Source organism: Capricornis sumatraensis, chromosome 7, assembly GCF_032405125.1.
Source record: "Capricornis sumatraensis isolate serow.1 chromosome 7, serow.2, whole genome shotgun sequence".
NCBI classification, from domain to species: Eukaryota; Metazoa; Chordata; class Mammalia; order Artiodactyla; family Bovidae; genus Capricornis; species Capricornis sumatraensis.
The window spans coordinates 27,474,276-27,618,454 of NC_091075.1; the positions used below are offsets into that span (position 1 = coordinate 27,474,276).

The 144,179-nt window shown below is 41.0% G+C and overlaps 2 protein-coding genes across 2 annotated transcripts; one reads left to right on the top strand and one right to left on the bottom strand.

The window, feature by feature from the left end:
* Positions 1-8,912: 8,912 nt before the first annotated feature.
* On the top strand, positions 8,913-20,233 carry LAMTOR3 (late endosomal/lysosomal adaptor, MAPK and MTOR activator 3). The gene is made up of 7 exons (XM_068975264.1): positions 8,913-9,006; positions 9,308-9,353; positions 12,268-12,302; positions 14,525-14,583; positions 16,051-16,184; positions 17,447-17,510; positions 19,250-20,233. Exons 2-7 carry the CDS (start codon positions 9,345-9,347, stop codon positions 19,321-19,323), a joined length of 375 nt encoding a protein of 124 aa, XP_068831365.1. The 5' UTR covers positions 8,913-9,006; positions 9,308-9,344; the 3' UTR covers positions 19,324-20,233.
* Positions 20,234-25,459: 5,226 nt separating this feature from the next.
* Positions 25,460-79,611, bottom strand: DAPP1 (dual adaptor of phosphotyrosine and 3-phosphoinositides 1). The gene is made up of 9 exons (XM_068975600.1): positions 79,511-79,611; positions 58,063-58,185; positions 55,416-55,549; positions 37,974-38,104; positions 32,908-32,955; positions 31,248-31,310; positions 30,449-30,534; positions 27,235-27,322; positions 25,460-25,917 (listed from the first exon to the last, which is right to left on the bottom strand). The coding sequence occupies exons 1-9, from the start codon at positions 79,609-79,611 to the stop codon at positions 25,849-25,851; spliced, it is 843 nt and encodes a 280-aa protein (XP_068831701.1). The 3' UTR covers positions 25,460-25,848.
* Between the last annotated feature and the right edge of the window lie 64,568 nt (positions 79,612-144,179).

The following is a 144,179-nucleotide window of genomic DNA, read 5'->3' on the forward strand; positions in this document are numbered from 1 at the left end:
AAATGTAACCTTAAAAAAAAAAATAGTGTGCCTAAAAGAAAATATAATCTAAAATGTTTTCCTCAGCCTATAGAATGAGTTTCTTAAAAAAATAATGTAATAGCATTCTAATTAACTGAAAGTTTGTATGCACCCAAAAACTTATAAAAATTTAAATGAAAAAATTCCATCCATTAATTTTCTGGTTTTAATGGGAAATTTACACTACTGCGATTGATGTTTATGTGAATTGAACTCTTGTTGACTGATTGTTTTTCCCTTAATCCTGATGTTAAAGGAACAGGTGAAGTTATCATGTTAAGTGGTTATATTTTACGAAGTTATACACGGCTTTTGGACAGTATTCTGTTTCAGTTGCATTACATTAAATTTCATAAAATGTGTTTGATAAAATGTTCAAATGACTTTGGTAAAGCACTGATCGAGTGCCTGACAATTTAAGCTACATGTAAATTATGCAAGTAAAGAGTAAGTCCTTAAGGTCACCTATGTCATGATATAAAGGCCTGTCCAAGTAAGTGTCTTAGAATTTTGGGTTAATTCTACAAAGTAAAGTGACCTAATCTATGTTTGTTTGTTTCTGTAATCAAAGTATCTTGAAATGTAAGATTCTCACTTTTTCTGCTCTTCTAACAAAAATCCCAATGTTTTGCCATTGTATTTTTAGCTACCTGAGCTCTCCAATTAAATATGATAACTTGTCCTCTTCATTTTAATCACTGCCTAAATGCTTTCAGTCTTTGAATATTGCTTTACTAGCTTCTCTGGTATTTTAGAAGTTTGGAAGCAATTACGTTTATTAGTGCTTTACATTTTTATCCCTTTTAAACACACACACAGACATCAGTGTTCTTGCAGGAATTTGGGAGAAGGTAAATAGTATCTTTTCTCCTCCTCTTTTGATTTTTTTGTTTCCCAATAGGTGTTAGTCCTTTGTAAGTTTTGGAATTTACTGTGAGCAAATCTGAGAATTTAATTCTCAACAATGAGAAATAATAAGTGAAACTATGTTTTGGGAACAGACTGCATTTGAATGCTTAAGTAAGTATTTGTTTAATAATCATTCCATTCTTATTTACGATCTACAAAGATTTGGTAGAGAAAAGTAAATCCTTAAGGTACATGTGTGCCAGTGCATTAGGCCTCTCTGCTTGTATGTCACTTCAGGTTTTATTGTTAAGAACAGGAAGGTAGAATTCCAGCCCTTTATTTTAATTGCACTTTAATGCTTAAGTGTTCTTCCTGTTGCATCTTTAGTTACACTAGTATGTAAAATAGATACTGAGAGAAATGATTAACCTCTTGACTTCCCTTTGTTGATCTGTAATATTTTTAAATGCAGGTGTTATTTAACAGATGTGACATGTTAATATTACTTAATAATTCATTCAACAGATTTCATTTAAAAACTCCCACGTATGTAAAGGCAGTGAAATATTCCATAATGTTGGCCTGAGGACCAATAAGCTGTCTTTTTAGTTAAGTAAGAATTATGTCAAAAGACCAAAAGATTCAAAAGGAGAATTTGTGCACTTACTTAGCTTCTCCATATGAAGCTTGTGTTCAGTATTACTATACTGTTGTCTGTCTTCATACTGAGTAGCCAGCTGAAAGGGCATTTATAATCTATTTTTTAAACAGAAAACCTTCTGAAAATGAATAATAGATATTAATTTTAATCTGTATTAGATAGCTGAACGACTGTCTCTTGGCCACATTGGACTACTGCTTAAAGTTTGTAAAATTCTCTATATAGTCTCATAACGACATAGTTTCTATTTTGTTTTTGTTTTTTTTTTAAAGAACAAGTGCATAGAATGAGCATCTTTAAGAACTCTTATACATCCCTTTAATCATCTGGCAGGCAATACAGTTCTCGAATTCAGGCTTCCTTTCTGGTTTTATTACTATTAAATAGACAGTTTCATATAAATGGAAACATTTCCCCTCAAAACACTAGTTCAGAACATATTCCTTATATTAAGGATTATGTAACCACATCTTTTGTAAATTCCTTGTGTGTAACTTTCCTGTTGGTATGTAATTTCTTTTCATTTAATTTTATTATCTGCTGGTTTTGGGGCCAATAGATTTGTGAATATTCTGTGGATGTGTCCATGTATAGGTGTATATATATAGATAAATATATATATATAAATATATTTTCCAGCTAATACCTCAAATGTGTGATTGTTTAATATATACCACACTATATTTGCACAGTGCAGGGCTTCCACTAGCAGTGGATTTTCTTATTTCTAACTTTGAAAATCAGTCCATAGAATTTCATTGGTGTGGGTTCTTTTTGTTGATCTTTTCCATATTTTAACAGAGATTCCTACTATAAAGCCCATACTTCAAATATAATTGTATTTTCTATAGCAGTCTGGAAATATGTAGAGGGTAAGAAGTGTTTTTTGCAATGTTTTAGTAAGTTTCCATTAAAAATTGGGATTATTGATTGCCAAACTGTCTGGTAATGCATAACAGATGACATCTGGCATGAATGTGAATGTCTCATTCACTTTAGTACAGGAGTTTGGACATTCTAATCTGATATCCTACTTTGCCATTTAATAGTACCACTAAAATAATAGATTTTTCAGTGACACTGGCGTATTTTAAGCATCAATTTTAAAATGAATTGTTTTGGACTCTGGGTGGATGACAGTTATCAGTGAAAAGAAAGAAACTCACACATAAATGGCATTTTTATAATTTATTTGTATTAAGAAATGCTTCTTACCTTTTTTGTTTTTCTCAGTTTTTGGATTGCTACATAAGAATTTTCTTTCCATATAAAGTTTAGATCATGTGTTTTTTTAAAAGCTGCAGGTAGTTTTCAAAGTGTGATGGAATTTTAATGGAAGCCTTTTATAAGTTAAATGAAGTGAAATTGGTAAAGATCTTCTTTGTCTATAGTGCATTCAAAATTATAGTTAGATTTAAAAATGAAATGTCTGATTTGTAAAATATTTAATGTTGTATCAGACTTACATAAAATGAAATTTTCTGTGTGAGAACTCTGTTAAAGAAAATACATTTGATTTTAAATGAATGTTCTGAATGATTTATGATGAATTTTTGTCTTTCAGTCTTTGCAGTTTATCTCAATATATGAATAAAAAGAAGGTCTGTTCTCACTGTAAAGGATTTGTTCTTATCATGTTTTATATTCTTACTATGACTTTTCTTTCATTCATTCAACCAGTCAACAAACATATGAATATTTGCTATGACCCAGGACATAATGTGGGAATTAATCACCGAACAAGACCAAAATCCTCATGAAGTTTACATCTAGCAAGGGAAATAAATGTCAAGTAAATAACTACTTATGATAAATGCTACAAAGAAAATTTCAAGGTACAATGAAAGCATGTATCTAGAAGACTTTACTCTGGGAGATTAGGGAAGTTTTCTCTGAGAAAGTGAGTTTAAGCTGAAACCCATAAGAAGAGATAAGTCAGAGTGAGGTGAATGCTGGATAAGTATTTCAGGCAGAGTGTGCTAAGTCGATAAGGTCATAGAAACTTTACAGAAGTGAAAACAAACTTGTAAGATTATGACCTAGGGAGTGAGACCAAGTTAGAGAATTAAGGGCCAAATCCCATGAGGCTGTGTGTGTGTGTGTGTGTGTGTGTGTGTGTGTGTGTGTTCAAAGAAAACCTTTGAGACTTTTAATGAAGGGGTTAATATGATGAGATTTGTGTTTTTAAAATAACATTTTAGTTGCTGTGCAGAGAAGACTGGAGGGTAAAAGTGAATGTAGGAATGATAGGAAGTATTGTCAGGGAGAGATGATGATGGCTTGCACCAGAGTAGAAATATATATATAGTGATTGATTTTGAGATAGGATGTAGAATCAAGAGAATTATTTGATTGATTAGATTTGGGATAAATAGAGGCAGCAATTTAAAAACTTTGTAAAAATCTGGCTGTGAACAGAAGTAGAGAAAAAGGGTGGTAGCTGGAAGAAGATGTGGTTTCTAAGGCTTTTATTTTTTCAATTACTATTTATTACATGAAGACTCACTATTACATGAGAAACCTTACTAATTCTTTGTATTCTGATGGAAAGGGGCAAGTACAGAGTGAAAGAATAAAGATAGAGAAAAAGAAGGATAATAGCATTAAGTACCTGATACTCCAGAGGATGTTGGAGCCATTGCAAAGATGGAATAATTACTTTAGCTGTGTGACACCACCAGCATTCTTTCAGAAAGGAACATACAGAAGATGAGTACAAAAGCAGATCTGTAGCATTAGTGGCTCGATGTTATGGCTTGTATTTTCTTAATGCAATAAGCAATTTATGTAAAATTGGGGAATGGAAAGGATGATAAGCAGGCACTTAGAATGAAGACAGTTTGAAAGAATCATTCTCAGTCAGCTGACTAGTGAAAAGGATGATTTCTGTGGCTACCACACTAGTGACAGAATTTACAGTCTGTTAAATGTTGTATATTTTTTCCAGCTTAACTCAGCAGCCTTGGCATAAATGTGGAGAATACACTTATTTAGTTCATCTAAATCTGAGGTTATGTCAGGCAGGAAAGATGGCAGGGGTGTCTAAAATGTTGACAAGTGAGTAATTGCACTATTAGATGTAAGCCAGAGATCAAGGGAATTAGTGATTTCTGAAGTGACTGATGTGTGACAACAATGGGTGATAGTACAGTAGAGAAAGTTATTGTATAGATCTTAGATTGTATTTTCCACAGACTAAATTCTAAACCACAGGCAGAATCAAAATTTATAAGACATTTTACAACTCGGCCAGTGTAAGTTATAAAATTTTTATTTTTGTATGTTGGAGAATCAGCAAGCCTCTCCTTCCCATTTGAGTTTGCTAGAATTTTTACACAGACAGTGGAACCAACCTAAATTCAGATGATTGTTTATTTTTTGATAGGAAACCAGAATTTTTTTAAAAATTGAGAATTAAAGAAAAAAATTTTTAAGCTATATTCAACAGCTGAGAGAAATTTAAGCTAAAGAGCAGCAGAAACAAAGGCTCTGATATAACAAAGTCAGAGCATGTGTTTGTTAACTATTTCATGTACTATTATGCAAAATAGCAAATTTGTATAATGAGGTAAAAATTTTATGTGCAGAGGCATGCATACAATGTCTGTTTCTTTCTGAACCTCAGCAATCATCTGTTACATCCCACTTTGGAGAACTGACATATCCTGCTGATAATCTTTTAGGTCAGTAAATATTTCCCCTAGTCCTGGACCTGTTATTGATGGGTAAATGCATGGGTAAATGCAAACAGATCAGTCTGAGTACATAAGGAGCTCTACTGACATGTCATAATTTAGAAACCACCATGCTTGGAAATTAAAAATCTTACTAGATTTTTCAATTTGCAGACATTAGTGGTGGTATTTGGTATCTGAAGATCTTGGAAAGCTGTGCTTTCCCTTTTTGCCACTCAAGAGGAAGAAAAAAATCAGCAATGTTTTCCAGGTCAACTACTATGTAATAATGTCATTAAGATGGATAATTTTGTTAAAATGAAAAGCAATGCTTCCAGAAATTAGAAGTCTTGCTAGAGCTCATATTTTTATTTGACTCCAAACTTAGGGGCAAACGGAGGGGAGAAACAGCGGGGAAATGAGAAATGAGTTTCAGTCAGGGTCAAGACTAATGACTTCTCGTAATCACTTTCATTCTACAAATGTTGAATGCGTACCTACAGAGTGCAAGAAACAAGCATTGTAAGAAACTGAAAAAAAAAAATTGAAACCATGACCCCTCCTAGACTTTATGGTCTCATTGGATAAGCAAATTAAAGCTATGACACATAATTATGTACAAATAAATATCATTTCTTCTTGGTGATATATAGGAACATTCAAGAGAATGTGATGGATGAGGTGTTATAAGGAAACAAGATTTAAATAGCTAAGGTAGAAAATGAAAGGGTTTAGAACAGGCCACCCTGAAATATCCCACAGCAAATGCATGAAAGGCTCTTTGACCTCCCACCTTCACTTAAAGGCTTGTCGTAAAACTTCCCATGAGAAATGCGCCCTCCTTCTACCAGGAAGAGAAGAACATTCTTATCACCAGAGATGGGACTGACACTGAAATGGACCTGTATAAACAAACCTACTAAAATAACCCTTATCTTCCGTTAGTTTATTCCATATGTTTAATAGTCACCGTCATACAATTTACTGCTGTTAGCCTAAGCCCCTTGTTTTGTCTCATCCTCACAGTTTATTGTTCTTTGTGTAAAATGGTATATAAATTTTAGGGCCTAATGAAGTTTTGGATCTTCATTTTCCTTCTGAAGACTCTCATGTACATGTAAAAATAGTAAATGAATTTGTATGTTTTGATCCTGTCAATCTGTCTGTCAATTTCATTGTTGGCCCCAGCCACAGAATCTAATCAGGTATAAGGAAGTTTTTCCTCTCCTACAGGAGAAATAAACATTTCCGATTCAGGAACCCCCACAACTACCTGAGATAATAAGAGTCATTTTGATGGAAGGGTGATATAATCAATTTGGCTGAAAAATAGGATTCACATTAGATTGCATTTACAAGTAAAATGAAATGATTAAAGACTATGTCAAGCATTGTCTGCAATGGTATGTCACTAAAGATTTCTTTGGTCAGAAATAATATATATTGTTTTAGAAAGGTTTAACTGGGCTTCCTTAAGTGGCTACTGATATAGTCTTGCTGAATACAGTAAGGGTTGAATGAAGAGCTGAAAAAAATATAGATGTAAAAAATCGTTGTTAAGTGAGAAAAGGACATGAGAAAGGAAAGCAAACATGATACCTGACAGAATCATGGAACCAACAAAGACATAGATCAGGAAACAGGTTTACTGGAGTTTTTTAGTACCTTTGGGTTAGAACTGACAGAGGTATGTAGAAATATCCAATATCCAACAAGCAGCTGAAAATATGAACCTTGAGCTCAGAGGAAAGGTGCAGGTTTAGGAATCATTCTCAGGATACTGTGGAAAGAAAAACAGCAGAAGACTCGAAGACAAGCTTTAAGAGTGAGGAGGCTGAGTGAGGAACTAAAATAAGTGCGGTGTTCTAGAGGCTAAGAAATCAAAGGAAAAGGAAGTGGTCTTCAATGTCAGTTGCTATGGAACTGTCAAGTTCTCTTATAATGACGAGATCATTTGTAACATCTAGGTGCTTTGTAACTTACCATTTCAACCTCCTAAGGGTAACTAGCAAATTAGTATCTTTCCACCACACCTTGGTCTATAGCTGGTTCCTTTTGCACTTCTATTTTCAGGGATCCCTTGGATTTCAAGGAGCTCAAACCAGTCAATCCATCAACCCTGAATTTTCACTGGAAGGGTTGACGCTGATGCTGAAGCTCCAATAAATACTTTGGCCACCTGATGTGAAGGTGACTTAATAGAAGAGACTTGATGCTGGGGAAGACTAAAGGCAGGAGGAGAAGGGGATGACACAGGATGCGATGGTTGGATGGCATCACCAACTCAATGGACAGGAGTTTGAGCAAGTTCTGGGAATTGGTGGACAGGGAAGCCTGGCGGGCTGAAGTCTATGGGGTCACAAAGACTGGGACAAGACTAAGCAACTGAACTGAACTTGATGATCTGTGGAAAAGAAGTTCCCCTAGACCTCATTTTCCTACCAATGTGCAATGTGCAAACAAGCAATGCACCAAATAAAAAATTATAGACAGTTCTTAAAAGTACAGTCTTCTTCACACGTGTACCCCAATGTTCATCGCAGCACTGTTTATAATAGCCAGGACATGGAAGCAACCTAGATGTCCATCAGCAGATGAATGGATAAGAAAGCTGTGGTACATATACACAATGGAATATTACTCGGCCATTAAAAAGAATACATTTGAATCAGTTCTGATGAGGTGGATGAAACTGGAGTCGATTATAGAGTGTAGTAAGCCAGAAAGAAAAACACCAATACAGTATACGAACGCATATATATGGAATTTAGAAAGATGGTAATGATAATCCTGTATGTGAGACAGCAGAAGAGACAGATGTGTAGAACAGTCTTTTGGACTCTGTGGGAAAGGGAGAGGGTGGGATGATTTGGGAGAATGGCATTGAAACATGTATAATATCATATAAGAAACGAATCGCCAGTCTAGGTTCGATGCAGGATACAGGATGCTTGGGGCTGGTGCGCTGGGATGACCCAGAGGTATAGTATGCAGAGGGAGGTGGGGTTGGGGTTGGGGGGGGGGGGGGTTCAGGATTGGGAATACGTGTACACCCGTGGCGGATTCATGTTGATGTATGGCAAAACCAATACAATATTATAAAGTAATTAGCCTTCAATTAAAATAAATTTAAAATTTTTTAAAAAAGTATGGTCTTCTGAATAAAAAGCCAATGAAAGAAGGTTGCTCCATGTCTGCATATGTAAAAGCTTGATGTACGCACAAAGGAGATCTCCAGAAAGCTCAAGGATCCTTGATTCAATCCAGACAAGTCACAGTACGAGGGTAGCTCCCACGGGAAGCCAAAAGATTAATAAATTACGATCAGAGACCGACGGACCTGGGGCTTGCTGTTCAGTATGTAACACCACCCCCTTTAAATGTATTCATCTACAAGAAGAGGTTTTAAGATAACGGACCACAAGAAAAAAATAATGAAATTTATGCACCCGCCTCAAACAAATACGTTTTCTTGCTTGCGTTTTCTGGGAATCTTCAGGGTTCCGGGATCTCAAAGCAAAGCAATCTCTATTCAAGTGCAGAGGTCTGGGACAGCCTGAACTCCTCACAGATGCAAAAAGCACCCGCGGTGAGTGGACCGGGGCTTATCGCGCAAATGCGCGCTCCCTTGTCGAAGTACCGCCCCGGAAATCCCGAGTCACCTAGCGACGGTGTCTTGAGAAGTGCTTCCGGGAGCACAGAAGAGGTCACAAATCATGTGACTGCGGCTTTTAGAGGAACCTGTCCCAGAAGTTGTCCCTGAAGTGGCAGTTCAGAGAAACAGGCAACCCAGAAACCCAGGTAACTGCAGCCACTTTGCCCGGTGGCATAGGCCGCAAGTGGCGCGGGTGGTGAGACGGAAGAGAAGATGCCGCTTTCGCCTCCCGTTTGGGCTTGGATTTTGGGGGTTAGTGGGCTGTCAGGCATCTCGGTTACCCGGCTGAGTATTTGGGAATTCCGACTCCAATCAGCCTCCTTGGCTGGAGCCCTGGAGCCGTGGATCCTTGCCTGACCCAGCGGAGAGCTGACACTGCTTATTAGGTTGGGGGTGGGGAGGGAGAGGAAGTCTTGAGGGGAGAGTCACCCGGAGTTTCTCTTTCAGGCGTGGAGATTGATCCTGCGGAAGAAAGGGGTTCATCATGGCGGATGTGAGTTAACACCCCCATATAAGAGGAAGGAGAGAGTGGAGAGTAGGTTGAGACTACTGGGTGGGGAGAGAGCGCTTCCCAAATACAAATTTGTTTCGTTTTACCGCTTCCCTCCAATTACTTTGTCTAGGATCTGAAGTCAGAGACTAATAGGAGTAATTTTCGGGGCCCTGAGTTTCTGCCTGGAATGGGGGTGGAAGACACTTAAAGGTGCCTGAGGTTGAGACAGTTTTATTTTTCCCACGCCCCAGTTCTGCGGGCATAAGACAGATTCTGCATATTTACCATTTCAGTTTCTAAATGATGGTTTGCTGCTCTGAATCCTTTTCCAGTTAAGTCTCTTTGGGTTCACTGTAGCAATTTCAGATGATTTATAACCATTGCCTTTTTAACACAGCAATACAATTAAAATTCTAAATTTAGGAAACTTTATTGTACTAGTTTCTGGAAACAACAGGGAATTAATATTATTAATGTTTATATTTGTTTATATTTTACATACTGTTATATTTTTACATACTGTTATTTTGTTTATATTGGAGAAGGAAATGGCAACCCACTCCAGTACTCTTGCCTGGAAAATTCCATGGATAGGGGAGCCTGGTAGGCTACAGTCCATGGGGTCACAAAGAGTCAGACACGACTGAGCGACTTCACTTTCTTTCTATAATTCCTTTTGGAGAAAGAAATGGCAGCCCATTCCAGTGTTCTTGCCCGGAAAATCCCATGGACAGAGGGACCTTATGGGCTGCAGTCTGTGGGGTTGCAAAGAGTCCGACACCACTAAGCAACTAACACACACACACATTTTGTTTATATATACGCTAAATATTCTTTGGAACATTGAACAGATACTCATTTAATTATTGCAATAACTTTCATGAGATACGCACTGTTAATCACTGTGTTTATAGATGGAAGATGCTACGTCACAGAAAGATCGAGTAACTTCCTCAGATTACACAGCTAGTTTGTTGCTGAGTCAGGATACCAACCCATGCAGACTCCAGAATCCATGTTCTTAACTACACTAAATGATTATTCAACAATATGAATCTGATTTTTCTTTTAGGTTGCAGGATTATGTGTTTCAACATTTAGCAACTTTTTATGTCTTTATCACTCCATTTTTGGGTGTCTTCCAGTATATTTTTGAGGCCTTATTCTCCAGGCTTAATCAAATCACTGAATTCTTTTGAGCATCTCCCTTGAAAAGATTGTTCTAATAAGGGCTGTGGGAGAAATAAAGATAACTAAGGTATAATTTCTCTCCTTAAGGATTTTTAAAGGTTAAAAAAAAAAGTACAATAGGCAAGTGATCATAGATATGCATACATTATTGTGTGAAAATTCAGAGAAGAGAGGGATTACATCAGTTTGTCTTTATCAGGGAAGCCTGTTTGGAGTATTTGGTGGTTGAGATTAGCTCTAACTGATGAGTAGCATTTTTTTTTTAAAGTAAGATCCAGAGGGTATTACTATTAATAGTTAGAATGAAAGCATGAGCAAAGTTAAAGATAGGAAACAGAAAGATGTGTGTTGCAGAGCTGTAAATAGCCCATTTCATCTGGAGCTGAGGAAGTGTATGAGGGAGTGGTAGGAAGCAGGACTATAAAATGTGTTGTAGCCCATCCATATTGTAGAGAGCCTCAAATATCTCCAGGATTTGTACATAATTCGGTAAACAGTGGAGAGCCATTCAAACATTGGTTCTTGATCTTGGCTGCATGGGGAATGCTCTGGGGAGCATTTCCAATACAGACGTCAGAGTTCTTTTTATACTCTGCAAGTGTTGTCCATAGCCAGGGTTGAGAGTCACTGCAATTGTCCATTTAGAGAAGGAGAATTATATGATTATTGGCTTTGTGTAGAAATGTGTGAGATAGAAGTGATAGACCATCACACCAATTGGGAGGCTGGCGTAAGTCATAAATATTAAAATGAACCTAAATTGTAATGTCATCCGAAAAGGAGAGGAGAACATCAATTTAAAAATACTTGACTTCACAAGTGGTTTTTAAAGTGACACATGGGAGTTTAGGGTTATTATATTACCTTAAGTTTCAAAGCTAAGTAACAGGGAACAGTAGTGTCATTAGTGGACGCAGGAAGAGATTGAGGAAATCTAGATTTTGGATGAAAAATGATGAGTTTTGTGATTTTGTGTTTAAGATGAGAGCAAAGGTAAGCTGGTGGTGATAGCATGAACTAAAATGAACATTCAGGTTTGGAGAGCAGTAGGAATAAGAGGGTCAAAAGAACATGTATCTGATTTAGCTATGTAGAACTCCTGATTGCTACCTGGACTGTCAGTGAAATTCCCCAGATGAGAGAGTATAATGAGACAAAGTAGTCTTATAATTTTTTTTAAGTCATAATTATGTTCCATGCTAAATGCTTGACACACTTTGTCATGTGTCTTTACTCATGTAAGAAAACTGAGTTTCACGAAGTTAGTCAACTTACCTCGGATCTTAAAGTGACGTTAAAGAGTCTGTGGATGTGGAAAAATATTCATAATATATTCTGAAGTGAATGCAAAGTTAGCAACAAGATGTACAGTAGTATGAGAAGTATGATCTAATACTATAGCTAATATGTATTTGTGTTTCCACTGCTGGATATGCTAATCACTTGACATGAGTGTTTTCAATAAACTTTAGTAACAGTCTTATAATGTAGGTTCTTTAATTATGCTTACTCAGCAAATAATGCAACTGAGGCTTAGAAACAAAGATTAGTTGTTGCAAGTTACACCACTCCTTAAAGCATCAAAAGCAAAATGAGAAAGACAAAACACAAGCAAGAATGGTTGTGAATGAATACTTAAGGTACCTGAGATGTGGATAGGACGGTGTCTAGAGAACCAGTACCAGGCATATTATTATAATAAAATTTTTATACTCTCTTTCAGGATCTAAAACGATTCCTGTATAAAAAATTACCAAGGTAAAAAATTACTAATTTGTTATTAAATAATTTCTGCTTAACGTGTTTTGTTTAGTATTTTGTTTCTGTTTGCCTTAGACTAATACTATGTTCTGCTGTTATTTAGCACTTTCAAATGGCTAACATAATCTTAGGTAGCACAAGTGATACGGTTTGAGTTTGCAGATGAACAACATGATCCCTAGAGAAGTTACATGACTTGTCTCAAATTAAACAGCTGGTGAATGGTGAAGGGCTAGAACCCAGTTTCTTGCCACTTTAGAGTTCTTTCATAGCAGTTTACTAGATTAAAAAACCTAGGAACTTGCCTTTATTTTTCATACTGCTTTTAAGACTTAATTGCTGCGTCTACATGGGGGTACACAGTATAGTGATTGACAATTTTTTGCAATGCAGGAGACTCAGGTTCAATCCCTGGGTCAGAAAGATCCTTTGGAGAAGGAAATGCCTACCACTCCACGGCTACAGCCCATGGAGTCACAGAAAGTTGGATACAACTTTGCGACTAACACTGCCACATTTTGAGTAGGCAATATATTTATAAAGTTCAAGATGCAAAAGTTAATTGAGTTTCTTAACCCTGTCATCCAGCCACACGATTCCTGTCTCAGAGACAGCCACTGTTAACCATCAGAGATACTCTATGCACCTGCATATTAAGTTAGTAGTGATACTTCTCATTCCTAAGCTAAAATATTAAGCTAATACTTCTCTTTCCTAAGCTAATAACAATCATCCATTTATTTGGGGTATAGTAGTGACAACAAACATTGCATTTTGCAGATATTGTAAGATACAGGCATTCCTCAGAGATTGTGGGTTTGGTTCCAGACCACTGCAGTAAAGTGAATATTGAGATAAAGCGAGTCACAATTTTTTCTGTTTCCTGTTGCATATAAAAGTTATGTTTACACTCTACTATAGTTTGTTAAATGTGTAATAACATGATGTCTAAAAAAACAATGTACATCGTTAGATAAAAAATACCTTATTGCTAGAAAGTGCTAACCATCATCTGAGCCTTTAATGAATCTTAATGTTATTGCTGGTGGAGGATCTTGCCTCAGTATTGATGGCTGCTGACCATCTGGGAAGTGGTTGCTAAAGAATGGGGTGACTGTGGCAATGTCTCCTGCATTAGCAGGCAGATTCTTTACCATTGCACCATGTGGAAGCCCAGTATAAATGATGATGATTTGAGTGTTTCCCCATTATAATTTTTAACATTTGGGGGCTCTAGAAATTCTCACTAATAATTTCATATTTAAATTGCAGGGACAAATTATGTTATTTTCAGTGTGTACAGATGACAACATTGATATTAATTCATATTTTTGAATATTAATTGTCTACCAGCCACCTTCCACTTTGCATGCATCATTGTATTAAATTTCACAGTAGCCAAAGGCTCAGCAGTAAAGAATCTGCCTGCAATGCAGGAGACCCTGGGTCGGGAAGATCCCCTGGAGGAGGGCATGGGAACCCAGTCCAGTATTCTTGCCTGGAGAATCCCATGGACAGAGGAGCCTGGCGGGCTACAATCCATGGGATCACAGAGAGTTGAACACAACTGAAATGACTTACACACACAAATGAGTACAAGTATCCCCATTTTCGTATTAACTGAGGCTTAGCGAGGTTTTGTAATTGATGCAAGGTAGCATAAACAGTAAACACCAGAGCCTGAACGGGAACTCAGGTCTTTCTTACTTCAGAGCTGTGGTCTTGACCATTCTGTTTACTTCTTGTGTAAGCATGGTTCAGAGGATTGCCCTGTGACCTCCATTCTTTCTGTCCTGTTCTCTCAGCTTACAGTGATCTCCCCACTCCACTTTTCTTATTACCGTAACGTCTCAGCTGAGGTACCACTTCCTCCGGGAAGCCCTGCCTGACCCATCTATCTGAATCTACCCCTCCTTTTATAAGCTCTCTCGTAGCCCCACACATCTCTTAATGGCAGTTCTCACAGTTGTAGTGTTAGATTTGTGTGAGGTAATCTGAACGATAGCCACTCTCCTTTTAGATTGCAAGTTGTGGGAAGGCAGCAACTGGGTCTTTTTTGCTTCTTATGGTGGAAGAGTTTTGCAAACATGTTATAGGAGCTTATATCAGTGATTGAGTTCTCATGGTTTTTCAGAAATATATATGAGAATTATCATTATGATTTTGAAGGTACATATTTTGAGACAGTGTTTTATAATACATTAACTTTTCCTTTCTAGTGTTGAGGGGCTCCATGCTATTGTTGTGTCAGATAGAGATGGAGTGCCTGTCATCAAAGGTAAAACGCCGCAATTACATGTCAGTGCCATGTTTGCTTTTGAATAAAAATGTATTTATATTTGGGTAATACAGAAAGCAAGCAAAAAATAACCCATTTCAGTACATTCAGGTTGTGTGTTGAAGGATAGGTTGGAATCTAATTATATATCAACTATTTCATGATAGGATGCAGAGTTTAAGTAAGGATTTATTGAAGGCCCAGTTTCCCATTAAAGACATTTTATGTAAATGTAAACAATTAGTAAATCTGAATCATGAGAATGAGCATATATGCAGCGAGACATATTATACCCACGGACTCCCCCAGCATATATTTTTCATCAGTATTGCTGGCGGTTTTAGGATAAACAGCCATACATTTGAATTAACATAAATTTATTGTTTTGTTTACTCTTTCTTGTTCTTCCTTATTGGAAATAAGATTTTGAAAAACTTTTAACTTCACAGTTACTTTAGTTAACCAGAATCTAGCAAAAATTTTTGCTTAAAGAAAAGTTGGTTAACCTAAAAAAAAGGAAAGAAAAGGTTTCTTTTTGCCTAAGGGTTTAATTGGTTTTTTTTTAAGTATATGTGATATGACAGAAAGGTTAAATAATGTTCTGCGTATTTTGTTTACAATATATTCTCCACCTGAGGTTATCATATATGTCAGATAATTTCAGACTTTAGAATTCAATCAAAGTTTGGAAGTTAGCTAATGTAGTTCTTTCATTTTATTAATGAAAATGTTCAAGTGCAAAGAGTACATTGTCAGCTCCAAGTTGCTCATGAGTCAGTGACAAGATGGTCATAGAACCCATCATCTTCTGATATGTGATCCAGTGTGCTTCCTAACCCAGCACAGAACATAGGTAGCCATGGGCAAATCACTTCCTTTTCTCAGTTCCATAACGAGGACTTTGAACAAAATAATCTCAGATTTTCCAGCTCCAGTGTTCTTTTTGAGGATCTCTGTTAAAACCTTAAGCTCAGCACTTATGGTACAACCAACTCCACATAGACCTTTCAGTGAGTGTAAAAAACTTAAATCAGTGGCCAGGTGTAGAATTATCATCGTCTACAAATGATGCTTCTGTGGGTTTTGTAAGAGCAAAGGTTTTTAAAGCTTTTTTCCAGTATTCTCACTTAGCTCATAGTTAACCAGAATATTCAACTTATTAATTGTACTGATAATCATAACCTGTTTTAAGTTAGATATTAAGAAGATAGAGACGGTTAGTATTCATTTGAAATTTTTTGAAAAATTGTGAGAACCAGTATTTTTTCCGTTAGTTGTGATTGAATGGTTTTTCTCACCTAAACTGATGAGACCCAATTAGTATTGTGAACTTCAGTGTTGTGAAGCATAACTCTTGTGCTTTTTTTTCCTACAAGTTTATGTTTTTGTTTTTGTTTTTAAACTACTCTAAATGTCTTCTCACTGTATATCCTACATAATTTTTGCTTGAATCACTTGTATTTCCAGTGGCCAATGATAATGCTCCAGAGCATGCTTTGAGACCTGGTTTCTTATCAACTTTTGCCCTTGCGACAGACCAAGGGAGCAAACTCGGACTTTCAAAAAATAAAAGTATCATCTGTTACTATAACACCTACCAGGTAAGTTCATAATTATCAAATGGTTTGCTGATGATTTCAAATATTATTCTCTCTTCTTTGTAGAATAGTTTGTTTTTATAATTCTAAATTTTGATTTCCAAAGTGATGGAATTTTAACATCTTCACCTTCAAATTGGTTATGTTAAACTGTAGTGATTTTTTTTCACATTTTACTTCAGGAATTAATATGAACAATTAGATTAAAAGATTGAATAGTAAAATATATATTATCCTTAAAAGGGTAAGTCCGGTCACTGTTATTAATACCTCCAGTAGATGGTGCCCTTAGCTTATTTAACAACTGTGATTTCTCAAATGACAGACTGGTTGTTGTGACAGGTACAGGATTTTCCTTGAAAGTCAAATGATAGTTATTTACATTTGTTATTGCTACTAATCCCATCTTTTGGCTTGAAATATATAAATATATAAAATAAATGAGGTTATTATTTGTGGGAGAGAAATTAGTTGCTACAGATCTCTTGATCGTCAGCTGTATTTTCTTTAGAATAAATCAGTAACTTCTTCACAGTAGTAAAGAATCTGCCTGCCAATGCAGGAGACACGAGAGACACTGTTTCAGTTCCTGGGTTGGGAAGATCCCCTGGAGTAGGACATGGCAACTCACTCCAGTATTGAGCAGTTGAGCATACACTGCTTTCCATAGAGCAGAGTTTCCCAGGGTGTAAGTCATGCACTACCAATGATACATATGTGTTACTTTTTATTTTAAAGGTTATGTATTTTAGTATCTATTAGGCAGAAGATAACCAGCTCATCTGACCTTTAATTTAGTCAGTCAAGGTTAGGTTAAAGCTAAAGATAGCTGATTTTAAGTTAACTTAAATGTAAGTTAATTTAAATTATAGTGGTACAGAGGAGGCAAAAGATTGAGATGTTATAACCACTTGAATGACTGAGAAATAATGCCTTTAGCTCCTTAATTATCAAATATTTATTGAGCCCCTACTATGTAATTGACACTTTGCAGGGCTTTAGAAGATAAAAAAAGATGAGGAAGACACAGCCCCACCTTAGAAACTTTCCAGACTAAGTGATATTAATGTCTCTAAGAGATAATTAGTAAGTCTGTTTTACGGAAATACTTATTTTCAGCTCTTTCACCTTTCATGACGTAATACCATGATGTCAAGCTAATATCTTGCACATTTAAAGTTTTTAGAAAGATTAAGATATTTGATTTGAATTATACCACCTTTTCACTATATAACATTATACTTTAGATCTTGTTCTCTTTTTAGGTGGTTCAATTCAATCGTTTACCTTTGGTAGTGAGTTTCATAGCCAGCAGCAATGCTAATACAGGTATGTTTTAATTACCTTAAATACAGCTTTTAATCTTTATAATACTGGATCTGAACAGTCTAATATGATATGAATACAGATTTAGAGTAAGAAAACCTTAATGCATGGCCCAGCACTACCATCTATTCCTTGTTTTCTGGAAATATAACTTCTCTGAATTGTTTATATATTATAAACAATTGTTTATATAATATAAACAAATATTGTATTGTTTATATCTGTATAATGGAGCTAAGAACTGCTTTCTTGATCTTATGCTATTATTTTTTTAGTTCAGATGAGATGATGTATAGATAAGTGATCATTTACAATAGAAAGGAAAATTAAATGTTATTTTCCCCTCTTTAATACAGTATCTTGCTCACATTACAACAGTTTCAGAAAGCAAAAAAAAAAAAAAAAAACAGTGGAGAAAATAACCAAACAAAATATAAAAATGATCACAGATTAATTCAGTTCCATGAGGACCAATCTATAAAATTTTGAACAATAGTGGGCAAGGTAAATGTATTTGGGAATTTAAAGAGTGTGACTAGGATGAATATACTCAATTCTTTTTCAAAGTGGAAGAATTTGAGGGCAAACACTTGGAAGCTGTACTTTCTAGAGAGCATTGTAAGATCTCATTATATCCAGTGGTCCTCACTGGCTATTTTTGTGTAAAATCATAACAGTATTCAGTTGAATTACAATTTTTTTTTACTCTGTTTTAGTTTAAGTGGAATTTTTTAAAGGTCTGTCTCCAGGTTTCACCACTGTTAGAACTGCTTTACTTTTCTTTCCAAGATATTTGAGCCAGTTTTGTTTCTGACTGTATCACTGAAGCCTGTTTTAGATTGCTCATGTTTAAAATGTGGGGTTTAGATTTAATGAACTGTTGGGTGTCTTTCATTTCTAAATGTTTTCAAGCTGTAAAATACTGTATGTGAAAACTCTTTGTATAGGATAGTAGTGGTGTCGGTATTTTAAATATGTTAAACCTCAGTTGTGGTAAATCACTATCATACTATAAAATCATCAGTTGTTATAAATTATGATAATCTCCAGAATTGTATTCTAGTACGTAGAACATTTCCTTGTGAATCCCAGGTGCTTTGAATGCTGTGTGAGACAAGACGATCTTTAGTTGAGCAAAAAACAAGCAGTATTTAAGATATATAGCCTTCTACCTAGGAAACTAACAAGCTGGATGTGCTGATTTCTAGATTAGCTTGCTTCTTTCAGTGTGTGTTTTATAGTCCTGTGAGGCATCTTTAAAACATTTTTGCCTTTGAAATATCCATTTGTGCCTTAGCTTTACTGAATTTATATAATAAGTATCTGATTATTTCTTTGCTATCTATCTGTTTTTTGATAAAGTTCATTAAAATTGGGTCAGGAAAAGGTCTTTATTTTTTTTTTTAGTAAAAATCATGTGTATTATTCTTGAATTGGTGCAAATGTTGAAATAATGAGGTATAAATGAATTAAAGTTTTTCATAAAACTCCAGCAAAAGTATAACACATATATAATTCATTTTACATCTTCTAATACATATAATGGTTTTATTTATTTACATTAATAATAGATGAAAGTAAACTTCATAATAACTGTGTGTTTTCAATTACTTTGTTCAGAATCACAGTATTTTGTTTTAAGTATATTTATGGAAAATTAACTATGTCTCATTTACTTTTTAGTATATAAATTTTGATGAGCATTTTTCTAATGTTCAAATTTCTTAATCTCTTTGCTTTAGGACTAATTGTCAGCCTGGAAAAGGAACTTGCTCCATTATTTGAAGAATTGAGACAAGTTGTGGAAGTTTCTTAATCTGGAATTTTCTTCATCATGTCAGACACAATATCAATCCAGCAATCTTTAGGCCACAGTGACACTTGTATCCATGTACTCAAGGACCCCCTTTTTCCACTTTACTCTAGAAAAAGAGCCTTACAGATAGAATTTATGGATAGGTTGATGGTTATCTTTTTTTGTGTAGCTGAGATCTGGGGATACCACAGAAATGGTTCAGTCTATCACAGCTCCCGTGGAGTTAGTCCAGTCACCAAATATGCATGAGATCCTATTTGGTGGCTCAGAATCAAAATGATATTTCGACCCCCTTGAGCCATGAAGTGCTCCCTCTTATACCATATGTCAGGCCTGCAGAATGAGGCAGACTCTTTTTATTGTGAATAATGAGGACATATTTTTCTTCATATTATTTTCTTTGCATTGAGTGTGAGGAAGATAAAGTGGCTTAGGAAAAGTGAATGAAACGAGTACAATCACTAACTTTGATTTGTATATATTGTTGTGCACTGTAGGTGAGTCTTACTAACGAATTTGTTTCTTCTTAGAGGGTGCTGGTCTTTAATGGAAATGAAGATGATAGCTAATGGTTTTTTCTTCCACTCTGCTTTCTATAACCAATCAGTGTTTTTTTTAATGTTTGTTTAGTCTTTGTAAATTTAGGTGTGATTCATTATTGAATTCTGTTTCCAATATTGGTATGTATGTATGCATGGTAGTATGTCCGTTTTTTCATACGTGAGGATAAATAAAATAGTATTTTTAAAAGTACAATTTGAGCACTACATAGGTTTCCCCGCCCCCGCCAGACTGTTTTCAAATGTTTAAACTCTGTAATTTAATTCACTCTTTCAACCACATAAATAAGTGTTTCTTGTCTAGTTTGGAGACTGTTTTACCTTATATAAGGTGTCAGTTGGAAAATAAACCTCATCCAGGAGCCTAATTTAATCTTTGCGTAATTGGTATCACAGTTCTAGCACATGCTTTTCATTTTTAGGAATGCAGTCTATCATTCAAGGCTTTAATTTCCTCCTGGGTTCTTTGAGAGTCAGAGTTCATCACTGGTACCTGGCATTGAGTAGCAAATGTGTGCTGTTCACTAGAAGTACCACATTGCAGAATTCTAAGCCGCACACGTGTATGTCATATTTCTGTGCTCCACATTTTACATGGCATATGAGTGAATGCAGTCCTTCAAGTTGTGCGGTGAGTGGCTAGGCACTGGGCCTGCCTCCTTCCTTCCTCCCTCCTTCCCTTCTTCCCTCCCACTCTCCTCCCATCCTCTATAAATAAGAGACTAAATTGTGGTACCTGTCATTAAAGAATATACAGCTCAGTAAACAAAACAGGCATAGGAAGTGTTGCGATGAAGCTGTGCACAGGATGCTATAGAAAACACAGGATGAGGCATTAAAATTTAGCAAGGACAATAGTCTTTACAAAGAAATAAGGACAAGACAAATGTTTTACCTTCAGCAAGCTATAAATAGTTAGTTGTTACAACCTAATGAAGCATTAAATACATCGATAAAAATCTAGAATTCCCATTATCCCAATTTTTATTTAATTGTGTCCAGAAAGTTTTTGCCAGTGCAGTGATGCAAGAAACAAGAAAGTCTTTTATAAATGAGGTGACCAAGATTGTGATTTTATTTATCTCTATATTATATATTTTATACACACAATGTGCATACGTACACCCCCCCCCCCCAGGAAAGAGAACTAATGAATGGAGATACTTAACCTTTGCATAGTGAATAGTACTGCTATTAAAATTTCCATTTTAAGAGGTATAATAGATTCTATAATTATTCTATAGTTCATCTGGAAGGTAAAACTCTTAAGGAATTTTTGAAAAGGTAATATAAAACTAGATTATTTTTAAAGATAGTATAAACCTACATGAGACGTATGACTAGACAGATCAGTAGAACAGAATAACCCAGAAACAGACTTTAGTACATACATATAAGACATAAAAAATTGTAACAATGACATCATAAGTCAATGAGGAAAGATTCAAAAAGCACATTTTTTATTCCCCACTGACAGAAATGTGAATTGTTATACCCTTTTAATTCGCACAATTTGGCAATCTATACCAAGCTCAAATGTGCATAATCTTTGACACATTGTATTAAGATTCTCCAAAGAAACAGAACCCACAGGCACAAAATGTTTCATTTGGGCACCCCATGACTGGTGAAGTTGACACAAAAGCCCCCAATTCCACTTCTGGATATTTATGTTGCCAGTCCACAGGGATGTGTGAAAAGTGTATAGTTACAAGTATATTCATTGCAATTTAGTAATATCAAAGGATTAGAAACAGCCGAAGTATCTATCAGATAAGGTGACTTTTTTTTTTTTTTTAACAATTTCAGTTTATACCTGCTGTTCTTGGTGTAATCATTAAGTGCTCCTTTCAACTCTCAAGTGTCCCACTTTAGATAAATTGTGTGTTCACTCTAATATAGAGGATTGGTTAGAGAAATTTCTACATTGGCTCAATGGAAAAAAAGACTGTTAGGTACTGAGATGGAATGATCTCCAAAACATAATGTCCAATGAAAAATAGTGTTCAGTGAAACTGCAATGCTGCAATTTATGTATAGGAAGAAAACATACGTGTGCATATTGATACTTGCTTGTATTGATATGATGGTGTCCATGGAGATCCACAGAATGGGGTGTCATCGATAACCTCCATGAAGTGGAACTGGATATTTGGGGAACAGATCCAAGGAATGACCCTTTTCACTGTAAACTTTATTGCACTTCTTAAATTTTTAACTATTCAAAAAATAATGAAATATTTTAGCAAACAATACAATATATAATAAAATGATGAGGTATTTGGGAAAGGAAGTTGTATCACTCGGGGTTCACCAAAGAAACAACCAGTAGGATATATATGAACTAGATTAATTTCAAGGAACTGGTTACGTGATTTGGGAAATTGGCAAACCTCAAATCTGTAGGGCAGGCCAGAAAGCTGGAAAATCTCAGGCAGGAGCTGAGCCTGTCATCTAAAGGGGGAATTTCTTCTCCATGGAAACCCCAGGTTTGCTCTTAGGGTCTTTCAACTGCTTGAATGAGACCTGCACATGTTATGGAGGATAACCTCTTTTATATAAATTCAAGGGGCTGTAGATGTTATTAAGCACATTCGTAGCAACATCAAGATGAATTCTTCCTTAAGAAGGCTCTGGTCTGTTTTACTTGGCAGTCCACTAGCCAGAGCTACTTGGAATGTAGTCCACAGACTGGGCTGTTCTGTTTGTTAGTACATGACAAGTTACAGAAGTTGAGAGTTAAGGGTATAAAAAAACAGCAGGTATACTATGTCTATTGAATTTTTTAAAATATCTATCTATTTGGCTGCACTGGGTCTTAGGTGCAGCCCACAGAATCTTCCATCTAAGTTGCAACATGTAGGATCTAGTTCCCTGATCAGGGACTGAACCTGGGCCACCTGCATTGGGAGCTCAGAGTCTTAGCCACTGGACCATCAGGGAAGTCCCAAGTCTATTTAATTTAATTTAAAAAATGGGATTGTGGTAGTTGTATTTGTTTCTTCAGTTTTCTAGTAACTTAACTAGATTTTACAAAATCCCAGTGATTGTAAAAAAAAAAAAAAAAAAAAATCTGGCCCTTTTCCATAGATAACTTAAACTCCTGAATCCATGGTAAGCAGTGTGTAAGGCTGGATGTGGCTGGAAAGATGGGCAGAAATAAAGGTTTGCTGCAGTTGACCTGAAGTAGCAGTAGAGGGGAGCAGAATTTATATTGACCCTGTGATAATTCTCCTGCTCTTTCCTGAAACTGACAGTGTAACTCCCTAAACTGCACTCCCAGCGTGAGTGAGAGGAGAGGATCAAAGAGCCCACTTGTGGGTGCCGCCTGGCTGGAGGAGAGGGCTCTGAGCACTGAGCGTTCTGCCCAGCAGCCCTGGAATAAGGGCAGGTTTCCCTGGAGGCAGTTACAGCCATTCCCGTTGTTGAGGGGGGCTCCCCTCATCCAGAGGCAACAGTGCTTCTGTGGGGCAAGATTTTCCCCAGAGGAATTCTGAGAACAACTGCTGATACTTCGGCTGGGTCTTGAGGTACTTCCTTTACAATGAGCACGTACTGTTAGTGACAGAGCTTGACACAGACAGCTATTATCTTAAACAACCCCACTTGCCTGCCATTGGCACGAAATATCCTCCTTTGTTTGAGGCCCTTTTCCTGAGCTCTCTCAGGAGGTGAAATCACGACCACTTTCCAGGGTTGTTGAGAGCAGGTAAACACACGCTAATTACATAGTGTGTGTTAGACTGCCCTTTTCATGTCAAAATCCTCCCAAAGAAAGATTTCCTCCATGCTGAATCCTAAAGGAAATCAATCCTGAATATTCATTGGAAGGACTGATGCTAAAGCTCAAGCTCTAATACTTTGAACACTTGATACAAAGAGCTGACTCATTGGAAAAGACCCTGATGCTGGGAAAGATAGAAGGCAGGAGGAGAAGGGGATGACAGAGGATGAGATGGTTGGATGACATCACCAACTCAATGGACAGGAGTTTGAGCAAGCTCCTGAAGTTGGTGAAGGACAGGGAAGCCTGGCGTGCTGCAGTCCATGGGGTCGCAAAGAGTCAGACAGGACTTAGTGACTGAACAACAGTGCTGCTAAAGCACACCCCATATCTAGCTTTGCCTCACTTTCAGCATTTATCGCGTTTACTTTTATGCATTATTATGCGTGTATTTCTTATCTTGCTTGTATTCAACTAAAAACTCCTTGAGGACAGGGACTATTTCTTCAACTCTGAATCCTTCAATCCTTAGTAACTTGTAGTCTAACCAAAGTGGATTCTTCATTGCTATTTATGATATTAATCAATTGTATTTCTTTTAAATTAGATACTAAAAACACTTTAATAGCAAAATATTACAGACAGAAAAATCATGCTCTTTTTGATAGAACCAAAGGATATAAATAACATATTTTACAAAAAATAGAAACAATGCTACCTACACAAACACTTCTGGATCTAAAAAAACAAAACATGAAACTACATCTCAGGGAACATTTATGTCTAACTTCTTATTTTGCAAACTTGACACAATACATTTTAACGACATTTGCTTTATCTCATATGATACAAACATTACAAAATACATTAAAAACCTTGTTGAAACATATGCAATTTTTGAGACTTAGATGTTCAAATAACAGAAGAAACGTATTCAATAACAAAGTTGCCCTTTGAACTGCAAGAGCAATGTCATAGCTTTGCCCCACAACATTTTTACTTGGTTTCTTCCTATACTTTCATCTCCCTTCAAACTTCAGCCTATTAAAGCATTATTAATAAAGACTCTAGAAGGAGTTAGAATCTACTTAGGAGCTATGGATGATGGTATCTTATCTCCCAATTTCAACCCCCTTATTCTGGCTTGAAAATGCTGTGTAACGAACACATCATTACACTCCATATGTGGATTAGTGTTGCTCCCTCAGTAGGCAAAAGAAATTGCTCTTGAATAAGGTGTAGGATGCTCCTTGCAGTGCAGGATACATCCTATTTCTCTTGGGCCAGTACCTACCACTCACTTTTTGGCAGGCATTGTTACAACACACTCTGCTTGATTAGTCTCTTTCAGGCTGTTTGAGAAGTGTGAGATGAACTTAGTGCTTACAAGTCCTCTCTTATTGTTACAATAATAATTATCATGATTATTATTATTAAACTAGAAATTACCTATGACTTTATCACTCTTCCTCTATTTGTTTTCTCATTCTTTATAACATTTCCCCCAAAATGACTAAAAGAGATGATTTTTTAAGATTGTACCTCCTGTTACCTTTATCATTCTGCCTCATAGCCCACAGGAGGTTTAGTTCTCACGGGTTTATCATTAGAAGGGAAAACAGGACCCAGTAGATATCTGAGCTGTTTACAAAGATAAAATAAATATTACAAATATTTTCCATTTTTGTTTTGGAAATTGCTTTGTTTTTTGTATAAATGAGGGGAAAAATTAAAAACAAAAACACTGCCCTCCCACCAATCTTGGACGTCTGCTATCCCAATATACCTTCTGAAGAAGCAGTCTTAAGCTTCAGGCTACATATATAGCCATTTCCTTCCTGGTTAATAGCACAATCTGGGGCTCAGATGAGCTGACTATGATGCAGAGTGGGACTCCGGGTAACCAATGTCAACCAGCTTGGGGACGACCATGAGGGATTACAGAGCCATCTCCTACTGCGTGTTCTAAGAGCCAACACGCCTGGTTGCAGTGGCCTGTCCATTCCCGTCAGAACGAGGATGCTTCGCTAGTCTCAGGGAGATGGCAGGATCCTGAAGGGCAGCAGTTTTCCATGAGTCAGCAAATGTGGTGTCTTCTGGACGGTCCAAATCTGCATCTGCTTTTGATTTGTTTCTACAGAAAAACCCTCAGTCAGTTTTCATGCGAAATGTGCCGTGGACCCCAGCATTGGGAGCGTTCCACCCTGCTCCTGCGTCAGCGTCTCCCTCACCGAGGGAGATCTATTGAAAGATGAATGACCGAGATCGGACTGCGCCATCCCCTTGACCGAGCTGTTTTCTTATTTGAGACTGTAAGAAAGCACACCCACCTGAATGGACTGTTGAGCAACTTTAAGATAACAAACGTTGGCTTTTAACAAATATTAAATACGAAATGCTGACTGGTAAGAAAACTATGCAAAAACAAGTAATTATCATATCCCCTCTTCCCCAAGTTTTATTCTTGTTTTCTGTTTTTTTCTCAGGAGAAATACTATAGTTGCTAAAACATGCACAAATTGGGAACTGGCCTAGCACTTTTAGTAATAGCAACACTATTTAATGAATCAAAATGAAGATATAAATCTAAGTTCATTGATATGGAAAAATGTTCATGATATATTGTTAAGTGAGCAGATGAAGAATACTACAGAATGATGAAATTTTGTTTTAAATGTTTATATGCAAAGGGAGAAATCTGAACTATTCATTTGCTGTTTTTACTTTAAATTTTCTATAATGATTATGTGTCAAAGTTATGAAACAGAAACAATAAAAAATAATTCATATTCGAGCAAAGACTGCATATGGCAAAGGATATCCCCACTGAATATCAGATACAGTGGAACTATCTCAAAAGGAGGGCTGTAGTTCTTTGGATCTAAAATTGAAAAGAACCAAAAGCAAAAATCCTAGTGTTTAGAAAGGACTATTCAGTAAGATTCTAAATATAAGCTAATTTCATTTCGAAAATTGGAGATTACTGTCTATAGCTGAAGACATCAAGGGATTCAAGGTGGTATTTATATGAAATTTGAGAAAGCTTTGACAAGTTCTTGGCTAACAACTCAATAACTTGCAAACACACACGCACAAAAATTGCATGAGACTGGAATGTTCTTATAAGCACTTTGTCTTCCTCCCAGGAGGTATATGGAAAACAGATAAATTAAAATACCTTTTGGCTTTGACCTGCACAAAGTAACGATTATACAGGACACTAAGCCAAGTCTTTCTGGCAAGTCCACCTTCTCAGACAATATAAAAGGATTTTCTACTATAGAGTTATGTCAGCGTTCCTCTATCTGTCCTTCTGGTACCACACGTCCTCCTCCAGGCCATCTTGGACCACCCACACACTAACAGGAAGTCTGATAGACATCAGAAGTCTGATAGACACTAGGCTAGGCTCTGGCAGTGAGACCCCAGTGCAGCCTCATTCCTCTGTCTTTACTCCTTTCTTCAACCCTTCCATGTTCAAGAAGAATGAACAGACTCTTCCACAAGCCTGCATGTTGACTTCCCGTAGGTTTTCAGGGGTTCCCTGACTCTTCCAACAGAAGTAAGTTTGAAATCGTCAACATGTGATTTGGGAGTACTAGGCATTCAGAGACATGAATAACTCACCAGCTTCCAGCGTAATATCTTGATCCACTCGTCAGCTTCTACTCCTGTCTTTGCACAGAGGTAAAACGTCCTGAATGGAAATACTAAGCTGATGAGACAAAAGAAAGAATGTAAGATATTCCAGACCGTTGAACATCTATTAGTTGAGCACTCATTAAAGTATTCCAAGTGGAAAAAGAATTGACATAGAACCTGGGTAAGAACCTCAGGAGTTGGTATATAGACAGCTAATCCTGCTGGCAAACTGCAGAAGTGCTGAGGATGTTGTTGATTCACATATTATTTTTACAGGCAGATTTGTATATTTTAATGGGTCCAAAGGGTGGGATAGAGGTGGGGAAGAGGTCCAGGTCAAACCCAGATCCTTTTATGGTTCATGATCTAGGCTGAATACACACGTGTGTTTATTCCGCTGATTCATTAAATGACTCAGAACTTGTGCTACAATTCAAAGAACAAGCAACACAAATAAAAGAGTTTGCTGAAGGAGTTCATTTGTGTTAGCTGGCTGCAACAAGGAGGACAGTGGCCTCTGTGGATGAAGGCAGTTTTAACTTTTCAGAGCGGGAAAGGAGACAATAAATCTCCTCAACTATTCACTTGGCCTCCTTCTTGCCGTGAGTTAATCTTCGCTGAAGGGAAGACAAACTTGCCTACTGGCATGAAAGACTGTTCTAGGAACAGAATTAACTCCTCCTTTGACTGTGTCTTGGGTTATAGAGTCAAAATCATTTGCCTCATGGACTTCCCTGGTGGTCCAGTGGCTAAAACCCCCAGCTCCCAGTGCAGGGGGTGCCCAGGTTCAATCCCACAAACTGCAACTAAGAGTTCAAACGCTACAGCTGAAAGATCCCACATGCCATAAATAAGACCTGAAGCAGTCTAATTAATTAACTTAAAAAATCTTCTGATTTATATCCTGCCCACATTTCCTGTCCTAACAGTTGAGACACAAAACACTTCAAAAAAATTTTTGTCCTTTTCGTGAAAAAAAAAAAAAAAGCCTGAACTGAAACCAGAAGGGTTTCTATACCCTAAAACCAAAGCAACATATCTTGTTTACACCAGTGAATAATGTTGAATAGACAAGAGGTAAGTCTCTGTGTATGAAAGGTAAATCTTGATGTGAAGTCCGGTTGGGCAACTAGTAGACAGAGGGGAAGTTGGGGAGGGGGTGTGATATTGTGCACACACTGTACAAAACTGATTGCTGGAATTGTCATTGTTTGGTACTTCTTGTGAGAGACATGATTAATTACCTGTTAATACAGATCATTTTTCCTTTCTTCTTGCTAACAAAACCCCAGGCAACAAATTACAACTAGTTGGAGCCAATTATCACGTGTGCATGCTCAATCACTCAGTCGTGTCCAACTCTTTGCGACCCCATGGACTGCAGCCTGCCATGCTCCTCTGTCCAGGGGATTCTCCAGGCAAGAATACTGGAAAGGATTGCTGCTCCCTCCTCCAGGGGATCGTCCTGAGCCAGGAATTGAACCTGTGTCTCCTGCATTGGCAGGCAGATTCCTTACCACTTGAGCCACCTGGGAAGCCCAATCGTGATCATACTAGTACCCTTTCCTAGCTTCCTTTGCTGCTGCCGATGGCCATTGGCTGCAGTCTTGGCCAATGAGATAGGAGGGAAAATATGATAGAAGATTTTCTGAGAAAATGTCTGCTTTCCTGATAAAAAGGGCAGACCTGGCTCATCCCATCCCAGCATCTTTCTTCATGGCTTACATGAAAATATGAGGCCTATAGCTGGACTATTTCACTTGGACTCTGAAGTAGTAAGCATGAGGAAAAGACCAAAAGAACTCTATAGACATTGGACAGGACCTAGTCAGTGTAGCTGTCTGCCTCCCGATTGCTTGTTATATGAGAAATATAACCCCCTGTTAGTGTGTACGGTATCTTTATGTGAATTTAAAGAAGATTTCCATCATTGGCTGATACTATCCAATCATTAATTAACAATAGTTGATGTTAATTTTCTTAGGTGGGACAATGATATTGTTCTATAGGTGATATTTTTATTCTTAGTAGATACAAATTTAAATATTCAGGGGGAAAGTGCCATGATGTCTGCAACTTACTTTCAATTGGTTCAACAAAAGAAAGTGAACGGATAGAGATAAAGCAAATATGCAAAATATTAATGACTGATGTATCTAGGTGAAGGGTATATGGGCATATAAGTCTTTCAACTTGTTTCATTCTTTTTTTTCAAACTTTTTATTTTGTATTGGAGTACAGCTGATTAATAATTTTATAATAGTTTCAGATGAAGAGCAAAGAGATTCAGTCATACATGTACATAAACCCATTCTCCCCCAAACCCCTCTCCCATCCAGGCTGGCACATAACATTGAGCAGAGGTCCATGTAAGTCCCTCAAATTTTGTATGTTTTAAAACTTTAAAATAAATGTTGGTGGGAAATAAAATACTTTTTTCTCAAGACACTTTACTCCTCCCAGTTAGAAAATTATCATGACACACTGATAGTGTTAGAATAAAACATTTTTGTGCCATCTGCAAGAATTGTCATAATTTCACAAATCACTCATTCTTGGAGTCAACAAAGTTACAACTAAAATTGAATAAAACATCTCAAAGGAATGAAAGCTGTCTAGCATGTGACTGGCATCCCGTCGTGTGCATCATACTTGTTGCAGTGTACAACATAAAGAATCAAACCCAGCAGAAGCGCTTATTTGTTTATACCACTTTAAACGAGTGTAGGGCTTCCATGTGGCTCAGTGGTAAAGAATCTGACTGCCAATGCGGGAGCTATGGGTTTGATCCCTGGGTTGGGAAGATCCCCTGGAGAAGGGAATGGCAACTCCCTCCAATATCGTTGCTTGGGAAATCCCATGGACAGAGGAGCCTGCCGGGTATAGTCCATGGGGTTACAAAAGAGTCAGATACAACTTGGCGATTTTCCCAACCCAGGGATTGAACCCCCATCTGTTACTTCTCCTGCATGGCAGGGAGATTCTTTACCACTGTGCCACCTGGGAAGCCCAACTTAGCAGCTGAACAACAACAAATGAGACTTTATGTCACATTCAGCTGAAAGGACTCCTAATATGCATGTACCGCCTCAGGTCAAAACATCTGTACACATTAGACATACAATTTTTTATTCTGCCAAAATAAGTATCTGGCAAGAAAATTTAAAAAAAAAAACATTTCCTCTATAAAACAACTTACCAAAAGCAGTTTACCCTTTCCTGTGAATAATCAAATTGTACAGCTGAACATTCAGTCAAATCTAGGATCCGAATTGGTTCTGGTGACTTAAAACAAAAGGACAAACTATGTCATCATAAAACACACACACACACACACACACACACACATACACACACACACACACACACAAATCTGTTTATCACTTATTCTCCAAACAAGTCTCCACTATGAGTGACTGTTAACTTTACTTCCACTACAGGAATTGATAATAAAACTTCCTAAGGGAAGCCACATGCTTGTCTGGGGATTGGCTTTTCGTGAAATTGGACATTAGAAAGATACTTTCATTGTCAATTCAAATTTGGTGGAGATGGATTTTTAACACGTAGAAGGGAGGCATATTTTTCTCCCGTGTTTTTAGACATCCACTTTCTCAGAAATTTTGTGTAGGAAAAATGAGAAGAGATGAAATAATTTTAAATTTGCTTAATGAGTTAGACCTGATAAATGGGACATATTTTTAATAGAGAACACTGCTACGAGACAGTCCACCCAATGTGGTAAGGGAACAATTCCACCGCTCTAAACATAGAGGGTGGCATGCCCCAGAGAGTTAGAGGTTAGCCAGACTGAGAACAGTGTCTGCTATACAGGTCTCATTTATGCAAGAAAGCTCTGCTCATATCAGGAATCAAGAACTCTCATCTCCAGTCATTTACAGGATGTTTCCCATAAATTTCAGGGATTTTAAAAGGCAGATATTCCTTTCATTTAGAGTCTCATTTTTAAAGGGAAAATATATGATCGTGTTTCTTACCATCTGGTCTTTGAAGTATTTCAGTTCATTCCTGTGCAAAGTAAACCACCTCGTTTTCCAGGTCTGAAAAAAAAAAAATGAAACATAGGCTTTGCATACATGATTATAATATCTGGACCGGATAATTTCCTTTTCTTATAAAAGTACCTAAAAGATTAGATACAATGAAATATTCTTGTGGTGTTATTTCTGAGAAAAAAAAACTTTCAAAGTGAACCTTAAAATTTTAAAGTTTAAAAAATTAAAATGATTCCATGCCTTAAGCTCATAACAGAGGCAAGGATGTCATTAACATTTTTAAGCAAGTAAAAAGAAATAACCTATCATAAATATTTAAGGCGATTTGCATTACAATAAACCACTAAAATTTCCATCTTAGTAAGACTTAATAATCTTAATAAAACTATGGTAAGAATAGATATAATTTTTGAGCACCTATTGAAAATTCATACTATCCTTGGAGGTTTATATACATTATAGACAGCCCTCATACAATGCCAAATATTATTATTCTTGTTTTACAAACAAACAAACTGAGGTTTAGGAACCTCAAACCACATGCTATTCTAAACCTTGCCTAGAAATTCCAGGGCATTGGTGGAAAAATGTTACCCACTGTCTTGTTACCCTCTGTCTCCTTTTTTTTTTTTTTTTTTTTTTGTCTCCTTTTTCTGTACTAACTGAACAGAGCACTCATCATCTTTGGTGGCAATGTTCCCAATTAAAGGAAGTAACAATGGATTTAAAAATAATGCTACGAACATGAATACTTCCTCTTCCCACGAATAATACACTTGAGTCGGGACAAAATAACTAAATATTTAGGTTAAATTCAAGCAGGCCAGTACCCTTGAGAGATTCAGTGCCCTGACACTTTAAATGAGAAAGAACAGACACTCCGTGAATGTCTTCTTAGCCCATGAATATGAAATTGAATAACTTTAAAGGTACAGTCGCATAAACAGAAAACAGCTGGATACCTCCCAACCAGTAAAGTCCCAAATTTTGTTTTCTTTGGGATTTTATAAGATAGTTACATTAGTACCAGTGAGATTTTTTTTTTCTTTTCTACTGTTAGGTAGACATACCTAACAAAATTTTCATAAAATTTTGACTCTTTTTAACTAAAAAAAAATTTTAAAAAGCAAAGGTATGTACTAGACATGGAACTCTGCTCAATGTTATATGACAGCCTGGATGGGAGGGGAGTTTGGGGGAGAATGGATGCATGTCTATGAATGGCTGAGTTCCTTTGCTGTTCACCTGAGACTACCATAACATTGTTAATTGGCTATATCCCAATATAAAATTACAGGTTTAAGAAATGATTAAGATGGTAAAAAAATTATTGAATAAAAAAAGATATGTGCTGGAGTTAATTTGCTACTTTAATCCTCAATTATTGCATCAAAAGGATTTTAAGTTTTGAGTATCAATGATAGGCTATTTGCATACAGGTCACTTTGCCAAAGAATAGTCAAGTGATTTTATAGAATTTTGACTAACATTAGCCATCAAGATGAATTCTGTAAACAGGTAAATGTTATAACTGGGTCAAAATGAGTAGGTGGTTCTGCTTTTTAAGAGTCAAAATGAGGACTGAGCTCCCAGGATGCATTCTCTCTCTGTGGCTGATGCTGGAGGCCACACGCTTCCTTACCTTGACCAGACCACCCTGTTTGGTGAGGTAGCCTTCTTTGGTGCCCAGCTGTAAAAGAAAGAAACACTCAAGTGAAGCCCAGAACTATCACAACTTGAATTTTGTCTATTTCTGTCCTATTTTAAAATGAAACAAGAATTTGCCTTTGATCTTTAAGTAATTGCCTTTCCTTCTTCATCGAGGCACTTGAAAATCCTTCCCATGTGGTAAACACTGTTTTCAGACCAGATTGTCCGGTGTGATTTTGCAGCAACAGAGAACAGTGCACAGATTCTCCTCTAACGTGAGCTAGCACTTTGCACTCATCATCTTTGGTGGCAATGTTATATATCAACCAGGTTATATAAGCTATACCATTTATAAGAGCCTGCATTGGGCAACAGGCGTCTGTGCATCCCATTTGCTCGGATTGTTGCTGGGATGTTATGTACATAAACATGGCCACACACACTGCCATAAGGTCAATAAGTGGGCAACTTTGGATAAATCAAAGAAGAGGGATTTCTGTACTTCCCAGAGTCTGTATTCTGCTAATCTGCTTTGTGAATTAGAAATTGCATTTTCTACAATTTATCATATAATTCTCCAAACCCACCCCTTTGTTTTTTCACAGACTATCTCTTGAGACCTATATTCCATGGGATAGACTCTCAAGAGTGCATATCTATTTAGACTTGATTCATCTAGAAGGGATTTAAAGTGAGAATGAGTCATTTCATCTCACCTATCAATAATTCAAGGGTAACAATATGACACATAGCTGGCACCTATGAAGTATAAGGAATGGTGGGGAACAGTATGAATAGCAATTTGCATAAAACCAGGACCCTCAGGTGAAAAAATGTCAAAATTCATACATTCCTGAAGAAATTAGATTCGTGGTAGGCTATTTTGTTCTATGATATCATAATACATCTTATATTAGTAAGAAAAAAATGAATAAAAATTGAGAAATGATTTGGTTGATGTCAATGTTTTTTCACGGGAGTTTCCACAGTATTTGTTCCTGAGATGAATTCTCCCTACCAAGGAAAAAGAGGAACAGCAACCATCAAAATAAAGATTTAAAGCCAGAAATAACATATGACTATGACCACTTCCTTTAAAATTTTTAGGGCATTGAAATAACAATGAAACTCCCAGGTATTCATTTAAATAATGTTTATAGCATTGGTGAATTTGATATTGAATAATCAATTTGATTCATTTTGACATTAAAAGAATGACTGAATTGAGTTTGGATATTATATTATGGAAACAAAAAATTACCATTTTGGATTATTGAGTCTACAGAGGCAAAATAAAGATAAGTTATTTTGTAGAAGATACTGATAGAATTGAAATCACACTAACAAATCATGCTACTGACTCCATCTTACCTCCATCCAAACAATATATGATAAATCTAGTATTTTTCTAAGGTTTTGATAGATAAGTGGAAGGCTGCAGAGAAAAGAGCTGAGAATACCAATTTTATTCATGGTCTCAGGAGGTAAGAAAGGAAATATCTATATAGCAGCAGATTTATTTTTTTAAATCTTCTCATCTAGAAGAAGAGAGTTTATAGCCCCAAATTGAAAACAACCTAAATATTTTAAAATTAAAGCATTAGCCTGCCTATCATCTTTTTTATCTGCCTGCCTTGTGTGTGCTCATGCCAGTCATGGCCAACTCTTTGCAGCCCTATGCACTGTAGCCCTCCAGGCTCCTCTGTCCATGGAATTTTCCAGGCAAGAATACTGGAGTGGGTAGCCATTTCCTACTCTGGGGGATCTTCCCTGATTCAGGGATCGAACCAGCTATCTCTTATGTCTCCTGCATTGTCAGACAAGTTCTTTACCACTAGCACCACCTGGGAAGCCCTGCCTGCCTTAATTTTAGTCAAAAGCCATCAGGTGGGATAAACTGAGGATGTATTCCAGAATGAAGCCTACTCAAGAGGCAGGACAGATAAGGGCAACTGGTGATTTTGGATCGCATCCCTATGCTCTGAGGCGCCTTACTAAGAAAACTGATGACTGTCGCCTAAACGAGATCTGCGGATGGGAGTGTGGCACTGCATCAGTGCCAATTTCCTATTAGAAGCTGGGTTTTTATTCTTCTTTTGATGATTGGGATGATCCCCTTACTACATACAGTGTGAGCTCAATGAAGCCAGAGCATTTGCCTAATTTATTGCCAACCCTCCAGTGCTTAAAACAGGCCTCGGCGCATCGTAGGCACTTTTTAAAAAAGTTTGCTAAGCAAATGAATTAATTAAATTCATCCCATCTCAGAAGCCCAATCCTGTGTTGTGTATGAAATATATAAACAATCATTTCCCCAGATGCACTTGCCAAAGGATGGTAAACAGCTTTACAGAAGCATCTACATTTCTGGGCGATAGGACACCTATTTTCATTTTCACTTCAAGCAAGAAGTTCTTTTTCCTGTAAATAGTACTTAATCCCCTTCCTCCACTGCCAGTGCTTGTGCAAGAAGGGCATCTCCACAAGAGAAGGCAGAAGTCCAGAAGCCCTCAATCAAAGCTGTGAGCTGCTGTGTTCAGCCAGGGGAGGAGAGTCCCTGATAAGACGGTAACAGTTCCCCATCCATTCATAGTGAGGAGTACTGTGACACAAGAATCCACTAGAAAATCTTTCTAGTTTTCTGTCCATATCAATGCAGAATAAATGTCATGGACTTCTCATTATACAGTGTGAGTGAAGATATTTTCAACTTACCATTCACCATTGTTTCACTTTTTAAATTAATTTTGGCCTTGTCCCTGGCTTGCAGAATCTTCGTTGCTTGATCAGGGATTGAACCCAGCCTGGGCAGTGAAAATGGCTGAGCCCTAACTACTGGACCCCCAAGGAATTCCACCACTGTTTTTAAAATGCCATTATGCAGAACCTTCTGCGTATGTTCATTGCTGGATCCTTGGGCAGGTGAATCCATCCGACACTTGAAGTGGGCGAAGGAGGCAAGCAATAAAGCTTGCAGAACTTGATCCCAAGAAGGTTGTTTCTACCTAAGTATGCCCCGTGCCTCATGCTCACACCAGCTCCACAAGTTGGGTCATATCTGCATTCTACTATTGAAAAAGAGCGCACGCAGTAGGGTCTGGTTTGATCGACCTTGAGTGGAGATCTTTAGGGGAAGGTAACAGAGAAGATGTAGAGTAAAACTGAGAGGACAAATGAAAGTGGTGGAGAAGCGACTGGTGGTGGGGTAGGGTGGTGAAGAGGAAGGACAGAAGAGTACAGCCAACCGGAAAACAAGGACTTGGCTAGATCTTGTGTTCTCTGGTCTGTTTTGACTTGAGACTATTTACTGTCTTGCGTTCCTAAGTTTCTCTAGTTCAGAGGTCTTCTACGTCCCTTTGTAAAAAAGCTAAAACATCTTCCTCAGCCAATTTCCAGGATTTTTATTTTTGAGTGGACGTAGCGTAGTAACACGGAGAAGGCAATGGCAGCCCACTCCAGTACTCTTGCCTGGAAAATCCCATGGACGGAGGAGCCTGGTGGGCTGCAGTCCATGGGGTCTCTAAAAGTCGGACACGACTAAGCGACTTCACTTTCACTTTTCACTTTCATGCATCGGAGAAGGAAATGGCAACCCACTCCAGTGTTCTTGCCTGGAGAATCCCAGGGACGGTAGAGCCTGGTGGGCTGCCGTCTATGGGGTCTCACAGAGTCAGACACGACTGAAGCGACTTAGCAGCAGCAGCAGCAGGGTAGTAACAGTGTAATGTGTCGTGAACCTGATTAGCCTATAAATCTACTGATTATGATTCCAGTTCCGGGAAAAGTCTCAGACTCCTGGGAAGGGCGGACTCCGTGCAGGTAGCCAGCCTCCTGTCCGATGATTCTAGGATAAAGGTGAGCAGAGCATGCACAGAGGACGGGGTGTTAGAGGAAGCTAGAAGGGGTCACACAGAGTCGGACATAACTTAGCAGCAGCAGCAGCAGCAGAAGGGGTCAAGAAGGCTTTCTGGAAGAGACTGATCCCAGATGCAAGCCTCTAAGGATGAGAAAACAGTAGAGATACTGGCAGGGTTTCAGATGCAGGGAGCAGAGGAGGAGCATTCAGAAACTTGGGGTCCTCCAGCGTGAATGTCAGGCCAGGGAGAAGAGCAGGATCCAGGCGGATGAAGACAGTGGGCATCCGCTGAAAGCTGTTAAGCTGGAAGTCACGATAAATCTGCTTCTCAGGAGAGATGTCTCTGGTGGCAGGGTAGAAGAAGTACGGCCACAGAGACAAAAAGGTCATGCATGTTTTTATTTAATCTGTAGCTAAATATCTTCAAGTATAATGATTGCTATCTAGAACTAGTGCTTGACGTTTCATTTAGGTGTGATCCTCTTTATCATGAGGACACAGCCAGATACTTTATACGCGAGCATGGAGCCAATGAGAAAAAGGAAAAGAATCAGGGCGCCCGGGGCACAGTGAAGGGAAGAAGGTGCTGCAGAGGAATCTTTGCAGGGTCACAGCTCACAGAACAAACGTCAGTGGACTCCAAGGAGAGCAATGAAAGCCCCCATTGCGCTGAAAGTGAACAGTGGCTCACATGCTGCAAAGGGTCCAAATGTCTTCTGTCTGGACCCTTCATTCAATGAAGGAAAAACATAAGTAATAAAAAGACCAGGGAAAAAAGTAATATCCTGAGAAATTATAGTAAAGGTGGAGAATCTTTTTCTTCCAGAGAAAATTGAAATGTAAAAGAACTTTTTTAAAAAAATTTTAATGAATTTGTAGAATAACCGTTTAGACAACTGTGTGACCATAAACATCTTTCACATATTCTACCATGAACTTTTTTGGTGAAGTAAGGACAGGATTTAAGCGCTATTTCTGAAGTCTTTAAAATCCTATCACTATCGCATTGTAATTTTATTTTTATTTTTTACAATTTACCCTGGACCAGATGAGCCATAGGCTTAGAACTTTACCTTCCTTTTCCAGTTTTATATCCCAAGGGTGAATTTTATGTGAACAAAAGTACTGTAAAATGCGTGTAACTTGTTGGATGTTATTGCTTTTAGACAGTGAGCCCGGTGGGCAGATGGATGGCCACTTACAGACGGCGCGGTGGGCACCAGGTCATTTTCTGATCTTCCCGTTTGCATTGCTGTGTGAACCCGGACAGATTCATAAATGGACGGTTCTTCCACTTTTTTGGGATAGGGGTGTTTCAGAACAATCAGAGTGCCTGCATGTAGACCAAAAAAAAAAAAAAGTCAAATATAAGCCCCAGAAAGAGAGTCCAAATGTTAACACCAGATCACTGTACCTGGATTATAAAGTTTCTTGTTTTTCATGGATTCACTGACTCACTGTCTCAATATTTATCGAGTACAAACTACATTTCACGCTCTTACACTGGAAACTGGAGATATAAAGCATTGTGAGATAATTTCTGCCCTCTTAGTGTAGGACAGAATTAGCCATGAATATAGTCATTTAACTGAACAGGGTGATGAGACCACCATTGGCAGTGTGAACCAAGCATGCTGGTTGTGCATGTGGTAGCTCTGCTTTCTAGGAGAGATGTCTGTAGGTGGCAGGGTATAAAAAGTATCACAGAGGCAAAAAGATCATGCATAAGGAGTGCAGTTCTATGAAATGCTTTAGAAATGTTTTCCTAGGGGAGGCGACACCATTAGACTCCATTAGACCTTAGCAATAACTGCTGGTTTTCCAGGTGGGCTTTACAAAAGTTGTGCAGACTAAACCACACAATGTACCAGGTATAGGAGGATTTATTCCACTGTTCTACTTTGCACGACTTTCAGAACAGATTGTAACAAATCCGTGGACCTAAAAAATATGAGCTTATAAGCATTTTCCCTCCTGTCTGCTACCATCCCATTGACAGCCAAAGGAAAGAAGGCTTTGCTTTTCGTTGGTGGATATGAAGTGAATAGGCTGAGGCCACTGTGTAATTACCTTCACTTCCAAGTGAAGGCAGAAAAAGCCCACCCCAACCCCAGTCTGGGGGGACCAGGTATTGGGGGCTGAGAGATTTCAACTCAACACTGATATTTCCCCCTTCTGCATCTTTCCCTTACCATGATCAATCAGTCAATCAGAAACTAGAAAGTGACTGCAAAAAGAGTAATTAAGGGTTTTCTCCCCTTTGCTCTGGCTTCTTGGTTTGTTTTTTTTTTTTTAATTTCACTTGGGTCTTTCATACGGAAGGTCCAGAATTGTACCAGACACTGGGTGAGATGCAAAGATTTCAGTAGTTGATTCAACACATATTTCCTGAGCTCTCCTAAGTGCCAGGCACTTGGGGAGGCCCCAGGGATACGGCAGCAGACCAAGGAGACGTCGCTTTCACTCTCATGGCCGCAGAGACAGAAACATTTTGGAAAAAAAAGAGAAGTCAGGTGAGAGAATTGTTATGAAAACCTTAACAAAGCAAAGCGAAGGAATGAGGAGTGAAAAGAGAAAGGGGTCTGGGTAGCGTGGTATTTATATCAGGCCAGGGAAATCTTCTTTGATGGGGTGACAGAAATCTCATAGAAAGTATAGACTTTGAATTGGAGCGAAAAAGACGCAAGAAGGAAAGGAAAATACCTCCTCTGCAGTTTAAAAAAAAAAAAACCGTAATAATAATGATAAACCTACAAATCAAGCAAAATCTTTCTATGAGGTTTGAGTAGAGACAGTGAATTGACTGCAAAAACCGAACAATGCCTTCTGACCCAGGGGCCCAGACAAGGCCCTGCTGGAAAGTGAAGACGGTCACTGAGAACAGCCAAAGAGGCGCACTAGCCCTGGCCCCCAAACAGTGGCCTCCTCCTCGCTCTGCACCCAGCTCATCTCGGGAGCGCTGGGATCACAGTGAAAAGTGGCTTTTGCAGTTCTCAGAGGGCCCAGTCCTGCTCCTACACACTGTCTGCACTCCTTTTTGTTGAGGCGATTCTTTCATGAGAACAGATCCAGTCATATGGGGACAAGGGGCCGGTTACAGGTTTATAGTCATAATGAAAGCAGCAACACCTAAACCCAGAGCAGCCGTTGTGCAGGCCCAGGGGCCGTCTGGATGCAGCTGTGACACGGCAGATGCTTGGGGAACTGGGAACTGGTTACCCAGGGACCTACCCGAGAGAAACACTCTCTGGCAGCCACCCTGGCTTTGCGGAAAGAGCCGCCATGGCACTTAGCCCCTGTTACTTTGGACATTCTATTCCAAGCTTCTCTTTCTTCCTCTGACAAGTGAGAATGATTACCCTTTCTTCATGAAGCTTATTTGTTTTAAGCCCCAAATAAAGAAGGGCTTGAGAAAGGATTATAACAATGTTAGATGTTGTTATGTTCTGATATATTTTTAAATTCTTAAGTGAAATTCCAGTGAGCACCATCTTTGGGAACATGGATTTTAAAATTAGGTAAAAAAGACCTAAATGTAACTATGTGCTAAGAATAACAATGGCAGTAGTCTAGACTGTCACTGACTGTAGCACTCAGACAGACGCCTCTTAATACTTCCGTGTCTGACAGTGGAGGAGAAGAAGACCAGAGCTCAGGGCTCAATGCAGCGCACAAACTAGAAAAAAAAGAAAAAAGTGAAATCTTGTGCTTCATCTTCAAGTGAAGGGAAGTCGCTCAGTTGTGTCCGACTCTTTGCAACCCCAGGGACTGTAGACTGCCAAGCTCCTCTGTCCATGGGATTTTCCAGGCAAGAATACTGGAGTGGGTTGCCATTCAAATTCAAAAGTGATGCTAAATTATCATCCTATTCATATGCTTAATATGAAAATACTATTTTAAATGATGCGCTAGAAAGGTGCCCCTGGTCAATCCTCTGTCCTTTTGCATAAAACCAAGCATCACCCAGGTATATACTTGCCTATACTAGTTTCCTATGATGTTGAAGCTGAAACTCCAATGCTTTGGCCACCTGATGCAGAGAGCTGACTCATTTGAAAAGACCCTGGTGCTGGGAAAGATTGAGGGTGGGTGGAGAAGGGGACGACGGAGGACGAGATGGTTGGATGGCATCACCGACTCAATGGACACGGGTTTGGTTGGACTCTGGGAGTTGGTGATGGACAGGGAGGTCTGGCGTGCTGCAGTCCATGGGGTCACAAAGAGTCGGACATGACTGAGCAGTTGAACTGAACTGAACTGATTGCTGCTGTAACAAATCATCACAAACATAGTGACGTAACTTGACTTGATTATCCTACAGTTCTGAAGGTCAGAAGTCTGAAGCGGGTCTCATGAATCTAAAGGGACGGTATTGGTAGAACTGCTTTCCTTTTGGAGGCTCTCGGAGACCATCCATTCCCTTGCCTTTTCTAGCTTCTGTAGGCTGCTGCGTTCCTTAATCGGCGGCTCCATTCCTCCATCTTTAAAGCCAGCAGCAGTAGGTCAGGTCCTTCTCATGCTGCTGTCTCTCCAGGTCTTCTCTGCTTCCATCTTATAAGGACCACTGTGATCACAGTGGATGCTCCTGGGCAATCCAGGATAAGCTCTGCATCTCAAAGTCAGAATTCCTTTTTGCCATGTAACATAGCATTTACACTTCCAGGGAGGGATATGAACCTTTGAAGTGGGGAGGTGTCATGATTCTGTTTACTACTGTATCAGTTTCTGGGTGGTGAGCTTAGCCATAGGGTCCCGTTGTGCTGCAGTGTAAGGATCTCTGGGCCAGGGTTGCTGCCTGAGCCTGCAGCGCTGTAATCAGTTGGGACCATAAAGCCGTTGCTTTTCCAACACACACATTTCCAAGCCCTGTGAGTCCTTTCAGAGCAGGTATGGTGTCAAATTTATCTTTGTATTCCTACCTCCTGATAGAGTTTCTGACATAGGGAAAGCTTAATGAGTGAATGAATGAGTGCACAAATGCCGCAGTAATTCAGGTGTAAGGCAAGGAAGAACATGAAATGAACCAGGCTTCCAGGTCCACAGTTAACTTGGCCAGGGCAAGGACAGGACAGGACAACAAGCCCAAGTTCAGCTCTCCAAATCTCCACTGTGCTGTGCTTAGTTGCTCAGCCATGTCCGACTCTTTGTGACCCCCACGGACTGTAGCCTGCCAGGCTCCTCTGTCCATGGAGATTCTCCAGGCAAGAATACTGGAGTGGGTTGCCATGCCCTCCTCCAGGGGGTCTTCCCACCCAGGGACTGAACCCAGGTCTCCAGCATTACAGGCAGATTCTTTACCAACTTAGCCATCAGGGAAGCCCAAGAACACTGGAGTGCGTAGCTTATCCCTTCTCCAGGGGATCTTTCCAAGCCAGGAATCAAACTGGAGTCTCCTGCACTGCAGGCAGGTTCTTTTACCAGCTGAGCTACCAGGGAAGCCCCATATCTCCACTGGGAGCACTCAAATTCTATTTTGAAAACTTCCTCTGAAGTTTAATCAATGAATAGCTAAACTAAGGTAAATGATACTGAGTCAACCAGGAAAGCAGAACTGACATATTAATTTTAACTGCTAAGACCATGCATGAGGCTAGTTTGAATGGTGTCATGAAGAAAATAGCAAGCTACTTATAAAATTCAAGCTTCCACTGATAAAAATCTGATCTCCTGAGAGACATGTCTCCTTAGCCAACCATTCTGCCCAATGAAGGGCCAATATATGGTCTTCTTGGCATGGCTTCCAGGCTTACAATGATTTTCTCTTTTCTAAACACCATCCCAACCCCTTACACAGAGGTAGACCCCCAGAGATCCTAGCCCTCCTCCACAGACACCTAACCTGTACTCACTCATTGGACCGACCCAGGGATCTGCTTAGTCACTTCTCTGGAGAGACGGTTCATTAACTTCAGTTTCTGAGTTCAAGAAGGGGACTGTTGTTTCCTGCCTTTGACATGAAAGCTGGTTTCAGAAGCAACTCCATGAAGGCACACTTTTGAGTTGATCAGAGCATGAGGAAGGCAGATATTTCAGTGTGCTGAAAGCTTCAGAGTAGCCTCATGATCACTTGGCTGATTCCTTGTTGTCTCTTTCTGTTTCTATTGCCTTTAAATTCTGAATGGGAATACGAATATCTTTCCAAAAAGTTCCCACTTTTCTCCCCATATCTTTTTTTTTTTAAAGAAGTTCAGCTGGCTAGGGTTAGTTTCTGCCATTGGCAATTGAAAGAAACTTATCTAACGTAGACATCACAGACTTATTATTAAGTTAGAAGATTCAAGGTTCATGACAGCATGCTGACTCCATAAGGAAGAACTCTGGGTTAGTGATATTCAGGCCAAGCAAATTCCAGGACTTGGTTAGAAGATTCTGACAAAGGGCAACCAACAGGAGGCAGGGGCTGGTAGAGAGAGAAGAAAGCTCTGCAACTACAGGTTGGAACCCTGGCTGTGTTTCACTTCAGTTTCCGAACTACGTGAAGGAGATTGTTGTTTCCTGCCTTTGACATGAAACCTGGTATCAGAAACTCTTGGTGGGGGAATATTTTTGAACTGTAACTTACAGACACCTACTCAGTGTATAGTACTATGAGACTGCATTGAAAGACTCCTTATCTTATATTCCAGCAAGAATTCCGAAAATAAGTAAGGACAGTCTCAAGCCTCAGGCACTGGTTTGATATCTAAACTAGAGTATAGTGCAGGGCACACAGAGCTCCTAAAAAGGAAACTTTGTTTAGAATATTTCCTTTTTCCACTGAAGTGAGTGCTGCCTCCAGGTTCCCCACCTAGACTGGAAGATGGCTGGAGGGCGAGGACGATACCTGTTTCATCACTGTATTACCAGTGGCCAGCAGTGCCCAGCTCACAGCTGGTTCTCAATACAGATGATTAATTATGAATTAAATTAAAATAAGATCATATCCATCTATGCTGCATTATTGCCCTCAGGTTCAGAAAACAAGCTTTCCTGCTGCATATGCATGGCAGATCCCTCCATCTCCTCCTGCTAATACAGGGTGGCTTTCCAGGGGAGTTACAAGAGTACTGACGGTCTTCCTGTTCTCTTCTTTGCTACCTGCTCTGCAAATGGACTTGAACTCATCATAAAATGGTGCTGGTAAAATCACGTTTGTTTACACATGAAGGAGTTAGGCAATGGCACCCCACTCCAGTACTCTTGCCCGGAAAATCCCATGGACGGAGGAGCCTGGTAAGCTGCATTCCATGGGGTCGCTAAGAGTTGGACACGACTGAGCGACTTGCCTTTCACCTTTCCCTTTCATGCATTGGAGAAGGAAATGGCAACCCACTCCAGTGTTCTTGCCTGGAGAATCCCAGGGACGGGGGAGCCTGGTGGGCTGCCTTCTATGGGGTCGCATAGAGTCGAACACGACTGAAGCGACTCAGCAGCAGCAGCAGCAGCAGCAGCAGCAGCAGCAGCAGCAGCAGCAGGCTCACAGAGAGAAATACACTGAGTTAAGTAAAGCAGACCTGACAGCCAGGGCAAGAGAAGATTCTGTTATAATATCCAAGGCAAATCAGGTCACTTTTTTGGAGTACTTGATTCTACCTTTCATATGAGTGCACTATGGAACTGACTTAAAATTTGAAGAAGATGTCACAGAGATTTAAGTAAACATTAATCCAACCGTTCCTAAACTAATGCTTCATGATATGTCAAAAAATATATAGCTCTAGCATATAACTATTGAATGAATTACCATAAAAGGGCCTCTTAAAATAAAATTAATAATGATTATTTCTGCCATGCTAAGAATTATTATAAATATCACTATCTTACAGGCCTAATCTCATCCAGTCTTCACAGCAAGTCATTAAGGTATCAACTATTACCATCAGCTTAATTTCATATGATGATGAAACTGAAGCTTGCGAGGTTACATAATTTGCCTGAAGAAACACAGCTGATACATAGCAAAGGCTGGAGTTAGACTGGAGGTTTACATGTTTACACATCACACTGTCTGTTTTTCTTAGCCTTGGTGATAATCACCACCATGGAAACTCTCTACGGCATGTGAAATGTACTTTGGTTATTGTGGACAAGAGAATCACGTGTATCAATCAAAATTTGATGAAATGGATTCTTCAAGAAGCAGCTTAAGAAAAGAAAAGGAGAGTTTTTACTTCAACGTTTCTCACCAGACCTGTTTCTTCATTTGTAAAGAAGTAATTAAATGGTCTCTGAGCTCCCTTCCAATTCCAACATTGCATAAATCTAGTTAACTGCACAAGCCCAACTGAAAGTGAAGAAATATTAGGATGCATAGTAACCAAAGGTTTATCCTGTTTCAGTGAATGTGCAATATTCATCTGATATACTTCACTTCTGATGTCATTTTATTTTTGCCTCTCATTTTTCTTTTCCTCCCCCTTCTCTTCAAACTTTAAATTTTATTTGACTTTACTATAGTTACATAGGCTGTTTTATATTCTTTCTGGAGAGGCATGCATGAGACGGGCCTAAATATTTGGGGGATGTGTTCTAGTCAACTTTTTTTTTTTTAATGTATTTGATTATTTTATTTTTGGCTGCACTGAGTCTTTATTGCTGGTCCTCTAGTTGCTAGCGTGGGCTTCTCCTTGCAGTGGCATCTCTCGTTGCGGAGCATGCACCCTAGTGTGCGTGGGCTTAGTAGTTGTGCCCCATGGCATGTGGGATCTCAGTTCCCCGTCCAGGGATCGAATCCATGTCCCCTGCCTTGCAAAGTGTGTTCTTAACCACTGGACCATCAGGGAAGCCCTAGTCAACTTTTTTTGTGTTTTATGATTTTCTAGAATAATTTCTCCAGTAAAAATTAATGTTACTAAATTAAGAATAACAATAAACACAAAGTTCAAATTGAGTCATATTCTTTAGAACAAGGGTTTTATATCATATCAGAAATATTATTATAGGCTTTAAGGAGACTGAGGACTAAACAATGTAGTGTAGGCCTGCCATATCCTACGAGCATTTTGTGCATCACGTGGCATGGAGTCGCCATCCTAATCCAGTCAAAGCCATGCTCTGCTGTGGCAGTATTGCCTGTAGTGTCACTGGGACACCGGTATTAGGAGAACACAAAGTGAGTGGAAAGCACACAGGTTTTAAAACCAGGTTAGCCTGGATTCCAATCTCAGTGCTAATGTTCTCTGTATTTGCAGCTTGGACAAATAAGTTAAAATCTCTGAGTTTTTATTTCCTAATCTGAAAATAGGACGACTTTACCCACTATTGTGGGTGGTCCAGAAGATTAAATACCTTGGTATGTGTGAAAATATCTAATAGCATGCCTGGAACTTAGTAAAAGTCTGCAAAGGTTTGTTTCATTCTCTTCCTTGCCTGCTTTTTACTTTTCCAAATATGCCTCATCTACAAATGAAGATTTGTATTTCTGGCAGACATAAACTAAAGAAGTGACTTCTGGGCTTCTCTGGTGGCTTTGTGGTAAAGAATTCACATGTCAATGCAGGAGACACCAGCTCAACCCAGGATCCAAGAAGATCCTACGTCCCTGGAGCAGCTAAGCCTGTGCACACAACTATTGTGCTCCAGAGCTTAGGAGTAAGCAACTACCCAGCCTACGGGCTGCAGCTACTAAAGCTCATACGCCCTACAGCCCGTGCTCTGCAACAAGAGAAGCCAGTGCAGTGAGAAGCCTGCGCCCTGCAGCTAGAGAGTAGCCCAAGCGGCAGTGGAGACCCAGCACAGCCAAAGGTAAATAAATGAACATAAGCATTAAGAAAAAAAAAAAGAAGTGAGTCCTGGTTGTGGTTTAACAATATTCCAAGTTATCACCAATTATTTTCAGAAGTGTCACATAATTCTCAAATTAAAATTAATTTTAACTTAATTATTTTAAAATGTCACCTGGACGAAATGGCTAGAGTCACAAAATAAAATAATAATAACTATAGCAGTTATCAAAAGGTTGGGAATCCCCATATCAGAACAAAAAGAGAAGTGGAAATTTGACATTTAACAAAGAACCAGATAGGATCTTCAAAACTGAGAACCAATCACTATAAAGGGTAAGCACAAACACAGCACTTATTCTTTTTTTCATGCTAGTTAGGTGATTAAAGTCACAACACAGTAATTTCTATAATAAATTGTACATGACAATTTCATGTACAAAAGTACTGCAATATAGAGAAAAGGTAATGGAAAAGGCAATTTTTATTTTAATACTATTTGGACATGTAAGCACAAAGAGAAATGCCGGGTGCATTTTCCAAGACAAATCTTAGTCAAATACAAGCTGCTGCTGCTGTTAAGTCATTTCAGTTGTGTCCAATTCTGTGCAACCCCATAGACTGCAGCCTACCAGGCTCCTCTGTCCATGGGATTTTCCAGGCAAGAGTACTGGAGTGGGGTGCCATTGTCTTCTCTGGAGTCAAATACCAGAGGATTTATTAAAAATTAATAATGAACCAAACATGTCAATACTAAAAAAATTCTCATATTTTCAAATCTATTTGAGTTGAATTTAGAAGCCATGTGCAAATATGAGTAGAAGATTCACATAACATCTTACTATTACAGGGCTTCCCTGGTGGCTCAGATGATAAGGAGTCTACCTGCAACGTGGGAGACCCAGGTTCAATCCCTGGATTGGGAAGATCCCCTGGAGAAGGAAATGGAAGCCCACTCCAGAATTCTTGCCTGGAAAATCCCATGGGCGAAGGAGCCTGGTGGGCTACAGTCCGGGGTTGCAGAGTCGGACGCGACTGAGCCACTTCACTGTACTATTACAAATGAAAGGTAGAGTCTGAATTTAATCATTACTGAGCATGCATACAACACAAATCATTTTCAAATTATGCTTTGTACATATTTTGGAAGTAAAAATTGCCAGCAGCTTGCTAGTTGTTATGTTGTCCCAAAAGCTGCAATTTGGACGTTGTTATTGGTATACTGTCCACGGAATGCTGTGGGTCATGATTAGCATTTATTCTTTTAGGTGATGGGGCATAACAGGGGGAAGAAAAGACAAGAATCCTTCTTCTCATAGAGTTTATATATGAATGTGAAGATGTTTAAAAAATAAAAGTGGGTTAAAAATAGTTAGGGACTTCCCTTGCAATCCAGTGATTAAGACTTCACCTTTCAGTGCAGTGGATGTGGGTTCAGTCCTTGGTTGGGAAGCTAAGATCCCATGGGTCTCGTGGCCAAAACATAAAACAGAAACAATACTGTAGTAAATGCAATAAAGACTTAAAAAATGGTCCACATCAAACAATTGAAATATCTTATAAAAATATGTTAAAAGGTAAAAGGGCTATTAAATACAGTAAAAGCAAATGGGTAAATTGTATGATATACTTGGGAGATGATTGGGTTTTGAGAAGGAGAAGTATCTTAAGAGTGAAATAAGAAATTACAGTGAACAGAAACTTTAATGGAGATTAGAGAGATTACAACAAGGGAAAAAGAGATTTAAGAATAATAGAATCCTGAAGTTATTAGGAGGGTTAGATCTTACTCACAAGAATCTTCATTCTTTATTAAGGAAACAGAAATCCTGGGAGTTTAAAGAAAAGAAAATAAGAATAAAATAGGGGAAATAATCTTAAAAGAGTATACATCCCTATAGGTTAACACTTTTACCTATCTTGAGTACAAATATTTTCTGATGACCCAGAACCAAGCATTCTGGTTTCACTCTATGAAAGACATTATATAGACAGAAAACTGTAAAGCAAAAGCTTACAGTTGTTGGTTATTTAATTATCTGTCCCATTGCCATCAAAGATAAAGTCTCTCTTAAATAAACTTACTCCCAGTCCCTACCAAGTGAGGCTGGCCTGCATGGGCTCTGGGCTGAGAGGCCTAAAATACCCAGCTCTGGTCCTTCCCATTCCAGAGATCTGGATGTCAGGGCCCTGACAGGGTCTCATCTACAATGCAGAAAAATGCTTCTCCAGGTGATCCTTAACCGAGCAAAAATTTTAATAAGAATTTGCACTTCATCTGATAGTGAGCAAGGAATCATTAGGTGGAGGTCTCCTGATCACTGGAAGCCAATTCTTTTTTATTAATTTAAAATTTTTTTATTGAAGTATAGTTGGTTTACAATTTGTATTAATTTTGCTGCACAGCAAAGTGATTGAGCCATATATATGTATATATATATATATTCTTTTTCATATTCTTTTCCATTATGGTTCTATATTCTTTTTATATTTTTCCCATTATGGTTCATCACAGGACAGGGAATATTAGTTTCCTGTGATATAGAGTAGGACCTTGTTGCCCATCCATTCCATATATAATAGCTTTCATCTGCTGACCCCAAATTCCCAATTCACCCTTCTTCCACTGCCCCCTGCCCTTGGCAGCCACAAGTCTGTTCCTTATGTGAGTCAGTTTCTGTTTCATAGATAGGTTCATTTGTGCCATATTTTAGACTCCATGTGTAAGTGATATCACATGGTATTTGTCTTTCTTTCTTTGACTTATTTCACCTAGTATGATGATCTCTAGTTACATCTTTGTTGCTGCAAATGGCAATGTTTCATTTCTGTGGCTTAGTAGTATTCCTGCATGTGTGTGTGTGTGTGTGTGTGGGTGGGTGTGTGATATACATGTATATCACATCTTTGTCCATTCATCTGCCAATGGACATTTAGGTTGTTTCCACATTTTGACTATTGTGAATAGTGCTGCTATGAATATAGGGCACATGTATCTTCTTGAATTACAATTTTGCAGGAGCCAGCTCTTAAATGAACAAGAGTTTGGTTTTTAGGAGATGGAATCCCAGTTTCTGTTCATGGTTGTTCATAGGTCACAGTGCTGACTCTGTGACTTCCAAGGATCATCTGGGTTTAAGACCCATCACAGCTTCTGCACGTGGTGCATGTTATCTTGTTTCCTGAGGCCTATGACTCCCAGAGGACAAAATAGGAACACTCATAAGTTATGGGTTTTGCCTCTTGTTCCCAGCTTTGGTGGCTTTGCCTTCAGCTGGCAGGGACAGATAAGAGGAATGTTTATAGTTACTGGAATATAACTCAAGGGCTGGAAGCCAGACTGTCAAGTGCATATCTATCACCACCTGGAGTCTATAGCAGAGGTTTAAATAGTAGCAAATTCCCAACTTGGTAATGAATAGAAGAGAGGAGAGGCAATGGAAAGGATGAAAATCTCAGTTTCCCAAGTTTTATTGCAATAAATAAAATAAATATTACAGTAATGACAAAAGATACAGCAAGCTTTAGATCTGGAGAAATCTACTATAGGAATCTGGGTTACAAATCATTATAATCCTTATTGTATTAGCCACAGACATTTATTCAGATGACTGTATTTGCTGGAAAAGCTTAACAGTGTCCCAATGTCCCAACATTGTCCCAATCACCTAGTGATTGGATCAGTGCCAGGAAGGTTCAGCCAGAAAGTACTGCAACACGTTCATTTCAAATAAGACACACATATATGCACACAATGAAATACTACTTAGCCATAAAAAATGAAATCTTGCTATTTGCAGCAATATGGATGGAGGGCATAAGGCTAAGTGAAGTAAGTCAGACAGAGAAAGATAAATATTGTATATCAGTTATATGTGGAGTCTAAAAAATAGAACAAACTGGGGAATCTGCCTGCAATGCAGGAGACCCAGGTTTGATTCCTGGGCTGGGAAGATCCCCTGGAGAAGGAAATGGCAATCCACTCCAGTATTCTTGCTTGGAAAATCTCATGGACAGAGGAGCCTGGTGGGCTACAGTCCATGGCATCTCAAGAGTTGGACACAACTGAGCGACTAAACCATCACCACAGTGAATAAAATAAAAAGGAAGCAGACTCACAAATATTGAGAACAAACTAGTGGTTATCAGTGGAGAGAGGGAAAGGGGAAGGGCAGCATAGGGGTAGGTGACTAAGAGGTATAAACTATATTGTATAAGCTTCATGGATAATTGTATAGAACAGGGAATATAACCAATATTTCATAATACTATAAACAGAGTAAAACTTTAAAATTGTGAATCACTATATGTACACATATAGTATTATCCATCAACTACACTTCAGTTAAAAAAAAAACTTTAAAAAAATGATTTTTGAAATCTGCTGGTATGCAGAATATGTACCTTTTCCTAACTTGGAGAAAATCCAGACAGGAGCATGGCGAATGACCAAAGAGATTGAAAATAGAATCTAGAGGGAGAGTTTAAAAGAAGGGAGTCAGCTTTGCTTGGAGAGAGAAAAGAAGGCTGAAAGCAACAATGGTACTGGCTCTGAAAGACACAAAAACCTGCAGCTCATCATTCATTCATTCACTCATTCACTCGCCCAAAGTATCACTCACTGTCCCAGCACCTGGGGGACAAAGAGAAGGACAAAAATCAAAGTAGGTGAAACAGAGTCCTTAGCTTCAACATCTACTGTCCATTGCCAGTGCCCAAGAATTGAACAAAAATAAGTGTAGGTTGGGACACAAGTAGGAAATAAGCCTGAAGGGAAGAGATTTAAGAAATTTAAAAACTTTTCAGGCAGGAGTGAACACCAATATCTTAGAAATCAGTGAACTAAAATGGACAGGAATGGGCAAGTTTAATTCAGACGATCATTGTATCTACTACTGTGGGCAAGAATCCCTTAGAAGAAACGGAGTAGGCCTCATAGTCAACAGAAGAGTCCAAAATGCAGTACTTGGGTACAATCTCAAAACTGACAAAATGATCTCGGTTTGTTTCAATGCAAACCATTCAACATCATTGTAATCCAAGTCTATGCCCCAACCATTAATGCCAAAGAAATTGAAGTTGAATGGTTTTATGAAGACCTCCAAGACCTTCTAGAACTAATATAAGAAGAGGAAAAAAAAAAAGATGTCCTTTTCATCATAGGGGATTGGAATGTAAAAGTGGGAAGTCACGAGATACCTGGAGTTACACGTAAGTTTGGCCTTGGAGTACAAAATGAAGCGGGAGAAAGGCTAACAGTTTTGCCAAGAGAATGCAGTGGTCATAGCAAACACTCTCTTTCAATAACACAAGAGACAACTTCATAATGTATAGGACCAAATGGCCAATACCAAAATCAGACTGATTATATTATTTGCAACCTAAGATGAAGAAGCTCTATATAGTCAGTAAAAACAAGACTGGGAGGTGACTGTGGCTCAGATCATGATCCCCTTATTGTCAAATTTAGACTTAAATTGAAGGAAGTAGGGAAAACCACTAGACCATTCAGGTATGACCTAAATCAAATCCCTTACGATTATACAATGGAAGTGACAAATAGATTCAAGGGATTAGATCTGATAGAGTGCCTGAAGAACTATGAATGGAGGTTTGTAACATTGAACAGGTGGTAGTGACCAAAACCATCCCCCAAAAAAAGAAATGCAAGAAGGCAAAGTGGTTGTCTGAAGAGGGTTTACAAATAGCTGAGAAAAGAAGAGAAGCAAAAAGCAAGGAAGAAAGGGAAGTGAAGTTGCTCAGTCGTGTCTGACTCTTAGTGACCCCAAGGACTGCAGCCTACCAGACTCCTCTGTCCATGGGATTTTCCAGGCAAGAGTACTGGAGTGGGCTGCCATTGCCTTCTCTGGAAGAAAGGGAAAGATAAGCCAATCTGAATGCAGAGTTTCGAAGAATAGCAAGGAGAGATAAAAAGGCCTTCTTAAGTGAATAATGCAAAGAAATAGAGGAAAATGATTGAATGAGGAAATGGGAAAGACTAGAAATCTCTTCAAGAAAATTGAAAATATTTAGGGAACATTTCATGCAAGGATGGACATAGTAAAGAAAAGAAATGGTAAGGACCTAAGAAGCAGAAGAGATTAAGAAGAGGTGGCAAAAATACACAGAAGAACTGTTCATAGGTCACAGTGCTGACTCTGTGACTTCCAAGGAAGTCAAAAAATGTCCAAATGACCCTGATAACCACCATGGTGTGGTCACTGACCTAGAGCTGGACATCCTGGAGTGTGAAGTCAAGTCAAATGCGATTTAAGAAGCATCACTACTAACAAAGCTACTGGAGGTGATGGAATTCCAGCTGAGTTATTTCAAATCCTAAAAGATGATGCTATGAAAGCAGTGCCCTCAATATGCCAGCAAATTTGGAAAACTCAGCAATGGCCACAGGGCTGGAAAAGGTCAGTTTTCAATTCCAATCCCAAAGAAAGGAATTGCCAAAGAATGTTCAAACTACCACACAACTGCACTCATTTCACAAGCTAGCAAGGTAATGCTCAAAATCCTTCAGCCAGGCTTCAGCAGTACATGAACCAAGAACTTCCAGATGTACAAACTGGATTTAGAAAAGGCAGATGAACCAGAGATCAAATTGCCAACATCCACTGGATCATAGAAAAAGCAAGGGAATTCCAAAAAAACTTCTGCTTCATTGACTATGCTAAAGCCTTTGACTATGTGGATCACAACAAGCTGTGGACAATTCTTAAAGAAATGGGAATACCAGACCACTATACCTGTCTCCTGAGAAATCTGTATTCAGGACAAGAAGCAACAGTTAGAACTGGACATGGAACAACGAACTGGTTCCAATTGGGAGTACATCAAGGCTGTATATTGTCACCCTACATATTTAACTTATAAGCAGAGTATATCATGAGAAATGCTGGGCTGGATGAATCACAAGTTGGAATCATGATTGCCAGGAGAAATATCGAGATGATACTACTCTAATGGCAGAAATTAAAGAGGAACCAAAAAGCCTCTTGAAGAAGGTGAAAGACGAGAATGAAAAGGCTGGCTTAAAACTCAACATTCAAAAAGCTAAGATCATGGCATCCAGTCCAATTACTTCATTGCAAATAGAAGGGGAAATGAGTGGAAACAGTGAAAGATTTTCTTGGGCTCCAAAATCGCTGCAGATGGTGACTACAGCCACGAAATTAAAAGACTCTTGGTTCTTGGAAGGAAAGCTATGACAAACCTAGACAGCATGTTAAAAAGCAGACACATCACTTTGCTGACAAAGGTCCACCTAGTCAAAGCTATGGTTTTTCCAGTAGTCATTTAGGGATGTTAGAGTTGGCCCACAAAGATGGCTGAGCACCAAAAAATTGATGTTTTTGAACTGTAGTGTGTTGGAGAAGACTCGAGAGTCTCTTGGACTGAAAGGAGATCCAACCAGTCCATCCTAAAGGAAATCAACCCTGAATATTCATTGGAGGGACTGATGCTGAAGTGAAGCTCCAGTACTTTGGCCACCTGATGGGAAGAGCCGACTCATTGGAAAAGACCCTGATGCTGGGAAAGATCAAAGGCAAAAGGAGAAGGGGACGACAGAGGATGAGATGACTAGATAGCATCACTGACTCCGTGGACATGAATTTGAGCTAATTCTTGGAGACAGTGAAAGACCAGGGAGCCTGGCTGCTGCAGTCCCATGAAGTCACGAAGAGTCAGACACAACTTAGCAACTGAACAACAACAGGCCAAGGTAGCAACGGAAATCAATTCATCCCCACTTGCCCTTTATTTATGAGAACTACTGCTGGTTAAATGGTAATTTTCAGGGTTTATTAGGAGGATTTTCATCAGAAAACAGAAAAAAAAAGATCACTTCAGTCTTACAGTTTGGAATATTCAATTAAAGACCTTGCACGGTCAGTATAAGGTAAGGCAACTATTTTGTGGTTTCCGTCTCTGCTCAACACTGTATGATTCATATCAGGGTCTGTTCGGGCCACAGAAATAGCAGAAGAGGAAAAGGCAATCGTATCTCTCCCCAGAGTGGTTAACAAAAAGCCCGCTAACCGAGTTTACCATGAACATGAGTGTGTACAAATTCTTAGCAACTGACTGTGTTATTAATGCTTGAATTCCTTTTGTGCTTGATTCTTGGAATTGTCCAACTTTTGATTAACTGAGAATTCTCATCATTTAGGACATACAAAATTGTGATTCTTTTAACACAAATACAAAGGAAATCTTTTACATACTTTAAATAGTATAGACAAATGAGTTAGATAATTAAAAAGTCAAGATAGTGTGTTTTGGTTTTAATTTGAATTTTCTGGTTTGACTCTAACCACCCGAAAAGGAAATTTCAAACTTTTTCAGGCATACTTAAGCCCCATTTAAAAATTTACGAGAAACCAAGACTTAGGAGAACAATTTTTAGTCAGTATTTTCACTATTCAATGACCTTTGGGGAAATTTAAGTGTAAATTTCATTTTTAAAAATGCTCAAAAACTGTTCAAAATGACCATTTTGTGTCTCCCAGATAGGCAAACTGCCCATACCTAAACTTCTGATGAATCAAAAAGTCGTTCTTTCCTTTATTCTTTCTTTCTTCATTGTATATATCATTAGGCCATTTTTAAAAAATGTGTGCTCTTAGTCAATCCACTAAATAATATATCCTGAGAAAAATACCTATTTTGTACAAAGCATTTTGTTTTCTCCTAAAGATAATACTGAAATGTGTGTGTGTATATATATATATATATATATATATATATATATACATATAATTTATTTATGTAGCATATGGCACAGTAATTGAAAAAATATGTTTCTAAGCATACCCAATTGTATATAGTATGCACATAATCCAATAGAAGTGACAACCATTTACTTGAAATCCATTTGTCCCCCCTCCCTTCTGAAATAATATCTCTCAGGTCAACTATATGTGCATAGCTTACCTGTCTCACTTCCAATCAAAGGCTGATTTGCAAAATGCTTGACAAAATCCTTCAAAGATGAGAATTCGTTAAAGCCAAATTTAAATGAATATCCAGTATATTCAACATGAAAGTGTTTGACTGAGTCTTTGGCTCTAAAAGAAAAAAAAAGGAAAAAAAAAAAAAAAAACCTTAATGCTACTTAAGAAACAAGTATCTTTTTTGAAGGGAAATGTAACCTTAGGCGTTAGTATCTCTGTGAAACCCTTCTCAAAACAGAGTTATGACACAATCACCAAAACCACTGGCATTTAAAGAATAGCACTCCTCTAATAATTAGTAATGTCGAGAATCTTTTCATGCGCTTATCTGTATGTCTGTTTTGGAGAAACATTTATTAAGGTCTTCTGCTCATTTTTCAAATGGATTGTTTGTATTTTGCTGGAGGCATAAGTGTAAGAGAGACAGGAAGAGAGATGATAGAAATGGCAGGCCACCCTCTCCCCAGATTCTCCTCTGTGCCTGGTCCTCCTCCCTTACTTGGGAGTCAGTACAAATTCTGCCTCTTTTCACTTAATCAGTTATGTGAGCCCAGTCCTTTGCCTCCCACACCTGTTTCACTCCCTGCTGAATAAAATACCAACTTTCCTTCATTGCCATTTTTGGAATAAGGCAAAAAATTAAATTTTATATATATCTATATCTATAACCATATACACACACACTCACACACACACATACACATATGGCCTCACTTCCACTGTTATTCTCTTTCAGGTAATTTTCCACCTTAAGCAAAAACCAGAAGTCAGAATCACCTAGAGGGTGCAAGTTTCTAGGCCTTACCCCCTGAATTCCTGATTCAGTAGGTCCAGGGCTGGGCCCAAGACTTGTGTTCCTAACAGGCTCTGAAGTGGTGCTACTGGTCTGGGGACCACGTTTTGGCAACTGCCATCGTCCAACCAGCTGTACTATTCTCCTAGGAGCTTCTGCCTTTGTCCCTTAGCTTGTACTGTTCCTTCACCTGTGACTTCTTCCGCTTTGTTTTTGATTGTGTCCGTTCAAATGCCACTTACTCTATCAAATATTGCATGATATTCCAGCTTGAGTTACTTGTTTTTTCTCTTCTCAACAATTCACACACTTACCTTGCTGTCTTTCACGTCATTTAGAGCACTCTCCTTTGTAGTAAAGTGTTTATATATGGCCTCATTGCCCCTGTGAGGCTAGACTTCCTGAAGACAAGGTCTTTGAATCTCCTACAACACTTATCAAAGTGGTAAGCACAGAGTGGATGCTCTGAAATATTATTAAGGAAGTGAATGAACAAATGAATAAAAACAACCATTCTCCTGAGCTGGTCTTTGGTTCATCTCACTTTTGCTGGTGGTTATTAGTTTTTAAAGCATTTCCAAGTGCTTGTAATGGAAATTAACAATTTATATTTTAAATTTGTATATAGGTGTAATATATGTGTTATCTCTTTATAAGGCTTATGAAACATGTAAAAGTGAAAAGTTAACTTTCTTTGAGCCAACAATTCCGCAGGTTTGTCTGAGATTTTGGAGTGATCCACGCAATAAAGGATCAACGATCCAACCATTAAATATAATTTTAACATTTGCTGTTGATTCGAGAAAGCACAATTCCTGCTTCAACCCAGAGCTGAATTCCTACTTCAAGCAGAATTCCACTTTTGATTAAAAATTTTCCCAAAGATGTTGTTTAGAAAAATTTATAAACAAAATAAAACAATAATGGTTTGAGGTTAATGGGTGGGTGCTGCTGCTGCTAAGTTGCTTCAGTCATGTCCAACTCTGTGCGACCCCGTAGATGGCAGCCCACCAGGCTCCTCCATCCCTGGGATTCTCCAGGCAAGAATGGGTGGGTGGCCGAGGGCAATTTCATGGAGTCCTCATATCCTAGCAACTGCCTGTGAACCCAGTGAGACTTGCTATATGTCAGTGGAAGCCAAGGTGACAGGTACTAACAGATAAGCAATGACTCCCCCTGATTATCAGGTGGCTAGGTCACCTTCTCTGAAAGGGAAGTCAGCCAGGAGAAAGTGTGCAAGAGAAACCCTGAAAAGGCTGGCCAATGACTGTTTTGAGCCAGGCATATCCAGTGGGGACTAGATTAACTTTCTTAACAGTGGGGGGAAATGGAACTTTGAGAAATTCTGTTTATAGAAAAAAATTAAAAGTTGCATGTTGCCTGCTTGAGTTTGTGGTTATGAAAGTTTCATAGCCATAAGTCATTTTGATTTTCCAGAGAAAGCAAACAACAGTGAAAAGGGTACCCGGCCAGGCTCCAGGGATGAGGATTCTGGTGCTATTTCTAGCACTCTTTTATTGAGTGGAAGACACTTTACCACTTCAGTTTCTTCCTCAGTCAAGCAAGAGTTTTAGATTAAATAATTCATAAAATCTCCTTCAGCTTTAACATTTTGTTTTGGTCCCGGCTCTAATAATATTTCCCCTGCTAATGGAAGGAGCAGGCATGTTTTCTGCAGTCTCACCACTCAGAGCTTGGCATCCTTGGACCTGCTGATGTAACAAGAATCAAGTGAATTCCATCTTCTGGCAATCTGCATGTGATGCTGAAGTCAGTGCCCATATAAGTAAGAAATGGGATCCCACTAAATTCATAGAGTTCTTATGAACCCTACCTCACAGAGAGGGAGTAGAGCCCAATCCTTTCGTTGCTGTCCCGCAGAAGGTAGCTCCCATCACGTCCGTTGGAGAGGAGCAGTGCCTCAGCGGCATGGCGGGTGAGATTGCCATGGTACCACCTGGGGAAGACAGAGCAGCACTTTCACTCAGAGTGAGCTATGGAGGGACTCTTCCTGCACTGGGTTTTCCTCTCAGAGATTACCTCAGCAATATTCTCCACCCTGGTAGCCCTGAGGCCAAACTCTGAGCCAAGACATCAAGAAAAGAAAATTGCCGGATGAAGCTGAAGGGGAAAGGAGGGATTTGCCTTATCCCAGCGTGTTATGGGTTGAACTGTATCCTGAACACTCTTATGTTGAAGTGCTGAGCCCTGGTACCTCAGAATGCTTCCTTATTTGGAGACAGGGTCTTTAGCAAGTTATAATGAGGGTTCTTAAGGTGGGTCCTAGGGGTCTCCTCCCTTGGTGGCTCAGATGGTAAAGAATCTGCCTGCAGTTCAGGAGACCTGGGTTCGATCCCTGGGCTGGGAAGATCCCCTGGAGAAGAGAATGGCTACTCACTCCAGTATTGTTGCCTGGAGAATCCCTTGGACAGAGGAGCCTGGTGGGCTACAGTCCATGGGGTCATAAAGAGTCACACACGACTGAGTGACTAACACTTCCATTTTCAAGGTGGGTCCTAATTCAATAGGACCATAAAAAGAGGACTTTTGGAGACAGACTTGAACACAGGGAGTGTGCCTTGTGAACACTCTCCCATCTGTAAGACGGCCATCTGTAAGTCAAGGAGGGTGAGCTGGAGCAGATCCCCCCTCATAGCCACCAGAAGGAACCAACCCTCCTTGGGGCTGACACCTTGATTTGGGGCTTCTAATCTCCAGAACATGAGATAATCAGTATCCTCTGTTAAAGTGCTGCCATTCTGTGATACTTACTCATGCAAGTCCTAGCAAACAAACCCACATTACTTTGTAGACAGAAAGATTTTTAAAATTTCAAGTCAAAAATAACCATAAGAATAGGCTTGGGCCAATTTTCTCTCTTTCTTTTGATCTATCATGCTCTCTTTTAAAAGTGTGGTACCATGTTTTGTAATGTGTAAAACCACTGAGCTGTTATCCCAGAGTCCATTGTCATGAGGGAAATGAAGTTGAACACAAGGAATTCAGACATTTTATACAGAGACGCAAGGTCTGTTCATTATTGTGTAAAACTCACAAATACCTGCAGAATTGGGGAAGTCCCGAGGATATTCAGACTAATGTATGTGTTTAAAAAATAGATAAACTCCAAAAACACATTAGAAAAGGTAACATATACCTATGGTAGAAAAAAATCTATATAGTTCAAAAGAAGGCATAATGAAAATGAAGCTTTTTTTCTCCCCTTTAATCCACATCACCCCTGTTCCTCTCCTCACAGGACCCCAATGTTACCCATTTTCTGTGCTTGCTCCTGAGAGGAATCCTTTGTGTCCAGAGGCATCTAGGCATGTCCCCAATCCCAGCTCTATGGAGACAAGAGCATCCCAGGCACCTCACTCCTTTTTCCTTTCCCGTTCTTTTTAATGAGTCAATAGAGACAGTTCAGTGTGGTGATTAGGACTGTGGTCTCTGGTGTCAGTTTGCCAGAGTCCTGATCCACGTGAAACCTCATAGCTGTAACACCTTGGGCAAGTTATATAACCAATCTAAGCCTCAGTTTTCTCACCTCTAAAACAGAATTAATAACAGCAGTGCCTCATGGGCCTGCAGTAAGTTCTGCTTGCTATGGTCAAAGCAGTCTTGGCAAACAGTTGAGCTCAGAACACATTAGCTGTCACGAAGCCGTTGAGATCCCCAGAGCCATAACTTGTGATGTTGCCTCTGAGGTGTGATTTTCTTGTTGCTCAGATATACTTGTTGACTACTTTCAGCTTCTTTCAGATATGGGAAGCTAGGTCATGGTGGGTAGCAGCTGCTATTAGGAGCTATAGTGCAGGGCAGCGAAGGGGAAGGAGACAGGAGCAGCTACACAAACATTGCTGATAATGTCAGTGAACTCAGTACTATTACAGAGGTGTGCATGGTGTACAAGGAAGCGCCCTGCTCTGAGAGTGATGGATCTGCTGGGATGTCCTGTGCTATGATATTTAAGCCTGATAATAAAAATTAAACATAAGACCAAAGGCAGAGGGAGTTTCTACATAGGTCTCTGAGCTATCTGTTTTCTAAATCAGCATGTCCTAATGTCTGCTTCTTTAGCACATTTCTTTGTGGCAGAGATGCCTCAGTCCTGAGTTAGAAATGTACTTGCTAACTAAAAACAATGGCAAGGAAAAGCATTTTTATAAGAAATCCCATTGAGTTATTTACTCCTTCATTGGACTAATTCCCAAATGTGCTCAAATCTTCTCAGCATCAAATTCTTTAAATGTTGGAACCTAACACTAATATGTTGTTTGTCAATGATACTTGAATTAAAGAAAGGAAAAAGGAAAATTGGAGGAGCTAAAAGTGAGGCTATCAAAAACTTCAGGTTTGATTACAGGCAGAATACGAATTTTTTTGATAAATGAAATCTTTATGAAGTCACAAGTTCTTAAATGTATGTTGCAATAATTATATTTTGAATGGACATTTCAGTTTAAGTTAATAGATTACTTATCTGAAGCAACAAAATTCTAAAGTGTAAAGAATCTGGACATTGGCATTCTTTTCAACAAGATCTAATGATGTCTGTTTAAAGCATTTATAGAATTCTGATGATTAGAGCTTGATAGCAGTTTTTATTGAGTTTCTTTTTTTTTTTTTTTAATCCCTTGGTTGTGCTGCAAGGCATGCGGGATCTTAGTTCCCTGACCAGGATTCCAACCTGCATCCCCTGCACTGGCAACACGGACTCTTAACCACTGGACCACCACAGAAGTCCCAGTTGAGAACTTTTTTAAGGTAATCTTTTAAACAGTAACTATATATCATAAGCACATAAGAAATCCTTGAATATAAAGCATTACACTGTGCTGTAATTTGGAACATCGCAGGGGTCGTTAATTTCTTGGTAGCAGCTTGGTAGGGTCAGCATGGCCATCCCAGGTTTCATGGAGTCCTGGGCCCAGGCAAATCTAAGATAGAGCCTGCCAGGCAGCCAACCTACACTTCACCATGTCTGCATGGCAATGAGGATCTTCATTCCCCAAACAACTCTTTCACAAATGCCTAAACTTCCTCTCTTCATTGAGTTAAGCATCATTTCCCAGAAACTTTAGATCAGGTTATCTCTCAGGGAAGTGACTATAAAGCCAAACAGCATTACATATCCTTTGTAGGAATATGTCCATCTTTGGTAAGGATGGTTCAAGATTGTGTTCATACAGAGTGAAAGTTTAGGGACTTTCCTGGTGTCCAGTGGTTAAGAATCCACCTGCCAACACAGGGGATGCGGGTTTGATTCTTGGTCCAGGGAGATTCCACATGCTGTGGGCCAACCAAGCCTGTGCGCTGCAACTGCTGAAGCCCAAGCACCCTGGAAACTGAGCCGCAAAAGAAGAGAAACCACTGCAAAGGCAAGCCCATGCTCTGCGAGTGGAGAGCAGCTCCTGCTCGGCGCAGAGAGAGAAAACCCGGGTACCGCAGTGAAGACCCAGCACAGCCAAAAAGAAACCAACAAATAAATAAATAACGAGTTTTTCAAAAAAGATCAAAAGATTGCAAATATAGTCTTGGTCAGTCAGGAGTTTTCCCATAGTTAACCTTTTCTACTTTATATCGTTCGACCTTATAAATCTTTGTCTACTGAGTACAAATCTGTGCAAGGCATTATACTAGGCAGTCAAAGGGAATAAGAACCCAGGCTGGGCTTCAAGAAACCATTAATCTAGGCAAGAGGGTAAGAGAAGTATTTTGTGAGAGTAAAGATCAAGGCCATTTTTTGAAAGTCTCAACATCTAAGCAGGCCTTAAAGAACATACAAGTTATTTTAAAACTGTGCTTTTCTTTTTCTGGTAACAAAGAATATGTAGTAAAAGTCAAAATATGTACATATACAGAAAAGGAAATGAAAGTCATTCACAGAAGAGAAAATATGTATTTCAAATAAATAGTCTCACTATTAATCAGAGAAATGCAAACTAAAACAATAATGTAGTATTTTTTTTTTAATCCACCAGACTGGTTAGTATTAAGTATTGGAGAATTTAGGGGCAACGGATATTATCATCTACTGTTGGCAGTTAAGTTGGAGGGAAACTTACATATCTAGTGTAACTGGACATGCCCACACAACCAGTGACTCTACTTCTGATGTCTGATTAGTGAAACACTCACAAGTACACAGAAGGACGTGTGAATTAAGATGTTTACTGTAAAGCATTTGCGAGAATAAAAATTAGGAGCCATCCTAATTTTTCACCAACAGTGAGATGATAAAGTTGAGTGCTCAGAGGATGAGATTTTGTTAAAAGTTAATCAGATAAGGAGCGAAACTGGGTCATTTGTAGTGATGTGGATGAATCTAGAGTCTGTCTCATGGAATGAAGTAAGTCAGAAAGAGAAAAACAGGTATCTAATATTAACACATATGTTATATATGAAATCTGGAAAAATGGTACGGATGAACCTATTTGTAGGGCAGGAAAAGGGATGCGGACATACAGAATGGACTGGTGGGCACAGTGGGGAAGGGGAGGGTGGGGTGAACTGAGAGAGTGGCCCTGACATGTATACACTATCGTGTGTAAAACAGACAGCTGGCGGGAAGCGGCTGAATAGCTCAGGGCGCTCAGCCTGGCGCTGTGACAGCCCAGACAGGTGGGATTGCGGTGGGAGGCTCAAGAGAGGGGATATATGCGTCCTTATAGCTGTTTCACATTTTGTACAGCAGAAACTAGCACAACGTTGTAAAGCAATTATCCTCCAGTTATTTTTTTTTAAGCTATGAAAAAAAAAGTTAATCAGAATTTGAAAAGGTGAGAGCGTGTTGGTCACCAAATGTTGGGGGCAGAAGGTTGGGTGCAACCAGCACTCCTTGAGGGAATGCCAAAATGCTTGCCACCCTGTGAATACGGATGTAGTTCTGAGCAACTGAGAATTGTCCCGCTCAGAATGCCAGTTGCACCCCCGTGGGAAAACACTGAATGCTTAGGTCCACACACGTCAGAGCCGACAGATCCCAAAACGTACTATCAGCTACAGTATGAAACCGCTTAAGGAAAAATCTCTCTCATCTCCTCCAAATAATACAATACATACACATATAAAAGCACATAAAAGCACAAAATAGGAAGCTGATAAAATATACTCCAAACTCATAATAACGGTCCTTAATGGAAAGAACCGCGATTGAGAGTAGTGTTAAGAGTCCTTAGTTTGATTAAGTTTTCCTAATTTAGCTTGTTCTAATAAAAAAAAATACATACATATATTAATTGAGTAACTAAAATTTGAAAGAGAAGACAGTATTTCTACCTTAATCCAACCTCCAGGGCCCTGGTAATGCTTATTGTATTTAATTATTTTATTTTATTTACCTATTCAACTACTGTTAATTGAATTCTGGAAGTGATCCAGTACTTGGATGGAGAGAGGGAGAGAGAGAGACTTTTTCTCTATTTTAAGTCTGGTGGAATTTGGAGCTACAATTGTTCAGGGAGCTATCTGTGCAAAGGGAATAACAGGAGCAAAGGCCAGGAAGCAGGCAGACACCAGGTATGTATCAGGTCAGAGCCCTGCATAGTGGGGTGGGCAGTATCCAGGTGAGTGCCCAGGGGCAGCAGCCAGGCATGGTGAGATGAAGCTGGGAGGATATTGATGCTATCCTATGCTTGGCTCTAGACGCTGAGACTGTTCCTTGGCTGATGTCTACAGAGCTTTTTATGGCTTAAAATGCATACACAACAGCTCATTACATAGAGTACTAATTGCTTGGGTCAAAATTCCTGTAACTGGGGCTGTGTTTAAAGTGTTTTTATTTGGTTATTCTGACTTTAGAGGGAAGATTCAAATTTTAAGGGACTTGAAACTTGTAAAATTTGGAAGTCTCTTTAAGAAAAATTAATGTTAATTTATCAAAAGAGAAAAATTATCTAGAGTAAGAGATCATAATAAATTGCAAATTTTAAAAGCTGACATCAACAAAATGAAAAGGCAACCTGCTGAATGGGAGAAAATATTTGCAAATCATATATCCAATAAGGGGTTAATATTCAGACTAGATAAAGAACTCAATAGCAAAAAACCAAAAAAACAAAAAAAACAACCCAAAGCAATCCAATATTAAAATGGACTGAAGATCTGAATACACATTTTCCAAAGACAGATGGCCAACAGATACATCACTAATCATCAGGGAAATGCAAATCAAAACCACAATGAGATATCACCTCACACCTGTTAGCATGGCTGTCATCAAAAAGACAAGAACTAACCAGTGCTGGTGAGGATGTGGAAAAAAAGGTTGGTGGGAATGTAAATTGATGCAACCACTATATAAAACAGATTGGAGGTTTGTCAAAAAATTAAAAATAGGACTGCTATATGACCCGGCAATTCTACTTTTGGGTATTTATCTGAAGAAAATTGAAGCACTAATTAGAAAACATATATGTTTTTAAAAAAACCATGTTAATTGCTGCATTATTTACAGTAGACAAGATGCAGAAATAACCTAAATGTCCATTGATGGATGAATGGATAAGGGAAATGTTATTAAGCCATAAAGAGTTAAATCTGGCCATTTTCAGCATGAGTGGACCTTAAGGGCCTTGTGCTAAACAAAATGTCAGACAGAAAAAAGACAAATACTGTATGATATCACTTATATGGGAAATCTAAAATACAAAACAACCAACCAAACAGAACAGAACAGATTCATAGATCCAGAAAACAAATGTACAGTTTCCAGAAAGGAAAGGATTGTGTGTGAATCAGGTGTAGGTGATCACGTCTGGTTAAAAAATAAATAAGCCACAGGGATGTAATATACAGCATAAGGAATATCGGTGATAATATTGTAAGAACTTTGTAGAGGACAGATGGTTGCTAGACTTATTGTGGTGATCATTCCATAATGTATACAAATGTCAAGTCACTATGTAGTACTTCTGAAACTAACATAATGGTGTATATCAGCTATATGTATGTGTGTTCAGTCGCTCAGTCATGTCCAACTCTTTGTGACCCCATGGACCATAGCCCACCAAGCTCCTCTGTCCATGGAATCTTCTTCCAGGCAACAATAATGGAGAATAAAGGGTGCCATTTCCTACTCCAGGGGATCTTCCCAACCCAGGGATTGAGCATTGGCAGGCGGATTCTTTAGCACTGTGCCACCTATATTTCAATTAATAAAGAATGAAATACACCAACATTTAGCTATGAAAAATAAGAAAAAATAAAACAACAAAAAAGAAACAAAACACCAAGTTCGCAGATATAGAGAAGAGATTGGTGAATGCTGGAGATGCATGTTGAGGGGGTAGTAAAATGAATAAAGAATATCAAACGGTACAAATTTCCTCTTGAAAGTTCTCATCACAAGAAAAAATGTTTTGTTACCCATGTGGTGATGGATGTTAACTGAACTTACTGTGGTGTTCATTTTGCAATATACACAAATATCGAATCATTATGTTATATCCCGGAAACAAATATAATGTTATATGTCAATTATATCACAAATTAAAAAAATAAAAAGGTGAAAAACTGAGAAAACAACTTATATTCATTAAATACCTGTTTAATACACCTCCATACTTTTTTCTCTACACTTTTGGCCATATCATCTTTATTTTTTCATGTAAAACAATGTTTTACTGTAATTTTCTATAGAGAGAACAGAAAAATTCAGTCTTTCACCTATAATTTTTTAAATTATAGATAGCAGAGAAAAGTTATTTTCAACTTCATAATGTGATGTTGATAATTAAGTTTTTAGGATTGTTGGAAAAATTGAGAACCTCTATCAAATTCTTTTCATAAATGAGCTGTAAAGGTATTTAAAATTTTAATGCTCAGGGACTAATCTTCCAACTGATGCATTTATTTTAACTACCTCAGTAGGGTCTGTGCAAGACAGAGGCCCTGAAGATGAAGCTTCATTGACTTCACAGTAAACTCACTTCTGGTGATTACAAAAGTCTCATCAGCTTTTTTTTTTTAGAGTAAACAATTCAAATGTTTGACTTAGTAAATAAAAGCTACATTTAATCCCTAATCGCCAACAATTTGGTTTATATTTCTAATTTTTGTACAATGTGTGGGCAAAGTCTCAACCCTAGTAAGATTCTTATCTAATCTTCGTTTACATATTGCTAGTAACGGGGAACTCACTGCTTATACAGGCAAACCTGTACACACTTCTATGATTTACAGCCAGAAAACCCTTGCCTACATCAGTCTACTGTTCCCTGATGTACAGCTTTCAATAGATGGTCTCAAAGTTACTTCTTGGAGTTAAATAGATGTCACTTACACAGACAGTTAGAAGTGTTTAAAATGTTCTCGCTTTTGTTTACATCATCTTCAACTTCTCCTTTTATGATAGACTTTTAGTCCCTTGATCACCCAGAGAACTTGTCTCCTCTGAATACTTTCCAAATATTTAAAATCTATCTTCAAGGTAAGATTTGATATGTAACCCAAAAGCCCAGAGGCTCTCCTTATTCCAGCCGTCGGGTACGTTGCAAGGCAACCCAAGATTGCAGTCGTTTTTCAACAGTTGCATCACACTGCTGATTCACTCTGGACCTGCTGCTGATTAAAACCCCTAAACAAGTCCTGTTCCTCTGTGGCTCTCCCACATCTCCGCCAGCTGCATTAGATGATGTTTTTAGAATTTAGTGCAATAAAAAACCTTTTTTACTGCTGGGAACTGCCAAGTGAAAAAGAATGCTAATACGCAGTCAACCTGGCTCACAAACACCCATGCGGTAGCCGCAAAAATTTTGTGAGGCAAGAGCACGCCTTTATCTCCCCTATTTCCTCAGTGATGAGTCCATCTGCCCCAGTGACCTCTGACGCATTGGTTGTGACTCCATGCAAGTAGCAACCTCCATCTTTCTCATCTGTCAAAGTGACTAATAATAACACCTGGTAGGAAAACTCTCTTATTTTCATGCTGGAACATTGACTTCTTTAATAAACCTCTTATATGATTCTTTAACTTTTGCAGAAGAGAGCAAGATACAATCTTTGCAGTTGATACAACATACATGGGTCTTCCTTGGTGGCTTAGTGGTAAAGAATCCATCTGCCAATGCAGGAGGTGCAGGTTTAGATCCCTGGGTCCATAAGATCCCCTGGAGAAGAAAATGGTAACCTACTCCAGTATTCTTGCCTAGGAAATCCCATGGACAGAGGAGCCTGGAGGACTACAGTCCATAGGGTTGCAAAGAGTCAGACACAATTGAGCGACTGAACAACAGTTATGAATATTCTAGACATTGTGTTGGTTGCTGGGAATACAACTCCTCTGCTGTTTGGGATAAGGTTCATTTTCCAGAAACTTAAAAGAAAAAAAAGTTTTGTCTCATTGTCCCTGAAGAAGTGAAAAAGAGCCAGAAACTACTCTTTACAACAATACATTTGAAGCAATGTTGTATTTTCTTTTCTCCCAAGGTCCACATGTTATCATAAATGGCTCAAGGGCAATACAGTCAACAAAAGCTTACCAAACTTCCAAAGAATATTTGTACTGGGCTTACTAGCTTATCAAACCCGCACCTGGCCTTGAAGGAAACTGTGGTGTTATCCCTTCCATGATACATTAACAAATTAGGAAACATCCACCCACTAAAGACTTTTCATAGCTGCCTCTCAGTGAGATACAGGAAATAAGCTCAACCACAGACAAAACAGACGAGCTCCATCCAGAAACCCCATCCTCAGTTCTGCCTCTTCTCTCATTCCAGTGACCTTTGTGCTAGAGCCTTCTGGGAAACTGCCCCACCATACTGGAGTCTTCATGGTTTCTTATCCCTTTGAGTTTAATTGTCTTAACTTAATTTGTTGATACAATTATTTCTCATTCCACTCTGTCCTTTGAAAGAGAAGATTTCAAGCTCTTTGAATTAACCAACAGCATAAAATATATTTTGCATCTGTGCGTGTGTGTGTGTGTATACACAGTTACATTATAAACATACATACAAAAAACCCAAAAAGTGTTATAGGAAACAATACTATCCTTTTAAATGCTGTTTACTATTTTCTTTTCTATTTCTTTTCAACAAATATTGATTGTGATACACTAAATTAACTTTAAGGACGTGCTTGGGTTGTATCTGATGTTTGAAAAACAACGTGAAGTCTTTTGTCATTCAGAACCCTGAGATTTTGTTAGGAATTCACATTAGCACATTCACATTCCTGGACCCCCTGAATTATAATCTGTTTTCATCACGAGCTCTACATGATTGGTATGAGTTTAGAGTTTGAGAAGCACAGAGTTGAAGGACTCTTGGTCCTAAAAACTTTAATCCACTTCAACAGTCTTGATGGTTTGAGTGTACTGTATGTAGTATTAAAGAGGGAGACAAAGAGAGCAGAGTATACTAAGTGGCTTCACAGTACTTAGGAAGAAAAGAGAAGGGTCTGTGGCTAATTTAATTTTTAAAAAGTCCCCAGATAGCTGGTATCTTAGTGAGATGGACAATAAATGATATAGAAGGGGGAGCTCCTGAGGAGATGAAATGATCAAGGAAAGCTTCATGGAGGAGGAAGACCATGAGTTGGAACTTGAAGAATAGATACAGAATTCATCAAGTATAAGAAAAAAGAGCATTCCAACAGGAGCGGTAGCATAAGCAAAGGCACTGGGGTTGACACATGCATGGGTCTATAGATAACACAATGCCTACCTGGAACAGAGGGTCTATATTGAGGAACAATGCAAAATAACACTGGAGGACCAAGTGGACACAGAAACCACTCTTACATATTAAAACATGAGCCATACATCCGGTTTGGGTTATATACATCTCGGGGAGAAAATTTCTTCCTAACTGATGTCTACAGATTATTTACATATTTAAATACCTATTTTCCCCCTTCCTGCCAAAGAGAAGTGACATAGAAATAAGATTCTGTCCCTTCAGACTTATGAGGACATATATTTTAACCCAAAACAATAACAGAAAGTCCTGCTTGTGTGAAAACAGCTTATAGGCTCTGGAGTTGAACAGCCAACAAAAGCACTCTTTCGAGAATTTTCACTTTTTATTCATTTTCAAAATTACGCTCACTTTTTTTTGTGTTCATGATAAGCATTTTCTTTTCTAGACAAAAAGTAAGATGGCAAGCCTTCTTAATCAAAAACTTAAATAGATTATATTTGAGAAGCTTTAGAATGCAAAAGAAACAGTTCTGAAAATTATTCTCACTTTTGAATGGCACTGACATACTTTCTGAACGCTCTAGACCAAAGATGGCAAATTCATAACATATGATGCACTCCCCTTTTCTTTCTTTCTTTTTCTTTTTTTAAATTTATTTGGCTGTGCAGGTCTTAGTTGAGGCCCTCAGGATCTTCAGTCTTCGTGGCAGCATCTGAAATCTTTAGTGAAGTACACAAACTCTTAGTTGCAGCATGTGGGATCTAATTCCCTGACCAGGAATAGAGCCAGCCTCCTGCATTGGGAGCACAGAGTCTTAGCCACAGGACCACAAGGGACGTCTCTGCGCTCTCTGTCTTCTTCCTTGCTAAGTTTATGCTTGCCCTCAGAATCGTCTGAACACAATGATGATAGAACAACACAAAAAAATGAATCTGTTAGGCAATCTCAACCTAAGCCATCTTAACTCAGGCTACTTCATCCTCTGTGCTTGAGTCCCTCCATGGGATTGCTTTTGTATTCATTTTTTTCTCGGGGTCGCACAGAGTCAGACACGACTGAAGCAACTTAGCAGCAGCAGCAGTGTTAGATACTTTGATTTCCTGAAAAAATGAAGCACTTGGCCATCAGAAATCATGGGTTAAGGAAAAGGAAATGTCTTATCAGCTCAGAAGATATCAGTAGTGAAATTGGTACCATAGTCAGGCTGTGGCATATTTTATGTGACAATGTGGTACTGTCCACATGAGCATGTTAAGTCCGCTGTTCACAGATGTGGGCTCATCTTTCTGTTGATCATAGCAAAGGATCCCATCCAAATAAACAGAACCAAGCAGAGGCTTGGCAAAGAAGTTTGAAAGCTCTGTGTATCATAGTGTGATACATGGGGCAGTTGTAGAAAGACTCACCACAGTCTCCAATCAGGAGGATTCTGTGATGGAACCAGCTGGTCCGAGGCAGTGTCCATTGGCATTCTAAATGCCCACGTTTACAAATGATAGTAGCAGAGCTAGATGGGGCGGCCAGCTGCCCCGGGCTTTAGGAAGCACACCTGAGTGACGGCAGAGCCGGGGTAGTCTCTGGCCACACAATGCACTGAAGGTGGGGCCTCCAGTGTTTTCTTGTGGAGCCAAGGCCCAGCTAAAAGGAAACAGACTGAATGGGTGTGATAATTCTGTGGGAGTCGGAAACCAGGCCAAACCTGTTCTTGAAGGAGACTGAGCAGTGAGACAAGAAGTTCTGAGGGGTGGAAACACAGAAAGAGAGCCAGAGACCCGGAAATCCAGAGACACAGAGGGAAACAAAGGATCAGAGACACATAAGCCAAGAACTGTAGAAAGAGAGACACAGAGAACTGGAGACCGAGAAAGGCACACACAGAGGCTCACATAGGCGGCCAGAAACACCTAGGGACTAACAGAGACCCACCCAGAGTGATCCAGACACAGAAGTGGAGAACTCCAAGTGACAGAAGGACACAGACCCACAGAGCCTGACTTGGGTCAGTGGACCCAGGGAGGTTGGAGACACGTGGGACCCTAGGGCAGAGCCACCAGGAATGGGGAGGGTGGGGAATGAGGGCAAAGTGCATCTCATCCCAGCGGAGATCCTGTCCAGTCCCCAGGTCCGCCTGCAGTGTGCATAAACGGCTGTAAAACCGAAAGAGCATCATTGTTCTCCCTGTGGCTGGGGGTCAGGGAATGTGTGATTGGGACCTGGAACCAAATTTCAGAGACTGGCTAGAAAAACCGTTTCATGGATAAGAGCTTGAGGGGGACTTGAATGACTGGGCAGACATCCCAAACCAGAGGCTCTCTCAAGAAGGCTCATATCTGAGTGGAAGCAAGCTTGACTCTGCACTTAGTGTGGTTTCCCTTACAACCTAAACATCACGCAATGCTGCTTCAGGGTGGATAATTGTCCTCAGACTGTAGTTGCCATTGACAACCTACCACTGTGGGCTGGGACAGGAGACAGAGATGGCCACTTTCAGGAAGCTACATCTATAGGAAAAGGTCCCAAACTTTGGGGGAATGTAAAAAAAGAAAGATCCTTGTTTCATTATCTCCTGTCTATTTCATTATTTAGATGGTGCCTCCAACTGAGGTCAATTTTCCCCAGCAGGTAAACCATTTGTTAAGAGGACTGAGTGAGTCTAGGGGTAATATATACAAGTACATCACCAGTGTTGGTGTGGAAAACTGAAGTCAGGGACCTTGAGTTCTTGTCTTGGTTTTGACCCAACTTGAGACAATTCAGATATTTAGACATCTGCTCTTTGTCAAGTGCTGGGCTTGGATGGAATAGACCAAGATGTATAACCTACAGCCCTGCCCCTACGTTGCTCATTGTCAAAAGGAGGACTCAGTGCTCAGCCTGGAGCAGATGTCCAAACCTCTGAGGGCCTTAGGACTGACATCATCTGGAAATGGTTCTAAGACTATGTGGAGAATTAATCCAAAACATAGACAAAACTGGTGGTGAGTCAGAATGCTATGAGCAGTAAAATGAGACTCAGGCACCTTTAGATTTTTATAGTGATAGAGCAAACAATGGATGAATTAGAAGGCATTCATGACATTAAGACTGACAAAAATTTTTTATGTCATTTTGAAAAACTATACAAAAGCAGAACTCATTCTTATTTGGATATGAATCCCTTATGTTTTTAGCTCAGAGGAATTACTGGCATCCACCCCTGTTCCTTCCTTACTATTCCCAGATCCTCACTCTAGTTTCTTATTCACAGATCTGTAAACTCCCTCACTTGTTGGCTTTCTTGGCTCTGAACTCATTGCTATGCACCATGCTCAACTCCCAGGTTAATCTATCCCAAAACAAAGCATGGTGGCCACACAATTCCACGTTCCTGAAAATGTTCAATATTTCCATACTGTCAAATGAAGTTTGACTGAAGTCCAAACTCCTGATCTATTTAAGGCTTTCTGGAATTTGGACCAGTCTAAATATTCAGATTTTAAAATAGAGAAACAGGCTAGCTGAGGAAAGACCAGACCCAGAATCCCCTTTGAGAAAGAACTAAAAATAGATGAAGAAGATATACGGTACCAAAAAGCCAGAGCAAAATTATATACATGGTATGACTGCAATTCCATCTGTGTGTGTTTACAGAAAACTGCTTTTAAAAGACTGGAGAGAAGTTGAATAATATGTCATTTGGGGGGTCACTTTGGGTGCTTTTCTTTGTTCCCAAATTTTCAATAATTAATGCATTTATTATTTTAAACTGTGATGAATAATATCAGATATATAAGTAGAAAAATAGTATAAATAATACCCACATATTTAAATAATATCCATATTTTAGGTAAAATCATTTTTAACTTTTTGTCATATTTTCTTCCTATGTTTTTGAGTGAACATTTAAAAGTAAATTACAGATATCACAGCACTTTAATCTTAAGTAATTCAGCACGTGCCTCCAAAAAGCAACCTTGTCTGACATAGCTATATTTTTCTCAAAACAAATTGAACTCTTGCCTTTATGTTTTTTAAACTTTAAAGATTTTTAAACAAGGCAGAATGGGAGCAGACACTAGTGAGCAGGGAGTTGGGGGCACAGGGCTACAAGGAGCCTGGAGGTGACCAGGCGACAGCTAAGACTCAGCTACCCAGCTGCGGTGGGGTTCAGATACGGGCCCACATCAGGGAGCAGGAGCCGGAGTGTGTGGGCTCAGACCAGGAATTTATCCTAGCTGAAGGGACAGTTGTGGGAGGGAGTTGGTGGGAAAAAGAAATTAACCCAGGTTTGAAAAAAAAAGGGGGGGGTAAGAAACTAGAAACCAGAAGAGGACAGCCAGGTGGAAACGTTCTCAAAGAATGTAGCGAAGGTGGGGTCTCTCAGAGGTGAAGACCAGAGTCAGGCTGAAGGCTGAGTAATGACCCTCCCAGCCCCAAGCCCATGTGGATGGTTTTCATTTTCTGAATATCCACATGCTTTCCCCCTTCTACTGTGTTATTCATGCCATTTTCTCTTTAGAAAATGTCTCTCTCTCTGCCTTCAATTGACAGAATCTCTATGGATCTCCTTCCTTCCGGCCATCTGCCATGAGCCTTGTGTAGACGCAGTGAGGACCCCGGCCCCTCTACCCTGCCTTCTAACTCCACCCACACTGGCACGCCCTGTCCTCTGCACTGTAAACTCCTCCAGGGGATAGCCACCTCTTACTGCTAGCATCTCCCACAATTGCCTTGCTTAATGTCATCATTCAACAGACTGATCTATGAAGGAATAGAAGGGAGAATGAATGAAACAAAGTGACCCCACCCAGTGTGGAGAACCTGTGTGGCCAGACTTCCACATGTAAGTGGGAGGAAGTCACCGTTACCCATAGAGGAACAGAAACACAACAAGCAAAGAGGAAATTCAATTGCTTCAAGCGGAGATCGAACTGTGCACTACAAGTTACATACTCTTGCTCAGCCACAAGAGAATCACCCTCATGTTTAGAGTCCAAGATTACAGAACTGTGCCAGAAGAGGAACAAGCTTCATTGCTCTACTTGGTATCAAGTAAACAGGTTCCTTTAAAGCTTTGACTCTACCATGTTTTTCTTAGCTTACTCAATTTGTCTAGCCTAGAAGAAAGGAATCTACCCTCAATTTTTAAAAGTTCTGATGAATTAGGGTATTGATCTGGCTTTGTGTGCATATTTATTATATGAAGAATGTGAAAGAATAATGTCTTTTAGTAAAAAAAAAAAAAAAAACATTTTGGTGGTAGTCATCACAGAACTTTTTTTTCTCTCTCAGTTCTCACCAGCACTAATAGTGCAGGTATAATCAGAAGAGAGAAGTTTGACAGAAATTAGGAAGCCATATTAGTGGAGAAAAATGTGTGCTCTGGAGCCAAACTCCCGGATTCAAAGTTTTGTGAGCCTGTAAACCTGGGCATGTGATAATAAAAGCTCTGTCCTTCATTTCTCCATTTGCAAACAAGAATGACAGAAGTGGTAGTATCTATCCACAGTGATGTGTGAATTTAAAAATAATGCCTGGTATATGGTGAGCATCCAGCAATGACTAATTGCCATTCTCAGAACATTTGCCTTCTTTCATCTCGTGGAAGGAGTAGCAGCTTTGGAGCAGGTTCCTAGGCACTGTCAGGGCACCAACATTGAGGTCTGTGACCTAGAGATAGTTCACTTGACTGACTTGAAGTCACCTCCTGAATTTATGAAATGAGCATAATCACACTGTGCTGATGCTGGTATTGGGAAGGTCAAATGATGTGAATGGCCTGGGGCTGGCACATGACTCAGAACAGGAGAACAACCTGGTTCCATGGGATAAGCATGGCCTGGGGACCCAGATTCTCTAGGATGCCAGGCAGTCTGATTGCTCTGCTGATGAGTCTCCTTGGATATAGAGCTGGAGCATCAGTATCATTCAAAGACCAGGGTGAGTGTATGCAAAATGCCTGCCTTGCCCTCGCCGTGAGAACTTGCTTTGGTTGTTATTACTCAGTCCCTAGGTCAGCAAGTCATCATCTGAGGGCCAATTCCTGCCAAGGTACAAGTTTTTGTTTCGACTGTGAGCCAAGTGGAGATTTATACTTAAACAGTTAGAGGGAAAAAAAAGAATATTTTGTGATTCATGAAAATTATATGAAATTCAAATTTTAGGGTAGGTCCTTAAATAACATTGTGTTTGCACACCATCATAGTCATTTATTTTTGTGTTATCCATGGCTGTTTTTACCCCACAAGGGCAGATGTAAGTAGCTGAAGCATAAGTCATAAAGCCTGCAAAGTCTGAAATATTTATAACCTGGGTTTTGACAAAAATGTTTGCTGACCCTTCATCTGGTCTAATCTTCTCTTAGAGGTGAGAAGTGAGAGGCTTTTTAATGAATTTATTTTAATATCCAGAGCTTAGAATCTACTTTCTTGACTTTGACCAACACAGCCAAACACAGATACTTTCTTATCAAATTTGATACTTGGGAAAGTATATATATAACAAAAGAATATTTTTTAAAGGAATATTTACTATATTTCTCACTTGAAGGAATATGTAAGACTAGATAATTTGAATAATTTTTTTCTATTCTTTTTACATTTTGGCCCCACAGCATGTGGTATCTTAGTTCTGCAACCAGGGATTAAACCCATGTCTCTTGTAATCTCTGGACCACCAGGGAAGTCCCCATGAATATTTAGTTTTAAAATATCCTAAAATATTTTTATTTTGTGTCTGTAGTTATACCGTTTGCAAGAGAGCATCTTTTAACAAACTACTAACCTACACCATTCCTACACTGTTTTGTAGGAACTTTTGTTATAATAAAAGAATTGCGGGAATTTTAAATAGTTAAAATGAAAGTGAAACTGTTAATCGCTTTGTTGGTCTGACTCATTTCAACCCCATGGACTGGGGCACACCAGGCTCCTCCTCTGTCCTTGGAATTCTCCAGGCAAGAATATGGGATTGGGCTGCCATTCCCTTCTCCAGGGAATCTTCCCGACCCAGGGATCGATCCTGGGTTTCAAGCATTGAAGGCAGATTCTTTACCGTCTGAGCCACCAGGGAAGCCCTTCAATGGGGACGATCCCCTGGAGAAGGGAACACTCACTGCGGTATTCTTGCCTAGAAAATTCCAGGCGCCTGGCGGGCCTACAGTCCGCGGGGTCCCGAGAGTTGGACACACTACACTGATTAGCATTCTAGCCTAGTCTGTTCCTTAGGTGGCGTCTCGAATCGTCATTGTTTGTTTCCTTTCCCCATCACTTGATTTTGAAAGCCTCACACAGCCTGCCCTCTGTTCCCTGCCCACCTTCTCCTTGACACGGATCCTCCACGGCCCTTGCCCCTCCCTTCCCACCTTCCCCCCACCCCCATTCAGCCGGTGTGTAAGTGAGGCTGAGCGACCATTGCAGATTGTGTTATTTCCCCTTTGCTTCTGGCTGCGTGAATATGTTTAGGGTGAAGAAAAAAATGTTTTTAGGCTGACACTCGACAAATGAGACACAGAAATGCATCCAAGTTGCTTAACTTAGGTACTTTAGAGAGAATAAACGCATCTTCTGTGCAAGTCATGTGTGTCCTAGAAAGGCAGGGGATGGAGCTGCTGCAATTCAGGGTCTAATTTACAGAGCTGACAGATTCCAGAGCCCGGAGGAAAACAGGGACCGAAGAACAAAAATGCATAACATATCTTCCATTTAACCATCACCTTATCTGTTTGTCTCTATCAAAAATACAAACATTAAGAATCTATCTAACTATTCAAATAATCCTTTTAAAAACAACTTTAAAATGAAGGTAATAAAATCAGCCCCTTTTTATCTACCAACTGCATTAAATCATTTTGTTTTTAGGGAACATTTGAAAAACTGAATTAATTAGAAGTTTAGGAGTAGCTGGATTCCGAGGTGGCACAGTAGTAAAGAATCTGCCTGCCAATGTAGGTGATGCAAGAGACACAGGTTAGATTGATCCTTGAGTCATGAAGATCACTTGGAGTAATATATGGCAACCTGTTCCAGTATTCTTGCCTGGAAAATTCCAAGGACAGAAGAGTCTGGTGGGCTACAGTCCATGGAGTTGCAAAGAGTCAGACATCATTGAGCCTCCACATTCTATTTGGGGGTAGATTCTACCTAACCAGTAGCTTATAGGTTCAAAGAAGAAGTTTCACTTTATGCAGAATTCCGCCAGAGACAAGAAGTCATTTTCAAGTTTTCTCAGATCCTATGACCGACGAGAAGTGTATCAGGATTGTCCTAGAGGGACAAGAGCTCAAGTCCATTATTAAATTGTCAGGGACTTTGTAAGCTTGTTGTTAAACCTTTGGCAGCTTGAAAATGCCCATGGTCAGAGTATTTATACCTGGGAAACAGGGCCATCCACCAGCCAGGTGATATATTTACCCAACACTGAGTATTAAAAAAAAAAAATGCTCTTTTGGGTTCTTATCAGGATGATGAAAATGTTATAAAATTGGTTTATGGCGATGGTTGTAGCACTCTTTAAGGCCACTACAAATTATTGAACTGTACACTAGAAATGAGTGAATTCTATGATCTATTAAATATATCTGTAAAAAACTGGTAAAAAAAATGCTCCCAAACCCACAAATGAAATATCAGTATCTATTTATTTATGGCTTTAAGATTCCTCATGTACATACTCAACAAATGAAAAACAAAGCCACATTGACTCAGTGATTCTGACGGATTTCTGTTCTGTGCAGGGATTCTCAGCTTCAGTCTCCCTCTGGAATCACTTGGAAACTTTACAAAGAAAATGCTCTCCTCCCAAGACACTGATGTCATTTGTCTGGTGGGTGGCCTGGGCAGGGAATTTTTTTAAACTCCTTAGGTTATACTAGTTCATGGCCAAGGTTAAGAAACACAACTGTAGAGCAATTTCCCTAGACAACTGTAGCTGGCCTGTTGTTACAGAAATCATCCTCCCATGTTAAAGACATTTCCAGGCCTCCTGAAATAGAGAGGTCTGGACATAAAAGCACCTTTTGGGGGTAACTGGGCGTTACAGTGGATGTCCATCTCCACATGTAGAGGAAAGACTCCTGTTTCCTGGTGGGTTTTACCTGTAGTCATTTCTTGCTATGGGCACTAAGGTGGGGAGAAGAGACAGCATTAGCTCATCTTTGTCACTGAAGTGAGTGCCAAGGGTACTCAATCACAGAGCCTCAGTTCAAGGATTGTTGAATTAAGGGAGCAGAGCTGAGTATTTCCTCTGTCTTTTCTCCTTTGGGGCTTCCTACCAATTGTGGGCTGGGAATCTAGATAACCCATTGCATAAAGAATGATAGTTTAATAAGTTAATAAAGATCTAAGTGAGAGCCCAGCTTCCCGCTTTCATGCCTCGGCTCTGTGATGACTGTTTTGGATGCTCAGGGGGCATTTGACCTCTGCTGTTTGGGGATTCGGTCCAGGAGGCTAGAAGTGTCCTGGAGCTCTGACTCCACTCCCCATAAGGGGAGTGTCCTTTACTGAAAAATCTGGCTGTTATGTCTGATTTACCTTATGAAGGTAGAGTTCAATTCTGAGACCTCAAGCTTAAAATCTATTAATAAAGACAGGACTTGTTGAGAACTCTTATAGTAATACAACTCCAAAAGATACAATCTCTGCGGTCTTCAAGGAGAGAGAGTTCATCCCCAGTTTTTCTCTGATTAAGAACACAGACCTGGCAGATTAGAAACCTGACTCGTAATTGATTGGTGACTGCTGGAACTTATTCAGTCCCTTTGGTGCTTGTTTCCTTCCTTTGTAAGATGGAGATGAGTAAAGGTCCTCTGTCCTTGGGTGTTTGTGAAGATCAGAGCTGTTTAGTAGGACAGCAGGTGCAAGGCTTGCCTCTCTGGAATCACAGGTGTCAAAACCAGCCTTGCCAGTCTATTCCTGGTGCATCCGGGGAAAGGAGCAGTTTCTCTAGGAAATCCCCTGCCCTTCTCTTGTGCAATACTTGCTTCTTTTATTAAGTATCCTGAGGAACTGTCTCGTCTGGTCCCTTTCTAAAGACAGGACTACGATGACTTCACCTACCTAAATGTACAGCCTGTTTGGGGCAGAAAGTTTATCCCCTTCCTGACTTGTTAGTATTTGAAAGGGTCAAAGTTGTCCTTCCAGACATGCGTGCATACAAGAGGTCACAAGTGTAGTGTTGGGAGAAAGAAACGCATATGGGACACGGCTGCACACACTTCCTCATTCTTTCTCTTTTGAAAAAGTCCCTCTCCCTTATGGCAGGGTCTAGGCTTTCTGTTTATTTCACAGCTTGGAGCTCAGAACTGTTTAACAGCACATTTATTTATAAACCAGATCAATAACAACAAGGAAACCCAGCAACATCAGTGACCACAGCCCAATTCTGTCCGTAATCTCAAAGAATTTCCAATATTTTATTTTTGTCCCATTTTCTCCACCTCCTTATTTTTAGATCTGCAAAGATGATACATGCTTTCACAGTGGGATTGGCCCCACACAGAGATGAGTATCTACTGTCCTTTGAGTAAAAAGGATGGAAGGTTGGCAGGCAGAGAGAGACAGTACTAAGGTAATCACTCATCAAGCTGAGCATTCAGGTCAGAGCCGTGAGTTAAGGTTCCCCCAAGAACCTCCTGGAGAAGGGGACCTGCCCTCTTACCCCAAGTCCTGGAGCAGCTCCGCTTCTCCATCCGACCTGCTCCACAGCTCTGAGGGATCCTGGGTGCTCATCTTCCCTTCTAGATAGTCTGCTCTGCCCATTCACGCCCCTCACGTCCACAAAGCCCCTGCCAAGGTGCTCTGGGTAAGCGGCAGAGAGGGACGGCTCTGCTGTTCCTCACGGTCTCCCCTCTTGGTGAGACCCAAGCCGGCTGCGGCTGCAAGTCTCCAACCAGCAAGGAAGTGAAACTTGGTTACTCCTCCCACTGACACTCACCAGCCCGGCCCTAGGCACTGGCAGGAGTGTTGTCAGTCAGGAAACAGGCAAAGTTAGGTAGCCACCCCTGAGGACACCCACACTGCCTCACGCAACACGCGGTTACTGTCAAAGGAGATAAAGATGAAAGTGCTCCAACTGAGACTGAGTATTAACGCCGACTCTCCTCAGGAGGCCAAACCATCATTTTTCTTAATGCTGTTTGCCTCTGGTTTGTAGGGGATGCATTCCATCACCCCTGCTTCTGTCTCACACACAGGAGCACGGAGGTAGCTTCTAGGTCAGAAACATCTTTCAAGGAGGAAAAGAAATCAGACTCGAACCCCACTAGCCTCTGTCCTGAAGTCTGATTTTTATCACTTTCTCAATATTGCTGCTTCCATCATTCAAGCTTTTCAACATACACTTGATGTTCAGGTTGAGCGTGATTCCGAGATAATTATTGTTCCTCCGGGGAAGAAGGATTAAGTTCAAACAAAGTAGAGAAGCTGCAGGGGGCAGCCAGGTGCCCAGCTCAGAGGGCAGGTTAGAGCTCCCAGAATCGCTGAGTTCCGCTTCCTTCCCTGGGTGACTCACACCTGGTATTGCTCTGTGTCCAGTCTCATGGGTAGAGCATGCCAGCTCCCTAAAAGTTCGAGAGGGAAACTGTCATCACTCTGAATCCTGGGGAAGTGGACAAAGTACTGTAATAAGGGGACAAAGAACATATGTTGCTTCCCACATACTCTCTATAGGAACCTGCAGGAAAGAGTCTCTCTCTCATTCTCCCCCTTCCTCTTATGACACCTGACTCAATCAGGGTTCGTCAGGGTGCTCTATAAATCACTCCTCCCAGTGCTGTCTGAAGACCAGCAGCATCACCAGAAGCTTCTAAGAATGTAGCATTTGGATTCATCCCAGCGCTTCTGAACCGGTATCTACATTTGAACAATATCCCTAAGCTGACTCTGTAGTGCTTTAAAGGTTGAGGAGACTGCTTTATAGGAAATCAAGATAGCAGGAAGGGCTTCCCTGGTGGCTCAGTTGGTAGAGAATTCACTTGCCAATGTAGGAGACGCAGGTTCGATACCTAATCCAGGAAAATCCCACGTGCTGCAGAACAGCTAAAGCCATGCACCGCAATGACTGAAGGCCTGGCACCCCAAGCCTGCGCTGTACCCCAAGCCTGCGCTGCACCCCAAGAGAGGCCACTGCAGGGAGAAGCCAGTGCCCCGCGACTCGAGTAGCCCCCACTCACTGCCACTAGACAAAGCCCAGGCAGCAACGAAGACCCTGCACAGCCACAAATAGATTAATTAAATTGTTCAAAAAACCTGCCTGCAATGCAGGAGACCCAGGTTTCATCCCTCGGTTGAAAAGACCCCGATCCCCTGGGGAAGGCCATGACAACCCACTCCAGTATTCTTTCCTGGAAAATTCCATGGACAGAGGAGCCTGAAAGACAACAGTCCATGAGTTGTAAAGAGTCCGGACGCAACTGAGTGAGTAAACCACCACCAGCAAGAAGAGGTCAGTCTGTACCTGACATTATTCTAGCTTTTCCCCCGGGCCTTCCCTCCGGCCTCTACTCATCCCCATTGTCTGAGATCGTGACTTACCCGGCCTGCTGGGGAGGGATTCCTGTGTGTCTAGAGATGGCCTGGTAAGCTCTGATAACACACAGGAATGAGTGGTACATCCATAGTTAAAATTCTTTTAGCTACAGTTTGTTCAGAGAGAAGCACAGTGTCCACTTGGAACAGAGGCCAGTCCTGGCCAGGGAGCCGCTGAATGTGAACACTGCAGAGACAGGGCGACAGTCGGGCAGCGTTCCTGTTCTCTTGCTACGGCTCTTTGTTCAGGGTTTTAGTATCTATTCTGATCCCATTTTAGCAAATTCTGGTTTTCCTTTCGCTTAATCTTTTTGATTTTTAGGAAAGTAGCAGCCTTCCCTAAGATGCCTGTCTTCCCCTTTTCACTCTTCCTTCCCCTCTCGCTTTCTCATCCTGCTCTCCCATCTCTTGCTTCTGACTTTGATGTCATACTTTTTTGGGTCCTGTATTCCATGTTCTCCAGGACCCCCTCTCATCCCTACCATCCCCATGCTCCACTGAGTTGACATTAAGAATTGTGGGGAGACCAGTTCCCGCAGCATCACTAGATGGTTTCAATGAAAAGCTGAACAGTCATAAAATATCTGTAATTTTTTATAGTAAATTGGCCACATGCCAATTTACATATTGGCTTACATATATTTGTATATTTTATATATTAATATATTCTATATATAATTATATATTATAAATATATAAAAATATATATCGGAGAAGGCAATGGCAAGCCACTCCAGTACTCCTGCCTAGAAAATCCCATGGACAGAGGAGCCTGGTAGGCTGCAGTCCATGGGGTCGCTAAGAGTCGGACACGACTGAACGACTTCACTTTCACTTTTCACTTTCATGCATTGGAGAAGGAAATGGCAACCCACTCCAGTGTTCTTGCCTGGAGAATCCCAGGGACGGGGGAGCCTGGTGGACTGCCGTCTATGGGGTCGCACAGAGTCAGACACGACTGAAGTGACTTAGCAGCAGCATCAACATAAATATATATTAATATATATATTAATGATATATAATATATATTTGGGCTCCCTGGTGGCTCAGTGGTAAAGAATCAGCCTGCCAATGCGGGAGACATGGGCTCACTCCCTGGGTTGGGAAGATCTCCTGGAGAAGAAAATGACAACCCCCTCCTGCATTCTTGCCTGGGAAATCCCATGGACAGAGGAGCCTGATGGGCTATAGTCCATGGGGTCACAAAAGAGTTAGATATGATTTAGCAACTAAATAATAGCAACAACATGTATATATATTTATTAAAGAAACTGTAACTTTTGCTTTCAAACACCTTCCAACAGGCACAAAGAATATTTTTGAAAAGCAGATAGCTCACTTCATATTTATTTCATTATTCTCTTTTCAATGATGCTGATTCATAGAACTGAGTTCTTTCCACACTGTATTGGACATAGAAATGGGCACAAACAGTCTTGAGCTGTTTTGACAATTTTGGAACATCTTATTCTTCGACGGAAAATTATTTTCTTTATCAACCTTCGTCGGGATGACTATCACATTTTAATCATCAATATTCTCATTAAGAGGATTCAGGGAGTTATTTTGTCCAGATTTGAATTTATTTACTAGAAAAATAGATTTCTAACATTTGGGACTACTCTAAAGTTTTTCAAAAAAAATGACTCCATGTGGTTGAAGAAACTTTTAAATCTTTTCCTAATCTATTTTTCTCTATGGAAAGCTCAAATGTCACAATGCTGCTTTGCACCTAGTTACCTGGCAATGGCAACTCTACCTATACTCTTCAGAGTGCTAGGGGAATGGTCCTTTGGTTCCTTTGGTTGATTAACTGTTACACAAGCATGATCTCTTCTCCATCATTTATGTTGGTGGGAAGTAAATGACACATTCTGGAAAAGGGAATATATGGGATTACCATGGATTGAGGTTACCATAGCTTGGGCTTGAGGGACCCTCCCTCTATTTATTACTGGCTGTTCTTTCCACTCATGAAAAAGAAGAAAGTATTGTTTTCATATAAACTTGGAAGAGAGGAACAGTAGAGGAATAAAGAACTAACCATTGATTTTCGGCTGCAGGCCAGCTTTCCAAAAGGAAGGCTTCTCGTTCTCTTTCTAACCCCGTGGCAAGCTCAGAGCTGCCACATTGCTTTTAAAACTATGTCAGTTGGAGTTTTATTTCAAGCCACCATCTCTGTGTTCTCTGCCACAACTGTGTGATCAATATCAAAGGTCATGTGAATTAACTGGGACCCTTTCATTTTCTTCTGTTGTCTAGATAAGCAGTACCAGATTCTTTGTTGGATAAAGCTGTCTGTAAGTGGCTATAACTTGGGCTTCCTTACTGGCTCAGCCCCACCTCAATGCATGAGGCATAGGAGACGTGGGTTCAATCCCTGGGTCAGGAAGATTCCCCTGGAGGAAGGCATGGCAACCTCATTCAGTAGTCTTACCTGAACAATCCCCACGGACATAGGAGCCTGGCAGGCTATAGTCCATGGGGTCACAAAGAGTCAGATACGACTGACGCACACAAGCATGTAGCCATAACTCACTCTATCCGTTTCCTTTCTCAGGAGAGCAGGAAGCTGGAAACAAATAAAAGGAGCTTTCTCTTGAAAGGGAAAGAAAAAATATAAACACGTTGGATTTTACTTTCCTAGTGCACTCCTAGAGAAAACATGGTTTCCTGGGTAACTTAAAATTCTGAAAAAATAAGATCAGCAGACCCATGGTGTGGGCTCCAAGTTGCTTAGGGAAATATTACATAGAGATAAATTTTAGTTGTTGAGAATTACAAAGCAGACAAGTGAAGATGTCAGCTAGGCATGTGATGGGGTGACACTGCCTGACTTTCGAGAGGAGGTCATCAGAAGCCTCGCAGCTTCAGCCTGGTCTCGTCGAACACCCAATCTCCAGACATTCCTTCCAGAGTGTTCCCTTGTGGAGCCCAGCAGTAACGCTGGGAGAAGCCATGCTTCCTGACTGTGCTCTGTTTATAGTCCCAGGAGACCCAACTCAAGTTATCTCAGTCCCAGTTCCAAACAGTACTGAAGAACCTCCAGATGACCCCAGCCTCCATCCAGCTGTCAGTCTCAGGGATCTGCATCTTACTAATTGAGTCCCAGACACTGAAGAACAGAGATAAGCCCTCCCCTCTACTCCCCGTTTGAATTTCAGATCTAAGGAACATACACACATGATAAGATGGCTGCTGTTTTAAGTTTGGGGTGGTGCGCTACCCACTGATCAATAACTGAAACCGTTGTTTACCCTCTGGGTCACTGCCCAGAATGTGATCTCTGTCTTCATATGCATGTGAGCTATATATCTATGATGGATAATTTATTGTGTCAGCATGACTGGGCAACAAGTTGCTCAGATATTTGGTCAAATATTATTCTGAGTATTTTAGTGAGTGCATTTTTTAAAGAGAGATTAACATTTAAATTGGTGGATTTTGAGTAAAGTACAATGCTTTCAGAATTTGGCGGGCCTCTTCTAATCAGCTGAAGGTCTGCACAGAACAAAACCAAGACTATTCTCCAGCTGACTACCCTCAGACTTCATCCATAACATCATTCTCCCTGATTCCACAGCAGACAATCTTGAAACTCAAACTGGAACATCAATTTTCTGGAGTCTGCAGCCTACCAGCTCATCCTACAGACTTTTGATTTTCCAGCCTCCAATATCAGGTGAGCCAATTCCTTAAAATAAATCTCTTTATGTATATATATAGCTAGATAGTTAGATAGATAAATAGACACTGATATAGACAGATATGTAGATATATACATGCATATGCTGTTGACTCTTTCTCTGGAGAATCGTAATACAGGGTCCATAGGCCTTAAAACTATGGTTCTCAACAGGGGCAAGTTTGTCATCCAGTTTGGCAGCATCTAGACACGGTTTGGTTTCACAACTTGGGGAACTACTGGCATCTAGTGAGCATTAGTGCATGAGACACACACCCCCCAACACACAACACACACACACACACACACACACACACACACACACACCACACAACAAAATGTTGTCTCACCAAAACATCAAAAGGGTCCATCTGGTCTGCCTCGACCTTGTTTTCTCCTCCTACCAAGAGTGTCCAAGAAACAACGACACCACAGATCCACAGAAGGCAGCTATGCGAAGTCACCTACCCAACAAGAAAGCTAAAAAGCATCCAAAAGCCAGCCCTTCTCACCTGCTTTTGTCCACTTTACTAACTGCCTTCAAAGAGCCAGACTGGCTTAGCCAAAAGTGGTGTTCTGGGGAGCAGGTGGAGTCCTGTGCTACATAGAGCAACCTTAAGGAGGACGAGGGCTAAAGGGCTTTGGCAAAACCCTTGGCACCAAGAGTAGATCAGGAGACTTGGTTTTGCCCGTGTAAGCCGATGTTTCTGGAAAGTGAGAAATAACCGTGGAGGATGCGAGGGATAGAGGCTAAGGCCCCGCCTCTTCTAGGAGGAGTGAGTAATTAGAGTGAGTAGACGTCGGGGAGCGCTCACCCGGGACTCACTCTTCCTTTGTGTCTGCCCTGTGTTCCCCGCCTAAGCCCATTCCCGATGTTTCATCAGCTCTGCATGGTTACCGGAAGCCAACGTTCAATGTCAGTGAGGTCTGGTATAAAGGAACATTTTTACGCACTGCTCTGGGTATGAAAACTGGCCATTTAGCAGTTTATTTTTAATTTCCAAGCTCAGCTGGTAAAGAATCTGTCTGCAACACAGGAGACCCTGGTTCGATTCCTGGGTCGGGAAGATCCCCTGGAGAAGGGATAGATTACCCACTCCAGTATTCTTGGGCTTCCCTGGTGCCTCAGATGATAAAGAATCTACCTGCAATGAGGGAGACCTGGGTTCAACTCTTGGGTTGGGAAGATTCCCCTGGAGGAAAGCATGGCAACCCACTCCAGTATACAATAGACAAATATAATAATAATACAGTAATCTTCATCTTATAAGACTGACAGGCCTAAACGCCTATTATTAACAGAATAGTTAAGAAACGTATGGCCCAGCCATGGAGTAGATTTTTATATAGTCTTTAAAAATGCAGTTTTCAAGGGAGTCTTTAGAATAGATATACAAATAATACTAATCTTTCAAAGAAAAACTTGATAGAAGGATATGTAGGAAATTTTCCAAAAGGTAGGCTGGAAACAGCTATGAATATGTGAAATTATATACAATTTCTTAAATCCTTCTTAATATTGTTTGTATATCTTCTAAGATATAAAATACCACTTTAATAATTAGGAAATAGGAAGTTGAAAACCCGTTTTTAAAAAATTAGAAAGAAGTGTGCTCGTTGTCGGACCTCCCTGGTGGCTCAGTGGTAAAGAATCCTCCTGCCAAGCAGAGGTTCCACCCCTGGGTCAGAAAGATTCCCTGGAGAAGGAAGTAGTGACCCACTCCAGCATACTTTCCTGGAGAATCCCGTGGACAGAGGCGCCTGGTGGGCTACAGTCCATGGGGTTGCAAAGAGTCAGATGACTTAGTGACTGAGCAGGTATGCATGTGCTCTTCAGTTCAGTTCAGTCGCTCAGTCGTGTCTGACTCTTTGCAACCCCATGAACTGCAACACGCCAGGCTTCCCTGTCCATCACCAATTCCTGAAGCTTGCTCAAACTTCTGTTCATCGAGTCAGTGAAGCCATCCAACTCTCTCACGCTCTGTCGTCCCCTTCTCCTCCTGCCTTCAATCCTTCCCAGCACTAGGGTCTTTTCCAAGGAGTCAGTTCTGATTGCATCAGGGGGCCAAAGTACTGGAGTTTCAGCTTCAGCATCAGTCCTTCCAATGCATACTCAGGACTGATTTCCTTTAGGATTGACTGGTTGAATCTCCTTGCAGTCCAAGGGACTCTCAAGAGTCATCTCCAACACCGCAGTTCAAAAGCATCAGTTCTTTGGTGCTCCACTTTCTTGACGGTCCATCTCTCACATCCATACATGACTACTGGGAAAACCATAGCTTTGACTAGATGAACCTTGTGGGCAAAGTAATGTTTCTGCTTTTTAATATGCTGTCTAGGTTGGTCATAGCTTTTCTTCCAAGGAGCAAGTGTCTTTTAATTTCATGGCTGCAGTCACCTTCTGCAGTGATTTTGGAGCCCCCCAAAATAAAGTCTCTCACTCTGGTTTATCACTGTTTCTCAATTTTTATCCTTGGGGTTAGATCACTCTCACTCTCTCCTTTACTCTGACTTTGTAGCTACTGATAAAACGATTCTTAATGTTTGGAGAAAATTGCTTTTAAGATTCCTTTGAACTTTGAGATTTTGTGACTTTCCCACAGTCCCACAGAGTTGCTGAAACTCTCCTGCCCACGCACAGTACATATCATGCTTTGCATTGAAGTCAGGGACCATTGCATTGAACCAAACACTGCTTATCACAGGGATCAGCATACCTTCAGACAGAGCAGTGTTTGTAATAATTTGAAGAAAGCACATGTCCGTGTGGTTTAAGAATAGTGCTTTGTTTTGCGTGTCTCCTGATTTCCTAGAACTGCAGTACGATCTTTTTCACAAGTGATATAGGCAGATTAAATGATATTAAGCTTTCTTCTGCAATGCCTTTACTTTAGCACTCACTGTACCTTATTAAAATCTCAAAAATAAGCAAACATCTGCATTTGAGGGTTAATGTGATGGTGCTATTTGCTTGTGAAGGGTGGCGCCATCTGTACAGAAAGGTCATGCTTAATTGTCTTTCCATTGATTGCTGAATAGTGAAAGCACAACTGAAATGAAACCTTGAACACATAAGCTTTTGTTTTCAGTTTGCAAAATTAGCTGCTAACTCAACAAAATGAAACCATGTCAGGTTACACACCTTCAAATCTTGTGGGCCTTATTTTAATCCTTTTTGTCTTCTTGGTCTGAGTTTACCTGAAAAGATTGCTGTATGAACCAATAGATGCAAATAGCGAAGAGGAAAAATTGTTGAACCAGCTGGCCAGCTTAGATATTTCTGAGATACTCTCATTTCCCTGGAGGCTCCAGGATAGAACTAGGTTATGAAAATGGGTCAGCCTTGAAATCACCCATAAGATGGGGGTGGAGCATGCAGAGGGAGTGGAGCAGGTCAGCTAAAATTTCAGAACGTTTGGTACCACCTAGGGAGGAAACGAATCAACAGGAGAGGTCTTGGAAATTTCACGGAGAGCATCTTAGGAGAGAGCCTACGTCAACTCCCCTGTTGAACAGGCTGGGCAAGTGGGTTGGCACATGGTAAAGTTCTTGCCTGAGGTCCAGCCTTCGGACCTGAGCAGTCTTGCCTCAGTCCAGCCTGAGGTCAGTGGTGGAGCTGAGTGGATCTGACTTAGCTCATAGTTCTCTCCTTACCCATTCCAGGGATACAAAAGTCAGCAAACTTCAGGGCTTTTTTTTAAGACACAGAGTGCCTTCTGGGCTAGAATTAAATTCATAGGGATTTATATTTTATAAACGTATATATTATACATACACACGCGTATATATATGATATATATTATTTGTCCATTTGGAGCCTGTATGAAATAAGATAAACTTTCTAAGAATGAAAATCAAGGTTTACATGTCTTTACATAACTCCCTTTAAAACTATATCAATAAAGACGTATTTCTTAAAAATAGACCTTCAAATAGAAGCTGTAAGAGTTGACATGGTAGAAAGTTTAACTTTACTGTAGTCACCTGCTGCTTTTAGCTTGCAGATCAGCGCGGCAGTCAGGGAGCTTTCAGCACCCAACTTCCTCGCCGTCCGCTTGGCAGGACGCCTGTGATGAGGATATTCTGACACTAGGTGGCAGTCATACCGCACTGGTTAAGGGAAAGAAAGCGAAATCTCTTAGTCGTGTCCGACACTTTGCGACCCCATGGACTGCAGCCTACCAGGCTCCTCGGTCCATGGAATTTTCCCGGCGAGAGTACTGGAGTGGGTTGCCATTTCCTTTTCCAGAGGATCTTCCCGATCCAGGGATCAAACCCGTGCGGGCAGAAGCTTTACCATCTGAGCCACCAGGGAAGCTCCAGTTAAGGGGGCTCTGCTACTTTATTCAGAGTGAAGGTTAGCTCCATTGCTTTCCTATAAAAGCAGGTATAAAGAAAGTAGGAAAAGCGAGTATAGCTCTTTCTTAAAGAAGCCGAATTTAAGGACTACTACCCAATCAATACCTCATTTGTAAAAGATTATTAAAAACTGTTAAGTGATTCAAGTATCGTTCACTGTGTGTCTCATCAAGCTTTAAATGGTCGAATTCTTAATTCTGCTCTGCTTTCCTTTGAAGCGTTCTGACCTTTACCAAAAGGATTTGAATGAGTAAAAAGTGATTTGAATCTAAAATTTCAGTTTTTATCTCAAAATGATTTTTGTCCCTGCGATTACAAAATATTTTAAGAACTTACTTCCCCCCTCATTTAGTAAATATAAATCTTCAAAACATTTCATTTTTCATTTAAAATAAAGCATGTAGGTGACAAACTGCTAAAGCAGAAATCTTTTTTTTTTTTTTACTATATGTTAACTGTTAAAGTACTAGAGCAGACTCCTTTCACTGAATGAAATTTCATTTAGTAAATATAGATCTTCAAAACATTTCCTTTCTTCACTGAGTGAAATCTCATTTCATTTCCAGTCACCATCAGTAACTGAGAACAGTGACAACACCTTTAAGGTTCTTAGTCTCACAATGAGAGCAATTTGAGAGCAGTCCCCCTGCCCCCACCGCCTTGACAGAGAACATGGTTTGGCTCCAGCAACAATTCTGAACTAGACTGCATCTCACTGCTCCTTCCTGGCCCGTAAGTTAATCATATAAACACTGAGTTTCTGGTGTTTTAAAAATTCTAATGATGACAAAGAGAAGTTTGCTTTAAAATGTAATTGTGTTTTGTGTTATTTTTATTTTTATTTTTTTTGGCTTTTTTGGTCTATATTAAGGGGACTGTTATGAGGGTGATTTTTTTTTCTAGAAAGTTAAGTGGAGAGAGGAAGCAGGTGGAAGGGTGGAATTATGAGAAACTAGAAGAGGGTTTTAGGGGGAGAAAATGAAGGGATCAGGGAAACTAAAGAAAAGGGCCCTGGCTAAGCTGATGAAATAAAGTTTAGTAGTTCAGTCGTGTCCAACTCTTTGTGACCCTGTGGACTGTACCTGCCAGGCTCCTCGGTCCATGGGATTCTCCAGGCAAGAATACCATAATGGGCTGCCATTCCCCTCTCTAGGGGATCTTCCCCATCTCGGGACTGAACCTATGTCTCCTGCATTAGCAGACCAATTATCTACCACTGATCCATCAGGGAAGCCCCAAACAATAAAATACCAGAAGCGAAAGGGAGGAACCTGGAGGGGATTTAAGGAGCCAAAGGCCATGTAGAAGGAAAACTGAATGGCTCCCTCCAGAAGACCCTGGAGGGTGGAGAGCTTGGGCTCGCACACCGGATGACCAAGACCAAGCGCTAGAGCTGAGCCTCTCCCACGGTGTCCACAGCCTCAGAACCCCAGCCACACCCAGGGCCCAGGACCTGCATCCTTGACTGTCCCCCCGGGTGGTTCATATGCCCTCCAAATGTTGAGGACCCTTGGAGATGATGGAAATGCCTGCAGACCAAGAGTGACATGGCAAGAGATTTGGGGACTTCTGGGTAAAGGATGCACGCCATAAGCCTGAGCCAAAGAAGCTGGCCATGGTGTGACCTAACCTCCCGTCCGTGTTTACATGGGTCAACACTGCGCCAAGGAAGGCTCAGTCATTCCCTGGAAACATCTGTTTGTGCTGGCTGGCAGTGAGCTGGGGATGAAGAGAAAGGAGAACTTCCAGAAACAGAAAAGGCCAGCCCTGTTTTCTTGGCGGCAGCTAACATGAACCCAGGGTCTCTCATGCCCAGGTCTCTCGGCCGCAGCGCAGCTGAATTCTGCAGCTGTCGGGACAGGTTGCCTCCCCATGGAGATCTTCCCCGTGTGCTCCAAGCCTTCCTGTGGGTCAGGGGTTACTCAATATCACTGATAATTCTGGGGCCCTAAAGACCTATGAAAAGGAATTTGAACTTTATCCAGACTTAGGGTTCAGACACACACATGCTTGACAGGGGCAGAAGCTGAATTTCAGGGGGTGAGAGAGGGAGTCCTCAAGGGCAGATGCAGGCAGGTAGCAGTGGCCTTTCTTGGCCTCAACTCAACCTGATCTCTCTCACTCACCTGCCCCTTTGTGTTCTGGAAGGAAAGGGCCCAAGGATACTCAGTGTGTAACTGTTTCCTAGGTGATCCAAGTCTGTTTGGGGGACACTCATTCCTTTAATTAAAAAAGTAATTGTTCTAGGCTTTCCCATCCCAGCGTTGTTGTTCAGTTGCCAAGTCATATCCAGCTCTTTGCGATCCCTTGTACTGCAGCATGCCAAGCTTCCCTGTCCGTCACCATCTCCCGGAGTTTGCCCAAGTTCATGTCCATTGATGCCATCCAACCGTCTCATTCTCTGTCATTCTCTTCTCATCCTGCCTTCAATCTTTCTTCCCAGCATCAGGGTCTTTTCCAATGAGTCAGTTCTTCGCATCAGGTGGCCGAAGTGTTGGCGCTTCAGCTTCAGCATCAGTCCTTCCAGTGAATATTCAGGGTTGATTTCTTTCAGGATTGACTGATTATTTAGAGGCTAAGCAAGGACTCCTGAAGGCAGACTGATGGTAATCACCCTGCTGATCTCTCGGCCTCTATTTGAAGGCTGGTATTATTATTTCAGAGGTAGAAACAAATAATCCAAGGCTTGCATCTGGAAATATCAGTACGCGTGAAACCCTGGTTCCAACTCTGGGTCCCTCTGGCTCCAAAGCCCTTCTTCATCCCCACCCTGTTCCATCACCCCACTGTACCGAAGGAGGTTGGAGCTCCCCCGGGAGTGGAGAAGGCACCTTGCTGGCCCAGCGGTGGGCTCACTTGGCCCTGCGTGGGGCTGACACCCCAGGATGCACACAGACTTCTCCACGGGTGAGACAGACTGACCCTCAGAGCCGTGGCAGGAGTGAGCAATCACAGGTTGGCAGAAAGAGTAGAGGACATAGTTGTCTGTTGAGACATTTTTAAAAAAGAAGAAGAAAAAAATTCACCTTTCAACATCACTCCCCAGCAACTCATGGCGTGTACCTCCTCCAGTTTCCCAAGAATAACCCACCTCTTCTTCCTGCCCCTCACCACCACCTCTTTTCATGCTGACTTTTCTAATGATAATACAATCAACGCTTGGAGTTAGACTCATTGAAGGTTTATTTTTAGGAGAGCTTTAAAAGAACTATGCAGCCCACCTGTGGCAATTAAGGATCCTAGAATGCTCCTATGAGTCTGGCAGCCCAAGCTCTGGCTGTCCTCCAGTTCAGGTCACTATATTTAGCCTGACTCAAAGTTCTCCCCTGCCACGGAGCCCGAGGCTACGTTTTCACTTCCAGAGTTTGCCTTTGGGGTGACCTGTTTCTTTGGGGGCCCTCCTGTCCTCTGAACCTGGCTCTGCCACTGCTCTGTGAGGGATTTTCAGACTACAAGTCATTCAATCCTGGGGACTCAGCCTGGCCATCTATAGAGTAGAGTGATTCATGGACCCCTGCCATGAAAAATAGTGGATTCCTGGCAAGTGGCTCTGGAAGCCTGGAGTATTACATGTCAGGAGCGTCTTCCAGCAGGGAAGTCGGGAAATAACATGTGCAGATGCTAAGTTTCCATCGGGCATAGGACCTGGTGGGGCTGGCAGATTTAGACAAGGTTCCACATGAGAGGCCAAAGCTGGGAATGAGCCAGGAGGAGGCCTGGGGCAGAGAGGACTGGATCTGAGAGGGTATCCGAGGCTCTGAGAACCAGCTTGTATCTTCCATTCTGAATATCACACTGCCCCCACACCACAGCAGTTTGCGTCATGGCTAGCTATGATAACCCAAACTCATTAGTGACAAGATGGCATTGTTACAAAGAATGCTTTCCCTTCCTTTCATCTGTTTCCCCTTGCTAGAGAAGTTTATATCTTGAGAATGTTTGGTTTTAGGATCAAATAAGGGGTAAAACTCACTCTTGTTAAAAAACATCTTCTTAATTATATATATGTCTCTTTCTTTTGTAAGAGAAATAGTCACAAAGAAAAAAACCCCATGTTAGCTTTGTGGAAACTACCTAAAAATCAAAAAGAGGCGTGGTGAATTTCCTAAGCGCATTTTCCCTTTCAGATGACATTTTCATCTTCCTCAAACTGTAAGGTAATGATACAGGACAGGAATCAAGAATTCTTTGGGGGCAAAAATAGTTTCCCATATGACTAATTTATATAATTTTTCTTTTGTAAGTTGAGGCAAACCTCAAACATACACACACATGCATATATACACACTCAAAATTACTTTGAAATCCAAGGCTATGAATACTCCTTTGCAGGCAACAACAATCATAAATGTCAATTGCATCAACACACTGCTAAGTTATAACTATGAATGAACTTATCAAAATGCTCACATCTGGGCACCAAATTTGCTTTATGTTTTTGCTTTTGTCATTCAGGAATGTGTTTTCCAAACCATGTTTTACAAAAGTGTTTTGGAAGAAATGAAAGCAACTGTTATTACTGAAGTTAAGATAATTGTCTAGATGCTGAGCAAGATAATTTCAAGGTATTAATTCTAGTAATCTGAATCTTTCCAAAGTTTTCAACCAATAAAAACTTTAATAATTGCTCTGGAAGTACTAGAGCACACTGGCGTTACTCTCAGAAGAATCTGAAACTCTTCTGCATGAATTCTATCAAGCTGCTTTACTTCCTGGTGCTCCTGAATAAACTCTTTGGTCAAAGGGTGGCTTCTCCTTCTGTTCCTGAGGCAAAGCCTGCAGGCTACTCGGAACACAGGTGTGTTCCTAGGGGACCACCTCTTTGGAGCTCCCCAAGAACAGAGTTCCCCTCCTCACGATCTTTGGGAAAGAGGAAGTTCTAGGATTGATTCAGGAAAGGCATAATCCGTGGTAACTGGCCAAAGACAATTGCTTATGTAGATAAGGGTCTTAGCAGATGGAATTAAAATAAATGAACCTCATCTTGTGCCTTCAGGCCAAAGGCCTGGTCTCCCCTCTTCAAAGACAAATGGTTATGAGTGGGACATGACTGAAGCAACTTAGCAGGAGCAGCAGCAGCTCTGTTAACAAGGTTGCCCATAATGTTTGCTTCTACACTCTGCTGAAGGTTTCCAGGAGAGATTTGACTTCAGAATATTTTCTTTCTTCTTGTTTTTAGTTTAGGAGATTGACCAGAAATGAAACTTACATTTATAAATATAAATATATTTATATTTTGTATACAGTTAACTTTCCAAACAAATAAATGAATGGAAAAACAAAACATCACTCTGAATGTTCTGAAAATTTCTGAAATACCAGCCATCACCTCTATCAGGCCCTTGTACTATGCCATTTTGAAACTGAACTCTCCAGGCAGTTTGATCTCTGGTTCCTCTGCCTTTTCTAAATCCAGCTTGTATATCTGGAAGTTCTTGGTTCATGTACTGTTGAAACCCGGCATGGGGAATTTTGAGCATTATTTTGCTAGCATGTGAAATGAGTCCAATCGTGTGATGGCATTGCCCTTCTTTGGAACTGGAATGAAAACTGACCTTTTCCAGTCCTGTGGCCCCTGCTGAGTTTTCCAAATTTGCTGGCATATTGAGTGCCTGGCGTGCTGCAGTCCATGGGGTTGCAAAGAGTCGGACACGACTGAGCAACTGAACAACACCACCTCTATCAAATGCTGTGAGAGAGAAAGTGAGCATTTCTAATCAGCACTGGACGGTCACTACCCTGACGGCCACCTGGCAGCTGAAGACCCAGTGTGTCCTTCAGTGTCTTCTTTCACGACCTGGTTCTTGAGACTTTCCTCCTCATTTACAACTATTTTATTCTCCCAGTTCCTGAATTTGAAGTCAGATGCTTGGCCAACCTTTGTCTACTCATTACTAGTTGTGGTCTGGGAAACCAAAATATATGTGTTATATTCTCCTGCTCAAAACTTTCAGTAACTCTTTATTATTTGTATATATTAAAAAAAAAATCTATATCCTTAGCCTGGCATTCAACTTCCCCATCATCTAGCTTCAACCCACTTTTAAAAACATATTTTTCATTATAGCCCTTCTAACCACACTGGGTTACTCTTTTCAAATATACCATGTGTTTACATATTCCTGTACCTTTGTCTACATACTTCAGTTATGGTAGAATGTTTCTCTTCCCAATCAGAATACTGTCTGTTTTGGCAAATACAAGTCAAAAGATACTTATGAGGTGACAGTCCAGAAAATTTCCCTCAAAATTAATCATGCCATTTCTTGTCTCCTCTTGGCATATTCTGTGCCAGAAGTTGAATGGAAGTTGAATGCCAGGCTAAGGAGATAGAATTTTTTTTTATATACAAACAACAAAGTTAAAATTAAAGTCCAACTCTTTGCGACCCCGTGGGCTGTAGCCTATCAGGCTACTCTGTCCATGGGATTCTCCAGGCAAGAGTACTGGAGTGGGTTGCCATTTCCTTCTCCAGGAGATCTTCCCGACCCAGGGATCGAACCTATGTCTCCCTAGGTAGACACTTTACCCTCTGAACCACCAGGGAAGCCTACAATAAACAATAAAGATTTATGCAAAGTTTTGAGACTTATTCTCCCCTATAGAGCTACCAAAGATTTTACACTGTGTGAAGATATAAGTTGCCTCAGTCACCTTTCTGCACTCAGTTTTTCTCTCAAACATTTGGCAGGGAGCCTTGCACAGAGAAAATGCTCAGTAAACATGTTTGGACAAACTGAAAAAGTAATAATGCAGAAGTTATACCTTTGCCTGACTTTGAGTTACATGGGAGCTCAGAGAGACCCAGCATTGTTCCAGAAGTCACTGAACCCAGGACAGATAGTCTGGAGTCACTTTCTCCAGGCCCTACACTCAACGGCATCATACCCTGTGTTTCTTTGGGGACAGAACATCAGGGTTAAATGTAGCCCTAGACTGTGACAGCTCATTAAGTACAGGTGTCCTCAGAAGCCATCTGTAGAGAAGATGATCTTGGGCCTGCCACATGCTCTTTAATCCCTGGGGTTGCAGAGGAGGGCTGTGCCATTTCAAATCAGTTTGGCTAGCAGAAGCTTTGTTTAGACACCTGCTCCTCCTCAGTAACCAAAGGTAACTGATATCTGTGTGCTTGTACGTGCCCAGACAGGCTTCCAGTTCCAAAGAGTCAACTAAAATTATCCTCCTTGGGGGATCTATTTGAATCTGACATTTGCTCACTTATTTTCTTCAAAATCTAATGGGAAAGTCAAGAGTCTACTCATAGCTATTCTGGGGATAGACATCAAATGTCTTCTCTCACTTGACACATGTGGGCTTAAGTCTTCGTGTGTTTTCAGAAGCTCATGGGGCAGGCACCCAGGCATCTTGGAGGAAGGGAGGAAAGGACTAGAGGCTGGAGACTTTTCTTCTCCCCTGAGATTTCCAGGAAAGATGTCTATGCTTTGTCTGCGCTGTTTTGCTTGACTATAATGCCCTCCTGAAACCATTTACCTCAGACTGACACTTGAAATCACTTGCAGGACTCAAATCCAATCAAAACCCAGTTTGGGACTTGAACCCACAAGGCCAGGACTTAAACTTGGTCAAAACCGTGCTTGGGATTTGAACCCACATGGCCGAGACTCAAACCCAGCCAAACCCACGCTCTTCCAACTGAGATCACAGACCTGGTTTCAGGACCTAATGAAGCTCTGGTTCTTAATGTCTCATCGCAGAAAGAATTCAGAAAGAGATAGTGAGAGATAAGAAGTGGATTTATTCAGAGAGAAATACACTTCACAGACAAGTGTGGGCCATCACAGAGAGCGGAGTGTGGCCTCGAAATGTGGTGTGGTTAGCTTTTATGGGCTGGGTAATTTCAAAAGGCTAATGAGTGGGAGGATTATTCCAACCATTTTGGGGAAGAGGCGGAGATTTCCAGGAATTGGTCCACCGTGTACTTTTTGGTCTTTGATGGTTGGCCTTGGAATTGTCATGGCACCTCCGGCTGTGTCATTTAGCTTGCTAAAGTGTTACAATAAGCATATACTGAGGATCAAGAACTAGCCGAAGCGGACTTATCTGCCACCTGGGAGCCATTTGATTCTAATCAGTTTTTGTTGTGTTCTCAGGCTATGTCATTCTTTTCAAAGGTTGCGCCCTGCCCCCTTCCCTCCTGGTTCACTCTTGCTTGCCTCACCAACCCTGCTGCTGCTGCTAAGTCACTTCAGTCCTGTCTGACAGCCCTAGCACTCCTAAATTCAAACGAAAGTGCTGCCCGTTTCCCTGAGGCCTACCCTGATTGTGCAGACCACACTTCTGCCTTTTCTCTGAACTGCTCTTACACTTCTCATTAGTATCACCCAATTTGCATTTTTGGCCTCTCACTGTTTTAAAGATGTTAGTTCATTTGATGTTTCCTGCCAGAAGGCAAGCATTTTTAAGGCTGAGATTATGCATCTCTTCTGCCTCCCACCATGGTCTCACTTGGCAAATACTTGTCAGAAGCCGCTGAAATCAAGTGAAATTAAGTCAGAAGCTTCAATGGCTAGAACAGTCTCTTGATAACTCTGATTCCTAAAAATCCTTTAGAAACCGAAAAGAAAGCTTTGCTTTAAAACATATTTACTTAAAGACCAAAAATATTTCAACAATGACTCTTATATCAATGACAGCTTAAATAATTTGTGGGCATTTCCTTACCCAACGTAATAGTTGTAGACTCTCGATGGGAGAGACTTTAGGGAATATACAGTTTTTAATCTTGCAAGTCACATGATGGAGAGAAAAGTAGCCATCAGAGAAGTCCTTCTAAAAGGGCAGAATGAGGACTTTCAGGTGGTGCAGTAGATAGCAATTCACCTGCCAATGCAGGGGACGCAGGTTTGATCCCTGGTCTGGGAAGATCCCGCATGCTGTGGAGCAACTAATGCTACACTACACCCAATGAGCTTAGGTTCCAGAGCCCACAGCCACAGCCAGCGAACCCACGTGCTGCTACTACTGAACTCTGTGTGCCTAGAGCCCGTCCTCCACAACAAGAGAAGACTGCTCAACAAAGAGAAGCCCCTGCTCCCTACAACTAGAGAAAGCCTGTGCAAGCAAGGAAAACTCATGCAACCAAAAATAAATAAGTTTTTTTTTTTTTTTACACTAAGGGCAGGATGAGCTCAGGGGCTTCTAGGATATATTGAAGATGTTGAATGCTTAAAATCATTCTGAAACTTTTCCAAGCCGTTTTTTAAATTTTAACACAGCCTTTCTAACTCTTGTCAAGTTTAGAATATGGTTCAACCTTCAGAGATTAAGAAAGTTCTTACTATTTATCCTTGGCAGTTTAATTAAAGTGTAATGGTTTCACTTTTGTTCGAAATTTCTTTTCATGTAGAAAGCATGCTGCTGTTGCTGCTGCTAAGTCACTTCAGTCGTGTCCGACTCTGTGTGACCCCATAGATGACAGCCCACTAGGCTCCCCCGTCCCTGGGATTCTCCAGGCAAGAACACTGGAGTGGGTTGCCATTGCCTTCTCTGGTAGAAAGCATGACTTTATGGATTTGCTAGGGAAGCAGACATTGTACATTGGCCACAGCAAGGCAGTGAGAACTTTGATTACTAGTTCCATTGAGATAAAAACCAAGGAATATGGTTGTAGCAATTCAAAATTCTGTGGAGAAAGGATAGAGGTGCAGGAGAATAGAACTTTATGGCCAGGACAAACATTGTGAATGGGAAGCTCTGGAACAGCAAAGAAACCAGATTTGCTTTAGATTGATTAGATTTATTTTATCAAGGAAAAGGGATAATAAAAACAGTCATTGACAGTTATGAAGGAAAAAAAATTCTCATCCTCTTTCAGAACTGATTAGGTTTTTTTTTTTTTGAGGATAATTGCTTTACATTATTGAGTTAGTTTCTGCTGTGTAACAACGTGAATCAGCTGTAAGTATACACACATCCCCCTCTTCTTGGACCTCCCTCCCACCCCCTAACCCCTGATTTGAAGTTTTATGACCAACCTAGATAGCATATTCAAAAGCAGAGACATTACATTGCCAACTAAGGTCCATCTAGTCAAGGCTATGGTTTTTCCAGTGGTCATGTATGGATGTGAGAGTTGGACTGTGAAGAAGGCTGAGAGCCAAAGAATTGATGTTTTTGAACTGTGGTGTTGGAGAAGACTCTTGAGAGTCCCTTGGACTGCAAAGAGATCCAACCAGTCCATTCTGAAGATCAGCCCTGGGATTTCTTTGGAAGGAATGATGCTAAAGCTGAAACTCCAGTACTCTGGCCACCTCATGCAAAGAGTTGAGTCATTGGAAAAGACTCTGATGCTGGGACGGATTGGGAGCAGGAGGAGAAGGGGACGCCCGAGGATGAGATGGGTGGATGGCATCACTGACTCGATGGACGTAAGTCTGAGTGAGCTCCGGGAGTTGGTGATGGACAGGGAGGCCTGGCGTGCTGCGATTCATGGGGTCGCAAACAGTTGGACACGACTGAGGGCCTGAACTGAACTGAACTGAAACTGTGGTTCGATGTATTGTGAAAAGTTAATAGCACCAGTAAAACCATCAGACAAAGGCTTACCTTACAATGTGCTATCAACTGTGGAAAGGGAAGGATGAAGTCAATCGTATCACTGAAGGTTTATTTAAGAAGAAAGAAACATTCTAATTTATATTAAAATTTTCTTCATTCATGAATTCAGTTATTCATTCAGAAACTAATTATTGAGTACCAATTAAGTATTAGGAACTATAGATAAAGGAGTGACTAACGTAGTCAAAATTCCTTGCCTTCAGTAGAATTTATTCTAGCAGGGTGACAGACAATATTAAAGTTACAATATCCTATGTTGGAGAGTAACATGGACTACAGAGCATGAGAATGCAGCCAAGCAGGATGCGAAGAGTTGTAAATTTAAATCAAATGGCCAGGAAGGGCCTCACTGGAAAGGCTGTACCTGGGCTGGGTGGAGAGCCTGGGAAGAACACTTGAGGCAGAAGGCCCAGCGGTGAGTGGAGGCTGCAGGACAGGATGCTGGGAAGACGGAAGGGAATGTGGATCACGCTGGTGATGGGGAGTCTTAATAGAGAAGAGATGTGATTTGACTTCTTGCGGCCCAGGGCAGGTGGCCCCCAAATACACCACAATGGCATGTTGATTATTTTGACTTAAAGTTATTTTAGAAACAGCCAGTGCAAGAGGGACACTCTGACCCTCCTCCATGTCCTTGAAAGCAGGAGACAGATCTCTCCAGGGAAAGTAGCCCTCCCCTGTACCCGGAGGCAGGAAGATACCCTTATCACCAGAAAGGGAATTCTAGCTGAGAAACCTGTATAAACAAGCTTTGCATGCATGCGTGCTAAGTTGCTTCAGGCGTGTCCGACTCTTTGAAACCCTGTGGGTTGGTCCGTGGGGACTCTCCAGGCAAGAATACTGGAGTGGGTTGCCACACCCTCCTCCAAGGGATCTTCCCAACCCAGGGATCAAACCCATGTCTCTTGTGTCTCCTGCAGTGGGAGGCGAGTTCTGTGCCACCAGCACCACCTGCGAAGTCCAAATCAGCCTTGAAACTTCTTTAAAGCATTACCTCAAGCCCATGCTCTGTTTCCATTCTTCACTAATCGGGTACTGCAAACCGAAGTTTCTTGGTCCTTCAGTTCCTCACAAGTGTTGATTCTTTGTGTATAAGCACAAAAGTTTCCTGCTTTGGCCACGTCTCAGGCCCCATTTCTGTGAAACCTCCGTGACATGAATTAAAATTTGTTTTTCCTCTGTTCATCTGTCCTGCATCAATTTTGGTATTATTGCCAGCATAAGAACTCACAAAGGGTAGAAATCCCCCTCCCAACAGACTCAGGATTTTTTTTTTGTTTGCTTTTTAGAAGTCAGTTACAGTTTCTAGTTCCTTTTATTTTCCTTTCTTTCTTTTTCCATATCCCCATAGACTCGTGTTGTCACAGGGTTACCCTGTTGCTCTCTTGAACAAAGTGAAGGAGGGTGTATGAGTCTTCTCAGGCTGCTGTAACAAAGCATACAGATTGGGTGGCTTCAGCAACAGAAACGTATTTCTCACAGCTTTGGAGACTAGAAATCTGAGACTAAGGTGGCAGCTCGGTTGGTTCCTCCTGAGAGCTGTGAGGGAAGAATCTGTTCTAAGCCTCTCAACTTGGTTCAAGGAAGGCTGTCTTTTCCCTGTGTAATAAAGGTCATATGAAAAGTTAGAGATGAAATATTTCTTTAAAAAGTTATATAGGATTCCACATGTATATGCTAATATATGATATTTGTTTTTCTCTTTCTGACTTACTTCACTCTCTCGGACAGACTCTAGGTATATCCACATCTCTACAAATGACCCAATCTCATTCTTTTTAATGGCTGAGTAATATTCCATTGTATTTGTGTGGTAGAGGGAGCTCATCTCGGTGCCGTGATTACCTAGAGTGGTGGGATGGTGGAAGTGGGAGGGAGGTCCAAAAGGGAGGGCATATATGCATACATGTAGCTGACTCACTTCACTGTACAGCAGAAACTAACAACACTGAAAAGCAAATATACTATAAAAAAAAATTAGACAGGAAATAAGGAAATTAAATTCCATGAAATTATGGGAAAAGGAGGAAAGTAAAGTGAACCAAAGGGAACATGAGAGCATTTAGAAATTTTACTGGAAGCTCAAGAGGAAAGAGCTGAATTAATTGCCGTCATTGTAAATCAGGAAGTATAATTGAAAAGTATAACTTTCTGTCTCACCTTAAAAAATCTGAAGATCTGGAGCCTAAGGCGTGTTCCCACATGAAGTGTGGCCCTTAAGCCCTCAGAGAGACTCCATCACTCGGGGGCGCAGTGCTTCTAAACCTGTGCTCTGTACAGACCAGCCTCAAGCTCATACTGTGCATGCGCCCCTAGACCAATGCGGTCTAGGACCCGCGGCCACTTCCATGCATCATCGTTTGCACCGTTGTGTTTCTGACACATGGCATGTCTCACTCCCTTTTGTTCACCTGCTTGGTCCTTTAGACACTTGAATTTACCCTAATTTTGAGAAATTCATATAAAGAAGGATTAAAGAACATAATAACAGATTCTCCAACAGAAATGGGAGCTAAGATGTGGCAAAGAGGAAAGGAAATAGTCTTTAAAGTCAGAAAAACCAGGTTTGCTGTATGATCTTAGGGAATTTATTTAACCTTGTCTATAAATAAACGGACATAACTGATACCACCTGGTTTGGTTGCTCTAAAGATTAAATAAGATAAATATGGAAACAGAGTGATGGATCAAAGCAAGCCATCAGTAATTATGGGAGAAGTAGCTATCCTTTTGAGGGCTCCCTCCTCACTTGTAAAATAAGGATGGAACCACATGCCTCATAGCTTCATGGTGAAGGTTAAATAAGACATTTGAAAAAGCACCCTCTCTTCTGGCCTAAGAGCCAATTGATAAGCTTTAATTTCCTTTCTCCTTCTCTAAAATAAATGTAAAAGTGAGTTTGACTTTGGAGTGTTTATGGTGTTTATCCGGTTTATGATATAATAGGACTTAACTATGTTACAGAAAGCATTCAAATGAGATCAAAGGTGACTGGAAATCAAATACCTCAGATCAACTTGCATAAATAGAGGACTGAAGAATACAGCAGTAAACAGGAATACTCTTCCAAAAAAGAGTAATCATCATTAAGGTTCGTGGCACTTATGTGCCCAGAAGAACAGAGATCATGAGAGATGCTGTACTTTCTTTTTCTGATCCTGCTGTCCTGATAGAAGAACTTAGGTTCTAAAGGGCTTCCTTGGTGGCTCAGATGGTAAAGAATCCACCTGCAATGCAGGAAACCTGGGTTTAATCTCTAGGTTGGGAAGATCCCCTGGGAGAAGGGCATGACAACCCACTCCAGTATTCTTGCCTGGAGAATCCCCATGGACAGAGGAGCCTGGCGGGCTACAGTTCATGGGGTCGCAAAGAGTCGTACATGACTGAGCGGCTAAGCACAGCTTCCATCAGTTCCGTCCCTCAGTCTTCTCAGACTCTTTGCCACCCCATGGACTGCAGCAGGCCAGGCTTTACCATGCATCACCAACTCCCAGAGCTTGCTCAAACTCTTGTCCATCGAGTCAGTGGTGCCATCCAACCAGTGTAGTTTCTCAAAAAGTGGTAATTTGGATAAGGGAAATGAGAGAGGGAAAAAAATTATTGTAAATTAAGAAAAATGTTGGAACAAGAAGATATGAAAATATGAGAGGGAACATAACAAAATACTCAAGAGGATGGATTTTGTAGTCTGAATATTAGCTCCATCTCTTATTAGCTGTGTGGCCTTAGGCAAGTCATTTAGCCTCTCTGTGCCTCAGTTTCCTCTTTCCTCCATACCTCATTTCCATCTTTAAAATGTGTATAATAATAGTAGATACCTTATCAAATGTTTCTGCTTAGTAATTGAGTTAGCTTAATATAGATAAAGTATCTAGAGCAGTGCCTAGAACATCACACATACTATGATGACATGCACACGCGGTCAGTCATGTCCGACTCTGCGACCCGATGCACTGCAGCTCCTCTGTCCACTGAATTTCCCAGGCAAGAATACTGGAGTGGGTTGTCATGCCTCCTCCAGGGGATCTTTCCAACTCAGGGATCAAACCCACATCACTTGTGTCTCCTGCATTGGCAGGCAGATTCTTTACCACTGCACCATCTGGAAAGAGATATACATACTATATAGGCTATTACTATAAGAGGTAAGGTCAATGGATAGAATTCTGAATCCGTTTTTCTAAATATCAGAGACTGATACTTTTTAAAACATGTCAAAATTTTCTCAAATAAAAGAATCAGTAGTGACCCTTCAGTGTAGAAAATTCTAAAAACAAATATTTCCCCAACTTCCAAACACAGAAGTGAAAAATATCTGAGGAGCAAGTCAGAGATAACTGTGGGGACCTAACAGAGCTGTTAAAAGAAGCAAATGGTGTCTGCCCCTTGGTGCCACACCCTTATTATCCTCAGAATGCAGACTGAATGTGTGACTTGCTTCAAACAATAGAAGGTGGCAAAGGTGATAGGATGTCACCCCTTTGATTAGGTTACATTATGTGGTGAGTCACGTGATCGTGTTACATCATTCAAGACTCCTGTCTGGCAGACTTGAGCTAGAGACTCTCCTGCTTACAGAAGTAAGCGGCCTTGTTGGAGAAGCCATGAGTCAGGGAACTGACATCTTAGACCTGAAGGCAGACTCCAGTCAACAACCAGTAAGAAGCTGGGGTCCACAGTCCTGTTGCTGCAAGGAAAAAACTTCTTCCAACAAACTAAGGGAGTCTGGAAGCAGATTCTCCCCCATCAAGTCTCTAAATGAAAACGCAGCCCAGTCGATGGCCTGACGGCAGCCTGTTGAGGACTTGAGCGGTGGAGCCGGGCTAAGCTCTACCTGGACTCCTAATCCACAGAAACTGTGAGATAATACTAATACCCACGTGCTGTTCTAAACCACTACGTTTGTGGTGATTTGTTGCACGGCAATAGAAAATTAGTACAGACAACCTGTTCTCACTCTACATATGAGGAAAGTGGAATCTAAGAAGTCAGTAACTTGTTCAAGACCTCACTGCTAGAAAGTGGTAAAGTGTGGGTTCAAGTGTATGACTGTGTGCTTAACCACTGTGCTCTCCTGCCTCCCAAAGTAAAGGGTCCAGGGAATAAAGGAGCTTCAAGTCATTAAAGCTGTACAAGTGGAGGATAGTTTAGAAAATATTGATAGGCTATTCAGAGGAGATGAAAGCAACAGAAGAAATTCAGAAATCAAAACCTGAGGAAAAAATCCTGGGGAAGAAAGAGACTGATCAGAAGAGTTTTCAGGAAACAAGATAAAGTTGGTCGCGTTATCCCTGGAGCCACATCTCTCTCCCAGTGGCCAAGTTTGACTGGGTTGTAAGGACCACGATCTACAGAGGGCATCTTATTTTGACCCCATAGTAGAGGACAGTTGGTGGCTCACATACCCATGTGTAGGTCACCAGATGGTAGTACTCTTTCATTTCTAAGGCAACAGGTGACAACAAAGAAAGCAAGCTTTTAAAGTTCCTCACAAAGGTGTGTGTTAATCTAGGAGCTCTGCTAACAGAGAAGGGAACTTCTATGAAAGGATCCGAGGAGATGAAAGAAAGACAAGGGTGAAAGTCCCTAAAGGGAAAATCAGGGAAATGTATCACAGAAAAAGCGTTAGGATCCCAGCTATCATGACATTTCACTAAGAAGCCTTTCTTGACCGCTTTTAGAAGGTCTGACCTTTCCTTCTCCTCAATGATCCTCCATTATTTCCTTCCAGGCACTTAACCCAACTGCAAGAACATTTGTTTACTTCCTCCAGCTCCATATGGTCTGGGATGATATCTGTTTTGTTCATCATTGGATACACAGAGATAACATACCTGTGCCTGGCACATACTATAAGCTCAACAAACAGTATTTGTCAGATGAATGAATGAAAGGAGATTCAAATACCTGTTTTATATGATACAAAGAAGAGCCTTAGAAGTGAGTAGACTGGAGGATGAGGCATGAGCTCAGGAAATAGATGGGCTCAGACAGCAGAAACACATGGAAAACTCAGATACCCCTCTGCTGGCTTCAGGCAACGAGGCCTTCAGGGCCAATAGCACACTCTGACCGAAAGATGGAGGGGTCTGGAGGGAAGATGACCGTGTAAGGCCTCTGAATTATGTGAATAAAAGTTGCTTAGACGTGAGCAAATTGAAGGAGGAAAGGACAGACACAGAATCACATTTGCATGAATAAGATTGTAAATCTAGTGGAAATGCCTAAGTCAGAGATTTGTAAAGATCCAGAAGAGCCAACTGGAAGAACAGGACAACACTTTCCAGATGAGCTAAAAAGGAAAGGAAAATAATGGAAACTTGAGGACACTGTGGCTATAGGAAATGCTTATTATACACCTATGGAAAGTTCTTGGTAATTGGGGAATGTACAAATATTGTCATTAAATAAATTTTTTGGTATTACAGTTTTCATATTTAAATCTATAATTATAGTGTAATTTAATTCAAATTTAAATACAAGTTACATATTTAAATCTGTGTAAAGATGTATGTAGAATAACTTAAAGAACAGAAATGTAAGCAATTTATTTTTCTTTTAAATTCCAGTAGCACAAAAAAACCTATCGTTAATGTGAGCACCCCCAGAAGGAGATGAAATTCCCTTGCCGGTCAAGCAGCCTTTAGGCATGGATTATCTTTCTCACAGAAATACTCCAAGTGAAGCAATAAGGTACTCAGGAAAGGAGGGGCTCTGTAGAAGAAGAATATAATAAAATGAAGTGCAAATTGTCAACACATTGCTTCCCTTTTTCCTGAATCTTGCTTCTAATATTTTTCTTTTTTTTTTCTGAACGAATTTTTATACATGGATGTTCAGTTCTTTTTCAGATATGCTCCATAACTATCTGAGTCAGTATTTATGGAGCTCTTAAAACAGTTCCTGGCACATAGTAAACAACTCCATAAATAGTTAATAAATAAATGCATGATACTAAAATGTCGACTCTCAAGGTTTGAATTTAACCCTAAATGTGGTTTTCTTCATTATATTTGAAATCAACTTTGCTAATGATATGAAATAGAACTCATGGTTTACAAAACCAGTGAAGATGGGCATGTTAAGGGGGTTGGTACACTTACAAAAAGAGCTAAATGCCTCGTGTTTTCATAATGACCTTTATGCTACGCTCCTCCTTCACATTCTCTTCTCCACTTGGTGTGATCTATTAAGGTCTTAACCAAACACAATGGGGATTTTATTCTGAGACTTTGAAACATCTCAGTGCTCATGTATCTACGAAAGTAACCATTTTCTTTTCATTTATGACAGATAACTTCCCCATCCTCATCCTTAAAAGAAACCTCATAATAAAGTTACCATTTATGTATCTATATTTACTTCACTGTTCTAGAAATACAAGATACAAATGGAAGAAAATGGAGTCTGTTTCAATATCGCTTTGGCAGTGGATGATCCAAGGCCAAACTCAGGTCTCTTCAACTCCAGATCTCTAAATGACTCCGTTAAGATCCTTCTGGCGAGCTGCGGGAAGCTGTTTCCCTTCTCAGTTGGTGCTGCCTGAACTGCATTTAGACTCTGCAGCCTGGGCCTCTCGCCTTGGGCTGCTCCTCTACCCAAATGCAGAAGAGCTGGACCGAAGGAGGAGGGATGCAGACGCAGGACCGTCCCGCCCGCCCCTATCTGGATGGCAGGTCCTCCCCTGCCTCGCTGCTCACGTCTCCAGCTCTGAAGCTTCTGCAGCCTTATCCCTTAGCTTGTCTCTGGATGCCTGAAAAGTAGGAGATGAGGGAAAGGGTGAAAGCGGGGGTGGGGGTGGGGAGGAGAGATGGGGGACCCAGGCATGTCCTGGGGTATAAGGAGAGGGCAGAAATGTGCAGGTGTCCCACCTCTGGGAATCAATCATAGTGACTCTATCTTGGAAAACCATGTTACTTACTGTGTGGGACTTCCCTGTAACTCAGACAGTGAAGAGTCTACCTGCAATGCAGGAAACCTGGATTTGATCCCTGGGTCAAGAAGATCCCCTGGAGGAGGGTATGGCCATCCACTCAAGTATTCTTGCCTGGAGAATCCCATGGACAGAGGAGCCTGGTGGGCTACAGTCCATGGGGTCTCAAAGAGTCAGACACAACTGAGCAACTAAGACTACTACTACTACTTCCTGTGGGTGGTGCAAGTGGTAGAGAACCTACCTGCTGATGCAGGAAACCAAAGAGATGTGGGTTTGATCCCCTGGAGGCAGGAAGATCCACTGGAGAAGTGAATGGCAGCCCACTCCAGCATTCTTGCCTGGAGAATCCGATGCATAGAGAAGCCTGGTGGGCTCCAGTCCATGGGGTCTCAAAGAGTCAGACACGACTGAAGCAATTTAGCATGCCGGCTATTCATTTACTGTAGGAAAAAATTTACACAGTACTTCACATTTTAACATAAAGGTGGTCATTCAATTTAAGGAAGAACAATTAGTAATATAGGACAAAGTGAATTTATTTCAGAAATAATAACAATAGCAAAATGCTAAAAACTGTATTTTATTCAACAGCGAGTGAAAGGAAGTTCAGAGCTATTTGCTGTTTTTATTATTGTTGTTTAGAATTATTATTATTTGGAATTACTGTGGCAATGTATCCAGTTCATTCTTTGGCAAGTTGATTGCTACGTCTCTTTTAAATTGATTGCTTTTCTCTTTTTTAAAAAAATTTTTTTTAATTTTTATTTTTACTTTATTTTACTTTACAATACTGTATTAGTTTTGCCATACATTGACATGAATCCACCACGGGTGTACTTGCGTTCCCAAACATAAACCCCTCTCCCACCTCCCTCCCCATAACATCTCTCTGGGTCTTCCCCTTGCACCAGCCCCAAGCATCCTGTATCCTGCATCGGACATAGACTGGTGATTTGTTTCTTACATGATAGTATACATGTTTCAATGCCATTCTCCCAAATCATCCCACCCTCTCTCTCTCCCTCAAAGTCCAAAAGTCCACTCTACACATCTGTGTCTCTTTTGCTGTCTCGCATACAGGGTCATCATTACTATCTTTTAAAAGATGATGCAAGCTGTATCTCAAGATTTGGATTCTAGCCTAAGCAGCTTGTCAAGTGTCATTTAAATTCTCCGGATTTCAGCTTTCTCATTTGTGAAATAAAGAGTTTAGTCTAGATCAGAGGCCCTGGAGAAGGAAATGGCAACCCACTCCAGTATTCTTTCCTGGAGAATTCCACGGACAGAGGAACCTGGCGGGCTACAGTCCATGGGGTTGCAAAGAGCTGGACATGACTGAGGGACTAAGCAATAACTAGATCAGAGCTGAGCAAACTGCTGTAAAGGACCAGAGAGGAAATATTTTCTCTGTGTTGTCTCCATAATCCATGTCACAACTTAACTCTACTGCTACAGCATAAATGCAGACAATGTGTGTGTGTAGCTATACTCCAGTATAACTTTATCCAAAAGCAGGTGGTGGGCAGGATATGACCCACAGGAGGCATTTTTTGACCACTAGTCCAGATCAATCATTTTCCAAGTGTTCCTCAAGAGGTTTCTGGGACCATCTCAAGGAAACAAAAAGAAGTGGGGAGCCTGAGCAAGCGAGATTCTGCAGCTTTCACCCCCATTTCAGCCACAGCAACTCTTTTTCATTTGTCGGTCTTCCAAGTAAGATTATTTTTAAAGCCTCCTCAGTGAAAAAACATTTAAAGAAAACATAAGATCTCTATAGTCCCGGGAAAACTGCATGCTTCTAAGTAGTGTCAACTTCTCTCATGTTCGGAATCCCCCTGCCTTATCCAACACCCTGATGATCTGACAATTTCCAGATCGCCAATGCCAAATCAGAATCCTTCCTAAATTACACTCCTATACTCAATTTCTTATCTCAAGCAACTCATAATCCAAATATCCAAAACTCATTGTTTTCACCCCAGACCTGCTCCTTTTCTCTTTCTCTTTCTCTCTCTCTCTCTCTTTTTCTTTTTTCCATATGAGTTAATGGCTCCAAGAAGCTCCCCTGGTGGCTCAGATGGTAAAGAATCTGCCTGCATTGCAGGAGACCCAGGTTCGATCCCTTCCAGCATTGGAAAAAACCCCAGTGCTGGGAAAGATTGAGGGCAGGATGAGATGGTTGAATGGCATCACCAACTCAATGGACATGAGTTTGAGCAAACTTCAGGAGATAGTGAACGACACGGAAGCCAGATGTGTTGCAGTCCATGGGGTCACAAAGAGTCGGACATGACTTAGTGGCTGAACATCAAACACCAATGGCTCCAAATTCCCTCCTGTGAAGCAAACCAGAAACCTGGGGCTTTCTTCTCCCTCATCTTCTCCACTGAAAATTAGTCACTGACTCCAGCAGATTTTCTCTTGTGGTTACATGTTTGCTGCACTGCACTAGTACCTCAGTCTTAGTCAAGACCTCTGCTATCTGTTATCTAGGCTACGACCAGATGGGAGAAAATAAGGGAAGTTGGAGATGAGGGGTAAAGTGGTTCTGGCCACCCTTTTCATCTGTGAGAACAGTCTGTCTAAAATCTTAGCTGGAAACTCACCTAGTTACAATTCTTCATTACTTTCCCACTCCAAGCAAGATGAAGTGCAAATTCTTCCACCTGGAGTTAGTAAAAAGTTGTCTGAAACTGACTTTCCTGATCATTGGTGGAACCATATGAAATTGTCATTTTTGTAGACCAAAATGCTTGGCTCTAGCAATGTTTTATGATTAATCTAAAACTTCTCTGTCCTCACCTGCCATCATTCCCTCAGGTCCGAATCTTTGAGATCCCACAGAATATGGCCTGCCAGGCTCCTCTGTCCACTGAATTCTCCAAGCAAGAATACCGGAGTGGATTGCCATGCGCTTCTCCAGGGGATCTTCCCGACCCAGAGATTGAACCTGGGTCTCCTGCATTGAAAGCAGATTCTTTATCATCTGAGCCACCTGGGAAGCCCGACTCACATGTCACACATGGGTAAATTCCTTTGCTGGAGTGTAGATGTCTACCCTCTCACCTGGCCAGGTCAATTTCTACACATCTTTCATATTGTAGGTCTGGTGAACACTTCCTCCAGATATCTCTAAACTGTTCAGTCACTCAGTCATGTCCAACTCTTGGACTGCAGCACATCAGGCTTCCCTGTCCATCACCAACTCCCCGAGCTTGCTCAAACTCATGTCCATCGAGTTGGTGATGCCATGCAATCATCTCATCCTCTGTTGTCCCCTTTTCCTCCTGCTTTCAATCTTTCCCAGCATCAGGGTTTTTCCCAATGAGTCAGTTCTTCAAATCAGGTGGCCAAAGTATTGGAGCTTCAGCTTCAACATCAGACCTTCCAATGAATATGCACGATTGATTTCCTTTAGGATGGACTAGTTTGATCTCCTTGCAGCCCAAGGGACTCTCAGGAGTCTTCTCCAACATCACAGTTCAAAAGCATCAGTTATTCAGCACTCAGCTTTCTTTATAGTCCAACTCTCACATCCATACATGACTACTGGAAAAACCATAGCTTTGACTAGAGAGACCTTTATCGGCAAAGTAGTGTCTCTGCTTTCTAATATGTTGTCTGGTTTGGTCATAGATTTTGTTCCAAGGAGCATGTGTCTTTTAATTTCATGGCTGCAGTCACCATCTGCAATGATTTTGGAGCTCAAGAAAATAAAATTTGTCACTGTTTCCATTGTTTATATATTTGCCATGAAGTGATGGGACCGGGTGTCATAATCTTCATTTTCTGAATGTTGAGTTTTAAGCCAGCTTTTTCACTCTCTTGTCTTGTTCCCTTTCTGAGTTCCTATGGCAACCAGTGTGAGGCATCCAGTTGAAATGATGTGGTTGCCATAGGAGACTTTCAAGTGTTTGAGAGCAGTTTTGTCTCCCCTCTGCCTGGCTCAGCACATTCCACTAGTTGAACTGAGTGCAATGGAACAAAACTAACAGGTCCTTCACAAATAAAGATAACCTCCCAATTAAGCCAACTTTGGGTTTTAATGTTGTGTTTGAGTTTCAGAAGACTTTGGGGATTTCAGCCTGCCCAGTGTTTTCATATGCTAATAAATGTGATTTGAGACGGACTCATTAATTAAATGAACAGATACCTTTGAGACTTGGAGGAAAGAATAAGCCAAAGGCTTGTACTTTTAGTCACAATATTTATATCACAGTAGATAATTTGAATAAAGGATTTCTGGAGCTGTCTTATGGAAGAAAAGCATTTTTATGGTATAAATAATGCAAACTTTCATTTCCAAGTTCTCTGAATGGGCAAAATTGCTTTTTCCTGAATCTCTGTACATCAGATATGCATAGGTTAAAATGAGATATTTCAGCCCCCTTTTCCTAAAAAAAACAAAACAACAACAACAAAAAAACCAAAACTTCTAAGAAGAGATTGCAGGCAAATAGTAGTGTTAATTTAGATTAAAAAAATTATCTGTTATCATTACAGCAACCCAGCTGTGAAACTGTAAGTGGTGTGGGCACATACATATTGGTCTGTTGGGGGAGATAATTATTATTTTACTCACTCCAGGAAAGAATGTTCCCCAGTAGAGCTCTCCTGCCTGGCAGAGAAGTAGACAACAATCTAGCCTGCAGACATGTCTGCTCATGGGTCAGATAGCTGTGTAGGGTTCCTGGAGAGGACAGTCCAGAGACCAACGGAGCCTTTCCCCCATGCGCTCATCATAGGGGCCGGGACCTGCCACACTGTAGGCTAGAAACAGGTGACATCTCCATAAATTCAAAGAACTGCAGTGGAATAACAACAAGAAGAGCAGGCTTAAACAAGGGGCAAATACTGAGCACCTGTCCTAGATCCAGGACGGGATGGGCCACTTGCCCAGAGAAAGCCTCACTGTGGCATCTCCCCTTTCCTTGAAATGTCCATTCTGAGTGGTAAGCCATCTTGCTCACCTATGTGTGTCTGGAGCCTTGTCTCCAGCACAGCACCAGCCATAGCAGTTAGTAAAGGTTTCTCAGTAGTTAAAAGCGCCTTGCACAGGAAGACGAGGGAATGAAGTGAGGCCGCAAAAGCAGCCTGAGAACAGCCAGGCTGCAACATATTCTGTGCTCAGAGGCGGCTTTGTGCCTGGATACTGAAGCCACCTCTGTGGAGGATGCTTATAGGATCCATGGCCCTTACCACCATCAGGGGAAAGTCTAAATATAGCGGATGCTACTTTTTCTCCTCTTCCTCCCCCTCCTTGCCTGTTGCCTATGTGTGGCTCAGCAGAGAAAACAGGATGATGACCTTTCTAAATTCAGCTTCCTGGAGTTTGATTTTACTTCCATGCCAGGTTCCATATCTATAGTGATCCCATATACATGCTCATTTTCCTCCACCCCGAGTTCCTTGGTGAAGGAAAGCGGCGGCTAAGTGGTAAAGAATCCTCCTGTAACAGATGAGACTCGGGAGACGCAGGTTCAGTCCCTGGGTTGGGAAGATCCCCTGAAAGAGAAAATGGCAAGCCACTACGGTATTCTTGCCTGGAGAATCCCACGGATAAAGGAACCTGGCAGGATATAGTCCATAGAGTGAGTCACACATGACTGAGCAACTGAGCATGCATGCATGCAAAATTTCCTCAAGTGTCTGGTTGATCTATCTTCCATCTTCTTTTCTGGCTCTCGCTCACTATCCATGTAATGACCTCTAACAGCTTCCTCTAGGCTTGGACCAGGAGCAGCTTTCTAGTTTTTCATACAATGCCTTTTCTAATGATGGCAGTGGTGATGTTGATAATGATGATGATCTGTTTTGTTTAGCCATTGTTTACTGAACATCTATTCTATGCCATTTACACATTATTTACTCTCATTTACTCTTTATCTGATTTTTATTCTCTGGACATATTATTTAACATCTCCACCTTTTAGACGAGGAAACTGATGAAGAGAGAGATTTGGTCACTTCCAGTCATCTTATCGGTAACTAGCAAAGCTGCATTATGATTTATGTTCTGTGTGACCTCAAAGCCCAGGCTACTTCTGCTTGACAGCGTTCATGGCAAATGGTGACATGTGGTTTTCCACTGTCATCTCTTTTAGTTTCTCTTAAATCTGAGTTGGCTTCATGGACTTATATATCTGATCTTAACACAATAAATGGAGAAGGAAAGAGCAACCTACTCCAGTAATCTTGCCTGGAAAATTCCACGGACAGAGGAACCTGGCAGGCTACAGTCCATGGTGTCACAAAGGGTTGGATATGACTGACTGACTAACCAACGACAACACAATAAGAAAAAAAAAGGTAATACTTGAGTCTACATAGATTTTCATGGGGTGCAGATGTGCCCAGGTGCTGACTTATAGGAGCACAGCTGTTTTTTGAGCATTGTTGATCTGCAGAGGCTAGGACTGGGAAGAAGAGTCCTCCAAGAATGAGGATCCCAGTGGCCAAAGACTATGTAGTCACTGGCAATGGAAGACTTTATCCAAAAAGTCAGGTAAGACTCATTGCACCTCAGAATCAAGGAACACCCGAGACCAGCCACTCTGCAGCAGAGCATGGCACGATCTAGAGAATTCTGCATGGATTCATGTCTTACCCACCATCCCTTCAACCATGAGATCCTGTGAGCCAGAGTGCCCTCTCATGACTGTGAGGCTATCTGGAAAATGACCAAAGAGAAGAAAAGACGCTAGAGAGACTAAGCAATCCTAGTGATGAAATCAACTCAGACTCATTAGAGAAAAAAATCACAGATGATCTGGACAAAAAGAAGAAAACAACAAAATTCACAACCCCATACAAATGGAAAGAACAGCTTTTAACATCTTGCAGCAGATAATTTTTTTGTCAAAATATTTTGCCCATTTTTATTGTTTTTTTTCTTTTTTATTGGAGCATAATTTCACTTTACAGTGTTGTGCTAGCTTCTGCTGTACGACAAAGTGGTGTAGTATAATCTATCTCTACCTCCTGAACTCTCCCTTTCTCTCCCTCGCTATCTTTTCTGCGGTTCTGCTGTTTACTACCCCTATGACCTTGAGAACGTTCAGCATTTGTAAAGTGAAAGTAACAGTAATATCTACTTGATAAAACTGTTTTAAATAGTTTGCTATTTTAAATACAAATACAAAACACAAAACTTTTAAAAAAGTTTAAATACAAAACTCTTTTAAATACAGAAGATGCATGGAAATGTTAGTATATGTAAACACTGAACACAGCTCAGCTGTTGAGTTTTTCTTTAATAGTGTTTAACATATATTATTTTTATAAAGTTAAGCATGTATAGTAAATATCTTTTAATTTCAGTGATACTTTTTCTATGACTTCCCTCTGAAGAGTTGGATAATACTCAAGCATATGGCTGGGCTATAATTGATTTAACCAATCCTCTATTGTTGGGCATTTAGGTTATTTCTGACTCTTCACGCTTACAAATAGTTCTCACACAAATATTCTTAGAGGTATGTATTTGGAACGAAGCTTTAATTGTTTCTTTCCAGAAGTGAAGTTTCTTAGTTGAATCACAGGCATATTTTAAAACTTTGAGTACCTGCTTTCCAATAAGGCTAAACTCAAAATTGAGATGCCTTTTAACAAATTCAGCAAAACATATCTGAGTTTGTATCATTTTTCTTCCTTGACAATGTTAAATGTGATTCAAGACAAGATAAAGTTCTGCTGTAAATCAAAGAAATGGAATAAGAGGTCTGACATTTATCTTCCCAGGTACAGTGAAATCTATAAGAAGTGGGGAAGAAGGGTCTCACCTACTCCCTGGTCTTTGATTACCATACGTCATCATTTCTTTACGAATGCAACAGACACGCCTGTCTTTTCTTTGTACATCATTTGGTAAAGGTTCTTACTTAAAACATACCTGCAAGTTTTAATATCTGCTATGGCATCACTGACTCGATGGACACAGGTCTGAGTGAACTCCGGGAGTTGGTGATGGACAGGGAGGCCTGGCGTGCTGCGATTCATGGGGTAGCAAAGAGTCGGAAAACTGAACTGAACTGAACTTAACTGAGCATTCTACATAATTGCTACATTCTAACATTAAAAAGGAAAAAAAGAAAAAACACACAAAAAACTGTTACCCTGAAAACTTCTCCAGTCTTGAGTTTAGTTCTCACCCCCGCATGGATCATCATGGCTATAACTTCCTTAGGGCTTACTCACAGGAGTGAGAACAGTCTGCTTGGTGCATGGAAAGACCGAAATCCACTAATCTACAGAACTTAATTTAGCAACAACCTGCCAAAGATGAGCTATTGAAGGTTAACTGAACCCTCCTTGGAGATGGTTCTTGCCGGGGTCCAGCCCCGGTGGATCCAGGGAATTCGAAGATGGGGATGGAGTCGGCGTCCTTGGAAAAATACATATTTAATTACAGATATATAGAGAGATTAGAAATGGATAGTGTAGTAGGAAAATTAGTGGAGAAAAAGAGGCTGAATAACTTGGTTTATGTGGAATAGCATCCATGCTCCAGATGGGAATTCAGCCAGAGAAACGGGGAGCAAGAAAGAAGCGACATGGGGGAATCAGTCTTTCTGGAACCTGATCCTGATTTCTTTATTTTTGGGTTTGCTTATATACCTTTTGTTACACATAGGGATGAATAGAGTCACGTGGGGGTCAGCAGTCCTGACCTTTATCAAAATCAGGTGCTTCACATAAATGTATAAAAAAAAGGTCTTAGGGATTTTACATCATCTTCTGGCCATAAGTTCCGCTGACATTTTATGATCCTTTCTTTCTGATAACCAAAAAACTTATTTCTTCCAAGGGTGTTTTTTCTTAAACCAGGCACCACCCTCCAAATAAAGTTACATTCCTATAGGGTGAGGGTGTAGTGAGTTACAATCAAGAAAGGAATTTATTTAACCCAAGGTTAACATGATTAATCTTAAAGGTTAATACTTATTTCTCCTATATGCTTAAAGGTTAATACTTATTTCTCCTATATGCTAGTTATATTCATTATAAGGGCAGGGAACATGGAGATTTAGCAGCAAACATCAGCCCAACAAATGAAAATCCTTTCACCAATGTTCGCCTTAAGATCTATTTAGTCTTAAGTTACATTTTTACATAGCAAGGACACAGTAATTTGTAACAAAGTACAGTGATCTATTACAAAAGAGAAAATTCATTAACTCAAAAAGTCTAGTATTGCTAACCTTAAAAGCTACTATATTTCCTTTTCTATATTCCAAATGCAGTGATTAATATATTCCCAGGTGCCTAAGGATATGGAGGCCTGGCGGCAATCATTGACTCAACAATGAGAAAAGCCCTATGCTAATTAAGACTCTCAAAATACTCCAAACTCTGTGCTGTTTATGATTGAAAGGTAGTAAACAATCATGTGCGTAGTGGCAGGAGTATGGATAATCCTGTCACACAAGCTAGTCGGTCAGCAGAGAGGTTTGACCTGAGACACCCTTGTCACACCCAGGGCAGGGAATTAGCAGCAATTATTGGCACAACAAGTGAAAAAAACTCTTCACCAATATAATTCCTAACCAACCCACTATACTGACAATTTCCCAGAAGAATTTGCCTTAGTAAGTCTAAAACATCTCGTGCCTCTCAGGTTGGGAGGCTGTAAACAATCACTTGTGGCCGGACGAACCTATACAGGCAGGCTAGATAACCTTCAGAGGAGTCCGTAAGCTGAAACACTCTTGTCATGCCCAGGAATTTTTATTGACTTGGAGCTGCATGTTAACTCCTTCTCCGAGAGAAACGGTGATGGGGGAGAGCCCCCCGTAAAGTCAGAGGTGTAGGTGAGAGCATAAAACAGACTCTGGTTTTGGGGGTAGATACTCGGCAACCGGGGGTTTCCTGAGGCTTGATCACGCCGTTGCGTATGCCAGGCCTCCTTCCTCATGACCTTTGCCATGGGCGGAGTTCCTCATGCTGGCCCCCAGCAGGTTCTCCTGGCTTAGCTATAACTCTGCAAAGCCTTTCTTTTGCATCTGTTACACACAGGAGGTCAGAGAGAGAAAAAAGACCAACCTGAGACAAATAGAGTCAGCACTTCCGCATCCCTGCTGCACTACTTAGGAAGGGAGTGTGGGTTCATCTCAGAAATGAATGCATGCTTTCTCAGACAGATATTCACAGTCCTCTCCAGATTAAAGGCCCATGGGATAGTAATTATCAGACTCAGTCCATTTAACTGTATATGACAAACCTTGATGCAGAAACATAGAGCTATAAAATAATAACCTCTTGACCATTTGATTCAGATGTTTCAATATTAATTCTCTAATATTAGATTTCTTTTGTGATGTAGGATGTGCCTTGATAATATTAACACTCTTAAATGAATTAATTAGTTCAACAAGTACTTCATAAACATCTCTGATGAGCAGAGTACATTTAAGCAATGCAACTACTTTTCTCTCAAAAGAGCTGAGTCTGAAATAGGCAAAATGAAACCAAATAATTAAAATGTAAGGTAGAGGACGCTCTTGCCACAAGAGACATATAGATTAAGTATGCCAGGATGTCAGAGGAGAGGGAGGTGGTATCCAACAGGATGAACTCGAGGAGAGTTTGCTGAAGGAAGAGGTATTCTGAAGGGGTCTGGACACAAGCAAAATTGTTTACTAAGCACAGATTCCCTTAGAGATCCTTTCAAAAGCCTCACCTACCAGGGTTTCCTCCCTTTCAACTTCTCTGATATCACAGCCTCACTGACACCTCTTCCCCGTCCCTTCCCTTCTTCTGTATACTAATGGAAGGGTGGGGCAGGAATTGAATTTAAAAGTATCACTCCTAGGTCTCCATTTGTACTTTGTTCATATGAGCACTTTTATGAGTCTTTCAATGTGGAAAAGTGGGCCTGGAGCTGAATTGGAGAGTATGGACAAAAGAGAGTTTGATTGAATGAAGAGAAAAATCTGGATTAGAGCAGTAAAAGGACTCAGTTCTGGAGGGAGTGTAAAAGGAGAAGAAATGGGAGGGGAGAGGGCCGTTCGGAATCTAGCCACTGAGAAATTCCCAACGGAGGGCATCTAAATGACTTTTTAATTTAATTTTTAAATTTGAATTTCCTGAAAAATAAAACCATTTACATAATTCATAAATTAAAATGACATAGAGGACAGAGTGAAATGTCTTAGCTCAACTTTTGTCCCTATGCACCCCCCACCCCCCTCTTACCACTCCCACCGCTGCTGCTGCTGCTAAGTCGCTCAGTCGTGTCAGGCTCTGTGCAACCCCATAGACGGCAGCCGGCCAGGCTCACCCTTCCCTGGGATTCTCCAGGCAAGAACCCTGGAGAGGGTTGCCATTTCCTCCTCCAATGCATGAAAGTGAAAAGTGAAAGTGAAGTCGCTCAGTCGTGTCTGACTCTTTGCGACGCCATGGACTGCAGCCCACCAGGCTCCTCCGTCCATGGGATTTTCCAGGCAAGAGTACTGGAGTGGGCTGCCATTACCTTCTCCCACTAGGCGATACCTTTTTTACTTCCCAGTGTTTCTTTCCAGTGTTTATGCAAATATAAACCAAAATTAATTTGTATTTTATTTTCTGCCTTCCAAATATATTTTAATAATGATATTTAGTATTCAGTTTATTTGAGCTGTGAAGCAAATTCTTGAAATTTGGTAAACTCTGCTTCACACAAAGTGTTGTATAAGGGTGTGGTTTTGTGTGTGTGTGTGTGTGTGTGTGTGTGTGTGTGTGTGTGTGTGTGAAGGAAAGGGCCTGAATTTCACATCTGGCTGACATGATGTGGAACAGTAACAGGTGAGGGATGGAGAGGTAATCCATGGGGCTTCCCTGAGGGTCAAATGGTAAAGAATCTGCCTGCAATTCAGGAGACCTGGGTTTATTCCCTGGGTTGGGAAGATCCCATGGAGAAGGGAATGGCAACCCACTCCAATATTCTTGCCAGGAGAATTTCATGGACAGAGGAGACTGTCAGGCTACACAGTCCGTAGAGTTGCAAAGAGTTGGACATGAGTCACAAAGAGTTGAACACTTACCCTGACTTAACTCAGTAAAGGTGAAATGAAGCCAGAGGTAATTGTGGGAACAAAAACCTACCAAGAATTGGTAGGAACCTTGGGAAGGATGTTGAATCTTCCACGAAGTTGTGTAGTAGTGGTTGGAATCAATCTTATTCAGCTATTAGGGAATAGAGCAGCCTCGGTTGATACCTAAATTATACATTATTGCCTTCAACGAGTCCCTAATCAATTATTAACTGGTATACTGGGACTTGGTGATAAAGCAGCGTCATTGCCAAGTTGAGAGGCTTAGGTATTTTTTAGAGGCAAATGAGAAGTCATTGAATGGTTTTGAACATGGGAATGACAGAATCAGACCTTTATTTCAGAAAGTTTAATTTGGCAGCAGAAAAACTAACAATGCTATTCCTGGATTGGGTACTGGCTCTCTATTGCTGCATGACGGATTATCTCAAAATGTAGCATCTTAAATGAGTAAGTGTTCTTTACCTCACAGTTTCTGTAGCTCAGAAATCTGGAAAGAGTTATAGGCAGGACTCAGCTCTTCATAGGCATGTGGACTGGGAATCTCAGTTCTTTGATGCCACTGACACCAAAACCTCCTTTATTCCCCCACCCCTGTGAGCCTGTCCATTGCTCTTGTTTTGGTTGCTAAGTCATGTTGACCCTTTGCGGCCCCATGGACGGTAGCCCTCCAGTCTCCTCTGTCCATGGGATTCTCCAGGGAAGAATACTGGAGTGGATTGTCATGCCCTTCTCCAGGGGATTTTCCCAACCCAGGGATCAAACCAGCATCTCCTGCATTGCAGACAGTTTTCTTACCTCTGAGCCACCAGGGAAGCCCAAGAGCCTTTCCATAGGCCAACTCATAACATGGCAGCCAGCGTCCATCAAAGCCAGTGGGAGAGAGCAAGAAAGGGCAAGCAAGATGGAAACCAGTCTTCTTTGTAGCTGAATCACAGAAGTGATTTCCCACCCGTGTGCTATATTCTGTTTAGTATGTGTTATTCTATTCATTCAGAGTGAGTTGCCAAGCCCAGGCCACATGCAGGTGGAGGGGATTATTCAATGGTGTAAATATCAGCAGGCAGGGATCATTGGGAGCCATTTGAGGGGTTACTTCAACCTAGTAAGCTAGAAATAGGGCAGCATTGCAGTAGGTGGTTTCTGTCAGGCAGAAACAGGGGAGTGATGTGAAAGTGAAGACAGGGTTAGAGTTGCCAGAACTTGCAAGCAGATTGGATGGGGGATGAATGAAAGATAAGCATCAAGCCTGACTAATTGGGATGGATGACAGGGGAGACACAGAGAGAAAGACATAAGAAGAAGCAGATTTGGGAGAAATGTCTATGAGGGAGAATAGATTTTAACAGACTCAGTCTTAAGGACTCAGAAGAGAAAGAAATGAGAATCCTTTAGGTTCTGTCCATTTGCAGTAGCGAGTGTTGAAGCAGACTGTGTGGACTGGAGCCGATCACACAGGCTTCAAATAACAACTCACTCCATCGTCACAAGTCCCGGCCTGGTGGACAAACTACTCTGAGTCTCGGCTGCTGTTCCGTTAAATGTGGAAGCCAACTCCTAGCTCTTCTGTTTGTTTTCAGACCTACACGAAATCACCTCTTCAAAATTCCTAGTACAGAGTAGGTGCTCAGTAAACAGTACTGAGTATGGTTCTCCTACAAATTCTCAAAAACAGGTATGAAAATACTCTATCAGAATCATCTTACAACCATCAAATATTCCCTCCCCCTTGTATTGTATTACTCTAACTTGAACAACTGTCATTAAGTTTACTTCTGCATATCTGTACAGCTAAAAATCATTTTATAGGTATCAGTTCAGTTCAGTTCAGTCCCTCAGTTGTGTCCAACTCTTTGAGACCCCATGAATCACAGCTCGCCAGGCCTCCCCGTCCATCACCAACTCCCAGAGTTCACTCAGACTCACATCCATCGAGTCAGTGATGCCATCCAGCCATCTCATCCTCTGTCGTCCCCTTCTCCTCCTGCTCCCAATCCCTCCCAGCATCAGAGTCTTTTCCAATGAGTCAACTCTTTGCATGAGAAGGCCAAAGTACTGGAGTTTCAGCTTTAGCATCATTCCTTCCAAAGAAATCCCAGGGCTGATCTCCTTCAGAAAGGAGTGGTTGGATCTTCTTGCAGTCCAAGGGACTCTCAAGAGTCTTCTCCAACACAACAGTTCAAAAGCATCAATTCTTCAGTGCTCAGCCTTCTTCACAGTCCAACTCTCACATCCATACATGACCACAGGAAAAACCATAGCCTTGACTAGACGGACCTTAGTCGGCAAAGTAATGTCTCTGCTTTTGAATATGATATCTAGGTTGGTCATAACTTTTCTTCCAAGGAGTAAGCGTCTTTTTATATAATATGATTAAGATATATATATCTTAATCATATCATACAAATGCACTCAAGTGAGGGTGCCTAAACATTTAGACTGTGTATCACTAGCTTACTATTCCTCATGTGCATAATTTAATGTATTGCTTTCCTTCTCTTTCGTTTTTTTTGAAGTCCTTCTCTAATATCTAGGTATGATGTTATTTTTAATGGCCTCTCTTTTTATTTTATAGAAAGACAGCTTAGTAGATATATATATTTAAGACTAGACTGCATTTGAAGGCCTGGGCTTGAATCCTGACTATCCTTTTCATCAGCCACATATAATTTTGGGGGTTCCAGCTTCCTCATTTATAAGAATAGGGACAGTATGCTGCTGCTACTAAGTCACTTCAGTCGTGTCCAACTCTGTGCAACTCCATAGACAGCAGCCCACCAGGCTCCCCCGTCCCTGGGATTCTCCAGGCAAGAACACTGGAATGGGTTGCCATTTCCTTCTCCAATGTATGAAAGTGAAAAGTGAAAGTGAAGTCTCTCAGCCACGTCCGACTTTTCGTGACCTCATGGACTGCAGCCCTCCAGGCTCCTCCATCCATGGGATTTTCCAGGCAAGAGTACTGGAGTGGGTAGGGACAGTATGACTTGCTTTATATCCCTACAGAGGAAATGGTTGAGAATTGTGGAGGTGGAAATTGTCATCAACCTTGTCCTCCTCGTAGCAAATCAGAGGGCTGGGCTGAATTATGATATCTGAGTACCTAAGCATCAGGGCAGAGCGAGTTTGGCGAGTGCTTGGTATCGCCCACTGAGCAGTATGACAGGTGGCTGGCTGAAAAGATGGGGCCCGATCGGAGCTCATCTCACACATCACCATTCGAATGCAGCAGGGAAGAAGCACATCACAAAAATGACAACCATCATCTTTACACCATTTGATCAGTGTTTCCAATACTGTTTCTGACTTCCTCTCATTTTTAACATTTTCAAGTAATTATACTGAGTTCAAGAGTTTCAGGACAGGCAGAAAGGAATAAAGTATTTGACCGATCTGTGGAGACAGAAATCGATATTGATGCAACTTTTATTCTTTTTCTTGTACCAGAAATCCTGAGGCCTACAAAAATCCATGAGGCTTGGGATTTCACATGTAAATTTTGCTAAACAGGTTTTCAAGCACTTTTGTGTACGTTTGCAGCTAATTGCTAACATTAAGAACTCAAACTGTGCTAGGTGCTGTACTTTACATTTGTGAACTTGTCTAACCTCTGCAACCACCCAGTCAGGTAGGTACCATCACCCTCTTTTACAGCTGAGAAAACTGAGGCATAGGCTGACCTTCTGGGAGTCTGTGGAAAGTGACAGAGCTGGGCATTGATATCAGTGCAGGCTTGCTACAGAGCCCACATTCTTAGCCATTAGGCTAAATTTCAAGTTTCAAATAACTGTTTTCAAAGCGTGATCTGCCTCTTCTTGGCCTCAGAATTACCCACAAGTCTTCATAAAACACAAAAACATAAAAAATACAGTGGAGCCAGGAGCCATTCCCTTCTCCAGACTGACACTGCACTTCACTCCTGCTCAGCTGAATTGGCATGCCTAGAGGTGAGCCCTAGAAACCTGTATTTGAGCAAGGATTCACATTATTTTGATGCAGACTGAAGTTTAAGAAATAATGCACAGCCTCACACTTTCTGTGGGTCAGGAATCATTGTATGCTGGGTCCTGCTTATTTTCTCCACCATCAGGACCACTGATGGACCCCTGTTGAAAGCTCATTCCGTGCAGTCTCCCAGTCTGTTCTGCAGATCTCTGATCTGATGGAGGCAATGGCACCCAGTCTTACTACCCCAGGTCTGCTCTGACTTTAGGCACCAGGAATATCACCGTTTCTGCCTTGCTTTGCGACGTTAATTTCAAGCAGACTCTTTTCCCCTTATTCATCTTGTCTGGTCTGGGATGGCTTTCTGAGAAGCTACTCTTCTCCTGGAAAGAAGCCTGGGGCTCTGCGTGAAGGGATGTTTGTCCAGACGTTGTGAGTTTAGCTCCTGACCCTTATTTGCTTCTTCACTCTGGCATCAGCTTCTTGATACTCTTGTCTGAGGTCTCCTCTGCTCATCTACTGCCTCATCCTCTCAGCTCCTGTGCCACCTTGCCTCTCAGGGCCCCTCCCTGCCTCTCCTGGTCCTCCTTGTGCCAGCACTTTCATGAAAAGGACCGCTTCTGATATGAACAAACGAGAGACCTCCCATCTTAGATGCTACCCACGTTGGCTAGACCTCCCACCCAATATCTATTCTAGCCTCATGATTCCTGTCGGGAAGACTCTGGGGCTGCGCCTTCCTTTCCCTCTTTGAGGTTTCCTGCCTCCTGAGGTTGCGGTCCTACCCCGTTGCCCCATCTGAAACCCTGCACTGGGCTGCCACTGCCTCGTCAATCTTGCTGCCTCTGTGTGGCATGCATAGCTCTAGACACCTTTCAGCTGCTTTGGGGGACTGGTTCTTTCTTGCTACAGGGTCCTCTCTGTTCCCAGGACTATGCTCATGGTCTGGAATATTCTCTGTCCCCCTGTCTTTCACTTCCAACTCTTTCTTAAGCTTTGGGGCCATTGTTACTTCTTCTTTTCACCCCTCGGTCAAATGTTCCCCTTAAGAAATCCCCACCAAAAAAAAAAAAAAAGAAATCCCCACCACCCTGCCATTCACAGACCTCCTCGCATTGTAGTGACCTTTTCACTTAGACACAGTCCCTCCTGAATTCTGAGTGCCATGATGTCAGGGAGGCAATCTTCACACTGTAGCCTTAGTGCCCATAGTTCTTTTTTTTTAAATTCAATTACTTGATTTTTTTCCCCTTTTAATTGGAGGCTAATTACTTTACAATATTGCAGTGGTCTGTGCCATACATTGACATGAATCAGCCACGGGCACACATGTGTTCCCCATCCTGAACCGCCCTCCCCCTTCCCTCCCCATCCCACCCCTCAGGGTCATCCCAGTGCACCAGCCCTGAGCACCCTGCCTCATGCATGGAACCCGGGCTGGCGATCTATTTCACATAGAATATATACAGATTTCAATGCTATTCTCTCAAATCTTCCCACCCTTGCCTTCTCCCGCAGAGTCCAACAGTCTGCTCTTTACATCTGTGTTTCTTTTGCTGTCTCGCCCATAGTTCTTCAGTAAACATTTACTAAATAAGTGAATGATAACTATTTTCCCAGATGCTGCTCCAAGCCCATTTGAATCAGAATACTTCCTGCTCCGACATGAATCATGGCCTTGTTTTGATGCCTGCTCTGAGCCCTTGTGACACTACATGCGTGGCCCTCTACCTTCTAGACGTCACACGGCTGCCACACCTTCCAGATTCCGCATCTGGAGAGCGGGTCGTCCCCTAAAGGACAGCAGTTGGTCTCCTTGCGGTGTGTTTGGCTCCATGACGTACTCCTCCCCCATAGGCCCCTCCCTGTTCTAGCTACTGTCCTGTGTGTGGCAGGAGGCCTCCAAGACGGCCCTCGATGACTCATCTCCTGGTACTCATGCCTGCGTTATCCTGAATAGAGCTGATCCCCTTATCTTTCACGGTTCTGAGCTGGAACAAACTTCTGACCCACTGAAGCATAATACAAATGCCAAAACAAGGTAAAATTTTGCTCTAAAGGAAACACAATAAAACCCAGGATTCACATTTGGCTTTTCAGATGCAGCGCTAATTCTACACATCAAGAAAATCCACTAGTCAATTGAAAAAACAGAGGCAAGAGGACTGAAAATAGCTACAATAATAAAGAAGCATCTATATGAGTCAGATATTTCTCAACCTAGGAAGGTAAGTGTTGAAAGGAAATATGATGTAAGTCTTTAATATCCTACGGGAGCTGGACAAGTTAAAGAGGAATTGTTCATCTGATGATAGTGTGAATGCTTAGGTCTTTAACAAGATGGTCTTTGTGGATGTCTTGTCCATATTTGGAATATAAAAAAAGCACCCACACCAAGAAATAAATGTTTTTTAATCATACAGACATTTCAAGTCGACAACATAAATAGATAGGTGTAAAACTTACACAAATTATAAGCTTGGAAGACAATGACATGGGAAGGTAATATCTCATCCTCTCATTAACTAACCCTTAGTCTTAACGTATTAGAGCGTACTTAAATTCTTGCAATATCCTCATCCACATTAACCTTCTAGCTAGTGCTCTCAGTTTCACCCGTGCCCCTTTTCAAGACAGATGACATGTTTGTTTTAGAATATAAACCAGATCACCTGTCCTTTGCTGCAGCCCTTCAGGGCCTTCTCCTTGTCCCTGCCGTAAAGCACAGCCTCCTCACTGTGACTTACAGGTCCTGCAGCCTGGATCCTGCCTCTTCTGCCCCTTCATCCCCCTCCTCCCATCTCTTCCGTGCACTTTCCTGTGCTCCTGTGTTCCCGCTTTGGCACTGGGAGAGCCTCCCAGGGCCGACTTATTCTCCTCCTTCTAACACCTCCTAGAAAGGCCTCCACCGAAAAATCCCATCAGAAGTATCCCATACAGGTTAAGTGCCATTCGATTACACAATTGTTCTCCTTCACAGCATTTATCTGAAATCTTTTTTCTTACTTGTTTATTGTCTGTTTATGTCACCAAGCTCTAAGTTTCAAATGTCGTGCTCCTCACTGTACTTCCCAAGCCTTGCACACTGATGGACGTTTATCAGCATCAGCAGCACAGTCATGAATGTGATGAAATGGACAACTTAAATGGCAGATATTTCCTGGAAAATTTCCATAACCAACACTATTTCACAAACTCTTCCTGCCTCTTCGTCTTCCTCCCTCTGTCCCTTTCCCAACACTTTCTGTCTTTCATTTCTCGATGGCTTGAAATGTGTAAAGTTCCAGCTTCCAACTTGGCTGCTCACAGAAAGTGCAAGATGCTTGTATCCTGCTCTCAGCTTCTGATGGAAAGACTGCGTGATGACGACTGCTGGCTCATCGCCTCCCTTAGTTTTCCTGTCAGTGTCGGGAGCACGCATGCTCTTCTGGGTACTGCTTAGTGTATTTGGTTCAGAGGTGTTTTTCCTGTTGTGGAGTACTACTAATGTGTGACAGAAAGTGCTGAGTGGGGGAAGGAAGGTGCCATGGTCGGCAGTACTATTAATAGTCCTTTGGGAAACAGAGCTCCACAGGGTAAGACTCACGTCCAACCCACCTGAGCCTTCTCATAGCACTGCCATGGGAATGATATTCACCAAATTCTGTTCCCTTTTCATTTTTCCAAGCTGCAGGTTGACATGATCCTAATTAATATAAATAAAACAGTAATACTTTATTCATTTTATTTGTTAAATTGTGTTGTCTTTATTTTGGTACATTTTCATTCAGTTATTCTTTTCATGAAATTCATTATATGTAAAACTAAGGGAAAGAAGGAATTCATTTCATTTTCCATTTATACTTTTCTCATACACATTACCTGGGATAATAAATTTTGCATTTATAATTAAACAGAATCAAAATTAAGGCCTGAAAAAAAGGCCTTTTATGTTAACTTTGAAATTCAGAAGCCAGAAGAATAAATATTAAGAAAAGACCTTTTATTTATTTATTTTTAATAAATATCTCCCAAAGGGTTAAAAAGTATTCTTAGGCTTATTTCGCAGATTTTACTTACCTATAACTTGATTTATTTGGAGAAGGCAATGGCAACCCACTCCAGTACGCTTGTCTTGAAAATCCCATGGATAGAGGAGCCTGGTAGGCTGCAGTCCATGGGGTCGCGAAGAGTCGGACATGACTGAGCGAGTTTACTTTCACTTTTCACTTTCATGCATTGGAGAAGGAAATGGCAACCCACTCCAGTGTTCTTGCCTGGAGAATCCTAGGGACGGCGGAGCCTGGTGGACTACCATCTATGGGGTCGCACAGAGTCGGACACGACTGAAGCGACTTAACAGCAGCAACTTGATTTATTAATGAATTAGCATCAATCAGAATTGAGCACACATACATGATTACACAGTCTTCCCTTGTGGCTCAGCTGGTAAAGAATTCGCCTGCAATGTGGGAGACCTGGGTTTGATCTCTGGGTTGAGAAGATCCCCTGGAGAAGGGAAAGGCTATCCACTCCAGTATTCTGGCCTAGAGAATTCCATGGACTGTATAGTTCATGAGGTCGCAAAGAATCAGACACGACTGAGCGACTTCATTTTCACTTTCAATACTGGAGTGGGTTACCATTTCCTTCTCCAGGGGATCTTCCTGACCCAGGCATCGAACCTGGGTCTCCTGCATTGGAGGCAGACGCTTTAACCTCTTAGCCACCAGGGAAGCCCATGATTACATACCCACAATTCTGACGTTAAAAGTGGTGTAAAAACCAAAAGGGTTTTTATTTGTTTGTGTTTGTGGCAAATTTGTTTGGCAACAAAATCTTACCTGAACTGATGTGAGGCTGTTCATTATATTCATTTATTTCACCAAGTGTGAACAGCTAAACACTTTACTGGAGAAACATTAATGTGTTTGATTTGAGAGTGCTGCCTCAACCCCCTTGAAAGTGTTATTTAAAACGTTTTATGCACTTTATTACCTTTGAAAGACAGAAACACTTGAATTTGGGAACACATGCAATCTCCAGGTTTGCAGATAGAAGATCAAGAACCTGTTATCATGGAATCATCAGTAAATGTTCGGAAGGTGCTCAGTTGCTCAGTCGTGTCCAACTCTTTACGACCCCAGGACTGCAGCCCACCAGCCTCCTTTGTCCATGGAATTCTCTAGGCAGGAATACTAGAGTGGGTTGCCATTTCCTTCTCCAGGGGAATCTTCCCAACTCAGGATTGAACCTGAAGCTCTTGTGTCTCCTGCATTGGCAGGCGGATTTTTACCACTGCGCCATCTGGGAAGCCTATGAGAAAATACATTCCAACCTCATTTTGTGAATGAGGACTCTGAGTTCAGAGACTGGAGGTAACCTGCCAAAGGTCTTACTACTCGGTTAGCAGCGGAGATAGAAATAGACTCCACTTCCAAGGTGCTCAAATCCTGGGCTCCTTCTACTCTCAGCCCTTTAATGAGCTCCTCTATGGTGGCTGGGATTTCTAAACAAATGAAATATACATGAGTGCATCCTGTACTCAAGACTCGCTATTGCCTTGTGCAGGGAGACGCAGGATTGTGCACACACCTATGGATGAGAGAAACAATGTCCCTCTTCTCTTCCCAAATTGATCCCTACAAAACTAATCTGCTAATCAGCACAAGCACAGTCACCACCACAACCTTCCTGATTTGTTAGGCACCATTCCAAACTCTAAAACAGGCAATGTCCTTGACCTTACATACCATTTTAACTTCACTGTCTGACTGGTTTCTTTTAAAAGCATTTCAGAATGCATGTAAGCTTTCAGTCAATCACCAGAAATTTACTGGGTTTCTCCTTTGTGCTTAGCACTGCAAAGTGACTAAATCACTGATTTTCAACTGGGATGATCTGGCCTCCAGGGAATATTTGGAATGCCTGCTTGCATATTTACTTTCCACAGCTTGGAGAACACTACTGGCCTTGGTGGTCTAGTGGGTAGAGGCCAGGGTTGCTACCTAACACCCTACAATGCACAGGACAACCTGTGGCTAAGATCAAGAAACTCCAGGACTACATACACACTATTATCCTCTGCTTCAGAGAATTTATACTCTAACTGCAAACCAGCAATCTAACACTCATGAAGTTATGAAAAATAATTAAATACTAAATTCAGTGCCCTGAAGATTTAGAGTCAGCAGACTAAAGGTCAAGCCCCACCCCACCACCTATTTCCTCTGTGACCTCTGGAAAATCATTCAGCATTTGGGGCCTCAGTTTTCTTATCTCTAAAACAAGGCTATTGATAACTAACCTGCATACCTTGTCAGACTGCTGTGTCAGAAGAGATAGTGTTTTTGAAAATACTTTGAGAACCTCAAAACGTTATATAAATATAGCCCGAGTCCTGCCATTCTTTATAACACTGTCTTACCCATTGCAGACAGATGTGTTCTGCACTTACCAGTCTAGTACTGAACTTGTAGAAATGCCCATCGTGAGCACAGTGAAGGGCCCATTACCCACTGGTGATCCACATCAGGAACCCCACATCCTTCTGATCCCTTTTTCCCCTCTCATTTCCCAGTCAGTGACTGAGTCCTGGGGCATCTTTCTATCTATCTATCTATTTTTTTAAAGGGGGTAAATGCAGGAATAGGAATCCGAATTAATCCAGGTACTCACTGATACAATTGTACTCATCTCACATGCTAGTAAATTAATGCTTAAAATACTCCAAGCCAGGCTTCAGCAATACGTGAACCGTGAACTTCCAGATGTTCAAGCTGGTTTTAGAAAAGGCAGAGGAACCAGAGATCAAATTGCCAACATCCGCTGGATCATGGAAAAAGCAAGAGAGTTCCAGAAAAACATCTATTTCTGCTTTATTGACTATGCCAAAGCCTTTGACTGTGTGAATCACAATAAACTGTGGAAGGTTCTTCAGAGATGGGAATACCAGACCACCTGACCTGCCTCTTGAGAAACCTGTATGCAGGTCAGGAAGCAACAGTTAGAACTGGACATGGAACAAAAGACTGGTTCCAAATAGGAAAAGGAGTACGTCAAGGCTGTATATTGTCACCCTGCTTATTTAACGTATATGCAGAGTACATCATGAGAAACGCTGGGCTGGAAGAAGCACAAGCTGGAATCAAGACTGCTGGGAGAAATATCAATAACCTCAGATATGCAGATGACACCACTCTTATGGTAGAAAGTAAAGAAGAACGAAAGAGCCTCTTGATGAAAGTGAAAGAGGAGAGTGAAAAAGTCGACTTAAAGCTAAACATTCAGAAAACTAAGATCATGGCATCCGGTCCCATCACTTCATGGCACATAGATGGGGAAACAGGGGAAACAGCGGCAGATTTTATTTTGGGGGGCTCCAAAATCACTGCAGATGGCGATTGCAGCCATGAAATTATGACACTCCTTGGAAGGAAAGTTATGACCAACCTAGATAAAATATTAAAAGGCAGAGACATTACTTTGTCAACAAAGGTCCTAGTCAAGGCTATGGTTTTTCCAGTGGTCATGTATGCATGTGAGAGTTGGACTGTGAAGATAGCTGAGTGCTGAAGAATTGATGCTTTTGAACTGTGGTATTGGAGAAGACTCTTGAGAGTCCCTTGGACTGCAAGGAGAGCCAACCAATCCATCCTAAAGGAGATCAGTCCTGGGTGTTCATTGGAACGACTGATGTTGAAGCTGAAACTTCAATACTTTGGCCACCTGATACAAAGAGCTGACTCATTTGAAAAGACCCTGATGCTGGGACAGATTGAGGACAGGAGGAGAAGAGGATGACAGAGGATGAGATGGTTGGATGGCATCACCGACTCAATGGACATGGGTTTGGGTGGACTCTGGGAGTTGGTGATGGACAGGGAGGCCTGGTGTGCTGCAGTTCATGAGGTTGCAAAGAGTCGGATACGACTGAGCAACTGAACTGAATTCACTGATAAGCCTAATGTTGAATCACAGACTAGTGCCATGACACTTAATTATGCTTTTTTGTCTTCTTCTTAATCTTGCATCTTGCTTGAGATTTCTTCCCTGATTCTTTGGAAGAAAATATCTTCTTGGAGACTCTTAGAGTGGAAATCAGGAGGTAAATGAAGGCATGTGAGGTTGTCATTGGAAGTCTAGGAAAGGAGGTTAGACCTTTGGGATCTTCGAGGACCTCTCAGACATCTTTCTAGAAAATAAGAGCTAGTTGGCCAAGCTGGGAACACCTGCCACATGTGGAGAGCACCACAATCTATTACACTGTGTAGAACAGTTAATATTATGCACACCATGTATGAACTTTTTATGAGAAAAGATTTACAACAGTTTAATTGCTTACCTCCTAAAAGATGCTTTTTTTCTCTGAAATTATTTCTAATAGTGTAATCGAACCCAGGTCTCCCCTCATTGCAAGCAGATTCTTTTCCAGCTGAGCCACCAGGGAAGCCCAAGAATACTGGAGTGGGTAGCCTATGCCTTCTCCAGTGTATCTTCCCAACCCAGGAATCAAACCAGGGTCTCCTGCACTGTAGGCAGATCCTTTGCCGGCTGAGCTACCAGGGAAGCCCAAAGCGTAGTAGACTTGCATCGCGTTAGTCGTTCAGTCGTGTCCAACTCTTTGTGAAACGTGGACTGTAGCCCGCCAGGCTTCTCTGTCCATGGGATTCTCCAGGCAAGAACACTGGAGTGGATTGCCATTCCCTTCTCCAAAGCGTAGTAGACCATCTCATAGCAATTAAAACATATTTTGATTTGTAAAAGTTTTAAAGGCACATCTCTTATGACATGTCAAGTTATATATACAGGAAGAAAGAAAAGGACAAATAGTCGATCCCTGCATGAAGAGAAGAATTGTACCTGTGTTTATGAGAAAAGAGAAGGAAAATTACATTTTTCAAAAACTGATCAGTACAGATAAGTTCATAGAACCGATTTCACCTTTTAAATGCTTATAGTATGATGGTTTAGTGTGGGTACAAACAAATAAGTGACATGATTTATTTTTATTTTCTTTCCCTTGGTGTTTTAAGCTCATGGTAATGTAAAATCTCATCACACAGAAGTGTTTAGATGAAATCTCCTTCACAAATTCCCAGTGTCACTCAATGGAATAGAAATGGTTATGATACAATTAAATTATATCACTGGCTTGGTATTAAGAAAACACTTTGTGTTTGTTTTTTTTTTAACTCCGTGTCCCTCAGAAGTGCTGTATTTTTCCCATGACATACACATTTTCCTTATTACATAGGATCCTGTACATCCCGATTTGGCCCCACCCACAAAGCAAAGAGAACAGTCTTTCCTGATTGGGCAGTTGGCTCAGCCGTCATGCCCCCATCACGCAGAGCCAGACTGGAAACGGCCTTTTACCCGGAAACACTCAGTGACCTTCCTCTTTTCAGGCTGCGTGTCTCTTTGACTCTAGTTTTCTCCATTTGGGAGATGGTTGTGTGGTTAACTAAGAAGCACGGAAGTGGGATGAGCTAGATGGTGGCACCCGGAGAGTCCACCTGCCAATGCAGGATATGAAAGAGTCGTGGGTTCGATCCCTGGGTTGGAAGGAATCCCCTGGAGTAAGAAATGGCAAACCATGCCAGTATTTTTGCCTGGAAAATTCCATAGACAGAGCCTGGCAAGCTATAGTTCATGGGGTCACAGAGAGTCAGACACAACTGAACATGAACACACATGTAGATAGACCTCACTTTATAAATTATGAGGACTCTGTGTTTGCACTACACCCCGTCATATAAACTAGATTATTCTATTAGGTTTGATATCATTTCCTAGGGCCTTATATTTCACATTTAACAGTTTTCTCTCTGATGTTCATGTTCATGGGTTTGCACTGATGACATTAATGTCAGACAGATTATCTGCTGAGTTTACATTACTGAGGAGGTTCCCCCTGTAAAACCATATACCAGAGTGAAACTTGCCCCCTTCACACTTCTAATACTATTCCCAGGAAAAACCTCTTTCTAACACAGAAATAGCCCATTCTCTATTCTTTCTTTCATTGAGCTCCATCTAATGGCAAATCCGTGATTTTCACCTTGGAGGGAAATTCTTTGTCTCCAGATAAAGGGTAAACTCCCCTAAAGAGATCAAGGAAACTGAACATGGGCTTTTCTCAGTAACAATAAGAAGCCTTGGGTTTTCTCATCTGCTTCATCAGGGTTGACCTGATCGGGTTGATTGCTGCTCTGAGCACGGAGAAAGCCAACACAGAGGAAAGCATATGCTTTCACTTGACCGTGTCATAAAGCAACACACCCCCAGTGAACAGCTCCAAGCAATGTTTGCCAGGGGTTGGAGCTATCCAACTGTTCTAAAGGCCAAGTCAGATCAGAAAATTGCAGACTTGAGACGGAAGACTGCAGGAGGTCTCTCTAGCAGCACTTTACTGGGGTTACTTTATAATAAGGAGGCAATGTAGAAACATACAGAAAACGCACGCAGCGGTGGACATGCATGTCAAGACAGAAACAGGAAGAACAAAGACACGATGCCTCCCCGGACACTCTGCTGCTTAGAAGAGTAGAGAGACCCACAGCTGCAGCTCGCAGGGTGTCATTCAGTAGCTGCTGGAGGCACTCTCTGCTGAGTCACTGGCCTTGGCAACATGAATTGGCCAGACCGGGTAGGCAGGTGATAGAGAGAAAAAAAAAAAGCCTGCTCTGTAAGTAGCAAGACCCTTTCCTAGGACTTTTTCTTTAGTCCAATCCTTTCTTCTTTATGTTTCTTATATCTGAGCCATTCAGAAAATACTGTAAATATATTTATTTATACACATCTCATATGATTGCAAATATGTCAGTCTCCAGGGAGAAGGAGGCTTTTTCTTCCCTCTCATTTTCCTTTCTCTCCAAACATACAGGACAAATGCACACACGCGCACACACACACACACATACACATATAGCTACTCAGAAAGGATTTATGGTTATGATTGAAAAAAATTCTTAAAAACTCCAACACCAGAAATGACATAATACAGAAAAAATGAGCAGGACTCCATCCTCAGCACCCTGGTCCCTTGTCTGCGACTACAGCATCTGATGTGCATAGAGGTACCCTTGTTCTCAGCAGGGACTCAGGTTGCCGTGTGAGGTGGACCCCTCTGGGAGACTTTGCCAGCTCTCATCTTGTGCCTTTATGCTTAATTAGAAAGACTTTCTATCCCACAAGTGAGCCAATAACTCTTTCTGCTGAAAGAGTGTGAAAGGTGGGAACGCTCCATCCGGAAGCAGCTGTTTGAGTTCCTAAACACCCATCAGGCCAGCTGGAGTCGCTTTATTATCTCTTTGTCATCGGCATGAGGTGGCTTCCTATAGAGGATCCTGGCTCCTCAAAGGCCTGTGTTTCCAGTGTCTTTCTATATTTGCCTGTAACAGCGGGACTTTGCTTCTCCAGGCAAAAGTAAATGATTGTTACAAAGATGATCTAAGGACTAAGCTGACTTCAAAGAGGAGGTAGGAAATGCAGTCCTATCACTCCATTTCACTTCATTTAGCATCAATCCCCTCCTCTAATCCAGTACTCCTCTACCAGGGGGTTTGACTTTCAGCTACAATTTGTTTGCTAAGAAGGAAATTCTTGTCCCAGACCACCTTTTTTCCAAGGGCATCGGTAACAGTGTCTGGAAGGAAATCTGGATTTAGAGAAATAAGAAATAAATGCCTTCTCTATCCTCCTGTGGACTTCCCTGGTGGCTCAGATGGTAAAGAACCTGCCAACAATGAAGGAGAGCTGGGTTTGATCCCTGGACTGGGAAGATCCCCTGGAGAAGGGAATGGCAACTCACTCCAGTATTCTTGCCTGGCGAATTCCCTGGACAGAGGAGCCTGGAGGGCTACAGTTCACAGGGTCGCAAAGAGTCGGACATGACTGAGCAAATACAAACACACACATCCTCCTGTAATGATCAGATTGCCTTCCTGCGAAGGGCCAGGTAGCTGCCCTGGAGGTGTTTCACGGCGCAGTGGGAACTGACCTTCATTTTGAACTCTATTTCTTTACCCGTCTCCAGAACACACCCCCAAATGGATTCATTCACACATGGCTACTTTGCAACAAACACCCACACTGTATCTTTGGCCTAATGGTAATCATATGGGCCCATAATCCTCTTCCTTCCCTAAAACAGAGGAAGATGTATTTCCTCAATTCTTCTCATTCATCCACCCACAGAGAAGATTTCAGGTTGGTCGGAGATAAAAGGCTCAGGATATGAGACATCAACATTTAAGCCCCATCATTCTTCCGGCAGATAACTGCCACTCTTCAACTGGGCTTGCCTGGCTATATTGTCAGAACTTCACTCAGCTGCAAGTAACAAAGAATTGGCCCCCAAATGACAAGAGCATAAAGATGATCTCCCAGAAAACTTTAATGTTTTATTGTCCATGACAATGTGACTCTGCCACACTTAACTGAACTGAAACTTAATTGAACTGAGACTTTCAGTTCAACATGTTGTTGTTGTTTAGTTACTCAGCTGTGTCTGACTCTTTGCAACCCCATGGACTGTAACCCACCAGGTGCCTCTGTCCATGGAATTCTCCATGCAAGAATACTGGAGGGGGTTGCCATTTCTTCCTCCATGGAATCTTCCCAACCCAGGATTGAACCCACATCTCCTGCATTGGCAAGTGGATTCTTTACCACTGAGCTACCAGGGAAACCCCAGCACATTGTTACCTTGAACAAAATTAATAAGGAAGTAAGGGGCAAGACAATTGGATTTTGAGCAGGACAAGACTAGTTATGGCTGCAATCTCAGCATCTATCATTGTGCCCAGAAGATAGTAAATTGTGCATTTTTATTGAATGAGGTCTTAATATGTTAAGAAGAGACATGGTCTAACTCTAAAATAATAAACTCTTTTCAAGTGTCACTAATATTTGTGACTGTTAAAATTTCATGATCATGGAGATAAACATACAAGGCAAAAATTGATTTAATTCTTTTTAAATCTTGCCCTTCTTCATAAAATAGAAAGAGAACTCAGAAGGTCCTTAACATACTTCAGCTCTCCCTTTAATAACTGTAACTCTCAGAGTTGCAAGGATCTTGACATCAGCTTTTCCCTCAATAATTTTTATGAATCCCAAGAACAATGACTCTGATAACCCTCCCAGGTGGCTCAGTGGTAAATAATCTGCCTGCTAATCCAGGAGATGTGGGTTCAATCCTGGGTTGGGAAGATTCCATGGAGGAAGAAATGGCAACCCCCTCCAGTATTCTTGTCTGGGAAATCCCATGGATGTACAAACAGATCTGAGACTTCTATAATTTTAAAGAAAATTGTCATAAAGACAGAATACCAAGTGTTAGCATCATCTTGGGACTGTCTATTTTTTAGATCTTGATCATGGATGAGTTTTCATAAAACAGAGGTGTCCAAAGATGTCTTTGACTTCAATAGAGTCTTGAAAATTCAGCTCAATATGGAGTTACTTCCCCTGTATTCCAGGGATGGTGCTGGGCTCTGAGAATGCACAGAAGAATCATATACTGTTTCTCTTCTCAAGAAGTGTGTAACCCAGTGTTGAGAGGCATTTCTGGTGTGTTGAGTGCTATTATAGGTGGACAAACATGGTGCTCTAAGACACTTGAGAGGATGGAACTAGATCCACCTGGAGAAGGTTCTCCAAGGTTGTTAGAGGGCTCTGAGTTGGGTGTAGAGTAGGACTTAATCAAGTAGAGGGATGTGGTGGGAAACTCTATCCTTTTGCCCTTGGTTCATATTAAAATAATTACAATATGCACAAGGCAAGAAAGAAATTAAGCATGAAAGACTCAGTGTTTGGGAGAGCAAAAGTTTGCATTTAAATTAATATTATACCTTTGCAGAAGGTTATTAAAGCTGTTCTAGGTTATAGTGTGCTTAGAAGAGTGGAGAGACCCACTGCTGCAGCTCACAGAGTATCATTCTGGCACTTCACTGCCACAGTCCCTGGAAAAAGGAAAAAGACCAGTAAGGATTTTGTAGGCTGCGTGAACATTCTAAGACCAAAGAGTTAAACCTTTTTTTCCCCTCTTACTTTCCTTTTCACTTGAGAAAAAATTTGGAAGTTCAAAGTCACAGGCAAATTTCCCTTAACTTTGTAATGGTGGGTTGGGAACTGCCGTTTGGCTCCTTGGAGAACAGAACATCTCCCAAACTAAGGATTCTCAGAGTGTAGCACTAAGTGATTTCAAAATATTTGAAAGGCTATTTAAAAATAAATCAGACTCAAGGGCAGAGGAGGTTAGAGAGGCGGGATAATTGAAAGAGTAGCATTAAAACATATACATTACCATATGTAAAACAGATAGTTAATGGGAAGTTGCTGTATAACACAGGGATTTCAGTGCAGTACTCCGTGACAACCTAGAGGGGTGGGAGGTTCAAGAGGGAGGGGACATATGTATACTTATAGCTGATTCGCATTGTTGTATGGCAGAAACCAACACAAATATTGTAAAGCAATTACCCTCCAATTAAAATTTTTAAGAAGTAAGTCAGCATAGCTATTTTCTTCAGTAATTAAAAACACCCAAATGTTTATAGAATTCAAATTTGAAAGGCTGGAGAAAAGGTAAAGAGCACTGTGACAAAAATTTTCAGACTGAATTCCAGTCCCTGCTAGAAGGGAATAGCTGTTTCTCAGACAGCCTGAGAAGAAATTCAGGCTCCCTCCAGCCTCAACTGTCATTCCTTTTCCTCAGCTAGCGTCAGAGGAGCAGAAGGGAATGGAGCTCAGAAGTCACATAGAGGTGGATATTACAAATATCCCAAACTGTAGTCCGTCAGGGCATCCCATATGCTTTTAGGTGCCCGATTAAATTGGATTTTCAAATCCATGGGGTGCTTTGGCACTCTGCGTATGCTAGTTTGATATTGCCTTCCTTCCTGGATGGGCTTTCCTGGTGGCTTGGTGGTAAAGAGTCTGCCTGCCAGTGGAGGTGATAAAGGAGATGTGGGTTCAGTCCCTGGGTTGGGAAGGTCTCCTGGAGAGGAAAATGGCAACCCACTCCCGTATTCTTGCCTGGGAAATCCTTTCTAGACACTCCATGTTGTTGTTTTATTTTTTGAAAAACTTCCATTAGTTTGGATTCCTCAGGGCTTTTTTGTTTTGTTTTGTTTTCAAAGCTCTGGTGTGTGTTCCAAATGAGAGGCATCAAATTACTATGTGTTTTTCTTAAGAAAGTGTGCTTGCTGTGTTTTACAGCATATTTGCTGTGGTATTACTCGGCTTTAGTTGTGGTTATGATGTAGTATGGCCTGTTTTTTTATGTTTAATTCAATTTTATTTTGTTCTCTTGCTCTGGTCCTGTCTTTTCGAAGGAAACTGACACCCAAGCTAGGCGAATAGCTGTTTCCTCAGTGAGAGTAGCTCATACTCTCCTCTGGGAATGTAGGAAATGGAGCAGCCTTTGCCTCTCTGAAAAGCAGTCAGGCATTTGTAGATAACCTGTGCAAAAAAAAGGATTCAAGTCTTTTAGGTTGAAACGTCTAATGAAGTTGCAGCCTTGGCTTTTTAATTGGAATCACTGAAATAGTCTGCCCTCTCTCAAAGTATTAGTCACTCAGTTGTGTCCAGCTTGTGCAACCCCTTGGACTATAGCCCACCAGGCTCCTCTGTCCATGGAATTCTCCAGGTAAGAATACTGGAGTTTGTTGCCATTCCCTTCTCCAAGGGATCTTCCTGACCCAGGGATAAAATTTGGGTCTCCCACATTGTGGGCAGATTCTTTACCAAATGAGCCTCCAGCTAAGCCTTCCCTTAACTGGTTGCTTTATCAGAAGCCAGTCAATCAGAGGGGAGACAGATCCAGAACAGGGGCAACCCCTGGCTCTCTCCGGCAGACCCCTGGAGGAAGAACCCCTCCCTGTGGTTGCTCATGAACTTGAGCCCATCACTACCTAAAGATTCACAAGACCACACCAGGCCAGGCTATAGTCCTGGCAACAGAGGATGTCAGATAGTGAAGAGGGAATCCTTCTTGACAGCAGCCATCTCTTCTAGAGGCATCTTACTGCCTCTGGTCATGCAGACACTCTATTTTGTCATGGAGTGTGTAGACTGGTCTTTGAAACACAGATTTTCTCATTTATTGAGATTAGAAATCAGGTGTTCATGAAAAAACTGAAATCTGAATCCCAAGAGATGGTTTAAAGATTTATACAGCACAAAATTAATGTAATTTCAGTCAACATGAAACATTCTGAAACATTCAAACATTTGCTTGCTACAGAGACCTCTTGAAAAACATTTTGCATTATATTTTCTTGTGATGTACAAAAATCAGATATGGATCAGATCAGACAATAATCAACCAAATAGCAGATTACAATATGTTGCTACTCTATCTTAAGTTGTTTATTTGAATCAGGATGGTATATCTTTGGGATGTATATTAGATTGCTAGGATGGCCATAACAAAGTAACATGGACTAGGTGGCTAAAAGAATGAATTTTCCCATGATTCTGGAGGCTGTGAGTATGCAATCAAAGTGTCCGCAGAATTGGTCTCCTCTCTCCTTGGCTTGCAGGTGGCCACCTTCTCCCTGGCCTTCACATCACCTTCCCTCTGTAGTTGTGTGTATCCTAATCTCTTCCTATGAGGACACCAGTCTTCCTGGATGAGGCTGCACCCGTTATGGCCTCATTTTCATTTAATTACCTCTTTCAATATTTTATCTTCAAATAGTCTCCTTCTGAATTATGGGGGTGGGGGTTAGGACTTCAACATATGAATTGGGGAGAGTTGGTGGGGGTGGGGGGCACAACTCAGTCCATAACAGGAGGTATTAGCAAGAACATATATTCACAATGTGCATGAATGTATTAAAGCATATGATGTGCCGGACAATGGGACAACTGTTTTACATACATTATTTTTCATAGACTTCTCACAATGATCTTAAATCTAGATTGTTAGAATCTCTATTTGACAAATGAGAAAATATGAGCTCTAAGCTACAGAGAAGGCATTGTCAAAACCAAATCTGTACACTGTGTCCAGACATGCACAGGTGAACATTATGCTCCTCTGTGATGCGTCCAAGGTCACAGAGCTGGTTGGCAGCAAACTCGGGCCTCCTAATTTCCAGGGCCATGTGCTATCACACTCACATGCGAACAACATTAGACTATGCACTTTTTACTATTCTGATTATTCAACATGAGGATATCATTTTGCCTTGCATTAGCTAGGCTGTTTTATTTTTCAAGGGATAGAAATATTGAGTATGATGAGAACTTGAAAACCATCAGTGCTTTGCTTATTAACTCAGTTAATATAGAGTATATACAGGTAGGTGACCTACAATCCTGGTTTGCCTGGAACTGAGGGCTTTCCTAGAATTCATGTGAAACTTGAGATAGCCCCAGTTTTGGAAACAGAAAGCATTTCAGAAACAGAAAATACAGGGAACAGTCTCAGCAACCATAGAGTCAGATACTATAGAGAACCGGATTATCTGTTCAGACACAAATGCTAATGATTTCCTGAGAGATGGAACATAAATGGACAACGGGCAGACCATCTATTAAAACAGACCCATGATCCACAACCTCCAGCAACCTGCCCAGGAAACCAACCCCTTGTCTGCAATAAACAACCCAGGAAACCCACCTGCTAAAAATCACACTTGCAGGAAGCCTGTTGCTATCTTGAGCAACAGTTTAGGAAGCTAAATGATAACCTTTGTAACAATCAGCCCAACGTGCTCGGAATCTGATTAATAACTGACAACTTTCCTAATTTTTGTCCCTGCTTCCAATTTAAAACCAATTAAAGAAAGTCAAGTGTGCACCTCTAACCGATCACACAGGATGGCCCATTTCTGTGAATAGTTCAACCCGCCTACAGCTTCCCCATGCCATAGCCTCCAGTCAGAGCCTAGCTGAAGCCTTTCTTTTTTCCACTGTGAAGCTTTCCCACTCTTCTGCCTGCCTTTGAGTGTCTGCCAAAATGCAAGTGACAGCGGCAAACTCCCTTGCTATAGCATGCTCAGGGTAAATACCCTTTGCTTGCTCTCATTTGGTTGTCCTTTGGTTATGTCCACATTCCATCGACAGGACACATCTCTCACTGTCTATCGCAGCATTCCACCATTTTGGTGACTCAGCATTTTGTCTCTGCTGCCACTGACAGCCTCTGCCATCCTGAGGTCTTGGACTTCTATGCACCGCTTTGCTTCTGCACCCTTCAATTTCTCTTCCTTTCCATCTCTCTTTAAGTTAATGTCCCTGAGAGAGAGCATCTGACTGCAGTGTGCCTGGAACACCTAGGGAACAACCTTATCAGGTATCATTCTGGCTCCAGCCAACTCATAAGCTGCTGATAAGACTATGGATGACTGCCTTTAGCTCAAAGGCCTGCCCTTGACCAGTTAGTTGTACTCATGCAAACACTGTCATGTGATACAAAGCATAACTTATGCATAAAGGATTATTTCATTCAAAAAAGTCTGTGGTTATGGCTTCACTTAAAGTGTATAAAACTGGCCAGTAGCAACAATCTCAACAAGGGTTATATCTGAAAAAATGACATTTGATCCTTACTGAAAAAGTAAAAATTCAGAGATTGGGTTTAGAGAACTATCCCAGGAAAGAGGCCCTAGCTGAATAGGGGGCAGTTAGGCAGGACTTTGTGTATCACTCATCCTTCTGCTCAAGACATTGTCCTATTTCAAGATTTCTGTCATAAATTCAACCTGTATATCTTTTATGAGGCTTGAGGTAGAGTTAAGAAGAGTATTACTGTGGGCCACTGCTGTGTTCACAAAGATGTTGCTTATATAAATTCTCTTTTCATCCTTGGTGTGTGATGGTAGAGGTAATCACTGGAAATCACTGGCAGCTTTCACACTTCCCACCAGCTACTGAAAGACCAGATCAAATACATCAACATGTCTCCAGGGAAAGTTTCACACTGGGCAAGTGTAACATCCACAACAGTCCTAATTCTTTCCCTCTTGTACTTTACCTTTCCTGTTGCTATACTGCTATCTCTTTCCAGCCTCCTGTCTAGGATGGCCCCTGTCATCTGCACAGAGCATCCCCAGCACATGGTACCCTCTTCTCTTCATCCTCACTGTCACCAAGTTGGAGAATGACCTCATCTTTTAGTCCATCTGAGGCAGGGGTCCTCTTTGACTTTAGAACAGAATTGGCTGACACAGAAAGTGGAGATTTCTGTCCTTAATCTGACTAAAGAGAATCCCATGTGTCTTAGCTAGATAATCCAGCTTTTAAAATTTTTATTGTTTTTATTTTTTAAAATAATTCCATTTATTGTTTTTGACTTCGCTGGGTCTTCACTGTTGCGTGGACTTTCCCCTAGTTGCGGCGAGCGGGGAACACTGCCGAGCTGTGGTGTGCAGGCTTCTTCTTGTGGCGGCTTGTCATCGCAGAGCACGGGCTCTAGGGCAGTTGTGATCCTCGGCTCTGGAGCACACGCTCAGTAGTTGTGGTGCATGGGCTTACTTGTTCCATGGCACGTGGGATCTTCCCAGATCCGGGTTTGAACCCGTGTCTCCTGCACTGGCAGGCGGATTCTTTATCACTAAGCCACCAGGGAAGCCTTCATTTTTTTCTTTTTGTCGCTGATCCCCCTCTGAGTTGGCTAGGGTAAATGACACACATTTGGATGAGCCCTATTAAAATGTGGTGATCATCTCACCCACAGCTGATTCCAAATGGCAGCCCCAGTTTTGGGTCCCAGGCAGCTCAATCGCCCTGCCCTCTCACTGGCCCCTGGGGAGGGAGCCATTTCTCAGTGTGTCGGTGTACCGTCAGGCACTCCATCTTGCGCCATCTCCACTACAGTAAGTCCACTCAGCAAGGGCTCTGCGACCTTGGGGCCCTAGATGTTCCGCCTCAAGCCCTTATCCATTCTCTTGAACTTGAATGATTTACTTGACACATATTCACTAGACAGTGATATGCTAGGATTCATTTCACCCTCAAAATAAGCTTCTCTTCCTCACCTACTATCCCAAGTTGGCATCAGGTCCTCATAGTATCATCTATCTGCCTTTAATGACTGCTCACATCTACTCTCGTTTCAAATCTCTATCAGTTACTTGTAACTACGAAAAGCAGAATCTCTGTTTTTTCTTTTCTCTTCTGGGTCTCCACGAAATTCCCTATTTCCTTTCTAAAAGAGGCTTTTAAATCTTAGCTTATCATAAAAGAGAGGCTCTCAGTGAGTGGCCAAACTCATGTAAACAGCTCCACTCTCTGCCTCAGGTTCTGCTGGGTGACTCATCACTGAGGCAACTCT

Excerpts from the sequence above, each read along its gene's own strand:
- LAMTOR3 (XM_068975264.1), top strand. Across the intron at positions 12,303-14,524 it reads CTGTATAAAAAATTACCAAG|TGTTGAGGGGCTCCATGCTA; the intron begins GTAAAAAATTAC and ends TTTCCTTTCTAG. Across the intron at positions 14,584-16,050 it reads TGGAGTGCCTGTCATCAAAG|TGGCCAATGATAATGCTCCA; the intron begins GTAAAACGCCGC and ends TTGTATTTCCAG.
- DAPP1 (XM_068975600.1), bottom strand. The coding sequence starts at position 79,611 with ATGGGCAGAGCAGACTATCTAGAAGGGAAGATGAGCACCCAGGATCCC. Across the intron at positions 31,311-32,907 it reads AACAGGGTGGTCTGGTCAAG|ACCTGGAAAACGAGGTGGTT; the intron begins GTAAGGAAGCGT and ends TTTTTTTTTCAG. Across the intron at positions 25,918-27,234 it reads AGATATTACGCTGGAAGCTG|TCTCAAATAAGAAAACAGCT; the intron begins GTGAGTTATTCA and ends GCTTTCTTACAG.